We start from the raw sequence: 134,910 nt of genomic DNA on the forward strand, positions 1-134,910 counted from the left end.
CTATACTCCTGGGTTTGGGCTCAAACAAAGTGGACCAAAATGGTTTGTTTAAATCCAGCCTAAAAGGAACACTCCAGTCAAAACTTATAAGATATATTATGCCTAGAGACCCTACAACTGACACATCACAGTATCAATTTTTCTCAGTTTTCATTTAAAGGTAATCCCTCACCATAAAAATGGTATTCAGTCTACCACCATTACTTTATAGAGCAGGAGGAGCAGACTGATATATGGTTAGTAAGGAAAGATTCAAGAGCATATGGCAGCAGGATCAACCCTATCAAACTAGGCATAGTGTATGGTAGAGTTGATCCTGATTATTCAAACTATGTCTTATTTATGGTTCTATGTTCCAGCGTTCCTGAAAAATTTACATTTTTATTAATATGCACATTAGGTAACTGGAGCACAGAGGAGCTGGCCTGAGCCCTTGGAGAACCATATCATCACCATCCCGCAGCTCTGGCGACTCCCTCCTTCCCCTTCATTGACATGGCCAGACATCTTGGATGGTCTTGTAATCAGGGCCGGCACTACCATAAGGCAAACCAAGCGGCTGCCTTAGGGCGCACCCTGGGCAGAGAAGGGGAGAGCGGAAAAATTAACCTTTTATATTTTTAAATCACTTACTTGTGAGTTGAGCCACAGCGCCGCCGGCCACCCGCCCGAGCCTGCATGTGCCGTGCGGCCCCGTCCCTCACTCACAGATCGGCACGGGCCCGGCAGCACAGCAACATGGTCATGGGGTCAGGCAAGTGGGGGGTGACCGGCGAGTGGCGCTGCACTGCAGCAGAGACTGGAGCTGACTGTCTGTGAGTCTGACTCACACACAGCCAGATAGCCGTAGCAGCAGGACAGGTGGGTAGGTGATCACTGATGAGTGCACTAGAGCCAGAGTGCACGGCATAAATGTGTTTAAAAAAAATTATTACACAATCATAAATGGAATGGGGGGGGGGGGGTGACAGTGACATGATGTCTGCGACATGGGGATGGGGCCGGGGCAAGGGCCGGCCGGGGGAATGATGATGTGCCAAGAGGGGGGCTGGGAAAATGTGACACAATAGGGGGTAATGATGTGATCACGATGTGACACAAAGGGGGTGATGTAAACTAAAAAGGAGGGGCTGATGTGACATTGAGGGGGAGAAATGTGACATTGAGGGGGAGAAATGTGACATGGAGGGCTGATGTGACATAGGTGATTTGACATGTAGGGGGAAAATGCGACATTGAGGCCTTGAGGAGGTGAAATGTGACATTGAGGGGGAGAAAGGGTGACATGAAGGGGGAGAAAGGGTGACATGGAGGGGGAGAAAGGGTGACATGGAGGGGGAGAAAGGGTGACATGGAGGGGGAGAAAGGGTGACATGGAGGGGGAGAAAGGGTGACATGGAGGGGGAGAAAGGGTGACATGGAGGGGGAGAAATCTGACATGGAGGGGGAGAAATCTGACATGGAGGGGGAGAAATCTGACATGGAGGGGGAGAAATCTGACATGGAGGGGGAGAAATCTGACATGGAGGGGGAGAAAGGGTGACATGGAGGGGGAGAAATGGTGACAGAGGGGGAGAAATCTGAGGGGGTGATGTGACAGAGGGGATTATGTAAAAAGGAGGGGGAGAAATGTGACATGGGGGGGGGGAGAAATCTGACATGGGGCGGAGAAATCTGACATGGGGGGAGAAATCTGAGGGGGTGATGTGACAGAGGGGATTATGTAAAAAAGGAGGGGGAGAAATGTGACATGGAGGGGGAGAAATGTGACATGGAGGGGAGAAATGTGACCTGGAGAGGGAGAAATGTGACCTGGAGAGGGAGAAATGTGACCTGGAGAGGGAGAAATGTGACATGGGGGTGATGTGACAGAGGGGATTATGTAAAAAGGAGGGGGAGAAATGTGACATGGAGGGGGAGAAATGTGACATGGAGGGGGAGAAATGTGACATGGAGGGGGAGAAATGTGACATGGAGGGGGAGAAATGTGACATGGAGGGGGAGAAATGTGACATGGAGGGGGAGAAATGTGACATGGAGGGGGAGAAATGTGACATGGGGGGCCAATGGCTCACATGGGGGCATGATGGCTGACATGGGGGGCTGATGGATGGGGGCCTTAAACCAGCGATTGTCTGAAGCAAAGAGAAGATACCAGGACCACACAGAGGAAAAGCCAGCTGCTGCAGACGGGACAAGGGCCAGGTAAGCTGCGAAGGGGGGGGGGGGGTCACCAAAATGTAGCTTTGCTTGTGTTGGCAAAAATCCTTGCACCGGCCCCGCTTGTAATCTTGCGTCTACTCCTTTGTTCAGAGTTTCTTTGCATGCACAGAGGATCTGCTGCTGTTCTCTAAGCAGTGCAGATATCTAATGTACCTGGCCGATGACTTTAATGTACACCCAGTAGTGGAGACAGAGACAGTTCAGACAGAGGAGTTGAGCAGAAATTCTGGGAGGATCTGCTCGACTACTGGGAGGATCTGCTCGACTGCGTGCTTATCTATCACTAAATACAACCACCCACTGGACTCCTAAGCTTAGAAAGAGCAAGGATTTTAAACATTAACTTACAAGTTATTAATTAATATTTTCCTTCAAAACTATATAGCAATGTGCTCAGCTCCTCCTGATCTACAACATGATGCTGGCAAATCGGAGTACATGTTCAGAGAAACAGGTTCCCTTTAAATACTTGCTGTCTACAAACACTGGAGAAAACACTGTGCTAAACCAATATATATGTGAATGTAAGAGGTTCTGAGAAGACTGTACACGAGTACAAAAACTTCAACCGAAAAAAAAAAATATATTTGTCGAGAAATACTGCAGTTTAATTGACTGCTAAGGAAGTGCTTTGTGCAAAGTTCCCAAGGCGGTGACATGCCCTCATCCTGACACACAGTACATTCATTCTTCCATTATTTGGTCTTTTTTCTTTACATACTAAAAGAGTTATTCTGTATAAAAATAAATATTTTTTATTAGAAAAAAAAATCAGCTGTGAGCAGCATTTCTGGGATTCTCTCTGCACTTTTTTTTATTCTACTTTTCCCAGTTGGATTTGTTATCCTCTGTATCCTAGGCTGCTGAATTGAATGTTGGATTTTCAATATAAAGGTCATTAGGTGACAAATTCAAAATGTCCTCCATTGGTGGACCTTCATCTTCAGGAGGTATTTCTGCTTCAAACATGCGTTGTAATAAGGCATCCACTGTTCTATAGCCTGAAAGACAACAGGATTTAATTAAGTACCATTAAAAAGAATATGCCATGATGTTATATATTTTATCACCTTAATGGGGTTGTCCAAGTTATCCAAAAATCCTCTAAGTGCTGGAAAAAGAGCATCTATACTTACCTCTGTTTCCTGCGCATTTCTGGTCCTACTGCTGTTTTTGTAAAAGACAGCAGTGGTGATGTACTGGTATACAGTATGCGACTGCTGCAGGCAATCACTGTCCTCAGCAGTATACAGCACACGATCACGGAGGACAGTGATTGGCTGCATTGGTAACTTACCATATATCTGGACATCACCACTACTGCCTTTTATACAAACAGCGTGAGGAGAACTAGATCTACGGCTCAGGGAACAGCAAAGTAGAAAGAAAGGAGTATATAATTTTTAAGATTTTTCAGTCATTTAGTGGCATTGGGAGGATTTTAGGATAACTCCAACAACCCCTTTAAAGTGCCCTAGTACTTTGACTAAACTTTTGGCATGTCAGGTTTTAATTGGTGAGCATCTGAGTGCAGAGACCCTCACCAATTGCTAGAACCAGGAGAGAGAAGCACTCACATAGAGGGCGTCTCACCTTGCTACTGAAGACAAGCTCTATAGAAAGTCTAAAATGCTTTTGGTAAGTCTTAAGAGCCTTTCACTTTTTTCACATTTTGTTATGCTGCGGTCTTGCGACAACGTAAAAAAAATAATAATGCTTTCCTCCATCATTCTGCACTTAGTACTCCATAATGAGAAAGAGAAAACAGAATGTTAGAAATCTTTGCTAATTTATTGAAAAAGAAAAACTAAAATATTGCATTGAAGTATTCAGACCTTGTACTTAGTTGAAGCACCTCTGACAACGATTACAGCCTCCAGTATTCTTGGGGATGATGTACACCTGGATTTGTAATTTTCTGCCATTCTTCTCAGCAGATCATCTCGAGCTCTGTCAGTTGGATGGGAACTGATGGTGGACAGCTATTTTCAGGTCTCTCCAGAGATGTTCAATTTGATTCAAGTCAGTGCTCTGGCTGTGCCATTCAAGGACATTCACAGAGTTGTCCCCAAGCCATTCCTGTGTTGCCTTGGCTGTGTGCTTAGGGCCACTGCCTTGTTGAAAAGTGAACCTTTGACCCAGTCTGAGGTCCAGAGCACTCTACATCAGGCTTTAAGAAAATCTATGTACTTTGCTCCATTTAGCATCCCCTCAACCTTGATCAATCTCCTTGTCCTATCCATTGAAAAACACCAGTTCAGCATAAAGCTGCCACCACCATGCATCACTGTAGGGATGGTATTGGGCAGATGACGAGCAGTGCCCGCTTCCTCCAGATAAGACACTTAGAATTGAGTCCAATAAGTTTAATCTTGGGTCTTTAGGTGCTTTTTTTTACTGGGGAGGAATGCTTCTTTCTCACCACTGCCATAAAACCCAGAATGGTGGAGTGCTGCAGTGATGGTTGACCTTCTAAGAGTCTCTCCCATGTGCACACAGGATGTTTAGAGCTCACCCAGAGTGACCATTGAGTTCTTATTCACCTCACTTACTAAGGCCCTTCTGGTTGTTTCAGACCTCTTTCATTTAATTGTGGAAGCCCCTGTGCTTTTGGGAACTTTCAGTTCAGCAGAAATTTTGAGAGACCTTATATAGACAGGTTGATTAACGTGGATAGCTCACCACCTTTCTCAGGGTGGAAAAGGTGCTCTAGTCTTGACTGATCACCCAATCAGTAAAGAATACGCAATGGAAAGAGAATTATATAAGACTGGCACTCAATATGTGGGTCACACACAACACAATTTAATATTGCAGCAAAAATGTATTGGCTAATAACACTATAAAAATTAACTCTAAATAACCACAGTTCCGGATATATCTGTGGATAGAGTAGAGTAAGTCAGATCCAATCAATCACAATCAGTCTTATATAATTCTCTTATATAGACAGGGCTGTGTCTTTCCTAATCAGGTCCAATAAACTGAATTTACCACAGTTGTACACCAATCAAAGTGTAGAAACATCTCAAAGATGACCAAGATAAATGGGAGGTCCCCAGACCTAAATTTCTTGTGTCCTATCAAAGGATCTTAAGACATATGTCTATGCCAAATATTAGTTTTTCCTTTTTAATAAACTTACAATAATTTCTAGAACTCAATTTTTACGGTTTCATTATGGAGTATTCAGTGCAGACTGATGGGGAAAGATGCAATTTTTTTTATTTGACCACTAGGCTACAACAGAACAAAATGTTAATGAAGTGAAAGACCATCTTGAGGAGCACTGTTAGTGCTTCTTTTTTCTTGTTTTAGTCATTGGTGGGGGTCTCGGCTCTGGGACTACCATATATCAAAGTATTTTTAAATGTACATATGCTGTCTAGTACAGAATTTAAAGGGGTTTTTCAGGATTTTACCACTGATTACCTATCCTCAGATGTCGGTGCCTTCGTAAACAGCTGATTGGCAGGGGTCCTGGGTGTCAGACCCCCATCAATCAGATACTGATAACGTATCCTGAGGATAGGTCATCAGTAGTAAAAATCCTGGAAAACCCCTTTAAGGGACGCAGTGATTTTATTGCTTTTTCATCTCTGCATTTTTAAAGCCATAAAATTTTTCATTTTCTGTTGACGTGCTGAGAGGTAATTAACAGTAATCAGAGATTTCTCTTTCTGCTACAGTGGGAAAGCCTTCACGTTAAAGGGGTTCTGCAGTTTGTTTAAACTGATGATCGGTGGGGGTCCGACACCTGGGACTCCTGCCGATCAGCTGTTTGAGAAGGCAGCAGTGCTCCAGGAGCGCTGCTGTCTTCTCACTGTTTACCGCTGGCCCAGTGACTTCACGACTAGTATCAAATGGCCTGGGCGGGGCTAAGCTCCATTCAAGTGAACGGAGCATAGCCACCCCCAGGCAAGTTGATACTAGTCGTGAAGTCACTGGGCCAGTGGTAAACAGTGAGAAAGCCGCGGCACTGCTGGAGCGCCGCGGCCTTCTCAAACAGCTGATCGGCGGGGGTCCCGGGTGTTGGACCCCCGCCAATCAGATGCAGATGATCTATCCAGAGGATAGATCATCAGTTTAAACAAACTTCAGAACCCCTTTAAGTGATATTATATGTTCAAGTTCTAGAAATTAAAGTAAAAAAGCAATTGTAAGATAAACATTTCAGAAACATTCATATTGATCTGTTCGGGAGGTTTTTTTTTCCTTTGCATAGTGCACATATAAAACTCTGTATAGTATATAACAGTGAGCCTGACTTAGGGTCCATTCACACATCTGCAAAACACAGACACACCGGCAATGTGCTTTCTGCATTTTGCAGACTGCACATCGCCAGCACTATAATAGAAAATGCCTTATCTTATCCGCAATTGCGGACAAGAATAGGACATGTTCTAATTTTTTCGGTATCGGAATTGTGGACCCGGAAGTGCGGATCCGCATTTCCGGATCCGGACAGCACATCATGTGGCCCCATAGAAATGAATGAGTCTGCAAAATGCTGAACAGAATTGCGGACGTGTGAATGGAGCCTTACCATTATTTTTCGTCAGTTTTCTGATGTGAAAGTCGCATTGTGTTTGCGACTTTTTAAACAACCACATTTTCCCACTGCCTTTTCCTCTTTCCCGTAAAGCGGGTGTGGTGAGGCGGGTCAGTTTTCTGGCATAGAAGATTGAAATCTACTGCAGCCTAGTTTCAGTTCAGGCACATGGACTGCTAATTTATGAACAGGCGTACGTAAAACGCTGGCGTATGATAAATCAGGCCAATAATTTACACAGGTAATACTCATTCACAAGGCGATTTGTAGACAGATCTTTACAATCACATATATGTGCCAAATATAACATGTAACTATAGGAACTTTCAAGAAAAAAATAAAAATAAAATAAAATAAAAAAATAAGTAAAAACATACGTTTTGAGGCAATTTGAAACATCAATCCTTTCTTGTTCCCCTCACCAAACCCTTCGATATTTTCACAATTGTCCATATTGTCCACCAAGTTTCCAGTAGGAATATCTCCCCTGTGTTGAATGAGTAACAGATTGCATCAGATATGACTGCTTGCTGTAGGATAAAGCTGAGCTTAAATGCTAGATTCAGAAGGAACGAATTCAAGAATTAAATCAATGTTCAAAGAATTACACGCCATTTTCCTGCAGTGGATTTTTTAAAACTGTCTATATAGCTTAAGTACTCTTTCAGGTGGACAATGTTCACATCTAGGAGCTCTCCGAGTCAAGAACAAACAGCACCAGAGTAAACACGGATGTAATATAGTCGATTCACATGGACTATAGGCCGCTTTCAGACAAGTGAGTGTCATGCTCCGGACTCGCACCGCAGCACCTGTCCTGAACTTCCAGGACTGCCGGGGTCGCATAGCATTATATTGATTTATGATGCTATGTAACCCTTACAGTTCTGGAATGTATTGGATAACACTGAAATAATGCTGTCCGTGTTATCCAATACATTCCAGAACTGTAAGGGTTACATAGCATCATAAATCAATATAATGCTATGCGACCCCGGCAGTCCTGGAAGTTCAGGACAGGTGCTGCGGTGCGACTCCGGAGCGTGACAATCACTTGTCTGAAAGCGGCCTATAGTCCAGTGCTGGAAGTTTAGGAATTAAGTTTAAAATAAGTAATATTTAGTTATTCATTATAGCTAATTTCTTATCAAACGAATAAGACTATGGCTTAATGAATGTTTATGAGCTGTCAGGAGTTCAGAGATAAGGGCTATGCATCGAGCTGTCAGAGCAGCAACCTGACAGCTTCAGTGTGAAACTGGAAGCAGGAAACTCCCCAGATAGACCGAAACTTAACGCTGTAGATCAGAAACTGTTGAAAGTTTTTAATAAAAACCAATTGAAAAAATCATTTTTTAGTTCGAAATGAATAAACCCAATTATAAAAAAAAAAAAAAAATGGTCCCAAAAGGTGTTCTTAGCCTTTAATGGGTTAAAGATCCATCGGTCACAGAAAGCAGGGACAGGAAACACAAATGTAGATGCTTAGAGTACCCATGGTACGGAGTGAGGTTCTGTCCACCCACTCTGCTTGGGGAGGCAAAACCCAGTTTATTGATAGCTCATGGAGAGTCAGCACTACTCAGCATGCTCATGGCGATGTGCAAAAAAATATAGTACAAATTACTAACTATGCCATCTGTAACGGGGGTTAAACATTGTGCCATCATGTCGAGTACACACAGTAAAACATAATTAATACGATGCAGAAATCACTCACTCCTGTACTGCCATTCCTAGCTCCTGGATCTTCTTTTCAATGGCAGTTTCAACTTCACTTTTCTCCAGGGAGTATTCCACAAAAAATGCTTCCAAAATAAAAGCTACGAATATGCTGAAAACCAGAACATACAAAGTAGTTCAAAAATATAACATTTACTGTCCGAAGGGTTTGTCGTCATTGGTTAAGGCTCAGAATCACTGTAACTACAATATTATAGAATGGTAATATCAGAGATTCCCTAATGTTCGACTAGAATTGTGACTGATTCAGGTAACATACCAGGGCAGCTTGACTGCGCATACAGAAGACAACAGCGCATGTACGGGATTTTGGACATTTGTGTAATGATAAACCCTGCCCTCAGGGATTAGGGTTGCACCGGGTATCAAATTTTCGATACCCAATCAATACTTTTGTACCCGGATCGATACGATACCGGGATTTGCTATTTTCCGATACAAGGCACCCGCAGCCTACATTTGTATTTAAGGGTTAATCATATGCATTGGTGGCGCAGTGCACCCCCCACCCCAGTATTATAATCATTGGTGGCAGTGGCCCGGGGTCGCCTCCTCATTGGTGGTGCAGTGGTAGCTTCTGATCAGAGCCCCAGCAGTGTAAGCCTGACAGAAAAAATAAATAAACATGCAATTTGCCATTTTTTGTCACCTTGTCCCCCCAAAAAAGGATAGGACTGTTCTATTATGGGCTGGACGGTCCATAAAATGTGGAATGCACGCGGCTTTTTTTTTTGTTTTATTTTTTTTGTGTGGTATCGGGTAACGCAATACTTTTTTATGGTAGGTCACCATGAAAATGCAATGTAAGCTACAGACAGCATGTTATAGAGCAGGAGGAGCTGATGAGATATACATATTAGGCTACTTTCACACTAGCGTTCAGGTGTCCGCTTGTGAGCTCCGTTTGAAGGGGCTCACAAGCAGCCCCGAACGCTTCCGTCTAGCACTAATGCATTCTGAGTGGATGCGGATCCGCTCAGAATGCATCAGTCTGGCGGTGTTCAGCCTCCGCTCCGCTCAGCAGGCGGGCACCTGAACGCTGCTTGCAGTGTTCGGGTGTCCGCCTGGCCATGCGGAGGCGTGTGGATCCGTCCAGACTTACAATGTAAGTCAATAGGGACGGATCCGTTTGAAGATGACACACTATGGCTCAATCTTCAAACGGATCCGTCCCTCATTGACTTTCAATGTAAAGTCTGGACGGATCCGTTCAGGCTACTTTCACAATTTTTTTACAATATAATGCAGACGGATCCGCTCTGAACGCTAGTGTGAAAGTAGCCTTATACAATTTTATTGGAAATTTAGTAAAACATCTCATTTATATTTTTTAATTCCTGCTCATTCTGGGCTTTGAAATAAAGGAGGCGGTCCTATCAGTGATTGACAGCTATCTCTGTATACACAGTCATAGAGGGAAGGCTGTCAATCACTTATAGGACCGAATACTTGACTTCAAAGCCTAAAATGAGCAGGAATATAAAAGAATGAAATACAAGTTATAGATCTCCTCCTGCTCTATTACACACTGTCTGCAGCTCAGACACCATGTTCAGTATTGCAGGTTCCTTTTAACCAAGCCAGACTGAGTGAGAGTAATGTATGACCAGTGGAATGACACGTTTTACACACGTGTATTCAGTCTTGGAAACATGCTCCGTGTGAGAGCTGTATTTCCTGGGCTGGACTCACAGCATCATCATGATTTATAATGCTGTGAATTCCAGTCTCACTACAGGTCTACAGAACTGTAGACACAGCACACCACAATGAGATGGGAATTTACAGTATCGTAAATCATTAAGATGCTGTAAGTTCACTTCAGAGGAGCAGTGTTCAGTGTGTTTCCTGGACTGAATACGCATGTATTGCCAAAAGGAATTTTCGGAGTTCTTAAAAATTTGCACAAGGGTGGATGTTATAGAATAATAAATGTTTGAACTTTTTAGGAGCATTCTTCAGATCGCTGTCTTAGGCCTCTTTCACACTTGCGTTGTCCGGATCCGGAAAAACGCAAGTGTACTGAAAGCATTTGAAGACGGATCCGTCTTCAAAATGCTTTCAGTGTTACTATGGCAGCCAGGACGCTATTAAAGTCCTGGTTGCCATAGTAGGAGCGGGGGAGCGGTATACTTACAGTCCGTGCGGCTCCCGGGGAGCTCCAGAATGATGTCAGAGTGCCCCATGCTGCGCATGGATGACGTGCCATGTGAACACGTCATCCATGCGCGTGGGGCACCCTGACGTCACTCTGGAGCGCCTGGGAGCCGCACGGACGTTAAGTATGCTGCTCCCCCGCTCCCCACTACACTTTACCATGGCTGCCAGGACTTTAGCGTCCCGGCAGCCATGGTAACCATTCAGAAAAAGCTAAACGGCGGATCCGGCAATGCGCCGAAATGACGTTTAGCTTAAGGCCGGATCCGGATCAATGCCTTTCAATGGGCATTAATTCTGGATCCGGCCTTGCGGCAAGTCTTTAGGATTTTTGGCTGGAGCAAAAAGCGCAGCATGCTGCAGTATTTTCTCAGGCCAAAAAACGTTCCGTTCCGGAACTGAAGACATCCTGATGCATCCTGAACGGATTTCTCTCCATTCAGAATGCATTAGGATAAAACTGATCAGGATTCTTCCGGCATAGAGCCCCGACGACGGAACTCTATGCCGGATCCGGACAACGCAAGTGTGAAAGAGCCCTAACCGAATGAGAAAACTCACACTATTCAAGTTCTAACCACAAGGGATGACATCGTAACAGAGTAGTTATTTTCCAGTTCATTGTACCTTATGATAGGTACGCACCACGTTTTAAAAGATACTGTTTCTTTTTTCTTTTTTCTTATTGTTTAGTTACTTTTAGAACTGGATGCAACAGAATGTTTTTCTAGTGGCCACTGGCAAAGTAAACAGTACATGCAAAAACCTTACAGAAGATATCAAACTGTGGACAGAAAACTGCATCTCTCAATTACTTACTTGATAATCATGATGACAACCACCACGTGGAACGCAATGAAATACAATTTTGCTGCAGGATGGGTCACAAGAGCAAACCCAGTAGCAATAAGTAGGATGTTAAGAAAAGTGAAAATTAAGCATAATGTTTCACAATGTCCCTTTAGAGCTGCAGTAAAATGGCATATAAATATAGAAACTGACATATTCTGCATTAAAATAAGCAAAAATGTCATATATATTCCCCTGTGAACCGTGCACTCCCGCCATTCTACCTGGTGCTTTTAATCAAAAGTATCACATAGTTGGATTATACTTTGCTCAGAAACTTATAGCCAAACGCCCAGGAGAGGCATGTGTTAGAGTAGTTCCAATTGTGAGAAGCCACCTCGTCTCTGGTAGATGGGCCCGACATATATTTGATCAATAATATGTGCAAATAGCTTCTACTTTTCATATAGAAAGTATAATGGTTATGCAGTTTACTTTTTCACCTGTGTCTTTGTGCATTGAGCAGGGTGCTGCTACTTATAGTTCTATGCATTATGTTGCAGCCAAAGTAGCGTGCACCTATGCCACGGGCACAGCTTTGCAGGCAGCTTGCTTTGGCAGACCTGGGAACCCTCACTACCTTCATAGCAATGGACTGAAGCCCTATGATTTTTCCAGGGGGCTTCAGTGGGAGGATAGCTGAATCTCCCTTCCCTCTGTCTAACGGTTATTGACCATGGCATCTGAGGAGTTAAATTACCAAGATCGAGTTCTCTCTGCTTCCGATCATAAGCTGCCAGGTGTTTGCTGTATTATACAGCTGGAACTTACTGTGTATGGAGCAGGCTTAGCTCATGAGCCCGCTCCATACATTCTATGCGCACAAATACCATACACGTGTTTCATTGTGCATTAAGGGGTTAAATAACATTATTTTGTTGTATGAGGCACATGGTCATACACTGCTTTCAAAGGTTACTATGTTAAGGGGGTTGTCTCATGAAAAATATTCTGCATTTTTCAAACCAGCACCTGGATCTGAATACTTTTGTTATTGCATGTAATTAAAATTTTAGCATAGTCACTGAGTCAATCAATAAAATGCATCTGTATAGCGCCACCTGCTGTTTGTTATTTTTCTTATTTCTCTGTCCACCTTGCTGAGGTGGACATATATGCTCGGTGCCATTCTTTAACTGCCTCCTAAGCTGTGATAGGTAGACAGCTGCAGAAGAAAGGGCACCCCCCTGAGCGGTCAGCTTGATATAAATCTAGCATAGCAACTGGAAAAATGAATGAGGAGATCTCTGGATCTATGTGAGGTACAGGACTGGTTCTAGCTTTTTTAGGCTACTTTCACACTAGCGTTCGGGTGTCCGCTTGTGAGCTCCGTTTGAAGGGGCTTACAAGCGGCCCCGAACGCATCCGTCCAGCACTAAAGCATTCTGAGTGGACGCAGATCCACTCAGAATGCATCAGTCTGGCGGCGTTCAGCCTCCGCTCCGCTCAGCAGGCGGACACCTGAACGCTGCTTGCAGCGTTCGGGTGTCCGCCTGGCCGTGCGGATCCGTCCAGACTTACAATGTAAGTCAATGGGGACGGATCCGTTTGAAGATGACACACTATGGCTCAATCTTCAAACGGATCCGTCGCCCATTGACTTTCAATGTAAAAGTCTGGACGGATCCGTTCAGGCTACTTTCACACTTAGAATTTTTTTTACAATATAATGCAGACGGATCCGTTCTGAACGGAGCCACCGCCTGCATTATACGAGCGGATCCGTCTCAGCCCCAGATCAGGAAGTGGTGAGTACAGAGCCTGGGGAGCAATGCATTTACCGCTTCCCGGTCCTCTGGCACATAATGGAAGCGCTCATTAGTATTTGCTCCATAAGACGCAGTGACATTTCCCCCCCACTTTAGGGGAAAAAAGTGCGTCTTATGGGGCGAAAAATGCGGTACATTAATTATGGAATAGCCTGTTAAAAAAAAATCAGTAAGACAAAAGGATATCATGCCACTGGTTAACCACAGTCAGCTCCACTAGAACTACAAAGGCAGAACCCAAGTTGTTGAAGTTATTCTTGCAATATTTGCTTTTGGCAAAGGAAGAGTCCTTCAAGGCTTCTGCTCCGCACTGCTGCGCGTAAGGCTCACTCGAATTCTCAGGGAAGAAACGGATTTTGTTCTTGAAGACTTCCATCCCGATAATGGCAAAAACATAGTATATAGTCTAAGAAGAGCAAAAGATCATTACAGCCATAATGCAGTGTAAATCCTCTGCAATAACAAACTAGCACAATACTGCATGTGTTGCTTCTTGAATTGCAACATTTCCTCCTAGCCTAGTTTTAATACATGCATCAAAAATAAAAATGTGAAATATACAGTATGCTTACTATTTAAACAAAGACATAAAAAGTGAAAATGCACATACTAAGATAATGCCACAAAAAGTCAACATTGTCGGAAGGATGTTTATCAATGTGTTCATTATGACTCGAAACCTGCAAGAAAAGAAGGAGTATTCTTTAAAAAGAAGGCCCCTAAAATGAGAACTTATCATACGTACTGGGGTCCTGTGTTCCCTGGTTGAATATGGCGATGGTCAAGCATTAACACTACTGAAGATAACCTCTCACTGCACTTGGCTACATCTGGCAGTTCCCTAGAGTTCAAATGTGGAAGCAGTGAGCATGCTTAACTAAAGATACATTCAAATGTCAGACAAAGGACCTTCATTCTTATGATCAGTGGGGGTCCCTCACCAATGAAACACATATCTTCTAGCCTGTGGATAGGTGATAAGTAGTCATTCTGGGACAACCAATTTAAACATCTTCTCACAGGTCACTTAGTTGGTATCATAGGTTTGTGCCCTGTGACCCCTTCAATCACTAGAGTAAAGGAGCATCATATAATTTAATCTTCTTACTTGAAAGTCTTAAGATCTCAGTGATATGGGATTCTATGTATATTACAGTAGCCGACTGCAATGAATGAGATTTTCTGACTACAGGCTTAGATATCTTTATCTCTCCAAGTCAGAAGAGAAAGGGCACAGGGCTTCTCTGAATGCCATGGCCTAACAGACTGGTGAAGGCCACAGGGCAGAGCCACAAACCCTTGCCAATGACATCTTCTGAATGTATCATTTGAGAAGATTTTTTAAAGGGGGACCTTCCCTTTAATAACTCATCATGCCACCAGTGTCTGCTTGTTTACCTGTGAATTGGGCACATGGTGTGCGATGGCACATAGCTAAGAATTAGAATACCTCTGAATACTGTCAATGATCCTTATGAGCCGGAGGACACGAAGAATGAAGACAATGTCTAGAATCTCTTGACTGTTATACAGACTCGCTGTGAAGGAAAAATATTCAATAATTAGTTGTCAGGTGAACTACAGTATGTGACAGCCTGGCAAGAAAACGATCACCAAGAAAAGGTGGAATATCCTTTAGCAATATTTCCCAGCTCAATAAGTTGTAGTTAGTCTTTAGGTATTAGAAAAAAAATCCCTGGCAAGTCAGGGATTCCTCAGCATGGATTGAAGATACGTTTTTTAAGTTGATTGAGCATTTGATTAGAGCATTTTTATAAACCGATGGAACAGGGTGGTATAAATCTTCCATTTCAAAGGCTATTTTATGGCATCACAGCTTTGGTTGTATCGTGAATGGGAGACAAGTCCACTATGTAGAACTTTGGTGAAGAGGCTACATGATAACATTTTTACCCTACTGGATTCTGGTCAATTAATTAATCACCAACAGGACTAAATAAGTAGCTTCGCAGCAACCATAAAGTCCTGGAGTACTATCAGATATTGGTTTGGGATTAAGGGATCTTTTTTGTACGCCCCTTGGCATAATCATTTACAGGCCCTAGACAAACTGGTTGGGGATCAGTATTGGCAAAAGAACAACATTCGCCATCTCACACAGGTGGATGGAAATGGTTATATTTTTTCCTTTTTGGAGTTAGCACAAAGAGAAAATATTTCAAATTTATCTTGGTTTCGGCATTTTCAGCTATGTTCGGTACTTTCTAGTATAAAAGACAAATTGGTTTTTGATATTGATACTTCTATATTTTTGCATGATTTGATAGTAAAGCTGGCACAGAGGGTTAAGATTTCTCAATGTTATAAATATTTACTTTAAAGCACGATTTATTGAATTACAATCCCCTGGGCAAAAGGCCTGGAGAAGGGATTGCCCAATGATTATGATAATATATTGGGGAATGTGGCATTACTTTCTCATAATTTTAATCATACACTGGTTCAATTTAATATTATACACAGAATTTACATTACATTTTTTTGGCTTAATAAATGGGGTTTGAGAAACACTTACAATTGTCCATGGTGTGATACACCTGAGGCTGATCATCTACATATGTTCTGGACCTGTATAGATATAGATACACAACTATACCATTCAAAAATTGAAAGTGGAGATCCCATTTATGGATCTGGATTGTCCTGGATTTTGAGTGATCTATCTAAGGTTGGATGCCATAAATATAAAAGGATTCTTTTGCTAAAGATAATGTTTTTGGCAAGACTGTTGATTGCACATGCTTGGTTTTCATCTAATGCTCCAAGTATAGATACATGGCTAAATCTCGTTAACAAGATTAAAAGTTATGAAAAAAATCTTATATAAAGAAAGAAACGCTGGGGATAAATAGTTTAATATATATTGAGGTTTTATTTTGTATGGAAACATTATTCCTTAAAGGTTTTGTCCGAGTTATGAAAAAAAATATATGTGGCACTGTAAATCTGATGAGCAGCAATATACAGTCATGGCCGTAAATGTTGGCACCCCTGGAATTTTTCAAGAAAATGAAGTATTTCTCACTGAAAAGTATTGCAGTAACACGTGTTTTGCTATACATGTTTATTCCCTTTGTGTGTACTGGAACAAAACCCAAACAGGGAGGAAAAAAAGCAAATTGGACATAATGTCACACCAAACTTCAAAAATGGGCTGGACAAAATTATTGCCACCCTTTCAAAATTGTGGATAAATAAGATTGTTTCAAGCATGTGATGCTCCTTTAAACTCACCCGGGGCAAGTAACAGGTGTGGGCAATATACCGTAAAAATCAAACATTAAAGCAGATAAAAAGGATAGAAGTTCACTAAGTCTTTGCATTGGTGTCTGTGTGCGCCACACTAAGCATGGACAACAGAAAGAGGAGAAGAGAACTGTGAGGACTTGAGAACCAAAATTGTAGAAAAATATCAACAATCTCAAGGTTACAAGTCCATCTTCAGAGATCTAGATTTGTGTCACGGAAGGTGTACAGAAAACTAGAAGACACAAAATGAAGATCCGACTGACTGATCCAAAACTAAGGAACCAAAGGGATAGCCCTGCAACAGACCTGGCTCTCTCCCTAACTGCTCAGCCTATGCAAAAATCTCAATGGTAGATGATCGCATATCCTCATTCCTCGACTGTATAACACCTGAACACCCTATAATAGTGAGGGGACACGACCACCGGCTCCCTACACTTGATACGGAGGGAGTCAGGGTCACCTGGGATCCAGCAAACAGGAAAATACAAATGAATGAACAAAACTTATCTGTAGAAGACTCAGTAGTAACATTCAGCATGCACACACTCCAGGAAGTTGTATAAACCGCAACGTGATGCAGTATGGGAAGGGATTTAAAGGGATGCAATCAGTGCACCTACATGACAGCTGAGAGAGGCTAACGAGATGAGAAAACGAAAGAAAAACAAAAGGAACCTCAAGGAGGAGGTTCTGAAGAACGTCTGTCAGAGCTTCTCAGACGTCTGGTGGTGACAGTACCCCTCCTTCTACGAGTGGACTCCGGCACTCAGAGCCCACCTTCTCAGGATGGGACCTATGGAAAGCCCTGATGAGATGAGTGGCCTTAATGTCCGTCACTGGGACCCACATCCTCTCCTCAGGACCATAACCCTCCCAATGAACGAGGTACTGGAGAGAACCGCGGACAAAACGAGAATCCACAATCCTAGAGACCTGAAATTCAAGATTACCATCAACCACAATCGGAGGAGGAGGCAAAGACGAGGGTACAATGGGTTGGACATAAGGTTTTAATAAGGACTTATGAAAAACATTATGGATCTTCTAAGTCTGAGGAAGATCAAGACGGTAGGCAACAGGATTGATGACGGACAAGATTTTGTAAGGCCCAATAAACTTAGGACCCAACTTCCAGGAGGGAACCTTCAATTTGATATTCTTAGTAGACAACCACACCAGGTCACCAACATTCAGGTCCGGACCAGGCACACGTCTCTTATCCGCCACACGCTTATATCTCTCACTCATGCTCTTAAGATTATCCTGAATCTTTTGCCAAATAGATGACAAAGACGAGGAAAACCAGAAGACCCCTCTCCAGAGAATGTCCCAAACTGCGGATGAAACCCATATGCACCAAAAAATGGTGACTTATCAGAGGACTCCTGACGATGGTTATTTAAAGCAAACTCAGCAAGGGACAAAAAAGAACACCAATCCTCCTGATTCTCTGCCACAAAACAGCGCAGATATGTCTCCAGATTCTGATTGACGCGCTCTGTCTGGCCATTCGACTGCGGGTGGAAAGCAGAAGAGAATGACAACCGAACTTCCAAGCGAGAACAGAAAGCCTTCCAGAATCTGGAAACAAACTGTGTGTCCCTATCAGAGACTATATCTGAAGGAATACCGTGCAATTTGACAATGTGATCAATAAATGCCTGCGCCAGCGTCTTAGCATTGGGCAAGCCAGGAAAAGGAATGAAATGCACCATTTTGCTAAAACGGTCCACCACCACCAGAATCACAGTCTTCCCCGAGGAAAGAAGCAGGTCCGTAATGAAGTCCATGGACAGATGTGTCCAAGGACGGGAAGGAATGGGTAATGGAAGGAGAGGACCTGATGGCCGTAAATGAGGGACTTTGGCACGAGCGCAGGTCTCGCAGGCTGCCACAAAACCCTCAACCGACTTACGAAACGCCGGCCACCAGAATCTCAGAGCGCTGAGATCCACTGTGGCTCTTGCCCCCGGGTGCCCAGCAAGGACAGTATCATGGTACTCCTTAAAAATCTTGTGTCTTAAAGCGAGAGGCACAAACAACCTCCCAGGAGGACAAAGATCAGGAGCCTCTGACTGGGCTACCTGAACCTCTGCCTCCAATTCAGGATAAAGAACAGAGACCACCACACCTTCAGCCAAAATGGGACCCGAGTCTTCAAAATTCCCCCCTCCCGGAAAATAATGTGACAGGGCATCCGCCTTCACATTCTTAAACCCAGGGAGGAACGTGACAACAAAATTAAACCTTGAAAAGAACAAAGACCATCTGGCCTGTCTCGGGTTCAGACGCTTGGCTGACTCCAAGTAGGCCAGATTCTTATGGTCAGTAAACACGGTAATAGGGTGTCTGGCTCCCTCTAGCCAATGGCGCCATTCCTCAAAAGCTAACTTGATGGCCAACAACTCCCTATCTCCCACATCGTAATTTCTCTCTGCGGAGGAAAGTTTCTTCGAGAAAAAGGCACACGATCGCCATTTGGCAGGAGAGGGACCCTGAGACAAGACCGCACCCACACCCACCTCAGAAGCATCAACCTCAACTATGAAGGGTAGAGAAATATCAAGATGGGAGCGGAAGCAAAACTCTCCTTGATATTATAAAAGGCCTTACGCGCCTCTACCGACCAGGAGGAAAAATCTACCCCTTTTCTAGTCATATCAATGAGTGGTTTAACAACAGAGGAATAATTCTAAATAAACTTCCTGTAATAATTGGCAAAACCCCAAAAACGCATCAGCGCCTTCTGATTCTCAGGAAGCTCCCACTCAAGCACAACGCGGACCTTCTCGGGGTCCATGCGAAAACCAGAAGCGGAGAGAAGAAACCCCAGAAATTGCATTTCTGGAACCGCAAACACACATTTCTCCAGTTTAGCGTACAATTTATTCTCCCGCAGGATGAGCAAGACCTGACGTAAGTGTTCCTTATGAGTTTTGAAATCAGGAGAAAAAAAATCAAAATGTCATCTAGATACACTAATACAAATTTCCCCATTAAATTATAAAAAATGCTGTTCACAAAATGCTGAAAGACGGCTGGAGCATTCATCAAACCAAAAGGCATAACCAAATTCTCAAAATGGCCCTCAGGGGTATTGAAGGCCGTCTTCCATTCGTCTCCTTCTCTGACCCTGACCATAGAAACATAGAATGTGTCGGCAGATAAGAACCATTTGGCCCATCTAGTCTGCCCAATATACTGAATACTATGGATAGCCCCTGGCCCTATCTTATATGAAGGATGGCCTTATGCCTATCCCATGCATGCTTAAACTCCTTCACTTTATTTGCAGCTGCCACTTCTGCAGGAAGGCTATTCCATGCATCCACTACTCTCTCAGTAAAGTAATATTTCCTGATATTACTTTTAAACCTTTGCCCCTCTAATTTAAAACTATGTCCTCTTGTAGCAGTTTTTCTTCTTTTAAATATTCTTTCCTCTTTTACCTTGTTGATTCCCTTTATGTATTTAAAAGTTTCTATCATATCCCCTCTGTCTCGTCTTTCTTCCAAGCTATAGATGTTAAGTTCCTTTAATCTTTCCTGGTAAGTTTTATCCTGCAATCCAGGTTGTATGCCCCTCTTAGATCCAACTTGGAAAAAACTTTAGCCCCAACAATCTGGTTAAACAGGTCCGGGATCAGAGGAAGTGGATAAAGGTCACGAATTGTGATACTGTTCAGCTCCCTGAAATCCAGACATGGTCTTAAAGAACCATCTTTTTTCTTAACAAAGAAAAAACCAGCGGCAACAGGTGACTTCGAGGGTCGTATGTGTCCCTTTCTCAGACTCTCAGAGATATAAGCACGCATAGCGACCCTTTCAGGTTGGGAGAGATTGTATACGGGGCAAGTCCTGAACACCACTCTCAGAAAACACATCCGAAAATTCAGAGAGAAAAGATGGTACAGTCTTAGTAGAAACCTCAGAAACAGATGTCGTGAGGCAATTCTCTCTGCAAAAGTCACTCCAACCATTTATTTGCCTCGCTTGCCAATCAATGGTGGGGTTATGTTTAGTGAGCCAGGGTAGCCCCAACACTAGAGGAGTAGGCAACCCGCTTAGGATGAAACACGACACATCCTCAACATGAGTATCACTCACAATCAAACGGATATTGTGAACTATGCCCTTTAACGATTTCTGAGAAAGTGGAACGGAATCAATAGCAAAAACAGGTATATCCTTTCCCAAAGTGCATACCTGGAAACCATGAGTTATAGCAAATTGATTATCAATGAGATTGACAGCTGCTCCACTATCTACAAAAATCTCACAAAAAAATGTTCTTGCTCTCTAGCGCCACCCCTGCAGGTAGGACAAAACAGGAACTACAAGCAAACGGAAAACCTTCAATTTCCGCATCAACCTTGCCAATAGTAACAGATGGAACGTTTTTAGAGGATTTTTTTCTTTTTGTTTCTTTATTACTCTCAAAAAACTGCCTGAATCTCCTAGAGGGACAAACATTTGCCAAATGATTTATATCTCCACAACAGAAACAAACCTTCCTATGAGAGCTGAATCCTCTATTGTCAGAGGCAAGCAAACCCAGCTGAATGATCCCCTGCTCAGAAGGGATTGAGAGCGACTGAGACCCCTGTGCACTGAATGAGACCGCCGCACTGTCCTTGGACTGAGTATGACAGGAAGGAGTGATCTCTCCTCTCTCTCTAAGACGCCTGTCAATACGAACGGCCCAAGACATGGCAGAGTCCAAGGAGGTAGGTCTCTCATGAAAGGCAAATGCATCTTTCAATCCCTCTGAAAGACCATGGCAAAATTGACTTCGGAGTGCAGCATCATTCCAACCAGTATCAGCTGCCCATCTCCGAAATTCTGAACAGTATATCTCTGCGGATTGTTTACCCTGACATAAAAGACGTAGTCTAGACTCAGCCAGAGCAATACGATCCGGATCATCATATATATCTGACCCAGGGCTAAAAAGAAATTCATCCACTGAACGGAGGGGCCGTGCCCCCACCGGCAGCGAAAGGGCCCAAGACTGAGCGTTATCCCTGAGCAGCGAGATGATGATCCCCACCCTCCGCTCCTCATCACCATAGGGATGGGGAAGTAGGCGAAAATGGAGTTTGCAAGCCTCTCTAAAACGAACAAAATGCTCACTACCCCCGGAGAACGTACCCGGAAGCGAGATTTTAGGCTCAGAACAAATTCCATGAACGCAAGCAGAAACGGTCACCTCAAACTGAGAGACAGTTTTCCGGAGATCTTCTACCTCCAGTGAAAGACCCTGCATGCGGTCAATTAAGGTTGAAACCGGATTCATGCTTAAGACGGTTTTGGCGGTTTATAATGTCACGGAAGGTGTACAGAAAACTAGAAGACACAAAATGAAGATCCGACTGACTGGATCCAAAACTAAGGAACCAAAGGGATAGCCCTGCAACAGACCTGGCTCTCTCCCTAACTGCTCAGCCTATGCAAAAATCTCAATGGTAGATGATCGCATATCCTCATTCCTCGACTGTATAACACCTGAACACCCTATAATAGTGAGGGGACACGACCACCGGCTCCCTACACTTGATACGGAGGGAGTCAGGGTCACCTGGGATCCAGCAAACAGGAAAATACAAATGAATGAACAAAACTTATCTGTAGAAGACTCAGTAGTAGCATCCAGCATGCACACACTCCAGGAAGTTTTATAAACCGCAAAGTGATGCAGTATGGGAAGGGATTTGAAGGGATGCAATCAGTGCACCTACATGACAGCTGAGAGAGGCTAACGAGATGAGAAAACGAAAGCAAAACAAAAGGAACCTCAAGGAGGAGGTTCTGAAGAACGTCTGTCAGAGCTTCTCAGATGTCTGGTGGTGACAATTTGTCTTTGTCCACAGTGCGCAACATTATCAAGAAGTTTGCAACCCATGGCACTGTAGCTAATCTCCCTGGGCGTGGACGGAAGAGAAAACTTGATGAAAGGTATCAACGCAGTATAGTCCGGATGGTGGATAAGCAGCCCCAAACAAGTTACAAAGATATTGAAACTGTCATGCAGGCTCAGGGAGCATCAGTGTCAGCGTGAACTATCCGTCGACATTTAAATGAAATGAAACGCTATGGCAAGACACCCAGGAGGACCCCACTGCTGACACAGAGACATAAAAAACAAGACTACATTTTGCAAAAATGAACTTGAGCAAGCCAAAATCCTTCTGGGAAAACGTCTTGTAGACAGATGAGACCAAGATAGAGCTTTTTGGTAAAGCACATCATTTTACTGTTTACCGAAAATGGAATGAGGCCTACAAAGAAAAGAACACAGTACCTACAGTAAAATATGGCAGAGGTTCATTGATGTTTTGGGGTTGTTTTGCTGCCTCTGGCACTGGGTGACTTGAATATGTGCAAGGCATCATGAAATCTGAGGATTACCAACGAATTTTGGGTTGCACTGTAGAGCCCAGTGTCAGAAAGCTGGGTTTGCGTCTGAGATCTTGGGTCTTCCAGCAGGACAATGACACCAAACATACGTCAAAAAGCACCCAGAAATGGATGTAAACAAAGCGCTGGAGAGTTCTGAAGTGGCCAGCAATGAGTCCAAATCTAAATCCCATTAAACACCTGTGGAGAGATCTTAAAATTGCTGTTGGGAAAAGGTGCCCTTCCAATAAGAGAGACCTGGAGCAGTTTGCTAAGGAAGAGTGGTCTAAATTTCCAGGTGAGGAGTGTCAGAAGCTTATTGATGGTTATAGGAAGCGACTGATTTCAGTCGCTGACTGATTTGTGCAACCAAATATAAAGTTACGGGTGCCAATAATTTTGTCCAGCCCATTTTTGGAGTTTGTTGGAGTTTGGTGTGACATTATGTCCAATTAGCTTTTTTTCCTCCCTTTTTTGGTTTTGTTTCAATACACACAAAGGGAATAAACATGTGTATAGCAAAACATGTGTTACTGCAATACTTTTCTGTGATAAATATTTCATTTTCTTGAAAAATTTCAGGGATGCCAACATTTACGGCCATGACTGTATAACTGAGCTAAGCAAGTTTTAGGTAAAAAAATATATATATTTCCTAATTTCCCTGATTCTCTTCTGGCCCTTTATTTACCTGCAATAACAACAATCTCTGCAAAGGGAGTGAATACAGGTGCTGCCTTGAGTGACATGTCTGACTGCTGGGATACTCAGCAGTATGTTGTATGTGTAGGATCCTGCGCAGGCGCTCTGAGATGAGGAGGCGAGCCGAATTAACACAGGCGCACGATTTTTGAAATGCTGACAGGGCCGGCCGGAGGAGATCGCGGCTGGCCCTGTCAATCAACAGGACGAGGGGGGCGGTTTTTTGCGGCGGCTACCAGCAAGTAGACGCCCTGCTTGCTGGTAGAGACTTCATTTACATATTATAAAAGTACGTTTTTAGAAGAAACTGCTGAAGGAAAGTAAGTGAGAGCACTATATTTTCATATATTGCAGTATAAGGAATTTAACTAGCCAGCCCCCCCCCCCCCCAAAAAAAAAAAAAGACTTTAGTGGGGTGACAGTAGCCCTTTAAAGGGAACCTGTCACTGGGATTTTGTGTATAGAGCTGAGGACATGTGTTGCTAGATGGCCGCTAGCACATCCGCAATACCCAGTCCCCATAGCTCTGTGTGCTTTTATTGTGTTAAAAAAAACGATTTGATACATATGCAAATTAACCCGAGATGTGTCCTGTACGTGAGATGAGTCAGGGATAGGACTCATCTCGGGTTTATTTGCATATGTATCAAATCGTTTTTTTTTTACACAATAAAAGCACACAGAGCTATGGGGACCGGGTATTGCGAATGTGCTAGCAGCCATCTAGCAGCCCATGTCCTCAGCTCTATACACAAAATCCCAGTGACAGGTTCCCTTTAAACAATTATAATGCTGTTTTTGTCCTGACTTCTTCGATTGCAATTAGTGCAAACCTAACACTTCTAGTGTTAGTTAGACATCACAGACTCAAGGGTTGTCCTCCTCAGAAAAGGATCAGAATTTGGGAAATAACATGCACAAACTGTCAGGTATGTGAAGAGGAGGAAAAGGCCTGGAGACCAAAGAACGTTTCACACATCCTGACCATGTCTGTCCATGGTTGCAACTTCACAACAGCCTTCACAACAGACAGCCCTGGAGCACAAATGGACACTCCAACGAAGTTCTTGAGTAATGATTTTGGCAGTACAGTACTGCTTATGACTGGTCATTACTGGTAAAACTCAAATACTAAGACTTTTAGCAAAGAAGATGTCACGGACGTACTGAGACATACGGACGTCCCGGCGACAGTGAGTGGCGAGTGGCGAGAGATCTGTGATACTGGCAACACGTGGTTTGATCTGACAGGTTTTCCTTGTGGATCTGTGTTGTTTCTGGTCATGGCCACACGCCTTGCCTCCAGGTGTTGCTTATGTGGTCGATTTAACCTTCCTTATTTATAGTTGCTTCTCCCACTATGCTGTGCGGTTTATAGCTTCTGTGCCTGTGGATTGTTTGTGGTTGGATCATGGCTGAGTTCCTGGTGCTTCCATAGCCTCTTTGAAGTTAAGTCTTTCCCTTCCCTTTTGTATTTTGTTTGGGTTCTGTGTGTTGCATTTTCCTATGGGCCTGTATTAGGCCTGTAGTAGACTCCTGTTCATCCTTCCTTTTGGAGGAACAGGTAGTCTCGTCCCTGCCATTAGTCCCAGGGTCCTATAGGGCTAGATAGGACTCTAGGTATTCCTCCGTATGAACTCTTTCTTTTAATGTCTGTTTATACTGGTAGTCAGTCAGGATTTTGGATAGGGATTACACTAGGTGTCCATCTTCATTCCCTAGTTCTCAGGCCCGATTCCCTGTTTTCCCCTTCCCTCCTATGCTCGGTGTGATGTTTCCCTCCCACACCAAAGCGTGACAGAAAAGAACAGTGATGGGCAACTTGAGGTCCCCCTTTAGTACTGTAGACATATGAAGCTGCAGTCGTTGGGGGTCATTTATTTTAGCTCTATGCCAGAACTGGGTTAGAAAAGTTGAAAATTTCACCACAAGTGCCAGTTTGCAACTTTTTAGCTTTATCTGACTCCACGATGCCAAACATTAGCGGGGCATGGGCAGGACCTCTGCAGCCTGACTCATTTAACATGTGCACCAGGACACTGGTGCACCTTATGCCAACGATCTACTCCAGCTTTGGTTGGGTAATTTTCATTTTTGGCAGATGGACAACAGAAGATGCAAAAAAATTTATTAAGAGGCTTGCAATTCTTAATAAGTTGGTCGGATTGTCTTTGAGCAGGGTTTTTACTAAGACTGTCAGCCCAGAAGAGGTGAATATTATACACTGGGGGGAAGGGACTGACACTGTACATTAGGGGGGGTTACTTTGCTGACACTGTGAAGGGGTGCCTTGTGTATACCACTGTATTAGGAAGTCCTATATATCATATGAGAGGCACTGTGGATTTCATTTTATGTATATCCTATACCTGGAACTGTTGGTTGACTCAAAAATTTGCCATGATACACTGAGCACTGTTTAGAAGGTATTGCTGCATACCATTAATACATTTTAAAATAATTAAAGACGCACTCCCACAATTTTTTTTTATTTTCTAGCCTGTTAGAAAGGTTAATGATGTAAACTGTAGTGAAGATAATTTTCTTACCAGTGACTGTATTTGTGAATTATACCCTCCCTTCTGAACCTCAGCTGTGTCAGGTCACAAACAATCTGATCTGACACAGTACAGAAAGTCAGTTATTTCTCAGTTCATTCCTATGAGAATGACATTGAGGCTCCTATAGGAATACATAGAGAAACTGGCTTCCTGTCCACACATAAGTTAAAGTTCTGATCACATGACACAGCTGAGGATCATAAGGGAGGTTATAACTCACAAATACAGTCGCTGGTAAGAAAATGACCTTCACTACAGTTTACATGATGGACATTTCTATCAGGTCAGAAAATAAACATTTTCGTGGGAGTGCTTCTTCAAGACAACCATCCAAAGAAAGAAAGAAAAAGAATATGGATTTAAGATGTGACAAAAGTGAAAAAATAAATAAAAAGGGATAAATATTCACAGACCTGATTTCAGTGCCGTGTTCACAGATGTAGCGACAAGAGCAGCAATGATGATAAAGGTGTCAAACCTTACAAATGACAAGAAGTACACAGTGAGAACAATGACAATACTGAAACCTCATCTATGAGGGTCTAGTACAGAAGAAACTAAACTGGTGGCTCTGGAATCGCATGTCAGTCCCATACAATGGGAATGTAGGAGTCTGTTACTTCCCCCATGCTCTATTAAGTGCAGTACTACATGCATTGTAACTGCTGCCCCTGACTACGGACACTTCATTAATTTGACACTCAAGCCCCCCATTTCCATGCTGAGTCACCACAAACCACCGCTAGAAAAGTCTTAGAAGAGCTTTCAGCTCACACCCATAGTGGAGAAGACCTTCTGACATCACAAACTCCATGTATTCTAATGGCAGTTTGAGATGGCACAGAGGGGGAATGGGGTTGAATATCAACATATTAAATTAGAAATCCAGGGTCAGGGGCAGTACTACTATATGCATGTATTACTGCACTTAAAAGTGCATGGGGGGAGGTAACAGTCTCTCTTTCAGCAGTCAAAAACATTCTCCCATCTCAACATTTATGGCATATTGCTAGGATATACCATAAACATCAGATAGGTGTGGAGAGGGCAGCCACACATGCGCCGCAACATCTCAATTCACTGCTGTCGGAGTTCTGAAACTAGCCGAGCGCTGGTTTGGTCATTTTCCGCAGTAATCTACACCAACATGGAAGAGGATTCTTTATGGTTAGAGCAGTGAGACTACCGAGGTGAGGATGATGAACTCAATGTTGAACCATAATAGGTTAAACTGGGTGGGCAGATGCCTTTTTCACCCTTACAAACCAGGTAATACTAATTCAGATGTCATATCAAGATTTTATAATGTCTATTGCTGAACCAAACAAGATCAAAGTGTAGAAAGTTAAAGTAAAGCAAACCTACCAATTCCAAAACTGGGTCTTAGCAAAGAAGGTTCTGGGGTCATATGTGTAGAGTTTGAGAAGTATCTCTATGACATAGAGGGAGAGGAACACCCACTCGGCATTGGCTATCAATGGGTTTTTGTCATCCAGGGCAATGAAAATGGCATTTACAACAATGACGATGTCAAAAGCATATATAAAGCCTCTGAAAAGGAAAAAAACTAAAATCAGCGTATTCATGTCCAGAGAAAGCTGTAGAGTGCAAATTGCAGAAGCCATTAATTCGACTCACTTATGAAGGACGACCCTGCGGATAAAGCGACTTGCTGCACATCTGTACAGGTGAGGCATCCAGCATTCTATGGGATGCATACGAGTCTTCATAGTGATCACCTGAATGTTCAACAAATCCGCCAAGCGAATGAAAGCTTCCTTTCCTGAGGAAGAATGGATAGAAAGGTTCTCAAGGTATTAGGGGTTAATTTTTTTTAAAAAAAGGGCTAATTTGACTGGGTTGAGGAACCGAAGATATGGAGAGTAGTCTGGTGCTGTGGATTTATTGGGCATTGTTAATTTTCTTCTCATCCTCGTTTCTTTTTCATTAGTTGATATACCACCCTTTTTCGGTATTGTTATGTCATACAATGATTAAAAGGGCCATCCCTTTTTTATAATAGTCTCAGAATGATGACCTGTCAGGATTTCCAGACAGGGCTACCACAGGGTAAATTAAAGGGCATTCCTAGGAGTTCGATATTGATGGCCTGTCCGACCCCCGGCACCCCGGCTGATTAGCTTCTGAACAAGAGAGCTCTGTGGCTGAGTTTACCTCCCAAAAAATTAGATAAAAAGCTACCAGAAAGCCGAATGTACCCCAAAATGGTGCCAATAAAACTACAGCTTGTCTCGCAAAAAATAAACCCTCACGCAGCTCGGTTAACAAAAAAATTGTATTTTTTATTTTCAGTCAAGGGTTATAAATTCTATGAAACGCCCGTTGGCTCAAAGTGCTCGCTAGTGCTGTAGTTTACTAAATGTGGGGGTTTTCACTGTGGGGTTACCTCAGGGTCTCTTCAAATGCAACATGGCGCCCTAAGACCATTTCAGCTAAATCTGCCCTCCAAAAATCATATGGCACTCCTTGCCTTCTGCGCCTAGCCGTATGCCCAAACAGCGGTATACAACCACAAATGGAGTGTTTCTGTAAACTGCAGGATCAGGGTAATAAATATTGAGGATTGTTTTGTTGTTAACACTTTGTGTTACAGGAATAAAAAGATTAAAATGGAAAATCTGCAACAACAAAAAATGTCCCCTCTATTTTGCTTTATAATATTCAAAGTCCCTTATTAGAGACCCTCGGGATATTACTTGAAAATCTGTTGTGGTCTTATTAGACCAAAAAATCCCTGTAGGGGGTCACTAACTGATATTTAAACAAAAAAAATATATAAACGTATCTTCATTAATGCCACTACAAGACTTACATACACAAAAACTATTTAAAATTGTCAGGGTTCAGTGAGATGATAATAGGCTGCTATTTCTATACGCTAATGACTCTTAGCGATATTGGGATATTCCCTTATGCCTATAGGGTGCATTGTTGGGGCACATACAGGTGCATACTATAGAGGACCTCTAATATGCTAGATTCTATGGGGTACTTGTGACCGGTCCATATCAACAGCCTTTGTATTTTAAGTTGTTGATCTGATACATATGGGATTAAGGAGTGACAAATTCACCGTGTATTACAGCATGTCCATGCATGCGAGCTCCAACTAGAACTGTCTCCTATGTTCCCTATTGTGGGATAACATTCATGGCCGTCCGAGTTCTCTACTCAATTTTCTGCTGGGTGCTCCCCTATACTACGATGTTGCTACTGGATGCTCCACTGCAGCACGGAATGCTGCTAACTTTTGTCACTGTGCACTCACTAAAATTACCCAGTATTTATTTGGATAGACACGGTCAAACTCCCTTGTACTCTCTAGATGGATATCACTGTGCCTCCGTTATTGCTCCCTTGACTTCTCACTGTCCCTGTTTAAATTGGGTAAAGTGGGTATAGACGGTCTATACCCACTTCCCCTGACGAAGCCACATAGTGGCGAAACATGTTGGGAGGGGTGTAACAGTGTTACACCCCTCCCGACATGTTTCGCCACTATGTGGCTTCGTCAGGGGAAGTGGGTATAGACCGTCTATACCCACTTTACCCAATTTACCATTAACAATGTGTAAGGAGAAAACAATCTCTGAATGGCTTGGGTAAGTAAAAGCATTCAAAAGTTATTACCACATAAAGTGACATGTCAGATTTACAAACTTAGGCCTGGTCAGGAAGGGGGTAAATGGTCCGTTCTGAAAGTGGTTAAGCAATACCAAGACCTTATTTAGGCCAATGATCTGTTGGTGTGAAGCATGGATGTGGTGGGCCCTCCAGAAAGAGAGATGGTATTTGTAGACACTATCTTTGACCAACTGATGGGAGGCCCCCACTTTTAACTCTGAATTCCCTAACAATATTTGAAAATGGGGTTTCTAACCTAGACAACCTCTTTAGTTTGGGATCTCACATAGCGGCCAAGTACAGCCACATCGTGACTGAAAATTGCTTACAAACATTTTTTCCACAAATCTGTGGGATTTTCAATTTTATTGTTAAAGGGTCACTGAGAGACATACCTGAGACTCCCATCAACAACTAGGGGACAGAAGGGCTCACACAGACTCTCCTTGCTGCAGAGGGTGCAATCAAGACGGGCCTATAGATATGTCTCTAAGACATATAAAAAGTTTTTGGAAAACTCAGTGAACCTTTAATGGTGGCCTGGTTTTGCCCATAAAACTGTGTGACTATTAAAGTTTTTTTTGGGATTATAGATGCTAATGATCGATCAGTCAGGATAGGTCAGTAGTATTATATTGGTGGGGGTCCAACACCTGCCACCCCCACTGATAAGCTGGCACTGGAAATAACACAAGAACGAAGCCAGAAGCACAGCGCCGTACACAGTGCAGTTTCCAGGTAAAATTTCTCTCAGGGAGAGTGTCAACCCCCTAGATTTCATAATAAGGATTAAGGGGCAGAGGGACAGCAGAGCAGGGAGAGGCTGGTGCTGCTACTAGGGGGTCATACCATGGGGGAGTAATAAAGCCCACCATAATGCCCCCCCAGTAGTAATAATTCTCCTTATAATGTGCAAAACATACCCCCTTGTAATGCCCCCAGTTGAGCTAATGTTCCCATAATGTGCCAATATAAAATACCCCTTCTCAGTGCCCCCGTAGTTGACCACATAGTGCTCCTCTCCCCCTTCCCCACCATAATGTGTCCCAGTTTAAAATGCCCCTATACAGAGCCCCAATATAAAATACCCCTTCTTTTTAGCCTCTGTAGATGTCCCTATGGTGCCACCAATAAGTGCCCCAATAGATGCCCCCCAATCATGTGCCAGTAGCCTGAGTGCCCCCCTTATGTCTGTGCCAGAAGCGCCCCCCTTATGTGCCAGCAGCCCCCCTTATGTGCCAGTAGCCAGTATCCCCCCTTATGTGCCAGAAGCCCCCCCTTATTTGCCAGCAGTCCCCCTTATGTCTGTGCCAGCCCAGCAGCCCCCCTTATGTGCCAGGATTGTCATTTTTACATATATATAAAAAAAAAAACTATAAAACGTATACTTGCCTCCTCCAGGATGCGATGCAGGCCTCTTCCGGCCTGTGTCCCTCACCGCCTGCACCGGCCTCTGATAGACTGCCAGCATTAGGCCGGCAGCCTATCAGAGGAACAGGGAGGGGACACACCTCTCCCTGCTCTGCCGCATTACAGACAGAAATTTTGATACCCAATCGATACTTTTATACCAGTATCGATTTGGTACCGGGATTTTTATTTTTTCAATACTAGGCTGTGCTGCTGCGCAGCCCAGTATCTCCTCTTATGAGATAACATGGCGCTCGGGGTGTGCGCTATTGTGTTGTGGCCAGAGTCAGTGGAGAAGGAGAAAGGGAGGGAGTCCAATTAAATGAGTGGGCTCTGAAGCTGCCCGCACCACTGCCACCAATGAATGTGTGGCTAATTAAAGCAGGAGGAGGGACGGGGGAGGTAATAAATCGCTGCGCCGTCTGAGCTCAGCGAACAGCAGCCCCCTCCTCCACCTGAGTCTTGTGTTCTCCCCTGCATCAGCGTGCATTAGTGCACTGAACAGCCAGCGCAGGTACCTGGCCCACAATAAAGGCAGGCAAAAAACATGTATCAGGCAGCCAGCAAGATTTGGGGTTAATGTGACTCATTAACCCCAATCTTGCCACTACCATGTTTTAAACATGATGGGGGGTCACTTATTTGTCACTTATGTCAGGCTGGGCACAGGCTTTTAGACTGGACACCATGTGCCTCACATTAGTAGTAAGTGACCCCCAAAGTACCATCTCACATAATAGGCAACATGGGGTTAATGCGAGTTACAGAATACAGGCCACTTAGGCTACTTTCACACTTGCGGTAGGTAGCCTTCTGGATCCGTGCTAACGCTAGCCCACCGTGTCGGAGGAAGTCCACTCCAGACCCATTTACTATAATGGGCGCGGGCTTTATTATTCCTGCTAGAAGTTTATGAATGAAGGTACAATACAAATACATTACAACTGGGTGCTACCAGCCCCATCCTACTTGTACAGTCTGACACTGGCAGCAGCATAGGGTTATAGACTGTGCCAGTCAGAGTGGGAGTCTTTGGAGGGACACGTGCTCAACTCGTAACACCAAGCTCCAATACAAACTTCTAGCTGGAATAATAGAGGAATAGCACGAAGTCGAGTTTGTAAGATATAGAATAAATGCTCCAGAATTATTTGCCTAAAGAGTCCTCGGGGCAGGAGAGGTGAAGGCTCCTCATTAGCATTGTTACATTGTCAAATTCAATATCAATCTGATATCTGGTGCAGGTTTTTCTGTTTAATTCAATAAACGTTTTACGCTTAAATAATCAAAATGCTTTTTTGTGTTTTATTTTATTTTTGCGTGGTATCAAATGGTATCGAGTATCGCAATACTTTTTTATGGTATAGAAATCAAAATTTTGGTATCGAGACAGCCCTACTTCAAAATGCAAGGAAAAACCTGTGACGCTGCATTCCTCACCCACGTATCTTTGGTTGTCTTCTTTAGACACTCTTAAGAGTAACTCCCTGTGGGAGTTACTGATGTCTGGTGCCACCAGCTTTACTAATTTTAGCCATGTCGTTTCTGAAATCACAAATTCTGACCCTTCTTGTACTTTCAAAGCATTGAATGCATCTGCCATCTTGCGTCGCTTCATATAAGCCAATTTACGGATCTCATTCTGAAAAACACATCATGGTTAGCATCTCATAAAATCAATTCAAATCATTTGTCAGTAACTGCTAGCGCTAAGTCTAGACTTAAGTACTTTTTTACTGCTCTGTCTTAAGAAATGAAGGCACATAACTATTCACCGACATCTGTTCCAGTGCCGTGGGTCTCATCCCCTCTCGTGGAGCATTGCAGCCATTTCACCGACTTCCACAGCCATGTGCCACTTGGGGATGTGAAGATGAACTGGATGTCACACTTCCACCCCACAGGTGACAGGAAGCTGCAGGGCGAGACCCAAAGCACTGGAACCGACTGCCGATGACTAGGTTTCTTTAGGCAGAGCAGATTCCGGCACATAGCTCCAATTGCGTTGGAGGTCAGACAACCCTTTTGAAGGGAGTCTATCAGCAGTTTTGATGATGCTAAACTGCTGACAGCTCTAGGTAAGGGCTGAGTAGAACAGCACAAACATTACTTTTATTATGAGGAGCAGTGTGAATATGCACTTTTACTCGGCCAGTTTCTTCTCCTGCAAATGCCCAGGAGGCAGTGCTTCACTGTGAAGTGCATTGTAGTATTCTTCTAGATGGATGCTACAGCTGTCACTCAGAGCAGTGGGGAATTGCTGTAAAGCAGGTCAATGCAGAGAACACTTAACCGTCACTACACTTGCTGGAGCAGAACCTAGCAGAGTAAAAGTTCATATTCACACCACTCCTGTAGATTTAAATCTCCCCAAAAGGTATGTCTCTCACTAGCACCTATCTAGCGCTGTCAGAAGTTTAGCATGGTCAAAGCTGCTGACAAACTCCCTTTAAAGTATTTCATTAATTTATAAAAAATTAGGGCAACAGTTCAACACATTCCTCTGCATGAATTCTCTTTATGCATCCTGTATTCTCCCTATTTAGCCAATCTAATCATCAGCAGTATCAACCTTTAAGGGCTGATCACACAGTGGAATTTTGGCGCTGCCTCCCACAGAAGTTCGTGGGCTGGTGGTTTAAAGCCGTGGCCGTGCCAAGAAGGGGTATTTCACTTCTTGACACCGTGTGCGGACAGCCACCGCTTAAAGCCATGTTGACCGTCCGCTTGTGGCTTAGCTCCTTTCAATGGAGCCAAGACGCAACTGGGTGCAATGCCTGTAAAATGAATGATCGTGGCAGAAACTGCGGCCGATTTGACAGCATCGAAATCCTCTGTGTGAACAGTCCTTTACAATGGTGAATTCAGTCTGTTGCATGTTCTTGTGAACTGATCCAAGAGATATACAAAGGTTAGTTTATGACCTAAATTATCAACCATATATATACATAAACACGTGCCATGCTTTGTTTTGTACTCAAACTTAAAGGAACACTCCGCCAACATTGATATGCTTAGCGCAGGGTGTAAGGGGGCAGAGCATGGAATTCATACAGCATCAAAGAGACCATACTTTGTGTCTCCTCAGGCCTTGCAAAGTATAAGTTAAGCCCATAGTGTTCCTTTAATAACGTTCTTCTGCATCTCAGCTCTCTAACTTACAGGAGTCAAACATGTGGTCTACAGATATTTACATCCTGAGCTTTAGCTTATCATATAGTAATCCAGTAACAGCATTAAGAAGAAAAAAACATTTTATTAACTTACTTTTAAATGTTTTCTGTAATTGTTGTAGACAACAGCTAAGAAGACGGACATGAAAATATAAGTATTCAGAATAATGTAGGCTATGAAGAAGATGGAATACCACCAGCTGTAGTCATACGCTGGCATCCTAGGAAGGAAAAGGTACAAATATAATGTTTATACAAAATGAAAATATAACATGAATGTGGAAATAAAGAGATATTGATAACTGAACCTCAGGATCTGATCAGTGGGATCTGACATCCCTGACGCTGAGCGGATTGCAGAGGCTGCAATGTTCCTCCTAGATAGGACTGTGACATTAAGGTCATTGGTCACGTGGCCTAATTTGCAGCTCAGTCCCCTTCATGTGAATGGGTCTAAACTTCAATACTAAGCAATGTAAAGCACAGTGCTTGGTAAGCTGCAGCACTCACTGGAGTACTGTGGCCCCTTCAAACAGCTGATCAGCAGCAGTGCCGGGTGTAGGAACCCTACCAATCAGATACTGATGACCTATCCAGAGGACTGGCAATCAATGTCAGACTTCCGGAAAGCCCCTTTAAGGTTAGATTGAACAACTTACTATGGTATACATAAATGAGTAGCGTCAGGTATATTTAAAGGGGTTGTCCAGTCCTTTTATATTAATGGCCTATTCTCAGGACAGGCCATTGATATCTGATTGCCAGGGATCGGACACTTCTGCCGATCAGCTGTCCAGCAGTGGATCTAAACAGCTATGCTGATTCTGTATTGGAAAGCTGGTTTCTCCGTCACTCCTGTCATTGAAGTGAATGGGAGCAGTGCTGTAGTAACCAGCTCAGTCTACTACCCAATGGACAGTGTGTGGCTTTGGGGTGGGAGCTACTCCTAAACAGCTAATCAGAGGAGATGTCGGGTACTGGACCCCCGTCAACCAGATATTGACGCCTATCCCGAGGACAGGCCATCAATAGAAAATCCTTTAAGATGCTTAACTTGAACATCATTGAAATTTGTTTAGCTTTTTACAATGCTATAGGTACTTACATGACATCAGGGCTGTTAGCAGTAGTCACCAACACGTAAAGATGAAACACACCTTCAAGGTAGTTTTCAAAGTAAGGTTCTCCTTCAGATGTAATAAGTTTTCTGCAAATAAGACAATGATGACACAACATGACAAGTCACTGCTATACAGCAGGACAAAAAAAACACAATGCCAGGGATGAGGTTGACCTTTTGAGATCATCTATACACATCCACAACACTAAACTCACTATTGTCTTGTCCTGATAGTTTGCTACAATGTATCAGTTTACTTAACATATCAGAATGGAATCCAGCCTATTCTCACGGAGTCGTAGTTGTAGCAAACGCTCACTTCTATACAAACTTTGAGCTTTTGGATGTTAACATGAATGCTACCAATTAGTGAAAGCAATCAGAGACTTTGAAAATAGTGAGTATATGAAACACAAAGGAGTCAATTTATCATATGCACATATGATAGTTGGCCCGAACGCTACATTTATGAAGCCCCTCTGCTGCATTGTCCAACCCATACAGGCGTTTGCCCTGCTGATGAATATGGTGCATCAGGAAAGTACTGGAGTGCTGCTTGCATGGTAATTGATGAGCTATCCTTAAGTGAAGGTAATACACACCCTGAGGATAGGTCAGCAATATTTGACACAAAATCAGAAAAGCTTTTACAAAACAATCAATATCAGGTATGCAAATTAGGTCTTTTGTCACCAGATGTAACGTAGGTATCCTATAAGTCAATGTTGGACCTTTTAAACTTGAGACATAATTTAGGATTGTAGCTAAGCCCTTACCTCATCTGCAGTGATTGGCGCTCTTCAGTGCAGAGCAGAGAGAACTTGCTTACCGGAGTGAGAGGCAGTAGTCTACTGTCAATGGAGGCAGACTATGTGGTTACTATGGGGCCCAGCCAGGCTGAACGGTCCTTTCCAAGGCTATAAGAATCCCTGCTTTTTCAGTCTCAGAAAAGGGGCTTATAGCTTGTGCTATTTTCTACTATAGTGCTTGAGGATACCCTTGCATATTTAACTTTTATTAATAGTTTTTCCACATTACTTTTTCCATTGTTTTTAATGGGTCTTGAACCCAGGACCTGCTGAATGGGAGACAGAAACCCTACCAGTTAAAGGGATTCTGTCACCAGATTTAACCCTATTACGCTAGCTGACATTAGCGATGTGCTAATGTCAGCTAAACCTAACTACCCTATTCCTACTTTTATCTTTGCCCCCGTTACGCCAGAAATCTAACTTTTATAATATGCTAATTAGCCTCTAGGAGCGGGGGGGGGGTCGTTGTTCCTGCTCCTAGAGACTCCGTTCTCCCACCTCTCCTCCCTCCAAGTTCTGATTGACAGTGCCAGGCAGCGCTCGCATCTGTCTGCCAGCCCTGTGCTCTGGTGAAATCTTGCGCCATTCAGCATTCGGCGCGGTGAGTGAAAGACTCTCGCAGGCTGCCAGCTTCTTCACCGCACCTGCACCGAATGCTGGACGGCGTGAGATTTCACCAGAGCACAGGGCTGGCAGACAGATGGCGAGCGCTGCCTGGCCCTGTCAATCAGGACTTGGAGGGAAGCGACAAAAAGGTGGGAGAACTGAGCCCCTAGGAGCAGGAACAACGCCCCCCCAGAAGCCAATTAGCATATTATAATATAATAATGATATAGATTTCTGGCATAACCGGGGCATAGATAAAAGTAGGAATAAGCCAGTTAGGTTTAGCTGACATTAGCACATCGCTAATGTCAGCTAGCTTTATAGGGTTAAATCTGGTGACAAACCCTTTAAACCAGAGGCTTAACTTAGTCAATGAGCTTTTTTTTTTTATGCAGCAACACACTTTTCTTCACATGGTCCTGTTGCGCGGTACCCTGAGCAGCAGCACGGCACTACTCAGCTGTGTTCTAGTGTTGCGCCTCGCATGCACAACAATATTAGGTAGGCTGCATACACCTTTGCTAATTATACCTACCTTGAGGGTATTATACCATGGAGCACCCCCCGCATATCTTTCTTTTTATTTTTACAAGCGATGGGCAGAGGATGATGGTATAAAGGATTCCATTATCATAACAACATTTTTGGTCAGCAGGTGATGCCACATAGCATTCCATTATGATGTCACAATGTATGGGCAGTGTATGATGGTAACCAGGATGTCATGATGATGTCACAAAGTATGGATAGCGGATGATGGCATCCAGGATTCGATTATGATGTCACAAAGTATGGTCATCAGGTCATGGTTTCTCACAATGTATGGGTAGCAGATGGTGGTATCCAGGATTCCATTATGATGTCACAATTTATTGTCAGCATGTGATGGAACCCAGGATCGAATTATGATGTCATAATGTATAAGCGTCGTATATGGTATCCAGAACTCCATTATGATGTCACAATATGTGGGTAGCATGTGACAATATCCAGGATTCCATTATGATGTCACAATATGTGGGCAGCATGTGACGGTATCCAGGATTCTATTATGATGTTATAATATATGGGCAGCAGATGATGGTATCCAGGATTCCATTATGATGTCACAGTGTAAGGCCAGCAGGTGATGGTACCTAAGATTTCATTATGATGTCACAATGTATGGTCAGCAGGTGATGGTTACCAGAATTCCATTATGATGTCACAATGTATAAGCAGCGTATAATGGTATCCAGAACTCCATTATGATGTCACACTATGTGGGTAGCATGTGATGTCTGATCGCCAGGGTTCCTTTATGTTGTCACAATGTATGGTCAGCAGGTGATGGTTCCTAGAATTATATTATTATCTCACAATATATACGTAGCAGATGGTGGTATCCAGGATTCCATTATGATGTCACAATTTATTGTCAGCATGTGACGGAACCCAGGATTGAATTATGATGTCACAATGTATAAGCATCGTATATGGTATCCAGAACTACATTATGATGTCACAATATGTGGGTAGCATGTGACAATATCCAGGATTCCATTATGATGTCACAATGTATAAACAGCATATAATGGTATCTAGAACTTCATTATGATGTCACAATATGTGGGTAGCATGTGACGATATCCACGATTGTCTTATGATGTCACAATGCATAGGCAGCAGATGGTATCCATGATTCCATTATGATGTCACAATATGTGGGCAGCATGTGACGGTATCCAGGATTCCATTATGATGTCACAGTCTAAGGCCAGCAGGTGATGGTACCTAAGATTTCATTATGATGTCACAATGTATGGTCAGCAGGTGATGGTTCCCATAATTCCATTATGATGTCACAATGTATGGTCAGCAGGTGATGGTTCCCAGAATTCTATTATGATGTCACAATGTATAAGCAGCGTAACATGGTATCCAGAACTCCATTATGATGTCACACTATGTGGGTAGCATGTGATGTCTGATCTCCAGGGTTCCTTTATGTTGTCACAATGTATGGTCAGCAGGTGATGGTTCCCAGAATTCCATTATGATGTCACACTATGAGGGTAGCATGTGATGTCTGATCTCCAGGATTCCTTTATGTTGTCACAATGTATGGGCATCAGGTGATGGTACCTAGGATTTCACTACGATGTCACAATGTATGGACAGTAGATGATGGTATCTAGGATCTGACTTTGATAGGGTGTGATTCTGAGGCCGATTGGGTCCAATTTCGAGGGCGATGGGGTCAGTTTCTGAGGCATTATGTTGTCACAATGTATGGATAGCATGTGATGGTTCCTAGAATTCCATTATGATCTCACAATGTATAGGCAGCAGATGGTGATATCCAGCATTCTATTACGATGTCACAATTCTTGGTCAGCAAGTGATGCCACCTAGGATTCCATTATGATATCACAATTTATTGTCAGCAGGTGATGGAACCCAGGATACCATTATGATGTCACAATGTATAAACAGCATATAATGGTATCTAGAACTTCATTATGATGTCACAATATGTGGGTAGCATGTGACAATATCCACGATTCTCTTATGATGTCACAATGCATAGGCAGCAGATGGTATCCAGGATTCCATTATGATGTCACAGTGTAATTCCAGCAGGTGATGGTACCTACTACCTAGGATTTCATTATGATGTCACAATGTATGGTTAGTAGCAGGTAATGCCACCTAGGATTCCATTATGATGTCACAACATATGGGCAGCAGATGATGGCACCCAGGATTCCATTTTAGTATCACAATGTATGGTTGGCAGGTGATGGCACCTAGGATTCCTTTATGATATTAAATCAAGACGAAAAAAAGCAGACGGGTTTGAGAGCTGCACTTGTACAAGCAGACAAACCACGCGGGTTTGTGAGTGTTCGAGTATTTGATTTCAGGGTGTTGCACTGGTGAGTAACTAGGGTCTGGCTATCTAATTAGGAGAAGTTAAATAGCCAGTCTTGAGGGCAGCTCAGTCCTTTGAATCGTGAGGGGAAAAAAAGCAGTCTGGTTTGAGAGCTACACTTAAACAAGCAACGCGAGTTTGTGAGCGTTCGAGTGTTTGATTTCAAGTGTTTCAGGGACTTTAGGAGGGGACTATAGTAAGTTATATTCTTATCACTGCACTATATTGTATTTTTTCTCTTTTCTTGCATAATTCCCATTTAGTATGTGTTCCATTATTGACAGCTCAGTCCAATGCACATCTTGCCTAATGTATACAGTCCTGGAACAGCCGTTTGAGGGTGCATATCTTTGTTCAAAATGTGAGCAATTTAGAGGGAAGAGTGCCAGGGAGGCTAGCCCTGATCTGACACACCCCAACAAGTTTGCAAGGTTGGCAGATGAGGGGAATGTCAATTCAGGGAGAGCACTGCTGCAGCAGGACCCTTCCTTTGCCAGTCAGGGGAATGTCAGCTCCAGTAAGCAGGGGACCAGGGCAGGCCAGACAGGTGCTGGTAGTGGGAGACTCAATTATTAGGGGTACATATAGGGCGATCTATCACAAAGACCGGGATCGTTGAACGGTGTGTTGTCTTCCTGGCGCTCGAGTTCGACACATTGTGGATCAGGTTGACAGATTACTGGGAGGGGCTGGAGAAGATCCAGCGGTCATGGTCCATATCGGAACCAATGGCAAAGTTAGACGTAGGCGGAGAGTCCTTAAAAATTATTTGAGGGATTTAGGTCACAAGCTTAGGGCAAGGACCTCAAAAGTAGTGTTTTCCGAAATACTACCTGTACCACGAGCCTTAAGAACTGGTGTAGAAAAGAGGGGTTTGGGTTCCTAGAGAACTGGGCCGACTTCTCTGTCGGCTACAGGCTTTATCGTAGGGATGGGCTGCACCTTAATGGGGAAGGGGCAGCTGTGTTGGGGGAGAAGATGGCTAGAAGGTTGGAGTGTTTAAACTAGGGACTGGAGGGGGGTAATTACGTTATAGGATAGGAAGATAGTGCAGATAGAGACCGGGGGCAAGGTAGTGAGACTGGGGGAGGAATGGAAGGAGGGACTAGAACAGTTCAGAAGGAAAGGTGTAGGGTAAAAAATATACATAAACCTCTTAATTGTATGTATACTAATGCCAGAAGCCTGACTAAAAACTGGTGAACTGGAATTAGCGATGTGTGAGGAGAACTATGACATAGTGGGAATAACTGAGACATGGCTGGATGATAACTATGACTGGGAAGTTAATGTACAGGGTTACAGTCTGTTTAGAAAGGATCGTCAAAACCGGAGAGGGGGAGGGGGTCTGCCTTTATGTAAAGTCCGGTCTAAAGCCCACACTCCGCGAAGATATAAAGTGAGGGACATGAACATGTGGAGTCACTGTGGGTAGAAATACATGGAGGCAAAAACAATAATAAAATACTAATAGGAGTTTATTATAAACCACCTAATATACCAGAGTCCACAGAAAATATATTATTAAAAGAGATAGACGAGGCGGCAGATCATAATGAGGTGGTTATTATGGGGGACTTCAACTACCCAGATATAGACTGGGAAACTGAAACCTGTATATCTCATAAAGGAAACAGGTTCTTGGCAATAACCAAAGACAATTACCTTTCCCAACTGGTTCAGGACCCGACTAGAGGGACGGTCATACTGGACTTAGTATTAACCAATAGACCTGACAGAACAACAGATGTGCAGGTTGGGGGACACCTGGGAAATAGTGACCATAAAGTAATAACCTTATAATTGTCATTCAAAAGAGTGTTTCTTCAGGGAGGAAAAAAAATACCAAACTTCAAAAAAAAGCTAAATTTAGCCAACTAAGAAAGGCCTAACTAACTGGCTAACTGGGCCAAAGTCCTCAAAAATAAAAATACAGCCACAAAATGGGATATTTTTTAAAGTATCCTAAAATCTAATTGTGAGAGGTACATACCGTATGGGAATAAAAGGGTAAGGAACAAGAAAAAAAAAAAAAAAAACAATGTGAATAAATAGAACTGTAAAAAAAACAATAAATGACAAAAAGAAAACAAATGAAAGCAGCCAAACTAGAGACCGAGAGATTACTTGCCAAAGGGGGCAAAACTAACCCTAAAATGTTCTTCAATTATATAAATGGTAAAAAGTATAAATGTGAAGGTGTCAGCCCTCTACAAAGTAATGAGGGGGGAGTTGTAGACAGCGATGAGAAAAAAGCAAAGCCATTAAATATTTTTTTCTGATGAAAAGCAGAATGTAAAAGTAAATTCACCATTAAAAGTGCCCTGTCTGACCCAGGAAGAAGTACAGTGGCGTCTTAAAAAGATCAAAATAGACAAATCGCCAGGACCAGATGGCATATACCCCCGTATCCTAAGAGAATTAAGTAATCTCATAACCAGACCCTAATTTCTGATATACACTAACCTAAAGAATTATTAGGAACACCATACCAATACGGTGTTGGACCCCTTTTTGCCTTCAGAAATGCCTGAATTCTACGTGGCATTGATTCAACAAGGTGCTGATAGCATTCTTTAGAAATGTTGGCCCATATTGATAGGATAGCATCTTGCAGTTGATGGAAATTTGAGGGATGCACATCCAGGGCATGAAGCTTCCGTTCCACCACATCCCAAAGATGCTCTATTGGGTTGAGATCTGGTGACTGTGGGGCCATTTTAGTACAGTGAACTCATTGTCATGTTCAAGAAACCAATTTGAAATGATTCGAGCTTTGTGACATGGTGCATTATCCTGCTGGAAGTAGCCGTCAGAGGATGGGTACATGGTGGTCATGAAGGGATGGACATGGTCAGAAACAATGCTCAGGTAGCCCGTGGCATTTAAACGATGGCCAATTGGCACTAAGGGGCCTAAAGTGTGCCCAGAAAACAAAACTAGATAATCGCATTATTGATAAATAGAACAGGCGTTCCTAATAATTCTTTAGGTGAGTGTATAAGAACTCTATATTGACAGGGAGTGTTCCACGGGATTGGCGCATAGCAAATGTGGTGCCAATATTCAAAAAGGGTCCAAAAACAGAGCCCAGAAACTATAGGCGATTAAGTTTAACATTTGTCGTGGGTAAACTGAAGGTTTTCTAAGAGTTGGTATGTTGGAGTACCTCAAGGAAAATAAGCAAATAACGCCATACCAGCATGGCTTTATGAGGGATCAGTCATGCCAAACTAATTTAATCAGTTTCTATGAGGAAGTAAGTTCTAGACTTGACAGTGGTGAGTCAATGGATGTCATATCTGGACTTCTCCAAAGCATTTGACACTGTACCACATAAAAGGTTAGTATATAAAATGATAATGCTTGGACTGGGAGAAAATGTCTGTAAGTGGGTAAGTAACTGGCTCAGTGATAGAAAACAGAGGGTGGTTATTAAAAGGTACACACTCAGATTGGGTTACTGTCACTAGTGGAGTACCTCAGGGGTCAGTATTGGGCTCTATTCTTTTCAATATATTTATTAATGATCTTGTAGAAGTCTTGCACAGTAAAATATCAATTTTTGCAGATGACACTAAACAGTGTAAAGTAATTAACGCAGAAGAGGACAGTATACTACTACAGAGCGATCTGAAAGGATTGGAGGCTTGGGCAGATAAGGTTTAACACTGACAAATGTAAGGTTATGCACATGCAAAGGAAAAATGCAAGTCATCCGTACATACTAAATGGTAAAACACTCGGTAACACTGACATGGAAAAGGACCTAAGAATTTTAGTGAACAGCAAACTAAGCTGTAAAAATAGTGTCAGACAGCTGCTGCCAAGGCCAATAAGATAATGGGTTGCATCAAATGGGGCATAGGTGCTCGTGATGACATCATAGTCCTGCTACTTTACAAATCACTAGTCAGACCACACATGGAGTACTGTGTACAGTTCTGACCTCCTGTGAACAAGGCAGACATAGCAGAGCTGGAGAGGGTTCAGAGGAGGGCAACTAAAGTAATAACTGGAATGGGGGGGGGGGGGGGGGGACTACAATACCCTGAAAGATTATCAAAATTAGGGTTATTCACTTTAGAAAAAAACGACGACTGAGGGAAGATCTAATTACTATGTATAAATATATCAGGGGTCAGTACAGAGATCTCTCCCATCATCTATTTATCCCCAGGACTGTGACGAGAGGACATCCTCTGCGTCTGGAGGAAAGAAGGTTTGTACACAAACATAGAAGAGGATTCTTTACGGTAAGAGCAGTGAAACTATGGAGTCCGAACCTTTTCTCAACATTAAGATCCTATGTCTTCACCACAACATGAGGGTATATTGAATACAGAATGAGGCGTATTCAAATGTAACCAAAGAATAAATACTTAATTCAACTTTACCTGCTTCCCAAAAGTTTTTGAGCCATAAGTGAAAACATGAGGACGCTGAAAATGAAAAGAAGGAAGACATAGAGGATCTCGGGTAATGTGTTTCTGATGCTACGGAACGCTCGTCGGATCTGCAGATGATACGTGAAAAAAACATTATGCAGAAAATCTTTATGCCTACGGTAGGCTGGCAACTATAGACTCATATAAATGGTGGTCTACAGTTTTCTAAAGGACTCTAAAAACAATTCCAGAATAGCCTTCACGTCACTGGCTTCAGGGATATAGGTAATTACAGATAATGCAATTTACTACTACAATGGTCAATTTCCTTCCAAATTAGAAGTCAGCTTTAAAATGAATGTCCACCTTTTAACACCATGTTGTATTCGACATTCTGTGTTGATTAAGTTCTCAATATACAGTATTCTTATGACAGTTATGACTTCATTGAATTCCGCTATAGAGCTTCAAATCCACTACATAGTTAACTGATACAATTCTGTCTGCAGCCACCACTAGGGGGAGCTTAGGAGCAGACAGCAATACTTTTTTTTTTATCATTGTATCATTGAGTTCAATGCCACTCCCCCTTGTGGTGGATACAAGCAGGCAGAATGTAATAATTTACTAGGAGGGCTGCAAGCTCTAAACATTATTCTAAACAGTGAATCAACACAGAACTGTGGATGTATTTGGACAAAAAAATAAACGAAATAATGTTCAAGGGTGATCATTAACAATAGTAAAGTTGTTATCCAACTTTTAATAAGTGGGACTATCCTAGGGTTGTCTGGGCATTAGCCCACCTGGAAATTTCCTTGTAGGGATATATGTATATGTATATAATGCTGTGCTATATATATTTAGAGTAAACCGGAAATTCTAAAACAATATTACAATATCTTACCTGTCGACTTTCAGCAAAATTAACCAGGTAAATTGGACGTAACACTCTAGACCATCGAACAATAGGTATATGCGCAATCAGCAAAGATCCATGGATAATCAAATCTATTAAGTTGAGCTGTAGAAAATAAAAATAATCAAATTAATTTACTGTTCCACACATTAGGTCTCATGCACATAACCGTATAGTCACGTCCTATCCACATCTTTTCTGGATCAAACGTAGACCCATTCAGTTCTATGGGTCCACTAAAAATGTGGACAGCACACAAATGTTGTTCTGAATATTGTAGAATGCGCCATATTCTTGTCCGTTTTGAGGACCAGAAAAGGCAGTTCTGTTAGGAAAATGCGGCATGCACATGTCCGGGGTCCACAGTGCAGACCAGTAAATACATACAGCCATGTGCATGAGGCCTTAAACTTGATAAACACATATTTGAGACATTTAAGTTAATATTTCCCTATTTGTATTTTGGGAAGTTCAAGGGGTTTTCCAAGATAACAATGTTGATGGCCTATTCCCGCCACCAAAAAAAGCACAGAATTACTAGAATACTTACAAATATTGTGACCATTACACAAATGTTCTTTGTGTCCTTCCAGAAAACACTTCGAGGAGTGACCTTACTAAAATGTACGAGCCGGCCAAAGAAAGCAAGTAAGCAGAAGACCTCAACTATAGAGGTAGCCTGGAATAAAAATAAAATAAAATAGTACAAAATAGCCATGCAACACTTTTATTTACTGTAGGTTGAGTAACTTGATATCTCTGATATTTTACAGTGGCAGTCAGAAGTTCTAGAGGAGAAGCATTGTTTTCCCGTTTATCGGTGGACACATAAGGCTACTTTCACACCACCGTTTTTACTGGATCCGGCAGGGTTCAGCAAAAACGCTTCCGTTACTGATAATACAACTGTCTGCATCCGTTATGAACGGATCCGGTTGTATTATCTTTAGCATAGCCAAGACAGATCAGTCATGAACTCCATTGAAAGTCAATGGGGGACGGATCCGTTTTCTATTGTGGCAGAGAAAACGGATCTGTCCCCATTGACTTGCACTGGGGGTCATGCCGGATCCGTCTTGCTCCACATTCCAGGCCGGAAAGCAAACTACAACATGTTGTGGTTTGCTCTCCGGCAGGGTGGATTTGATTTAAATCAAACTGATTTAAATCACTAGTCAGTAAGGCTGGATTTAAATCATAGTTTTCTACCTAAAGACTAATTCTTGCTGGTATAACTTATAGTATGCAAGTAGATGAAGATTGTTAGAATAACAACTTTTCATATTAGTTTGATTTAGGTTAATTCTGTATTCATAGGTTTGTGGAAGTTAGGATTAAGGTCTTTTCCTCAACTCTGTTCATGTTATAACATTTTTGCTGTGAAGAGGCATGTGATCTCTGCTGAGTCAAATTCAGTTTTGAGAACTGCAAAAGTAAACCAAGCATCTGTGATAATATCTTGTAGGCAGAGAAACTGCCCAATAATCTTACAAAAACCTCTGGAGGAGCATGACATTGTGAATGGATTAATGGAATTTATTTACCAAAAAAATATAACATATACAGCCTTATTCTACATAATTAAAAAAATAATCTTTATTTCATGATGGAATAACCTTTGGATGGTAATATATTTTCCTCAAAAAGCATTTTATATAAAAAAAAATCCGATTTAAATAGGCACACATGTAGCATGTTGAGGCTACACCACGGCCTCTGGACACATCGCTGCGCTTCATGAGAGAGATCTGATCATCACCAGGCTGCCCTCTCAACATTGTCTGCATATCGTTAGGCAAGTACTGCGCCCTGATACATGAGTGGAGCCTGGACTAAAGGCTACCAACTTAAGGTATCAACTGTGTCATCCATTGTTTATCATATCTGTGTGTGTTGACCACCAACTAAAGATACCAACACCATATGTTATTACATTATATTGCCCCTCTGAAGTGTGCCTAACTTCCCCTGATGAGTTCTTATATGAAACATGCAGGTAGGCATTAGCTACACTAGGGCACAATAGGGCCAAGTAGCAAAAGGGCAAGGTTCCGGATGGGGTCGTTCTTATTAGAACGGGTGCTCCGTGAATAGGATGCTAGGGCCGAGATAGCACCCATATATTAGTGCTGTCTAGGTACCTTAAACCCACTAATACCCCTACCCAGCCTTAGTTGCTCTTTTTCACAGCAAACCTATATCTACTGGACATCTAGGGAAACCAGAGGATCCTGGCCGAAACGGTAGGACCACTGGTTATTTAAGGTGCCGCCATGCACTAATTTATTTTCTATCCCTTGTGTTATCATGCACTTCTTTTTTGTATCTAATTTGAACATTTAGGGACCTTATTCTATCTAAATAATTAAAAGTTAAGTTTTAACTAAAAATCACCATCCCCATTCTGTTTACATAAATTTAAAAATACTGGTGATTAAAGTAATCAACCAACATATAGCGCCTCCTAGCTGTCCTAACTAAGGGCAACATAAACTAGTGACAGGTTCCCTTAGCATAATGCTGGGTCACTTTGTTTAATTGCCCCAGCCATTTTGCTAAAATCTAGTAAAGAACACCTCTAGCACATGCCGAACGAGTCCCGAATATCCATGAGCTTTCCCCCCCCCACCCGCTGCTTATTCACATGGAAAAAATCTGGCAGAGGACAGTGGTCGGGGAGAGCCGTGAGCTCAAAAATATGGGGACTCATTGCCATAAAACTGATGACCGATTCCCTGACTGCTTTGTGGTCCGCAAACTGTGGATCTGCAAAACACGGATATTGGCAGTGTACATTCTGCATTTTCCAGAATGGAACGGCTGGCTCCTAATAGAACAGTCCTATCCTTGTCAATAATGCAGACAATAGGACATGTTCTATAATTTTGCGGACAGCATGGAATGGACGTGCGGATAACGTCAGCACACAGAGTGTTGTCCGCATCTTTTGCTGACCCATTGAAGTGAATGGGTTCACATCCAACCTGCAAAACATGCAGATCGGATGTGGACCCAAACCACGGTCGTGTACATGAGCCCTTAAACGGAGCATGCTCGACCAGCTCAGCGAGAGAGAGAAACAAAAAATAAGAAAAAGAACAAACAGCAGGTGGCGCTATACACCTACAGTTTATGAATAACTCAGTGGCTATACTAAATTTTGAAATACATGCAATTACAAAAGAGTGTCCAGATCCAGGTTTGAAAACTGTAGAATATGTTTCAGAACACAATCCCTTTAAGGCCTCATGCACACGACCGTTGTGTGCATCCGTGGCCGTTGTGCCGTTTTCAGTTGGTTTTTTTTCACTGACCCATTGACTTTCAATGGGTCCGTGGAAAAAAGAAAAAACGGAAAATGCACCGTTTGGCACCACATCCGTGATCCGTGTTTCCAGTCCGTGAAAAAATAGGACCCGTCCTATTTTTTTCACGGCCAACGGTTCACGGACCCATTCAAGTCAATGGGTCCGTGAAAAATCACGGATGCACACAAGATTGTCATCCGCTTCCGTGATCCGTGTCCGTTTTTTCCTATCATTTCAATGGCAAACTTGACTTAGTTTTTTTTTTTCATTTTTCATGTGGATCCTCCAAAAATCAAGGAAGACCCACGGATGAAAAAACGGTCACGGATCACGGACCGACGGACCCCGTTTTTGCGGACCTTAAAAAAAAAAAAAAAAAAAAAAAAACGGTTGTGTGCATGATGCCTAAGTTAACACTGCGTTAAACACGTATAGGTAAAACTTGGCATGGACTTTTTACACATGCAAAGAGGTATCTCCCAGGAAGAGAGAACTATTTTGCTAAGGCGGCGCTTGCGAGATGGTTTCTCTTTACCTCTGCATATTTTTTCCCCATAAAATAAAATAAATTGCCAATAAATCTCCAACCGCTAAAAAGTCTCCGTACACAGTTGGTCTCTTTAAGGACAGTCAGCATTCTGCCTGACTTTTTACGCCAAATCTAAAATATTTTACAGATATAAATAAGTCAGAGGAAAAAAAGAAACAATTAATGAAATAAGAATTTGATACTTACCAGAAATGGAAGAGGGTAGACTGCAGGTTCTTCAAAAATGGCCAGTGCCAAGTCAACTGTGATGCAGATATAGGTGGCTACTTGCATAGCCCAGTGGTTGTAAAAATAGTAAAGTCTAACAAAAACAAACAAAAAACAAAAAAACATTTGGTTATAACCATTAACCAAAATCTCTAGGGTACATTCACACGACCGTTTAAAATAACATTGCAGTCTATGAGGCAATTCACATGGACGTTTTTTTGTGTCCAGTTTTTTGTTTTTGTTTTAGCAACTGTCAAAAATAAAATAAAAAAGATATGTTCTAGTTTTGATTGGCAAGCCAGACCCTACTGAAATCAATGGTTCCGTTTTTAACGGCCGTTTAGACAGAAGCACACCCATGTAACGGCTGTTAAAAAAGGGGGGTACACTATTTAAAAAAAAAAAAAAAAAACACTCACCTCACCACAGGCATGTGCGGGAACACCCTTGCTCTACACTGCAGGAAGCAGGATCCGACACTCCCAGCATCGTGATGTCACATGATCATTTAGGTCCTACTGCCTCCAGTGCAGAGCAACAGCAAGTGTTCCTGTCTTTTAGTATATGATACGAGTAATACGAGCATCTAATATAAGTTTATTGCGAATTATGATATACTTGTCACTTGCTATACTATGGCTATCTGACAGCTCTCATTACATGTGCTACACTGGTTATGCTTAATTTTTTACACATGCATGACACTATCTATTGTTCCCTATGGTCAGAAGTAAATGACATGAGTAATACCTACACATCCAATTGACGAGTGTTCATATTCATTATATACACACACTCTCTCTAGGTCCCCCAATTTACCACCCTATACACAATCTGCTATGTTCATTAAATCTGCGACCTTACATGTGATGGTCGTTTTTACATTTTTGTGCATGTCTTTCCATTATTTTACATTCTCTTTGCAACATATAACTCAGGATTCTCCTATCCCTGTCAAAGAAATATACTGATATACCGGCTACTGTTTTGTGTGCGGAAATAGTCACATTGCAGTATAATATGCTGTCAGTTGAGCAATCATGCTCAAGATTGTGATGGAACATCGCCTTGGGTAAAACGGTGTTCAAATTTCTGACTACTACTTCTGAAGTTGTAACCAGTGTATTTCAGGATGTCGATGATGCTTGGAAACGCTTGTCCTGGGGGGGGGCACAGAGTCTGGATATTTTGCCCAGTGACCCACGGCTGAAGACTGTGGCGGTGTACGGGAGCCCACGGCACCAGTTCCCACCGTTCACTTTCATAGGCCACTGGGGCAATAACTACTCTGGTATACTTTGACTAAAAGAACTACTGGGACAATAAGAACTACTGAAGGCATACTAGGGGGCACTACTGGAACCATAAAAAATACTGCTAGGGGCACTACTGGAGCATACTGGGAATTCTATAACTACTGGGGGCTCTATGAGGGGGCAGTATAACTACTTGGGGTGCTATAGGAGGTATTATACCCGGTGAGTATACTATAGGACAGGCATGCTTAACCTGCGGCCCTCCAGCTGTTGTAAAACTACAACTCCCACAATTCCCTGCTGTAGGCTGTTCGGGCATGCTGGGAGTTGTAGTTTTGCAACAGCTGGAGGGCCGCAAGTTGAGCATGCCTGCTATAGGGGGTATTATTACTACTGTGTTCACCATAGAGGGTCTTTATTACTACTGAGGAGCACCGTTGGGGGGCTTCAGGGGAACTATGGGAGCATTATTATTAGTGTCAGGTCACATGAGACACTACAGCCAATGACTGGCCTCTGCACTGATGTGTGCCCAAGGGGCATATGACCCAGAAGTGACATTCCACTTGGAGACGTGTTACCACTCTGACCAGTACTTGGCTGCAGTACTGCTCCTGACAGTCCATAAGTAAACAGCTGGGGACCGCCAGACTGGTGACTGGAGTACTGGACCAGTTCAGAGAAGCCAAGTATGAATAATAGCTTCAGTAGGTACCACATGTTAGGGGCCTAATTAAATACCCACTAGTGTTAATATTTTCCAGTATTGAGATCCGTCATAGGGCAGGGTTCAGCATGACACGAATCCGACACAATCAAAAACGGATCCGTCCCTAATTGACTTTCAATGGAGTTCATGACGGATCCGTCTTGGCTATGTTAAAGATAATACAACAAGATCCGTTCATAACGGATGCAGACGGTTGTATTATCAGTAACGGAAGCGTTTTTGCAGAACCCTGCCGAATCAAGTAAAAACGCTAGTGTGAAAGTAGCCTGAGCGAGCAATTAAAAATGCCTCCTGGGCCTTCACTAATTTTCACTTTGAGGCACAGAACATGGACATCATCTACAGCACGGTCTGCTTGGAAACACTGATGGTAGACGTGATAAAACAGATACATTTATTTTGAGGACATTATGGGTGATTTGTGAACTTAAGCTACTTTCACACTAGCGGCAGGACAGATCCGACAGGCTGTTCACCCTGTCAAAGCCATCCTGCCGCTATTTCGCCGTGCCGCCACTCCGTCCCCATTGACTATAATGGGGATGGGGGCGGAGCTCCGGTGCAGCACGGCAGTTCGCTGTGAGAGGCCGCCGGGTTAAAAAGTCGGACATGCAGTACTTTTAGTCCGGCAGCCTTTCGCCGCGCACTGCCGTACTGCGCCGGAGCTCCACCCCCATCCCCATTATAGTCAGTGGGGATGGAGCGGCGGTCCGGCGAAATAACGGCAGGACGGATCCGACAGGGTGAACAGCCTGTCGGATCCGTCCTGCCGCTAGTGTGAAAATAGCCTAGGGCTGCACGATATGGGAATTTTGTGCGATTGCGATTAGGGCCCTAAAAATTGCGATAATGGTATGCGATGCAATATTTTAAGGGAATTGTGCTAGAGGTCTATTTGCTTGGATTTTCAAGGCAAAAGCACACACAAATTACTGATAATGCAGAAATGTAGTTATGCTTTACTCAAGAACTGAAATGAACAGTTTTTCAAAATAAAACATCTTTTACTAAAGTAAATAACATATTTGCATTACTGCAATAGTACAAAATACAAAACTTGCCATTTTCTTAATAGCACTGCGCAGAACAGATAAATAAAAGAACATTTGTTCATTAAAATAACGACTTGCCTCCAGCCCCTCCTCCCTCCCCGCACTGTAACTGATGTATCGCCGGCCGCGCTGTGCAGCATAGCGGCCGGCGATACGTCCGTGTCAACCACGTAAAAAGTCAACCATCGCTTTATAAGGCGCACTGCCATTTCCCCCCCACTTTTTTGGGGGGGAAAGTTTGTCTTATAAAGCAAAAAATATGGTAATATAATTGAAGCATTTTTGGGTCGGCCAATTGGCGATTGCGATATGGCGATTAATTGCGATTCCTTTGGCGATATATTGTGCAGGCCTAAATAGCCTGTTATAAGCGATGACTGTGGACACAAAGACTGCATTAGAAATTCAGGTTCTGTTTCAGGATAATAATCGTGACGCCAATTCATAATAAAGTGTTAAACCTTATGCTGACTACATGATTTCCAAAAACAGCTTGCCCTTTCAGATCCAGTGTGCGCCAGAAAGGATTTTGTGGAGCCCCTGGAGTTATGTAGAAACTGGTTGTGGTGGAAGTCAGAGGAGAAGGGCAGCAGTACTACAGCCCAAAACACAAACATTAGAATATTTCCATGGATCTAGAAATAAGCATCATAATTATACTTTTTTTATTGTTTATCATGTATTGTTATATTGCCAGTATGGTTTCTCTTCCCTATGTAAAGTCCAATCCAGTTTACATAGGTCAGGGTTTCTCAGCTCCGGGCCCCGGGACCCACCTACCGGTCATGTTTTCAGGGTCTCCTTAGTATTGAGAAGGTGATACCACAGGTATTCATTCTGTGGGATATTCTCAAATCCTAACCGTGGGTCCCGAGGACCCGAGTTGAGAAACCCTGATATAGGTAGTCCAAGTCCAAATAAAAATAGGAGGAACAGGGGTGACCGCAACTAGATTGTGTATATGCTTTCTTGGCTACTGATGAAGGGGACAGGAACCCAAAACGCGTAGTTACTATTTAATCCTGCACTATCCACTAGTCCATCATATTGTCTGCATTTCTCTATATAAGGCTACTTTCACACTGACGTTTCTGGGTCCGCTTATGAGATCTGTTTCAGGGCTCTCACAAGCGGCCCAAAACGGATCACTTCAGCCCAAATGCATTCTGAATGGATAAGGATTTGTTCAGAATGCATCACTTTGGCTGCGTTTGGTCTCCATTACGTTTTTTGACGGTCACTAAAACGCAGCCTGCAGCGTTTTGGTGACCGTCTGACTATGCGGAGCCTAAGGCCTCTTTCACACGGGCGTGAGTTTTTTTGCCCGGATAAGAGCCGGGTGCGTTGCGGGAAAATGCGCGATTTTTTCTGCGCAAGTGCAAAACATTGTCATGCGTTGCACTCGCGTGAGAAAAATCGCGCATGTTTGGTACCCAAACCCGAACTTCTTCATAGAAGTTCGGGCTTGGGATTGATATTCTGAAGATTGTATTATTTTCCCTTATAACATGGTTATAAGCGAAAATAATAGCATTCTGAATACAGAATGCATAGTAAACCAGCGCTAGAGGGGTTAAAAAAAAATAAAAAATAATTTAACTCACCTTAGTCCACTTGCTCGCGAAGCCCGGCATCTCCTTCTGTCTCCGCTGCTGATGAACAGGACCTGGGGTGAGCTGCTCCATTAAATACAGGTTAAGGACCTTCGATGACGCCACTCCGGTCATCACATGGTACGCCACATGATCTTTTACCATGGTGATTCACCATGGTAAAAGATCATGTGATGACCGGAGTGACGTCATCGAAGGTCCTTAAGCTCTATTTAATGGAGTAGCTCACCCCAGGTCCTGTTCATCAGCAGCGGAGACACAAGGAGATGCCGGGCTTCGCGAGCAAGTGGACTAAGGTGAGTTAAATTATTTTTTATTTTTTTTAACCCCTCTAGCGCTGGTTTACTATGCATTCTGTATTCAGAATGCTATTATTTCCCCTTATAACCATGTTATAAGGGAAAATAATAATGATCGGGTCTCCATCCCGATGGTCTCCTAGCAACCATGCGTGCAAATCGCACGGCATCCGTACTTGCTTGCGGATGCCATCCGATTTTCACACACCCCATTCACTTCTATTGGGCCTGCGCCACGTCAAAATCAGAAAATATAGAGCATGCTGCGATTTCAACTGAACGCACAAGTGATGCGTTAAAAATCATGTGCACAGCCCCATAGAAATGAATGGGTCAGGATTTAGTGCGGGTGCCATACGTTCGCCGCACGGATCGCACCCGCACGGAAAACTCGCCCGTGTGAAAGGGGCCTTACAGATCCGTCCAGACTTACAATGTAAGGCTTCTTTCACACTAACGTATAGCTATTTCAGTGTTTTGCGGTCCATTTTTCCGTTGTTCCGTTTTTTTGTTTCCTTTTCCGTTCCGTTTTTCCTTTCCGTTTTTACGTATGCCATATACAGTATACAGTAATTACATAGAAAAAATTGGGCTGGGCATAACATTTTCAATAGATGGTTCAGAAAAAAAACGGAACGGATACGGAAGACATAAGGATGCATTTCCGTATGTGTTCCGTTTTTTTTGCGGACCCATTGCCTTGAATGGAGCCACGGAACGTGATTTGCAGGCAATAATAGGACATGTTCTATCTTTCAACGGAAAGGAAAAACGGAAATACGGAAACAGAATGCATACTGAATACTTTCCATTTTTTTTGCGGAACCATTGAAATGAATGGTTCCGTATACGGACCGTATACGGACCGCAAAATACGGCCCACAAAACGAAAAAAAAAACGGTAGTGTGAAAGAGGCCTAAGTCAATGGGAACGGATCTGTTTTTCACTGACACATATGGTGCAATTAAAAACGGATCCGTCCCCCATTGACTTTCAATGTAAGTCAAGACAGATTATTAACGGATACAAGCGTTTGCATTATTCATGCGGATCTGTCTGTGCAGATACAAGACAGATCCACACAAAACGCGAGTGTGAAGGTAGCCTAAGGTGTACGGGGCTGCCATTTCAAGATTTACCAAGCGTTCTCTATCATCTCGGCAGCAGTAACTACCAAGCACCCAGAACCCAGACCAGAAGTGTATACAGAGTGCTCTACACACAAGCCTGTGGAACTAAGTGGCACAGCCAGCCCAGCAACCTCACTGCGCATGCGTTGAACTCTCTGCACAGTACAGCTCTTAGTATACTGAGAGCATTGGCGGCATACACATTGTGCCTACTAACTGCCAGCACTAGGGGTGGCGAGTTTTCTTGCTATCCAAAAAATGGGTGGGTGCTAATGTAATTTCTGTGGACCACTATTTTCCCCATACCACGGCTACTTTGCTATTTGTTGGACATCTCTTTTGCACTCATTATCTACTATTTATACCTGTATCATGGAACATATTCATTGTATACACTCTGGTTGTTTATATTTCATTTTACTAATTTTGGTAAATTGGCGCATAAGCGCATCTAAATGGTCGAACATTACCATATGAGTGAGCCAGTGGGACATTCCGCAGGGCCAACAGCAAGTACTGTGTATTACCTCTGGATTGGACGCGATAGGAATACCTTTATGTTAGCCATTGTATGCGTCTATATTATTTGTGATAGCTACCTTTACTTTATATTATAGATCTATGTAAGCATTTTGATTTGATCTGAGGGTACCAGCATTTATGTCCCATTTTCTGATGGGGTGATCCACTTATTATTCGATTAGATAGATAAATAGATAAAGATATTCAATCTCCTAGAAATGATATCATGTCGATACTCACCTGACGGCTTCGGGTGATGTCTCAAAGGGAATGTTTCTGTTATACTGAGCATCGTAAACATATGCAGCCGCCAGAAGTAATTTCTGAAAAAATAAGGACATAGCGTAAGATAGTCTGTAAAAACTGCAGAAAGAGGGCATATGGTGTAGATTATAATAGGGTAAACGACAAACAGCAGCATGCTGTGCGGCATGGTAAAGAGGCTGGCAGCAATCACAAATGTGACTTGGTTCCAAAACCTGAGGAGGGGGGGGGGGGGGGGGGGGGGACACAGGCCTACACTTAGGCCTCTTTCACACGACCTTTTTTTTTTTTTTCTGTTTACAGGCCGTTTTTTTCGTTCCATATACTGAACCATTCATTTCAATACCTCCCGTTTCTGTATTTCCGGTTTTCCGTTCCGTTGAAAGATAGAACATGTCCTAAAATATTGCCCACAAATCACGTTCCGTGGCTCCATTCAAGTCAATGGGTCCGCAAAAAAAAAAAAAAAAAGGAACACATATAGAACTGCATCCGTATGTCTTCTGTATCAGTTCCGTTTTACGAAACCATCTATTGAAAACTTTATGCCCAGCCCAATTTTTTCCACGTAATTACTGTACACTGTATATGCCATACGGAAAAATAGAACGGAAAACCGGAAACACAACCGAAACAAAAAAAAACTAAAAGCGGAACAATGTATCCGTGAAAAACGGACCGCAAAACACAGAAAAAGCCATACAGTCGTGTGAAAGCACTTTAAATTTAGGGCCAAATTCTTCCCCACTCCCCAGAGGAATGACTAGTGGCTGGAACCCCAGGGGATCAGCGTTGAATGGGTGACCAGGTTCTTTCTAACTGTGTCCTGTTGGACTGACCCAATATTGCATGTGCAGTGCAAAGAAGCAGGAGGTATCTGCAAATGGTTTGTTCTTTAACCCCTTAATGACCAGGCCATTTTGACTCTTTTTTTTTGCAAATCTGACTTTATGTGGTAATAACTTTGGAACGCTTTTACTTATCCAAGCCATTCTGAGAATGTTTTCTTGTGACACGTTGTACTTCATGTTAGTGGTATATTTGAGTCAATATGTTTCACCTTTATTTATAAAATAAAAATAAAAATTGAGACAGAAAAGTTGGAAAAATTTGTGATTTTCAAAATTTTGTATTTCTCTGCTTTTAAAGGCAGATAGTGATACCCCATAAAATACTTATTACTTTACATTTCCCATATATGTCTACTTTATGTTGGCATCATTTTGAATATGTCATTTTTTTTTTTTAGGACATTAGAAGGCTTAGAATTTTAGAAGCAATTCTTATTTTTTTAATTTTTTTTTTCAAAAACACACTTTTTTAAAGGACCAGTTCAGTTATGAAGTCACTTTGTGGGGCTTACATAGTAGAAACCACCCCAAAATTACCCCATTTTAGAAACTATACCCCTCAAGTTTTTCAAAACTGATGTTAAAAACTTTGTTAACCCTTTAGGTGCTCTGCAAGAATTAAAGTAAAATGGAGATTTTAATCAATGTTTCCTGTAACACAGCAAACTAAACTCAATATCTATTACCCCGATTCTGCAGTTTACAGAAACACCCCCATATGTGGTTGTCGACTGCTGTATGGGCGCATGGCAGAGCTTAGAACAGATGGAGCATGATATGGCTTTTGGAGGGCAGATTTCACTGGAATAATTTTAGGCGCTGTGTCACATGTAACGGTACCCTGAGGTACCCCACAGTGGAAACCCCCAAAAAGTGACCCCATTTTGGAAACTACACCATTTTTCAAGGGGTGTAGTGAGCACTTTGGCCCAATATGCTTTTCATAGAATTTAGAAACCCTTGGCTGTGAAAAAGAAAAATTACATATTTTACTGGAAAATGTCACTTTAGGCCCAAATTTTACTTTGTCACAAGGGGTAACAGGAGGCAGTCTCCCCAAAATCTGTTACCCATTTTCTCCTTATTGTGGCAACACCCCATATGTGGTTGTCGACTGCTGTATGGGCGCACGGTAGAGCTTAGAACAGATGGAGCACGACCGGCGATTTAAAGCTGCAACAGCGGAAGTATGTTTCCTTTCTTGGTACAGTGTCTGGCCGAATGCCGCTGAAAGTTTGGGCGGGTGTCCTTTTGTGGTTTAGGGCTCTTTCACATCTGCGTTATTGTCTTCCGGCATAGAGTTCCGTCGTCGGGGCTCTATGCCGGAAGAATACTGATCAGGATTATCCTAATGCATTCTGAATGGACAGTCCGTCCTTCAGGATGCATCAGGATGTCTTCCGTTCCGCAACGGAACGTTTTTTGGCCGCAGCAAATAGCGCAGCATGCTGCGCTTTTTGCTCCGGCCAAAAATCCGGAACACTTGCCGCAAGGCCGGATCCGGAATGAATGCCCATTGAAAGGCATTGATCCGGATCCGGCCTTAAGCTAAACGTCGTTTCGCATTGCCCGATGCGACGTTTAGCTTTTTCTCAATGGTTACCATGGCTGCCGGGACGCTAAAGTCCTGGCAGCCATGGTAAAGTGTAGTGGGGAGCGGGGAGCAGCATACTTACCATCCGTGCGGCTCCCGGGGCGCTCCAGAGTGACGTCAGGGCGCCCCAGGCGCATGGATGACGTGATCGCATGGATCACATGATCCATGCGCATGGGGCGCTCTGACGTCACTCTGGAGCGCCCCGGGAGCCGCGTGGACTGTAAGTATGCTGCTCCCCACTACTACTATGGCAACCAGGACTTTAATAGCGTCCTGGCTGCCATAGTAACACTGAAAGCATTTTGAAGACGGATCCGTCTTCAAATGCTTTCAGTACACTTGCGTTTTTCCGGATCCGGCGTGTAATTCCGGCAAGTGGAGTACACGCCGGATCCGGACAACGCAAGTGTGAAAGAGGCCTTAGTGCCATTCAATGGGGCTAAACCGCAAGCAGGTCAACGGCATTCAAATAAAATAAGATAAACAACGGCAGAAACCATGACAGTTTTTGCTGTGTGAATAGGCCTTAACACTGTCGAGTCTAGGTTTATAGGATTACTACATCTGCCTCATCCATAAGTATCATAAAAGTAACACTCGCATGCAACCGTATTTCTATAAATTAGAGCTACAGTATCACAAACAAAAAGACTGGGGGTCATTTATTGTAGCATTACAAGCACAGAAAAGTCACAAATTTTTCCACAGTGACAAAATGTGCAACTTTTTATCTTTTTTCCAACACACTCACCACTTTTCCAAAAAGTAGGTTGGAGTAAGAGAGTAGAGGATGGAACCTCTGCGTCCCAACTCATTCAGAAAACTGGAGCACATTATAGCAGAAATCTACTTCAGCTCTGGGCGGGAGGAGATTTTTCTAAAGCACAGGCAAGAGAAGGTGTGACAAACGTATTATGAGGATTGCACCTCTTAATAAACTGGTCGGCTCTACTCTTGAGACGATTAGTACACTTTCCTTTTTGGCGGTGAAACAGACAATAGCAGCGGCTTGGAAGAAACCGTCCCTAGACTTTTCTCCAACGTGATCACCATGGAGCGGCATGACCAGTTCCTGGAGATTTGGACACCCTGGTTTGAATATTCTCTCCAGGATCGTCGAGTCTATCTTTTAGACTCCTACCTTTACGGTATGTAATTTGTGGAAAGGGGGAGATGGCTTTAGACAGATCATTTTCCATAGTCAAAATGGGCCAATAGGTTTTCAAAAGGGCTAGAACTTCTCTGTTAGCTACATCAAAAGGTAGAGCTCAGACAGATCAGATTTGCATCTTTTTTCTCCTTCGTTCTAGGTTACCAACAAGTCGCCTCTATTACTATTTTTTGCTATATGAAAGGCTTCCCTCAAAATGGATCGGGCATAACCTCTCTGGAGTAGCCCATTTTGTAACTTTTTGGATTCATTGTGAAAATTCTCGTTGTTAGAGCAATTCCTGCGCAGGTATTCTCCCTTTGGAATACCGTACCTCTTTTTATTGCAAAAGGATGGTGACTACTCCAATGAAGGATTTTATTGGTGGCAGTGGGTTTGCGAAATACAGTGTTAGGCTACTTCCACACTAGCGTTCGTCGGTCCGCTCATGAGCTCCGTTTGAAGGGGCTCACGAGCGGACCCGAACGCTTCCGTCCAGCCCTGATGCAGTCTGAATGGATGCGGATCCGCTCAGACTGCATCAGTCTGGCGGCGTTCAGCCTCCGCTCCGCTCGCCTCCGCACGGACAGGCGGACAGCTGAACGCTGCTTGCAGCGTTCGGGTGTCCGCCTGGCCGTGCGGAGGCGTGCGGATCCGTCCAGACTTACAATGTAAGTCAATGGGGACGGATCCGTTTGAAGATGCCACAATATGGCTCAATCTTCAAGCGGATCCGTCCCCCATTGACTTTACATTGAAAGTCTGGACGGATCTGTACAAGGCTATTTTCACACTTAGCTTTTATATGCTAAAATAATGCAGACGGATCCGTTCTGAACGGAGCCTCCGTCTGCATTATTATGATCGGATCCGTTCAGAACGGATCCGATCGAACGCTAGTGTGAAAGTAGCCTTAGTGAGGTTGCCAACTGTCAGTCTCGCCTCCACGGTCTGTATCTCGCTCGTGAAACTCAAACCTACATCATTATCATTAAGAGCAGAAATAAAATTACCAAACTTTTCCCTACTATCATTCCAGATCAAAAAAATATCGTCTATATAGCGGGTCCAAAAAACGATCTTATTGTTCCACCAGACGTTATGGTCCGGGAATACCAATCTTGAGCAGGAAGTCCATTGCATCTCTTGTAAAACACGGCAAACAAGATACAAACTCTCTAAGGACACTCTCTAAGATAAACACCACAGTGATGGGTCTCCTCCGCATGCCCTATCCTTAGGACAGGAAACAGGAACTGAGGCTATAGGGGCAGAACCCCTCCTTATGAGCTCTCCACAAGCGTTCCTGTTTCCTGTCCTGATGAAGGAGGCGGTCTCTCAATGGTGCTGTCATGGGCGTAGGGGAAAATCGCAGCATGTTCTAAATTCTGCGATTTTCACGCAGTGCTGGCCCATAGAAGTGAATGGGGCTGCGTGAAAATCCGCAAGCAGATGTGATGCGATTTTCACAGATGGTTGCTAAGAGATGTTGTTTGTAAACATTCAGTTTTTAACACGCGGGCAAAACACAGTAAATCGCTTTGCACCCGTGCGATAAAAACAGAACAACTGAACGCGATCGCAAACAAAACTGAATGGCTTTGTTTGCGAAATAGTGCAGTTTTTACTGAACGCATTCGCAACACATCCGGACATAATACGGATATGTTCGTCTGCAAGGGGCCTAAGGCTGGAAACATGCAGGCAGTTTTTGTAGCAGTTTCTGGTCTAGTTATCGAGCCAGAGACAGATGTGGATTCAAAGTGATTGGAAGTATAAAGGAAAGGACTTCCACTTATCCTTACTGCTGGACACACTAATGGCTTTAACTCAAACCTGCACCTCATACTGCGTAACCCCCCCCCCCCCAAACAAACGCATGTGTATTTGCATGCTTAGGCCTTCATTATCAATCAAAATAGGAGCCATTACTACATGGTATGGAGGGTACTCCAGCATGACACTGTAGTGTAGCATTGCAGTACCTGGCATCCTTACTGCATCCTATTATAGGTCATACATTTCTTCAAATATATATATTATATATATATATATATATATATATATATATATATATATATATGCACATACACACACAGTCCGGTCCATAAATATTGGGACATCGACACCATTCTAAGATTTTTGGCTCTATACACCACCACAATGGATTTGAAATGAAACAAACAAGATGTGCTTAAACTGCAGACTGTCAGCTTTAATTTGAGGGTATTTACATCCAAATTAGGTGAAGGGTGTAGGAATTACAACAGTTTGCATAAGTGCCTCCCACTTGTTAAGGAACCAAAAGTAATGGGACAGAATAATAATCATAAATCAAGGGTTCACTTTTTAATACTTGGTTGCAAATCCTTTGCAGGCAATTACAGCCTGAAGTCTGGAACGCATAGACATCACCAGACGCTGGGTTTCATCCCTGGTGATGCTCTGCTAGGCCTCTACTGCAACTGTCTTCAGTTCCTGCTTGTTCTTGGGGCATTTTCCCTTCAGTTTTATCTTCGGCAAGTGAAATGCATGCTCAATCGGATTCAGGTCAGGTGATTGACTTGGCCATTGCATAACATTCCACTTCTTTCCCTTAAAAAACTCTTTGGTTGCTTTTGCAGTATACTTTGGGTCATTGTCCATCTGCACTGTGAAGCGCCGTACAATGAGTTCTGAAGCATTTGGCTGAATATGAGCAGATAATATTGCCCAAAACACTTCAGAATTCATCCTGCTGCTTTTGTCAGCAGTCACATCATCAATAAATACAAGAGAACCAGTTCCATTGGCAGTCATTCATGCCCACGCCATGACACTACCACCACCATGATTCACTGATGAGGCGGTATGCTTAGGATCATGAGCAGTTCCTTTCCTTCTCCATACTCTTCTCTTCCCATCACTCTGGTACAAGTTGATCTTGGTCTCACCTGTCCATAGGATGTTGTTCCAGAACTGTGAAGGCTTTTTTAGATGTCGTTTGGCAAACTCTAATCTGGCCTTCCTGTTTTTAAGGCTCACCAATGGTTTACATCTTGTGGTGAACCCTCTGTAGTCACTCTGGTGAAGTCTTCTCTTGATCGTTGACTTTGACACACATACATCTACCTCCTGGAGTGTTCTTGATCCGGCCAACTGTTGTGAAGGGTGTTTTCTTCACCAAGGAAAGAATTATTCGGTCATCCACCACAGTTGTTTTCTGTGGTCTTCCGGGTCTTTTGGTGTTGCTGAGCTCACCGATGCATTCCTTCTTTTTAAGAATGTTCCAAACAGTTTTTTTTGGCCAAGCCTAATGTTTTTACTATCTCTCTGATGGGTTTGTTTTGTTTTTTCAGCCTAATGATGGCTTGCTTTACTGATAGTGACAGCTCTTTGGATCTCATCTTGAGCGTTGACAGCAACAGATTCCAAATGCAAATGGCACACTTGAAATGAACTCTGGACCTTTTATCTGCTCATTGTAATTGGGATAATGAGGGAATAACACACACCTGGCCATGGAACAGCTGAGAAGCCAATTGTCCCATTACTTTTGGTTCCTTAACAAGTGGGAGGCACATATGTTGTAATTCCTACACCGTTCACCTGGTTTGGATGTAAATACCCTCAAATTAAAAATGACAGTCTGCAGTTAAAGCACATCTTGTTTGTTTCATTTCAAATCCATTGTGGTGGTGTATAGAGCCAAAAATGTAAGACTTGTAGCCAATACAAGCCTCCATGTCTTTCTCTTCAAATCCTAACTGCCATACATACACATGGTCACATGTTCCTTATCAGCCAATAGAATCTCGCAGGCCCTTAGTTTCCACATAGACACAGTTTTACTCCAGGTTTCCATAACAACCCAGCCATTTTTCTTTACTGCTGTAGGTCAGCTTTAGGCTAGGGCTACACGATGACATGTGTAGCACGACAATAAGTCGCACTATCGATATTAGGGCACAACTACATTGCTACATGTGTCGCGCGACAATTTTTATAATGATAGTCTATGATATTGCACTGCGACTGTCGTGTCGCAGTTTCAGCATGTCACATATCGCAGTGCCACACCAAAGACTATTATAAAAATTGTTGAGACAAAATGTCGCGCGACACGTCATCGTGTAGTCCTAGCATTAAAGGGGCAGGGCGCAGTGGAGGTCACTGTTAAAGGGAACCTGTTATCTGGATTTTCTGTATAGAACTGAGGACATGGGCTGCTAGATCGCCGCAGGCACATCCGCAATATCCAGCCCCCATAGCTTTGTGTGCTTTTATTGTATCAAAAAAACGATTTATATAGATATGTAAATGAACCTTAGACGAGTTCTGTCTCCTCCATGCTTCAGAGATAAGTCCAGCGTTCTCTGACTCTGAGCCCAGCCACGCCCACTGTGAAGGAGCCCAGCACTTCCCGCATCCTCCGAATCTCCTCTTTGCTCCCAGACGTCACAAAGCTAGAGCGCCGTAATCTCGCAATGCGCGAGCTAGCGCATGAGCAGTTCGTTCCCTGAGGCTGTAGCCAGCACAGGGAAGGAACACTATGCAGACACTGCGCATGTGCTAGCATCACGATATTATGGCGCTCTAGCTTTGTGACGTTGGGAAGCAAGGAGGAGATTTGAAGTATGCGAGGTGGTGCTGGGCTCCTTCACAGTGGGCGTGGCTGGGCTCCAGAAACGTTAGTAACAGCTCCTTGGGCTTCTTACTTGCCTCATTCACATGTACCGTATATAAAATAGTTTTTTTGACACAATAAAAGCACAGAGAGCTATGGGGAATGGATATTGTGGATGTGCTAGAGGCGATCTTGCAGCCCATGTCCTCAGCTCTATACCCAAAATCCAGGTGACAGGTTCCCTTTAAGGGGGCAGGGGCCACTATTAAAGGGGCAACTTCTGTGGAGGTCACTGTTAAGGCAGCGGGGGTACTGTGGAGGTCACTGTTAAGGCAGCGGGGGTACTGTGGAGGTCACTGTTAAGCAGGGCCGTGGAGTCGGTAGATAAATGGTCATTACCACAGAACTACTGGCTAGGAAGCTGCTGCCTTCTCCTTTGTGTGCTGATCTTCTGCTGAAGATAGGGCAGTGGGAGGATCCAGGAAGGGGAAGGGGCATTTATTGTAAAACATGATTTCCCTAGTAGAATCCCATAGTCATGTTTAAAGTTTAAGCTAACAATCTGAGTTTACAAGTTTTCATAGCCTTAGCTGAATGACAGCAGTTTTTTTTAAATGGTTTACAGCCTCAGTCTTGAGCTATTGACTATCCATTCCCTTCGCTTATACAAGTGTCTAGTCCTGCAAAAAACATATTTACTTAATCGGTTATCAGTGAGAGGCGAGGTTAACCATGGGCGTTGCGTTCCCTGTAACAGCGGAATACAACACAATGGAAAGTATAAGTATTGCCGCTCCTTATCTGTGCTTTGCGTGCCATATAGTGAAGCATATGAAAAGCATGCTTCTTCATGGTCACTTAACGTTAGGACTGCAACGATTAATCGATGTAATCGATTATATTCGATAACTGGATTCGTTGTCGACGAATCCAGTTATCGAATAATCGCCGATTCGTTGCTATTCGGGCAGGCGGGCGGTCGCTGCATCTTTATTTTACCTTTTTACAATGACGCTCCTGTAACAGCCAGGCAGAGCGGACGGCGGCGTAACGTCACTCACTCACGTGACACGCCTGCTCCGCCTCCTTCATTCATGAAGTGGGCGGAGCAGGTGCGTCACGTGATTGAGTGACGTTACGCCGCCGTCCGCTCTGCCTGGCTGTTACAGGAGCGGGAGCGTCATTGTAAAAAGGTAAAATAAAGATGCAAGCATCGGGGCCGGGGCTGTTATGGGGAGGGGGGGGGGGGGAGGATCTGTCACTACTATGGGAAGGGGGGGTCTGTATATAGCACTGCTATGGGGAGGGGGGAGGATCTGTCTATAGCACTGCTATGGGGAGGGGGGAGGATCTGTCTATAGCACTGCTATGGGGAGGGGGGAGGATCTGTCTATGGCACTGCTATGGGGAGGGGGGGTCTGTGTATAGCACTGCTATGGGGAGGAGGGGGGGGTCTGTGTATGGCACTGCTATGGGAAGGGGGATCTGTGCACTGTTATGAGGAAAGGGATCTGTGCACTGTTATGCCCATAACAGTGCACAGATCCCCCTCTCCATAACTGCGCCACCCACAGATCCCCCTCTCCATAACTGCGCCACCCACAGATCCCCCTCTCCATAACTGCGCCACCCACAGATCCCCCCTCTCCATAACTACGCCGTCCACAGATCCCCCTCTCCATAACTGCGCCGTCCACAGATCCCCCTCTCCATAACTGCGCCGTCCACAGATCCCCCTCTCCATAACTGCGCCGTCCACAGATCCCCCTCTCCATAACTGCGCCGTCCACAGATCCCCCTCTCCATAACTGCGCCGTCCACAGATCCCCCTCTCCATAACTGCGCCGTCCACAGATCCCCCTCTCCATAACTGCGCCGTCCACAGATCCCCCTCTCCATAACTGCGCCGTCCACAGATCCCCCTCTCCATAACTGCGCCGTCCACAGATCCCCCTCTCCATAACTGCGCCGTCCACAGATCCCCCTCTCCATAACTGCGCCGTCCACAGATCCCCCTCTCCATAACTGCGCCGTCCACAGATCCCCCTCTCCATAACTGCGCCGTCCACAGATCCCCCTCTCCATAACTGCGCCGTCCACAGATCCCCCTCTCCATAACTGCGCCGTCCACAGATCCCCCTCTCCATAACTGCGCCGTCCACAGATCCCCCTCTCCATAACTGCGCCGTCCACAGATCCCCCTCTCCATAACTGCGCCGTCCACAGATCCCCCTCTCCATAACTGCGCCGTCCACAGATCCCCCTCTCCATAACTGCGCCGTCCACAGATCCCCCTCTCCATAACTGCGCCGTCCACAGATCCCCCTCTCCATAACTGCGCCGTCCACAGATCCCCCTCTCCATAACTGCGCCGTCCACAGATCCCCCTCTCCATAACTGCGCCGTCCACAGATCCCCCTCTCCATAACTGCGCCGTCCACAGATCCCCCTCTCCATAACTGCGCCGTCCACAGATCCCCCTCTCCATAACTGCGCCGTCCACAGATCCCCCTCTCCATAACTGCGCCGTCCACAGATCCCCCTCTCCATAACTGCGCCGTCCACAGATCCCCCTCTCCATAACTGCGCCGTCCACAGATCCCCCTCTCCATAACTGCGCCGTCCACAGATCCCCCTCTCCATAACTGCGCCGTCCACAGATCCCCCTCTCCATAACTGCGCCGTCCACAGATCCCCCTCTCCATAACTGCGCCGTCCACAGATCCCCCTCTCCATAACTGCGCCGTCCACAGATCCCCCTCTCCATAACTGCGCCGTCCACAGATCCCCCTCTCCATAACTGCGCCGTCCACAGATCCCCCTCTCCATAACTGCGCCGTCCACAGATCCCCCTCTCCATAACTGCGCCGTCCACAGATCCCCCTCTCCATAACTGCGCCGTCCACAGATCCCCCTCTCCATAACTGCGCCGTCCACAGATCCCCCTCTCCATAACTGCGCCGTCCACAGATCCCCCTCTCCATAACTGCGCCGTCCACAGATCCCCCTCTCCATAACTGCGCCGTCCACAGATCCCCCTCTCCATAACTGCGCCGTCCACAGATCCCCCTCTCCATAACTGCGCCGTCCACAGATCCCCCTCTCCATAACTGCGCCGTCCACAGATCCCCCTCTCCATAACTGCGCCGTCCACAGATCCCCCTCTCCATAACTGCGCCGTCCACAGATCCCCCTCTCCATAACTGCGCCGTCCACAGATCCCCCTCTCCATAACTGCGCCGTCCACAGATCCCCCTCTCCATAACTGCGCCGTCCACAGATCCCCCTCTCCATAACTGCGCCGTCCACAGATCCCCCTCTCCATAACTGCGCCGTCCACAGATCCCCCTCTCCATAACTGCGCCGTCCACAGATCCCCCTCTCCATAACTGCGCCGTCCACAGATCCCCCTCTCCATAACTGCGCCGTCCACAGATCCCCCTCTCCATAACTACGCCGTCCACAGATCCCCCTCTCCATAACTACGCCAGTCCACAGATCCCCCTCTCCATAACTGCGCCGTCCACAGATCCCCCTCTCCATAACTGCGCCGTCCACAGATCCCCCATAATAGTGTCGTCCACAGATCCCCCATAATAGTGTCGTCCACAGATCCCCCATAATAGTGTCGTCCACAGATCCCCCATAATAGTGTCGTCCACAGATCCCCCATAATAGTGTCGTCCACAGATCCCCCATAATAGTGTCGTCCACAGATCCCCCATAATAGTGTCGTCCACAGATCCCCCATAATAGTGTCGTCCACAGATCCCCCATAATAGTGTCGTCCACAGATCCCCCATAATAGTGTCGTCCACAGATCCCCCATAATAGTGTCGTCCACAGATCCCCCATAATAGTGTCGTCCACAATTTGTTTTAATATGGCCTTTGAACATAATTTTTCAAGTAAGATCATATAAACCTCTCTGTTTTGTAATTTTGTCGTTTTTCCCGATTAATCGTAGAAATTAATCGGCAACTAATCGATTATTCAAATAATCGTTAGCTGCAGCCCTACTTAACGTGTTCGTTTTGCGGTAACGTGACGCACTGCATGCATTGGCCTTTATTCTTACAGTAGAGAAGTACCGTATTTTTCGCAAAAGTGGGGGGAAAATAGCAGTGCGTCTTATGGGGGCGAATGCTACGACCGTCCGGTGATTAGGCTGAGAGGGAGGAGGGTCTGGGGGGCCGGCATCTGTTTCTGTAACGGCAGCGGGGCCCGGTGCAGTCACTGTATTCTACTACACCGGGCCCCGCTCACTGTAGTGTACAGTAATCATATCTAACTTGTGGGTATTGTTAAAGTATTCCAATCATCTTAAAAACTTCTTGGCAGTCAGGAGGCCGGGCGGGCGCTCGTAGCGTAGCTCACTACATCACTTTATGAATGAAGCAGGCACCGGGCCCCGCTGCCATTACAGAAACAGATGCCGGCCGCCATTCACTACACAGGGACACTGTTATGGGGGGGGGGGGGGGATCTGTGGATGACACATAAGATAAGATGCTATATATGTGTCATCCACAGATGCCCCCACAATGATCCCCCATAACAGTGCCACCCACAGATGCCCACATAACAGTGCCACCCACAGATGCCCCCATAACAGTGCCACCCACAGACCACCATAAGGGCTCTTTCACACTTGCGTTGTCCGGACCCGTTGTGTACTCCATTTGCCGGAAGTACCCGCCGGATCCGTAACACCGCAAGTGAACTGAAAGCATTTGAAGACGGATCCGTCTTCAAAATGCGTTCAGTGTTACTATGGCAGCCAGGACACTATTAAAGTCCTGGTTGCCATAGTAGTAGTGGGGAGCGGGGGAGCAGTATACTTACCGTCCATGCGGCTCCCGCACGGACGGTAAGTATACTGCTCCCCACTACACTTTACCATGGCAAACAGGACTTTAGCATCCTGGCAGCCATGGTAACCATTCAGAAAAAGCTAAACGTCGGATCCGGTAATGCGCCGAAACGACGTTTAGCTTAAGGCCGGATCAATTCCTTTCAATGGGCAGTAATTCCGGATCCGGCCTTGCGGCAAGTGTTCAGGATTGTTGGCTGGAGCAAAAAGCGCAGCATGCTGCGGTATTTTCTCCGGCCAAAAAACGTTCCGGTCCTGAACTGAAGACATCCTGATGCATCCTGAACGGATTTCTCTCCATTCAGAATGCATTAGGATAAAACTGATCAGGATTCTTCCGGCATAGAACCTAGGTGCGTCTTATAGGGCAAAAAATACGGCAATTAATTATAACTTTTTGTGAATTGGGACATTTAAACTTGCTTTTTTTTATTTTTATTCCAATTTAAATCTAGTAGGAGTCAGAGTCGGTTCATTTTTTGCCGACTCCGACTCCAGGTACCCAAAATTCCCTCCGGCTCCTCGACTCCGACTCCACAGCCCTGCTGTTAAGGCAGCGGGGGTACTGTGGAGGTCACTGTCAAGGGAGTGGGGTGCTGTGAAACTCACTGTTAAAGGGGAGGGGTGCTGTAGAGGTCACTGTTATGGGGGATACTGTCGATATCTTTTAACGACACACACAAACATTAAATGAAATAGATGAAATATACCCGTGCAAAGCTGGGTCCTTCTGCTAGTTTCAAATATCTGATGCCTTTCTAAGAAACGGACGTTAAAAACTGACCCGTTCAATTGTATGAGGGCAGTCGGTCAGTGAAAAACGGACAAGATAGAACATGTTCTATTTTTTTACGTCTGTTATTCACTGGCCGTCAAAAAAACTCCAGTGTGAATAACCTCATAGACTACCATTGGTCTTAAAACTGACATGTGATGTCCGTTTTTCACTCGTGTGCATGTATCCTAATCATCATCATACTGAAAATATTCATAAAAATTATAACATGAGCTCAGCCATAAACTCGAGCACAATCCCAAATCTTCCAATATAAAGGCAATTACCCCAGGTTAAAAGAGCTTTCCGTTTTTTTTTTACTGATCACCTATCCTCTGAATAGCCAGAAATCTACAGCAGCTCTAAGCTGTCTAAGCATTGCGCTGGTCTTGATATCCCTTGCACTGTCGGAGCAGGAGCATCCTCCGGCAGTCAGTGCACCTAAAAAGAAATCCACAACAGCTCAGAGCTGCCATATATTTCTGGCTTCATTTGCACCAGAAACCTGGCGTTAAATTTGCCTCCTCTGGTGGCTACACCCTCTTCCCGCCTTTGCCCCTATTGGAAAAGTTTTGAGGTAGTGTAAAAAGAGGCACTTGCGACTATTTTTTTGCAACACAGCTTGCAACTTTTATTAAACCCACTTTGTGGCGTAAAGGAAATGATACTGCAGGAGGATGCACCCAATTTATGACTAGGCATGCGCAGGAGGTATCAAGACCGCCGCAGAAAGACTTTTCTTAAAGGTTCTGTTTCAGAACTGGCTTTTTTTCCTGACAGTCCACGACCATGTTCTTGGAGGAGCCATATTCCGGTCAGCCTGAGGAATTGTAAGGTTACAACGAAGAGCTCACAAAGCTTCCATTCTAGGATGTTCTTACAAAATTCCAGTGCAAAGAGCCAAGTTACATGCAGTTACTGATCTCGTATTAATGATTATTTCACTTTCAGATGAACTTGGGTCAAGAACGTTCAAAGTTTTCACAGGTTTTAAAAGGAAACAGAGAAAACATGGTAGATTTATCAAAACTGGTGTAAAGTGGAACTGGCTTAGTTGCCCATAGAAACCAATCAGATTCCACCTTTCATTCTTCAGAGCTTCTTTGGAAAATGAAAGGTGGAATCTGATTGGTTGCTATGGGCAACTAAGCCAGTTCTACTTTACACCAGTACTGATAAGTCAACACACGGTGGGGGTCACATAGTAAAGATCAGTTTTTCACATGTCTTTCTTAGGCTACTTTCACACTAGCATTTACATTTTCTGGTATTGAGTTCCGTCATAGGGGCTCAATATGTGAAAAAAATGCTTCCGTTTTGTCCCCATTCATTGTCAATGGGGACAAAACTGAACAGAACGAAATGCTCCAAAATGCATTCCGTTACGTTTAGCTGTGTTCCCAGACCGGAGCGCAAACCGCAACATGTTGTTGCTTTCCATCCTGGGATGCGGAGCAATGCAAGTCAATGGGGACAGATCCGTTTTCTCTGCCACAATAGAAAACGGATTTGTCCCCCATTGACTTTTAATGGATCCGTCTTGGCAATGTTAAAGATAATACAACCGGATCCGTTCATAACAGATGCAGACGGTTGCATTATCAATAATGGAAGTGTTTTTGCTGAACCGTGCCGGAAAGTGTGAAAGTAGCCTATGTAATAAAATAAAAAATCCGACCAGTTAATTTTTTTACAAACAATTTTTGAGATTTTTGAATGTATATTAGGCAATGTTATATGCATAATTGAGGTCTATACAAGGCGTCGTTATTGCCTTATTCCTGTATGTATAACCTTCCTGCATGGATAAGGCCTCCAGGGCCAACTGAATAAAGGTAGGATAGAAGGATCTGGAGAACGAACTGACAATACAGAGGGAGACAGACCAATGATGTACTAGGAAAAAAGGGGAAGGGAACCTGTCGCCTCCCGAAACCATCCCAAGCCGCCAGCAGTACCTGCGTGTAGCCCGCAGTGGGTTTCTGATGATGCCTTTCTTCCTGAAGGCAGATGCAGCAAAAGTACTGAAATCGTTTTTTAATCCCCTGCCGGCGCGCTTCTCTAGTCAGGCTTGAAGTCATGGGGGCAGCGGCCTACATGCTTCAAGTCACAGTAACCGCGCCCCCTTCCCTGCCTCTTCGCTGTGACTGACAGCGCTTATGCAGAGAGTTACGAAAAGTCTGCCGAACAGCTGGCTGTCAGTCACAGCGAAGGGGGCGCGGTTACCGTGACTTGAAGCAAGTAGGCCGCTGCCCCCGTGACTTCAAGCCTGACTAGAGAAGCGCGCCGGCAGGGGATTAAAAAACGATTTCAGTACTTTTGCTGCATCTGCCTTCAGGAAGAAAGGCATCATCAGAAACCCACTGCTGGCTACATGGGATGGTTTTGGGAGGCGACAGGTTCCCTTTAAATAGGTTGTCCAGCCCTGGAGACGTTATCTGCCAAATGATATGTGCAATTATCTTAGAGCTGTGATTTGGCTATAAAAATACAGCCAAATTGCAGAAAAATCACAGGTAAGTCACAGTTGCGGTCTATGATGGCAAAGTCTTGTGCGATCTGCTTCCTATGACCAAAAATCTGTCTGTCCGTGTGACGGCTGAATTCCTGGGCCAACTTCATCTTCAGTAAGGTGGACTCACTGCACAGTGGTCTCTGATGGTGTGAGTGCAGCCCAGTCAGGACTATAGACCCGCAGTTGGCGTGGAACTCACAGCGTCATAGATCACTATGCAGTGAGTTCACCTCACGTGAGCCGTGGTCGGCCCAGGAAAAGCAACTGTCGCACGGACCACATACAGCAATGTGAATGCACCCTTAAAGGGGTTCTCTGACCAAATGCCAGTGATGGCTGGAGGATTCCAGTCCTGCCACCACCAAGGGCTCTCCCCATAGAAGTGAATGGCAGCACACCGCGCGTGACCGGCCACCGCTCCAATTCACTTCTTTGGGCTCGACGAAAATAGCTAAGCCAGAGTTTGGCTATTTTCAGCAGCCCCATAAAAAAATAAATGGAAGTTGGCTGCACATTGTGCCCTCCACCACTTTCGGGGGTCATATCCTAGCTATATGACCCCATTGTTTGAGATGAGAATACCCCTTTAAGGCCCCCATACACAATAGTGCATTGGCGGAGGACAGTCTAATGTGTAAAACCTCCCGAGTCTACCCCCAAGGGCGATGTCAAGGGAGAAGGATGTGGCGCAGTTAATATTTTCACTCAATCCTTTTGTTCTCCCAGGAGATGGCAGCGGCTTTCACCCCTTTCCCCACCGACAAAACGTACACTCTTGACTGAACCGAACGCGAATGTGGGAGATCGGAGAGATCGTCACAGCCAAGCAATAGTTTAGCTGACAGCTATGTGTACAGCCAACTTACCATGTTTAACACAAAAGCAAAAAATAAAATAAAAATTAGTTCAGCAAGCCCCATCCCGATGTATGGAAAAGTCACAGAAATGTCTGCATCAAATGGACACTGCCTGGGAAAGTATCCCAAGTATCTAACAAAAAAAAACTCCCAAATCCTTCTCAGTATATCATATTTTAAACAAACATAAAAACGGATCCGTTATTTTGAGCATCAATTATGATGAGCTTGCGTCACTTACATTAGAGATCAGTTATTTCGAAAAAAAACTGATCGTAAGTGATGCTCAAAAAAACTGATCCGTTTATTTTCTTTATTTTTCTGTTCTTCTGACGGATCAGAAGAAAGGCAAGCGAAACGGGGAAGCGAAATCAGCCTTTATACTGAAAACTTGTAAAGCCGCTTTCACACAGTCAAGCCTCATTCACACGTCAGTGTTTCACGGACCTGTGGTACATGTTCTCCACGGACAGCACGCGTCCCCGTTTATTTTAATGTGTGTATTCAGACATCAGTGTTTTAGCACGGTCGATGGGTCAGTGTTTTTTAGCATGGATGCATGCTGTATATTGTCCTTGTTCACTGATCCGTCACGTCCATTATAGTCTATGGGTCCGTGAAAACCACGGATGCAACACGGACAGCAAAAAACTGATCTTTCGCGGATGCATCACTGACCACCTGCTCGCGGATTTGAGCATGGACGCGTGAATGAGGCATCAGTGTTTGGTAAGTGATTTCCATTGGCGATTGTGAGCCAAAACCAGACGCGGAGCCTATACAGAAATAAGGTATATTGGAAAGATCTGCCCCCGTTCTGTGTTCTTGTTCCGCACCCGTTTTAGGCTCACAATCACTGATCAAACACTGACTGTGTGAAAGGCTGGGGCTACACGGCGATCTTGGTCCTGACATCTATCGCACGAGCAAGGATCGTTGCGTAGCACTGTAGCTCTTGAATAAAATGGACTCTCAAAATTGCCGTCACCCCAGAATCACCAAAAATCCAGCAGTGTTTCATTTTTTTTTGCAATTCTGGGATCTCGTTAACTGACGAATCGTGCGGTGACCCCATTATGGTTGAATACACAGCGATCTATGGTCATGTGATGGGTGCCAGGGCCAAGATCACCAGGTAGCCTTATAGGAAGGAAAGGGCACCAGCATAGTGACGTAAGCCGGGTCCCCCTTTATTTCCTGGAGCAGTGAGCACCTCTGGGTCCTTCCCATCTACAGCCAGGACTTACAGGCTCAGGGGCCACAGCGCATACATCATGGGCTATAATGTCCTTATGGACTTCAGCTGCCAGGATCCTATAAGGGGGTCTTACTTTCCTGCAGACAATAATACATTACACATATGTGCACTTTTCAGGATCCTGGAGCACAATCCCATCATCCACTTCTGCAGCAGATAATCAAAGCCAAATGGGGGATCCAGGGAACAGATCGCTGACACAGCAGCATTCCCCATTACACCGCCCGGGGATCTTTCCTACCTCGTCAGGATCTTGCACTCGGACGCCGCATCCTCCCTCTGTCCCGTTATTTCCACTGCTGCTGCCATCACGGTTACTTTTCACGGGGCTCTCTGACATGATTTAAAGGAATGCACCTAAAGTGGAAATCAATAGCAGCTCCCAGCAGCGTCTGCCCTTGTGTAGTCTGTGGGGTCCAGCCCTGAGCAGAGCTGTCCGACTCCTCCATACAAGTTACTGGATAACTGAGGCTCCCCGTCCCGCAGCCTGAGCAGGAGCCCGGTCACGTGACCGAGCGGAAACCACTCAGCAGGATGGAGGCGACGGCTCGGATTTCACCTTCCGCGGGAGATGAGCAGCGGCTGAGATAACAAACTGCTTGGGCTTCATTCACTGCTTGCTGGCAGTGGTATTGGGCTGCCTCTGTTTACTGCTGGCTGGCAGTGGTATTGGGTAGCCAGATGTCTGAAGAATGGAAAGTGTGCAGTGTGCATATAGCTTTGCGTTTATCCCTTAGGTTGCGGTTGAGTATTGGATTCTGTGTTCAGTCATATCAAAACGAGAGTAAAGTAGAACTGGCTTAGTTGCCCATAGCAACCAATGAGATACCACGTATCATTTTGCAGAGCTCATTTGGAAAACGTCAGGTGGAATCTGATTGGTTGCTACGGGCAACTAAACCAGCTCTACTTTACTCTAGTTTTGATAAATTTCCCCCAATTGTGCTATGGAAAAAAACAAAGCTGTAGGGCCCATTCACGCGACCGTATGGTTGCTGTGCTTGACGATCACTGTCCGTTTGCACTCCGTATTGCGGTGCGGACCCTTTGATGGGTCCAAGATCCGCAAGATACAGTAAAAGATAGGACTTGTCAGGTACAGCAGGTGGTGTGAATGTGCCCTTATTATGGACTAGGCACAAAAGGTGGTCTAGGTTATACTGAGGTTAAAGGGTCAGACAAACGTGCTAACATCGGCTCTCCCAATTTATCGCTCTGCGTTGTGCTCTGCCACTGAGAGACGTAAAATATGTAAAAAATTGATAGGCCGGCACTCTATATCTGGTTACCACACAAATTATATTTATTAATAAAGGTTAATATAAATTTAAAATAGGTAATTTATTCGAATGCGGTTTAAAATATATAGATATCACGTCTAAAAAAGGAATTAGGTTTTGATTATGTGTCTATCGAAAGTCCATCTAGTGTTATGCTTGTTGTGTCCAGGTTCTTCTAATGGCATTTGTAATCAAATTACATATATTTGTACTTTATGACAGTGGTAAAAAAAAAAAAAAAACATTGTTATTCATAAAAAAAATCTAATTTACCCAAAATTTTGAAAAATTAGCAAATTTTCAATTTCTCAACTTTTATAATAGATAGTAATACCTTCAAAAATAGTAATTACTTTACATTCCTCATATGTCTACTTCATGTTTGGATCACTTTGAAAATGCCATTTTATTTTTTGGGGATGTTAAAAGGCTTAGAAGTTTGGAAGCAAATCTTGACATTTTTCGGAAAATTTCCAAAACCCACTTTTTAAGGACCAGTTCAGGTCTGAAGTCACTTTGTGAGGCTTACATAATTGAAACCACCCAAAAATGACCCCATTTTGGAAACTACACCCCTCAAGGTATACAAAACTGATTTTACAAACAATGTTAACCCTATAGGTGTTCCACAAGAATTGATGGAAAATGGAGATGAAATTTCAGAAATTCACTTTTTTGGCAGATTTTACATTTTAATCCATTTTTTCCAGTAGCAAAGCAAGGGTTAACAGCCAAATAAAATTCAATATTTATTACCCTGATTCTGCGGTTTACAGAAACACCCCACATGTGATCGTAAACTGCTGCACGGGCACACAGCAGGGCGCAGAAGGAAAGGAACTCCATATGGTTTTTGGAAGGCGAATTTAGCTGAACTGGTTTTTAGATGCCATGTCCCATTTGAAGCCCCCCTGATGCACCCCTACAGTAGAAACTCAAAAAAGTGACCACATTTTGGAAACTACAGGATAAGGTGTCAGTTTTATTGGTACTATTTTGGGGTACAGATGTTGTTTTTTTTATTGCTCTATATTACGTTTTTTGTGAGGCAAGGTAACAAAAAAATTGATGTTTTGGCACCGTTTTTATTTTTACAGCGTTTACCTGAGGGATTAGGTCATGTGACTTTTTTATAGAGCAGATCATTACGCACGTGGCATTACCTAATATGTCTACTTTTTCTTATTTATTTAGGTTTTACACAATAATAGCATTTTTGAAACCAAAATAATGATATTTCAGTGTCTCGTAGTCTGAGAGCCATAGCTTTTTTATTTTTTGAACGATTCTCTTAGGTAGGGTCTCATTTTTTGCGGGGTGAGGTGACGGTCTGATTGGTACTATTTTGGGGGGCATACGCCTTTTTGATCACTTGCTGTTGCAATTTTTGTGATGTAATGTGCCAAAAATCGTTCATTTCTAACGATAATTTGTTTTCCTTAGTCCTAACAGCAGCACAGACGAGGGGCGGACTGATCAACGTCCAGGCTGTCAGGTTGAATCTGTGCAGATCTGGGCAGAGATGTGTGTCCCACGACACCTGGGTCTGCTCCGCGGGGAGTCTCCAGTATTGTCCCCTACTCATCTGAATGAGCTGGGTAAACCAGGATCTCTTGGGCCAGAATGGAATGATGGCTATTACCGAGGCCCAATCCTGACGGATTTTCCTCAATACCCTCGGTATCATGGAAAAGGGAGGGAAGATGTAAGCAAGCCCAAACCTCCACGGTATCGACAGAGCCTCTATCGCCAGGGGGTTGTCCTCCCTGTATAGAGAGCAGAACCTCTGTACCTTGGCATTGAACCTGGTTGCCATGAGATCCACCTCCGGTAATCCCCATCTGAGGACTATCTGATGTCCAGATCTCCGGATGCAAAGACCACTCCATAGTCGGTAATCCGCAACTTTGTCAATCTGCAATCATGTTGAGGGACCCTCGAATGTGGGTGGCAGATAGATGGGATAGGTTCAACTCTGCCCACCGTAGAATTACCCCGATCTCTGAAAGAAGGGGTAGGGATCTCGTACCCCCCTGTTTGTTTACGTAAAGAACCGCAGTCATATTGTCTGACTGGACTTTCACCGCTTTGCCCTGGATCTGAGGGGCGAAGTGAAGGAGGGCTAGCCGGATAGCTTGCATCTCGTGGAGATTGGAGGAGAGACGCCGCTCCATGGGAGACCAAGTTCCCCGAACTGTGGAACCGTCTAGATGAGCGCCCCAGCCTACTAGGGACGCATCTGTTGTCAATATGAGCCAAGATGGTTGGGTCATAGACTTCCCTGCAGGGAGATGGAACCACCATCTCAGGAAATTCCGAGTTTGGGAGGATAGAGACTATAGGGAATCTAGCCCCGTAGGGCTGCCGTCCCACTTGTTCAAAACTTCTGTTTGAAGAGGGCGAAGGTGCCATAATGCCCAAGGGACTGTGTCCACAGCCGCTGACATGAGCCCCAGCATCTTCATGAGAGTCCGAATGGATACTCGTCGTGGTACCTATAAGAACCTTGCCAGGTCTTGTACCCGGGTTTTCCTCTCTGGTGTTAACTAAAGGGACATCTCCACAGAGTCGATTATGAAACCTAGATACTGTATTGAAGTCGAAGGGCTCACATTCAACTTCGGCCAGTTGATGATCCACCCTAGGCGGAGCAGAAAGGAAATTGCCAGATGAAGATGGTGGGTCAGAACTGGTACGGTGGCCGCCAAAAGGAGCCAGTCGTCCAGGTAAGGGACAATGGTCAGTCCTTGAAGTCTCAGAGCTTCCACCACTGTTACCACCACCTTGGTGAAGATAAGGGGGCGGATGAGATTCCAAAGGGAAGGGCAGCAAACTGAAAATGCCTGAGAACCCCAGAAATCTGGACCGCGATCCTGAGGTATTTCCGAGAAAAGGGATGGATCGGAATGTGGAGGTAAGCATCCCTGAGATCCAGAGTGGCCATCACATCTCCAAGCCTGAGGATGTGGCTGACTGACCTTATGGTTTCCATACGAAACCTTGGCCTTCCTAGTGAATCGATTGAGGAATCTCAAATCGATTATCATCCGGAGATCGCCTGTTTTCTTGGGAACCAGAAAAACTGGAGAATAGATCCCTAGGCCCTGCTCCCCTGCCAGAACTTCCTCCAGAGCACCCTTATGTATAGTCCTGGATGTAGGATTCTAAAATCCTCTGTTTGGCAGGCTGAAAGCCTCGATTGATAATGAATCTTTCTTGGGGGAGAGAGACAAGATCTATAAGGTACCCGGAGGAAACGATGCTTAGAACCCAGGGATCCGCAATCTCCTGGGTCCAAACCTCCTTGAAATGGGAAAGACGCCCCCCCATGGGGATCTGGCGAGAGGGTATGGGAAAAGCCAGAGGCGTAATGGCAGGAACAGCAGGGGGAAACCAAGAGCCTAAGTAGGAGGCCCGTAGTCAGGAGGGATTGGCCTACTTAGTGGGTCTGCGAGGGCGCCTCGAAGATCTTCGCTGCCCCCCCCCCCCCCCAGTTTCTACGGGAAGTAGACTGCTGGCCCTGTCTGCCCCCCCCCCCCCCCCCGATGCTGTCTGGAGCGTCCTCAAACGGGCTGTTGAGGAAGACTCTTGCCCTTCTTATCGGAGAGGCCCTCCATGATTTTGTCCAGTTCGGAACCGAAAAGCCGGTCGGGCTCAAACGAAAGTCCACACAAATTATATTTTGAGGCATTATCTGCCTTCCAAGGTTTCAGCCATAACGGTCTACGAGCTGCAGAGACTAAGCCCATGGTCTTGGCTGCAAGCTTTAGCTGTACTTGCGTAGTATCACATAGAAAGTCCATAGCCAGATTCACAGTTTTAAAGGCAGCCAGGATGTCATCACAGGATATACTCTGATCCACGTCGGTCTGGATCTGATTCAGCTTATTTCTCAAGAAGGACGACACTTCGGATGCTGCTATGGCAGTGGATGTTGAAGCTGCTGCGGCTGAATAACCTCTTCTTAGTGTGCACTCCGCCCTTCTATCAAGAGGGTCTTGCAGACTCGACCCATCATCTGCAGGCACCAGAGTGCGTGTAGACAATTTGGCTATGGCCATGTCAACCCCGGGAATGGAACCTCACGATTCCACCAAGGGTTTCGCCATCGGGAACATCATCTTGAATTTGCCAGTCCAGACTGGTCCTTTCTCCGTTTTTTTCCACTCAGTAAGCATGACTGAACGGAGGGTCTCATCCGCCTTAAAGACACGCTGTGCCCGACTGGCGGGATCGGAGGACTCACTAACGTCAACATCCTGGTCCCCCGACCTGATGGACTTCAAAAGATTTTGAGTTTTTTCTGGAGGGAAAAAACATGAGGTTAATTCCTCTTCGTCAGAGGATGATGAGCCCACAGAAAAGACAGCGGGTCTCTCGCTTGGTGCGGTGACCTCCATAGGGGTTTGGGAGGGTCCCGGCAACCTCTCATTCAACAGCTTGACTACCCCCTTGATTGAGTCATCCACATAACACCTAGCCCACTGATACATTTCCTGTATCGTGGGCTCTGTAGTGGTACGGGAACGGCAGCTGTCACATCTTGAATACGGGCAGTTGTCGTCCAAGGGGGTATTACACTCGAAACAGGCCAAGTGCTTGCGTTTGGTGGTGGATTTCCGCTGGTCAGAGTCTCACAGAGAAGACATGACTGCGAAAAAAAGAGGAGGATTAAAATCTTATTTCAGCAATAAGAAACAATACACCACATAAAGAATAAGCCCACCAAACTGGAACGAAGCTCCGAAGTTTCAGAATCACAAGAGGAACTAGAAAATTCTCTCTCGGCGCAATAGGGCTCTGGAAGCTTGCTTGAATAGCTGCGCAACCAGAGACTGAGTAAAGGCAACCAAGGGCTTATAAGGAGGCGTAAAGGTCCGCCCTAGGGCGGAACTATTACTGGCCAATGAAACTACTGTTAATGCAGCTGCCTACTTTCCCTTCCTTTTTTTTTTTTCAATGGGGATGTCATTCCCCACTAAAACAGGGGATTTAATAATATCCCTGCCTAAACACAAAATATATATTCTAAAGAGAAAAGGTCTATCTAATTGCCCCCCCTTACTAGCAGTAAGCGCTGGCAGCACTTCGCTGCTGGCGAGGAGGAGACACACGGAAGTGACGTCGCTAGTGACGTCATCCAGGGAAGGCGGCGGCGAGCAACGCGGCGCCACCGGAATCCCTCAGCCGGCGTCCGCAACAAGAAGAGCGACGAGGGGACCGTAAACAGCTGGAGATCCCCTGGACAGGAAAAAGTAAAGCAGGTTAGAAAAAAGAAAACCTGCTAGAGAAGGCACCCCTCTCAGCCAGACAGGAGGGGAGGAGGGGAGGAGGGGGGGGGGGAATAGAAAAAAAGGGCAATCGCAAAAAGAAGCCCTAAAGATAAATAAATACGAGGGGAAAGATATATGAGAAAACCATATACCCCCCATTTCTTTGCTCCCCCAAACAAAAAGAAAAAAGGGGGGAGCTACACCCCAGTCCACCTGTCCAAAAGGACAGATAAAAACACGGTGGCTGGGGGGTAGTTCCCTCCTTTTGAGGGAGTGGGAACTTTGTTATTGGTTCTTGGGCTCATTAAAAATTCCGCCGGTCCTACCAGTCCACAGGGGGCAGTTAACCCCATCTGTGCTGCTTTTTTTTTTTTTTTTTTTTTTTTTTTTACGGTGTTCACCTGAGCGGTTAGGTCATGTAATATTTTTATAGAGCTGGTTGTTACTGACGTGGCGATACCTAATATGTATATATTTTTTTATGTATTTCACTTTAGCACAATAATAGCAGTTTTGAAACAAAAAAATTATGTTTTAGTGTGTCCATGTTCTGAGAGCTATAGTTTTTTTTTTTTTTTTTTGGGCCATTGTCTTAAGTAGGGGCTAATTTTTTGCGGGATGAGGTGACTGTTTTATTGATACCATTTTGGGGGGCATTTTGATCGCTTGGTGTTGCACTTTTTGTGATGTTAGGTGACAAAAATGTTTTTTTTTTTACACTGTTTTTTTTTTTTTTTATTCTGTTTATTTGAAGCAGATTCATCAAAAAGAAACAAGGCACGGGTCATGTACCCACATAACAATCATTACACACACTTTCCCCGCATGGGTTCCGGAGAAAACCAGGGGGCACAAACAGTTACATGAGGAACATGAGTATAGTATACATGAATCTGACTGCATTTACCAATTTTTCTTAAAGAAGTAAAGGCAAATAAAAACCAGAAAGAAATAAAGAAAAGAAGGGAAAGAGGGGGGAGGGACAGAAATAGGGGGGAGGGGGGGGGGAGGCAGGACTATACTGCCAGGGGTCCCAGGGTATTACCCAGAGAAGCTTTAAGATACCACGAGGTATACTGAAAGGGCTTCACCAATTCCCTAGTCTCTGACGGACTAAAGTGCGCGGCAATAAAAGTACGCCATTTATTAAAAAATTTGGAAGCTGAACCTTCTTTGTGCCTAGACGCTTCAATCCTTTCAAATCCCAAAAGAACTTTCAATTCAGAGACCACATCAGGAATGTCTGGCATGGCATCTGTAAGCCATCTTTGGAGCAAGACTCTTTTGGCTACTAATAAGACTGAGTGCAACAAAATCGGGATCCGAGTCTGGTTCACCGGGCGGATATAATGAAAGACCAGGGCCTGGGGTTCCATAGACAATTCCACCGACCAGTTCTTCTTAATATAATCTATCACAGCGGCCCAGAATTTGACTACCTCAGGACACGTCCAAATGCCATGCCAGAAATCCGTAGCCGCCAACTTACAATTGGGACAATGTGTGATACGATCCGGAAACTGGGGAGAGGCCGGAAAGTTAAAACCATAGATTGCCCGGTGCATCATCCTGAAAAAGGTTTCACGCCAAGTCTCACCTACCACGCACTGGCGTACCTTACTCCAACCTTCCAGGATCTTAACCCCAATCTCATCATCCATGGTGATGTGTTCCCATTTCTTAAAAAGTGTGGAAGCCTTGATCTTCGTGAAATTTCCTGAGAAGGCCCTATACAGCCTAGAGAGTGAAACCGTTTGGGGGGAGAAACTGAGGACCTCATCGAAGGAATTTTTGGTCGCTTCCCTCGACAAATCACGCAATCTATGTGAACAGAAACCCACAATCTGCATTATTTTCAGGAAATGGGAATCCGGCAGAGCGTATTTTTCCTTCAATTCTTTTGGAGTCAGCCAGCGTTTGTCCCCCAAATGCATAAGATGTTCCGCCCTAGTCAAACCCCTAGATATCCACAGCTCAGGAGGTCTCAAACTAGTTCCGGAAGGGAACTCCGGATGACCCCATAACGGCATCCATTTGGAGATTGCATGAGGCAAGTTAAATGTCTTCCTAACCGCCTTCCAGGTTGCTATCGTATCTCTCAATAAAAGCGAAGATTTAATATCCCCAGGCAATGCAGACAGGTTAGAGTGAAGGCACGACACCAAGTTCCATGGGGCAACCAGGTTTTGTTCCACCTCCCTATTAGAGAAAAGATCCGTGTCGTGTACCCAGTTGGACACGTGACGCATGAGACATGCTAGATTATATCCCCGTATATTCGGGAATTTTACTCCTCCCTCTGGTTTCCATAGCATAAGCTTCGAAAGAGAGATACGAGGGCGCCTGCCAGACCACAAGAACTTGGTAAAAGCCTTATTTAGTGCATTGACATCTGTATGTTTCAGCAGGATCGGAAGCGTCTGGAGAGGGTAGAGCAGCTTAGAAAAACTCATCATCTTGATGAGCTGGCTCCTCCCCAGCAGAGATAAGGGGAGTGAATGCCATCTCTCTAGTTCAGAAATTATTTTCGTTATGAGGGGAGGATAATTTAGCAAATACAGTGACCCCGGGAGCTTACCGATTTTGACCCCCAAGTACGTAACCTGTTTCTTAACAACAGATAAAGAGAGACCAGCATCCCGCCAAAGCTGCAGTGGGTTAGCGGCGTGTAGCTCAAGAATCTCACTTTTAGACGAGTTAATTTTATACCCCGAAAAGGACCCAAAAGAACTCAGGAACTCCATTAAGGGGCCCAAGTGACGCTGGGGGGTATCCATGAAAATCAAAAGATCATCAGCATGCAAGGTTAGTTTGACCTCCTTCTTGCCTATGGTAATGCCCTTGTATAAGTCAGAATCCTCTAGAAATCTGGCTAAAGGCTCGATGGCTAGGTCAAAAAGAAGGGGGGAAAGCGGACAGCCCTGTCTAGTCCCTCTCTGAAGGGGGAAAACCCGAGACAAAAAACCTCCCGTGTGAATGCGCGCAGCCGGACTAGAATAAAGACCTCCCAAAAAAGTACGGACATCCCCAACAATCTGGAATTTGTCTAGCACCGCCCCCAACCAGTCCCAACGCACTGAGTCAAAAGCCTTTTCGGCATCTAAAGCCAACAAAATAGGGGCCCAGGCTGGCTGAGGGCGGCGCCCGACCCAGTCCAATGTTGCCAGTACCTTCCTAATATTCGCCACCCCCGACCTCCCTTTAATGAAACCTACTTGGGAAGGACCCACCAGGGTAGGCATTAAGAGACTCAATCTATCAGCCAATATTTTAGTCAATATCTTGAGATCCTGGTTAATGAGTGATATCGGGCGATACGAGCCTGGATCTTGCGGGTCCTTATTAGGTTTAAGTATCAGTTTAATGTGGGCGACATTAACATGAGCTGGAAAACTACCCGTGTGCAAAAGATGGTTGAAATACTCCGTCATCGTGGGGGTAAGGTTGTCCTGTAAGACTTTATAAAATTCTCCTGAGAATCCGTCAGGGCCTGGCGCCTTACCATTATGCAAGGAGCGTATTGTATGTAGCACCTCCTCAGCCGTTATTTCCGCATTCAAAGATCCCTGTTGTTCCTCCGTCAGGGAAGGCAATTTAACGCCTGACAGAAACCGCCTACCCTTTTCCGGGTCCACTGGAGTGTCACTGTAGAGACGCTCATAATATTTTCCCAGCAGATCATTTATCAACTTAGGATTTGTTTGGGTCACTCCCCCCTCCTCTTTCAGAGCCGTAATGACTGTAGGAGCCCTTCTGCCCCGCGCTAAGTTAGCCAACATTTTGCCTGACTTATTCCCAAATCTGAACAGATCTGTCTGGAACTCCGACCTGTACATCGCCTCCCTTTTATCCACCCAAACTTCAAAGTTGTTTCTAGCTGCAATCCAGGCCTCCTTATTCCGAGTGGTGGCCACCCGAAGGAACTGAGTATACGCCTGTCTAAGAGCCGAGCTAGCCTCCTGGTATTGTTTAGCTACTACCTTGCGCAAATTGCTAACATAACTGAGAATTCGACCCCTCAGGACCGCTTTAGCAGTCTCCCAGTTGGTCGAAACATCTGATGCATCCCGGGGATTGTCACCCTGAAACTCCCACCACCAACCTTGCAGTGTATCTTTAAAGTTGTCGTCTCTGGCCAGAAAAGAAGGAAAGCGCCATAGAAAATCAGTTCCTCTAGGGTAGGTATCCTGCAGGGAAATGGAAATAGGTGAGTGATCGGAAATCAGTAAGTCATGAATTTCGGCGGAGACCACTCTAGATGCCATGTGCAAGGGAAGGAAAAGATAATCAATACGGGACCATACATTATGTGCATGTGAGAAATGCGTATACTCCCTGTCATCAGGGTGTAAAGAGCGCCAGGTATCATACAATCCTGTAGAGGTTAATAAGGGAGGTAGAACCTTGTCAGAAAGCCTTTGCGAACTGACCACCCCTACATCCCTCTTCCGGTCTTCCAGAACAGAGGCAACTGAGTTAAAATCGCCACCCACAATTCTGTTGTGAGTTCCATCCAAATGCAGTCTGTTCTCTAGAAGAGCGTAAAAGGGGGCATTATTATCATTCGGGGCATACACATTATGGATGCTATAAGAAATACCTCCAATCTCTACTAATAACCTATGCCACCTGCCCTCACTGTCATGAGATTCCGATAATATTTTCCCTGAAAAATTCCTATGTAGCAATGTGAGTACTCCAGCTTTGCGCTCCCTGGCCGCGGATCCGCACACAGAACCTACCCAGAATTTTTTCATTCGGAAGAAATCTTTCTCCTCCAAATGAGTCTCCTGCAGGAGAACTATATCAGGTTGGAGACGCTTCAGATGGCGCAAAATCTTTGACCGCTTCTGCGGGGAGCGTAAACCCTTGACATTCCAGGAGATAATTTTCATTTTAGCCCTGGTACGTACGGATCCCTGAGCAGAGAAAGCCAAGGGAGAGGGGAGGAAGGAGGGAGAAAGGAGGGAGGGAAGGAGAACAAATAACACAAGACAGAAACCAAAACACGTGCAACCAAATAGCCCTGCCTAGATGAGTGGCAGCAGAAGCCAACCCGCCAGGCCGGATATAGCTATATGATGGCAGCTGTGATTAGATCTAGTTATAGACTTTCCTTTTTTCCGCCATGGCAGAGCTCTCACATACCTGGCCTAAAACAATAACACTTTGTACGACTGAACAGTAAAGGCCTTAGCGTGGGGCACAGAGCTAAATAACAAAACAACCTTAATCTCGAACAAAGTCAGCAACACTGACAAATACTGCCCCTCAGGATTGAGTCCCAACCACATTTTGAATAGAGGAATTTCAACGTCCTCTTCTTGAGGGCCTTTCTAGGCCACTGCGCAAACGGTCATTCCCTCGTCGAGCAGCTGGATCCAATGAGTCCTTCAAAGTAGACCGCTGGGGAGAGAGGGGCACATCATGCGGTTCCGCATCCACAATCCCATCCAAGGCCTCCTTTGCCTCAGTGGGGGATCTAAAGGTAATAGTCCCCCCATTTGCTCTGTGAATCTTCAAAACCGCCGGAAAAAGGAGCTGAAATCTGATGTCTCTGTGGTATAACTCAGTGCAGACTGGGCTGAAAGCCTTGCGTTTCTTCGCCACCTCAGCCGAGAAATCCTCAAACAATAAGATTTTGTGGCCTCTGATTGTTATCTGATGCCGTCTTTTACGGAAACTGCGGAGTAATGCCACGTTATCATTGAAGTCCAGCAATTTGAAAAAAACCTGACGAGGCCTCGCATCCCCACCACGTGGAGACTCAGAGTTTGAGTCCCTAGAAGCTCCTCTATCTGGGCCAATCCTGTGGGCCCTCTCCACTCGACAGAAAAACTTCAGGCCCAGGGCCTCAGGCAGTTCTCTCTCACATATATCCAAAAGGTCCAGTTGTTTAATGGATTCAGGCAAACCAACCACCCTCAGGTTATTGCGGCGTGACCTGTTTTCAAGATCATCAACTTTAAACCGTAGGTATTCCAGGTCATGCTGCTGTGATTTCAAAACAGCCTTAGTGTCACCTGCTTGCTGCTGCAAGGAGCGTAACTCTTTTTCAAGGGCCCCCACTTGCATGCTGGTCTGGTTTACCTCCTCCCTTAGGGAGTAAAATGAGGCCAGTATTGTTGTTTCCAGCGTTTTCTGGATGTCCGGCATTATGCGTAACGCCACCTCGATGGCTAGCTGCTTATAATCCAGCGTGGCCGAGCCACCTAAAGGGGACCCCTCTCCCTGGGTGCTCTGAGAGTCCTCCTCCCGAAATAGCAGTGGCTGAGTGTCCGCCATTTTTGCCGCACTCTGTGAGGCTGCTAGCTGCGCACCTTTGATCTTCTGCCCGCTCCGGAGAAGATATCTTTCCATCAGCTCCTCAAGGCAGGTAAGTGGTGTCAGTCGGACGTCCCTCAGGATCGGTAAGCAGATCCCTGCGCTGCAAAATGACACGGGTATTCGGCGATATGCAGGAGCTCCGAGCGCTGCGTCCTCACATGGCGGCGCCGGAACCGGAAGTCCTTTTACACTGTTTTTATTTTTTATGATGTTTATTGGACAGGGTGGATCATGTGATATATTTATAGAGCCGGTCATTACGGACGCGGCGATACCAAATATGTTTGGTTTTTCTTTCTGTTTTTTATTATAAAATAAGGGGAAAGGGATTTTTTTTTTCTTTTTTACTTTATAAATTTTATTACTTTATTAATTTTATTAAAAACTTTTTTTTAACTTTTTTTTTACTTTACTTTATGACATTCACTTTTGGGAGTCTGATCCCCTCTGGAATGCATTACAATACATCTGTATTGTAATGCATTGCCTCTTAGTGTATGACACTGAGTCATACACAAACAGGTTGCCTAGGAGACCCAACCTGAGGCTGGATCGCCTCGGCTCCCGTAGAAGGCAGTTCCGGATGCCGTGCAAGGCATTGGGCAGCCTCTGGTCGCATCGGGTCCCTGTCACAGCAGCACGGGAACTCGATGCGATCGGTCACCTGACGCAAACCTCTTCTATGTCACGGTCAGCGCGGACCGCGGCATAAAAGGGGTTAATCCGCCGGCATCGGCTTTTACAGCGATGTCGGCGGATACAGCAGGGGCCGCTACCGCGGACTGCCGGGCCCCTGCAGTGATCGCGCGCACCGCTCCGGTGCCCACGCGATCACTATGACGTACTATTATGTCAAATTGCGGGAACTCATGGTTCCCATGACGTAACAGTACGTCAAAGGTCGGGAAGGGGTTAATAGTAGAGATACCATAAAAGGGTAGTGGAGATAAAATGTCCTGTTGTAGAGAATAAATGAAAAAGAAAGAAAAGGAAAAACTCCTTGCTGATAAATTTAAACTGCAATTCTTATATTGAGAAACGTAAGAAATGAGCAATAGTTAGTAATAAATGCATTAAAAAAATCCAAGATTGTTATACGCTCAAATGCGAGATTCAAAATCATTGCAAAAAAGTTAAAAGAAAAACTGTTAAAAATATAAAAATTTTAAAAATATGAAAGTTTAAATCGCCCCCTTTCCGTATACGTAATACAAAAATAAATACCTAAATAACCAAAAATATTAACATCATGGGTATGACTGTGACTGAAAAATGCCTGTACTATTAAAATATAAAAATACTTTTCCAATGCAGCGAATGGCGTAGCTGAAAAAAGGGTCAAAATGGTCAATTTGCCATCTTTTCATTGCTTCTTTTACCCCAAAAAAGTAATAAAATGTGATCAAAGAGGGGCGTGGCCAGCCATGGAAGAGTGAAGACGTGCTCTCTGAGAGCTCCGCCACACTCCTGCAGAAATCCACAGCCATCCTGATGGGGAAATCGGTAAAAAAGGGTAGAGCCCGTCCATCGGCTCCCCTGGCTTCATCCCAAGGAGACCTGCCTCTTCTTTTCGCCAGACAATCGGCCGCCCTGTCTCCAGCCTGCCAAGACCGCCGCACAGGCCTACAAGATGGCGGCGCAACGCCGCTGCTGCACTCACCGCCTGCGCGCCCGGACACCCTGGAGAGCCCGACACGGTCCTCATGCCGTCAACGATCCTCCTCGGTGCCTCCACTCCCTCTCTCCTCGCTGGCAACAGGTAACGGCGGGTCCCGGAGCTTGTCTCCCCGCCCGCTCATGATGCCCCAGGCGTCCTCCCCACCTGCCGCCCGAGACCTTGGATCGGGAACCCCCGCCGGAAGCTCAGGCCCGGCTGCAGGGCCGCAAACACAGCCGTCGGCCCACCTATCATTGCCTCCTAATGCGGGTGTCATGGAACCATGAACCAGACGTACAACAAGAGATGAGTGGAAATAAGAAGGCTTTATTGAAAATAAAGCTGTAAGGCAAAAGTCCAAACGGATGGCTAAACCGAAGCAGGGTCTTGCGAAACCAGGGATCAGGAACCAGAAGGGTAGTCAGACGAAGCCAGGATCAGGAATCAGCAGGGTAGTCAGACGAAGCCAGGATCAGGAATCAGCAGGGTAGTCAGACGAAGCCAGGATCAGGAACCAGAAGCAGCAGCAGTCTTAGAAGCATGTGAGCACAGGAGGACCAAGCAAGGAACTGAAGCCACAGACCTCCTATATATATGAGCTAGGCATCCAGCTCCTCCCAGTGGGAAGGAGGAGCCGCAGGGTGGGAGGCTACAAGAAACCCAGAAACCAAGATGGCCGCCAGCACATGTCAAACGAAGGAGGACAGCAAGGAGGTAAGACCATGACAGTACCTCCCCCTCAAGGGCCCCTCCTCCGCGGAGTAAGGAACGGTTTCTGAGGGAAGCGTGCGTGGAAGGCTCGGAGCAAGGCAGGAGCATGGACATCTGCGGAGGGAACCCAGGAACGCTCCTCTGGACCATAACCACGCCAATGGACCAAAAACTGCACTCGGCCGCGGACCAGGCGTGAGTCCAGGATATTGCTCACCTCATACTCCTCACGATTGCCCACTTGGACCGGACGAGGCCGAGGAATCGAGGAAGTGAAACGATTACACACCAGTGGCTTCAACAGGGAGACATGAAACACGTTGGAGATCCGCATGCCAGGAGGAAGCGCAAGGGCATAGGCTACCGGGTTTACCCTGCGAAGCACTCGGAAGGGACCAACAAAGCGAGGCGCCAGCTTGGGAGTGGGCACTCGAAGGTTGAGGTTGCGGGTGGACAACCATACGCGGTCTCCAACCTGGTAGGAAGGAGCGGGCGCTCGTCTGCGATCAGCCTGGAGTCTCTGGCGCTGCGCAGAGACCTCAAGGGACCTCTGGATCTGTACCCAAGAAGCACGTAGGACGGAAAGGTGATCCTCCACAGCCGGAATATCCTGGGGAGAGAATACCTCCGGTAACACGGCAGGTTGGAACCCATAATTGGCCATGAAGGGAGACGTCCCAGAGGAAGAGTTCACCGCCGTGTTCCTGGCAAACTCAGCCCAAGGCAGGAGGTCAACCCAATTGTCTTGGTGATCGGAGACATAGCAACAAAGGAATTGCTCCAAGGCCTGATTGGATCGTTCTGCGGCCCCATTGGACTGAGGGTGGTAGGCCGATGAGAAAGAGAGATGAATCCCCAACTGGGAGCAAAAGGCGCGCCAGAACCTGGACACAAACTGACTCCCCCGATCCGACACAATCTCCTTGGGCAAACCGTGCAACCGGAAGACCTCCCTGGCAAAAATCGAGGCCAACTCTTGTGCAGAGGGTAACTTCTTAAGAGGAACACAGTGGCACATTTTGGAAAACCGATCCACTATCATGAGAATGACCGTATGGCCTCGGGATGCAGGGAGGTCCACAATGAAATCCATCCCCAGGTGTGACCATGGACGCTCCCCGGTGGCTATGGGTTGCAAAAGGCCCAACGGAAGGTGCCGAGGGGACTTACTCTGGGCACAAACGGAGCATGCCGCTACATATGCGGCGATGTCGGAACGTAGAGAAGGCCACCAGAACAGACGTGAAACAGCCCAGGACAGCTGATTCTTTCCAGGATGCCCCGCGGCCTTGGAGTTTTTTGGAAAACCGATCCACTATCATGAGAATGACCGTATGGCCTCGGGATGCAGGGAGGTCCACAATGAAATCCATCCCCAGGTGTGACCATGGACGCTCCCCGGTGGCTATGGGTTGCAAAAGGCCCAACGGAAGGTGCCGAGGGGACTTACTCTGGGCACAAACGGAGCATGCCGCTACATATGCGGCGATGTCGGAACGTAGAGAAGGCCACCAGAACAGACGTGAAACAGCCCAGGACAGCTGATTCTTTCCAGGATGCCCCGCGGCCTTGGAGTTATGGTAGGTTCGCAACAACCGAGTGCGCAACTCCTCAGGCACAAAACACCTGCCGTTGGGTCTCCCAGAGGGAGCACCAGATTGAGCCGCCAAAATCTGCTCACCCAGGGGAGAGGTCAGGCTGGTGCGAATGGCGGCCAGGATCTGATTCGGAGGTATGACCGAAGTCGGAATCGACTCCTCCCCGGACAGCTCGGAGTACTGCCGTGATAAGGCATCCGCTCTGATGTTCTTGGAACCGGGTAGGTAGGAGACCACGTAATTAAAACGTGACAAGAACAGAGCCCATCTGGCCTGACGTGGTGTCAATCTCTTGGCCTCAGAGAGGTAGGTCAGATTCTTGTGGTCTGTCAGGATGAGAACCGGAACCACCGAGCCCTCGAGCAAGTGCCTCCATTCTTTAAGGGCCTGCACGATGGCCAATAACTCCCTGTCACCAATCTGGTAGTTGCACTCCGCGGAAGACAGTTTCCGGGAGTAAAACCCACAAGGAAGCAGAGGACCCTCTCGTGTTCTACGCTGAGACAGGAGGGCGCCTACTCCCGTCTCAGACGCGTCCACCTCGAGGACAAACGGCAACCCAGGGTTGGGATGCGACAGAATCGGAGCCGACACAAAGGCGGACTTTAGAGCCTCAAAAGCTCGGATGGCCTCGGGCGGCCAGATCTGGGGATTACTGCCCTTCTTGGTCAGATCCGTGAGAGGCTTGGCTAGCATGGAAAAGTCCCTGATGAACTTCCGATAATAATTGGCGAAGCCCAAAAAGCGCTGCAGGGCACGAAGACCACTGGGCTGGGGCCACTGTAAGACAGCCGAAACCTTCTCAGGATCCATGGAGAACCCCTCAGCGGAAATGATGTAACCTAAGAAGGTTACCTGGGATCGGTGAAATTCGCATTTCTCAAGCTTACCGAACAGCTTGTTCTCTCGTAACCATTGCAACACTCGTCTGACATCCAGAATGTGGGCCTCCATGGATTCAGAATATACCAAGATGTCATCCAAATAGACCACCACACACTGCTGCAACAGGTCACGGAAAACATCGTTGATGAATTCCTGGAAGACTGCGGGCGCATTGCACAACCCAAAGGGCATAACCAAGGATTCATAATGACCGGTCCTGGTGTTAAACGCGGTCTTCCACTCATCGCCCGCCTTGATCCTTACCAGGTTATATGCCGCCCTCAGGTCGAGTTTGGTAAAGACCGTGGCCCCTTTGAGGCGATCGAACAGCTCGGAAATCAAGGGTATCGGGTAAGCGTTCTTGATCGTGATGCGATTGAGACCCCTGTAATCGATGCAAGGCCTCAACTCACCGCCCTTCTTTTTCACAAAGAAAAATCCAGCCCCTGCCGGGGACGAGGATTTGCGAATGTGTCCGCGTGAAAGCGCCTCCCTCACGTACTCCTCCATGGCCTCATTCTCCGCTACCGACAGTGGATAGACTTTGCCACGAGGCGGAATGGCACCAGATTGTAACTCTATGGCACAATCGTATGGGCGGTGCGGAGGTAGGGCAACCGCACGCACCTTATCGAATACATCCCGGTACTCCTCGTATTCAGGAGGCAACAGAGAGTCCGAGGAAGTACACAGCAACTTGACAGGCCCATGGATGCAACTAGCCCCACACTGCGGTGACCACGAGAGGATCTCGGCCGATTTCCAATCGAAAGTCGGATTATGCTTCTGGAGCCAGGGGTACCCCAAGACCACCGAGTAGTGTGGAGACGAAATAACCTGGAGACAGACCGACTCTCTGTGAACGGCACCAATGGCCATCCCCACTGGAAGGGTCTCATGAGTCACGTGTGGCGGCAGAAGGGGTCTGCCGTCTATCGCCTCAAGAGCCAGTGGGGAACCTCGAGGCTGCAGAGGAATGGAATTGGCGGCAGCGAACACACTATCAATGAACAAACCACCAGCACCAGAGTCCACCAACGCCTGGGTCGTCACCGAGCCCCCGACCCAGGAGAGGACAACAGTAATCAGTGGTTTGTCAACACGGGAAACCGGGGACGAGGAGACTCCACCCAAGATCTGCCCCCGACAGGATCTCAGGTGCGAGCGTTTCCCGGACGGTTCGGGCATGCCAACCGAAAATGCCCACGAGACCACAGTACATGCATCGGCCCTCGCGTCTCCGGAGTACCCTCTCCCCCTCGGACAGGCGAGCAAACCCCAGCTGCATGGGTTCACCCCCAGACAAGTCATCCCCAGGAGGCGTGGGAGGAGAGGGAGGCACGGGTGGGACAGCAAACGTAGGCGCCAATCTGTTAGAAGGCCTCCGCAGGCTCTCCTTAAAGGAAGGTCTCTCCCTGAGTCTGGTGTCAATCAAAATCAGGAAAGAAATAAGAGACTCGAGCTCCACTGGTAGGTCCTTAGCTGCAACCTCATCCTTCAAGGCATCCGAGAGACCATGAGAGAAAGCAGCGACCAGAGCCTCATTATTCCAGCCCACCTCTGCTGCCAGGGTACGAAACTCAATGGCGTATTCAGCTACGGATCGTGAACCCTGTCTGATGGACATAAGGAGCTTCGCAGCAGAGGCAGCACGAGCCGGCAGATCGAATACCTTCCGAAGAGAAGCAACAAAACCAGAAAACTCGGCAACCACCGGATTGTTGTTCTCCCATAAAGGGCTGGCCCAGGCCAAGGCCTTGTCCGAGAGCAGCGAGATCAAGAAGCCCACCTTTGATCTCTCAGTAGGAAAGGCATGTGGCAGCAACTCGAAGTAAATGACCACCTGGTTAATGAAACCTCGGCACTGAGTTGGCTCTCCCCCAAAGCGCTGTGGAAGGGGGGCAGAACCGGTCATAACCCGAAACACCGCAGGCGCAGCAACAGGTGTCGGGGTAGACTCTGGCGCAACAACCGGAGCGGCAGTAGGAGCGGGCCCAGGAGCGACAACCGACCCATCGGCAACGGAAGCTAAATGAGCCGTGCGTTCAAGCAGGGTTTGCAACGCCACAGCGAACCGACCCAACAGGTGATCCTGCTGATCAAGTCTGGCAACCAGCGTAGGTAGCGAGGATGGCCCTGTACCGTCAGAATTCATGGCTTGGTCCTAATGTCATGGAACCATGAACCAGACGTACAACAAGAGATGAGTGGAAATAAGAAGGCTTTATTGAAAATAAAGCTGTAAGGCAAAAGTCCAAACGGATGGCTAAACCGAAGCAGGGTCTTGCGAAACCAGGGATCAGGAACCAGAAGGGTAGTCAGACGAAGCCAGGATCAGGAATCAGCAGGGTAGTCAGACGAAGCCAGGATCAGGAATCAGCAGGGTAGTCAGACGAAGCCAGGATCAGGAACCAGAAGCAGCAGCAGTCTTAGAAGCATGTGAGAACAGGAGGACCAAGCAAGGAACTGAAGCCACAGACCTCCTATATATATGAGCTAGGCATCCAGCTCCTCCCAGTGGGAAGGAGGAGCCGCAGGGTGGGAGGCTACAAGAAACCCAGAAACCAAGATGGCCGCCAGCACATGTCAAACGAAGGAGGACAGCAAGGAGGTAAGACCATGACAGCGGGCTTGGACCCACACACTGATGCCCCCACATGCGGACTAGGCCTGAGGCCTACAGCCCCTTCTTTCTGGCCACATGAGCCTCTGATAGGCCCTATTGAGCCCACTCACAGTGGAACGGGCCCCGCGCCATCAAGCGTGCCGGCAGCCACATCCCCTCCTGTGTTGGGGCTATTCAATGGGCTGACACATCAATTGCCCTCCACTCCTCTCACCCCGGAGGTCACTCATCAGGGGGTTCTGGATCCATTCCACATCCCTTCCCGCTCTCCAGTGAACTCCTGCCTCACCACACTGGTCTTCTGGATCATCATGGGACAGTCCGCATCTGGGAGTGCAGGTGACCGCAATCAGTCCCTCGGCCAGTGCTCGGCCCGCTTCACACGCTGCATCCCCTGCCCCTCTAGGCGTTCAACCGTCAGCATCAGTGATCATGCATAGTGAGGAAACCAGGCCTCCATCGCTGGCGGACTTGCGTACTCTTATCAGCACATTACCCTCTAAAGAGGACTTATCAGCTTTTGCTACTAACATACTGCAGGAATGCCGTCAAGAATTCTCTCAGGTCCGCTCTGACATGAAAGTACTGGACTCTAGAATCGACTTCACGGTCCGTGACCATGAGGTCCTATCAGCTACAGTGTCTACTCTCCAAGATGCGGTTCATTCCCATAGCAAACAACTCAACGCGCTTCATTACCACCTAGATGATATTGAGAACCGCAACCGACGCAATAATGTGCGGATAAGGTGACCTCTCTGAATCTGTCACGACACCTGATCTCATGCCCACTGTGGTCGGACTGTTCAATAAAATCCTGGGACGACCGCCGGGCACCCACATTGAAATTGATCGAGTATACAGAGCTCTCAGACCTCCCAATCCAGATAGCTCTAAACCAAGAGATGTTATCTGCAGAGTTCACTTCTATGCTCTTAAAGAACGGATCTTGAACTACGCACGTCAGTTGTTGCCTTTGTCCTACGAGGGTTCCTCCCTGCAACTACTACAGGACCTCTCTCGCCACACTCTTGCACAGGGCTGCGCTCCGACCCTTACTGGATCTCCTGAGGGAACGCGAAATCCCCTACAGATGGGGCTATCCATTTGCCCTTTTTGCTGGACCCAGGAAACAAGCAGTAGTTCTGCATAGCCCAGAGGACTTGCCGGACTTTTTGTTGGCTCTGGACTTGCCGCCTGTCAATATTGGCCCTTGGCCCACCATACTGAATCCTAAACCCGCCCAACTGGGTCGTCCCCGTTCACCTGAACCCAACAGATCTGGTCTACTTATGACGTCCACACTGCCCCCACCTGGGTAAAGAAGACGGCGTCCTATGAACAGTCGCCGAAGATCCTCAGCTGACTGGGACACTTGAACGTGCTCGCTTTACATTGGCAGTAATAATGCTTAACCTTGTTTCCTCCTTCTGTTTTAGGAATTGTAGTTAAATTGTTTTGCAGGTGGGCAGTCATTGAAGACATCACACTGGCCGGGCCATCTCACTGACTGCCCCTAGGCGGCTTTTGTTCCACGTTTAGTCTTGGACACTTTTGTTCCACGTTTAGCCATGTTCGCTTCTCTCTTCTGGACCCCGTCTGGATGGCGGGACTTATTATTGGTTCATTGTTTTTTATGTCAGGAAATGTGGATGGTTTGCTCTTCCTAAGCTGTCACCTTTCCCACGTAGTTTGAGGCACCCCCTGGGGAATCTCAGCTCCCTAGCGACTGCCTCCTTTGGTCTCTTGGACCCTGATAGTTAACTCCTTTTTTCTTTTCTCCTACTGTTTGTCGATTTTTCTTCCCCTCCTTGTCCCTATTTTTCTTTCCTTGTGTGTTCCCCTCCCTCCTGTCACAGGTATGACGTCACTCAAGCTGGCATCGTTCAATGTGAAGGGCTTCAACTCCCCAGAAAAGAGATCCCAGGTGCTTTACCATTTCCACCGACAAAGGGCCCAGATTGTATGTTTCCAGGAGACTCACTTCAAACACGGTAAGGCTCCTGCCATTCGTAATAAATATTACACCTCCTGGCACTTTGCAGATAATCCAGACACTAAGTCAAAAGGTGTTGCCATAGCGATACATAAATCTCTCCCTCACCAGGTACTGGGCTGTGTAATTGACCCCGGAGCTTGTTATATTATTCTCACGCTTCTGATGGGAGGCCGGGAATTCACCATTATTAACGCCTATGCCCCAAACCAAAATCCGGTTGCATTCCTAATTGACTTAGTTGACAAGGCCCTGCCCCTAATTTGTGGAATGGTCATTTTTAGCGGGGATTTTAATCTCACTTTTGACCCCACGCTTGATAACTCCTCGGGACGGGCAACCCTTTTTTATACAGCTATTAAAAAAGTGAAAAGAGCATTGTTGCAGCTACAACTACTTGACCCCATGGCGTTTGCAACATCCCCCGGACAAAGACTACACATTTTTTTCGGCCCCGCACTCTTCTTATAGTAGAATAGACCACATTTTAATCCAGCAACCCGCCCTGTCATGGTTGGACTCCACTTCCATTGGCAACATTTTGTGGTCTGACTATGCCCCGGTGTATTGCTCCCTCACCCTCTCTTTCTTAACTAAAAGTGAATGGACATGGCGACTGAATGAGTCTCTCCTCCTCGACACTGTATGCGCACAGGATCTCACTGACACTGTTGCTCATTTTATGTCTGATCATGCCTCGGACCCCACGCCCCTCCCTATGCAATGGGAAGCCCTTAAATGTGTTTTCAGGGGGATCTTCATTAAACATGGCTCTCGCCTTAAAAAAGAAAAAGCTGCCTCTCTTAGAGCTGCCTTGCAGAAAGTGGCTTCCTTGGAACTAGCCCACAAGCGTGCCCTCTCTCTACCGGTGCTCAAAAACCTCCATAATGCACGAATGGACGCGCGTCTGTTACTGGACTCTTCCTACAAACGGATAGTTCAAAAATGTTGCAGTAAGTTCTACGAATACGGTAATAAGTGGTAATAAGTGTGGCCGCTTGCTGGCTAGAGATATAAATAGATAAAATATCCCAGGGCGCAAGAATCCAGTCCAGATAGTAATAGTAAATAGACACGTATTTATTGCAGAAGTACAACGCGTTTCGGGGAGTAGTTCCCCTTCATCAGGTACATAACACTGCATATGAAAACACAGAAACACACAGCATTTAAATACTAAAAAAAAACGCCAAAATGGAAAAGGGGGCGGGGCTTATGGGGAGGAGTCCCCAGCCGATGTGCATAGATAAAAAAGTTCAATAGTTGCTGATATAAAATATATATAATGATAACAATGCAGAGGCACCAACAATGCTGGTGAAGCCAGAAACGTGGGGGTGTAGTGCTCCGATCAGTTTATCTGCCTCTGATCCAGGAGTGCTCGTATTGAAGGGGGAGGTCACATGATTGGAACCCGGTCACGTGATTGTGGCTTGCTGGCAGCAGATAGTATCCTGGTTGCTGGGTAACCAGGACGCTTAGTGGCCACACTGATGTATTGCAGACACGAGCGCAGCGAGGATGACAGGGGAGGGAGGTGGAGTCGGTGTTGCAGGGAGGGCGGACCTGTGGTGTGAAATCTGTTGATAGCAAGGGGAGGCTCTGTCATATTATCCGGATCAGGGGCTGAAGGGAGTAGGAATATGAGACGCTCAAAACAGATAAATTGATGATACTTGGTGCTAAAAGGATTAATCACTTCTAATAATGATATAATGGCATTAAAATAAATAAATAAATATATATATATATATATATATAATAATAATAATAATACAAATAATAATAATAATGATAATTTGTCCATTATAGGGTAACTAATTAGTGATGCATAATTAGTAGTAGAAGAACCAACTGATAGAATAATTATCAACCAATAATTAATTGGGGGCTAATGATTGGAGAGAGATGGGATGGTGAGGAGGGAGGTGATAAATGAATAGGAAGGTATTACTCCATAATGATGCATGTACATGTTGTTGATTACAGCAATTGATGATAATGGGTATATTAATGGATCGAAAATATATATATAGATGATGAATAAATGATGAATAATAAATGATAAAGGGAAAGGGGATTTGTTATATATTAATCAATAATAAATAAGGAATATACATATATATATATATATATATATGTACATGTATGTAAAAAAAAAAAAAAAAAAAAAAATTGGAATGAACAAATCCAGATATAGAATAAATGAAATAAAATAAATTAAATGAATATAAATATGAAAAATATATATGTAAATAATAAAAATGTTGGCTCGATATATGGAGCGTCATGCTTGCATATGTGCAGAAAAAACTGTGGCGGTGGGATATGCATGTAAAGTACTACATTATACAATCTTGGGGGACCTCGGCTGTTTGAAATAGGGAATGTCACGATTGAAACATAACTGAACCCGGGGTATTTCAGAGGTTTATCTCGAAGGCCTCATTAAGACCGAATGGATTAAGGCAGTGGAGTTTGTATATCCAAAACATCTCACGCCTTCTGATCGACTGCATGATATTGTGGCAATCAGAGCTGATTTGTTCAATGGGTGTGATGGAAAAGCCAGTGGCGAGGCCCTCATGGCGAATGGTTGCGTGTCGAGACACGCTGTGCTTTAGAAAACCCTTTTTGATATTCGACCGATGTTTGTTGAGCCTGTTGCGCAAGGTTTGGATTGTCCGCCCCACGTACTGTAGGCCGCAGGGGCATTCCAGTAGATAGATAACGTTCTTTGATCCACAGTCTAAATGTTGTCTGATGGAGAAGGTTCCCCCATTAGATCTACTTTGGAAGGAAGTTGACATCCGTATAGCGGTACAGCAGAGACATTTGGGTTGGTTACATCTGAAGCTGCCAGGTTGTTCGGAGTGTTGGGTTCTCGTAGCGGAAGGTTTGTGGTCCGATCTGTCGGCACGCAGTTTGCTTGGAGCTAATAGATTTTTTAAAGTTTTAGCTCTCCTGAACGTCAAGGGGGGGTGGCTGGGTAATGATTTGGATAGGAATGGATCGCTTCTTAGGATATGCCAGTGTTTGGATAGTATGCTTCTAATATCCTTATGGTTATTGCTGTATGTCGTGATAAAGTTAGTACTCCATTTATTTTCAGATTTCTTGTTTTTTTTGATATTTTCAGTGATGTCATCTCTATTATCGTTTTTATTAGTGGGTAGGCAGTTTTCTTGTGTGAGGGTTTTTGCTTTGTTGAAGGCCGCTTCTATGATTGGAAGAGGATAACCTTTTTGTATGAACCTCTTACGGATGATCTCACTCTGGGACATGAAGTCTTTGTCTAGGGAGCAGTTCCGTCTAATTCGTTTAAACTGGCCGAAGGGAATATTGGTTTTCCATTTTTTGTAGTGAGAACTGGTGAAGTCCAGATAGCTGTTGCAGTCCACCTTTTTGAAATGCGTGCGTGTTTCTAATTTATTATTAATGACGTTCAGTTCCAGGTCCAGGTACTCAATTTGCGTCTGATTGTGGGTTCCGGACAAGGTGATGCCCCAATCAGTGGAGTTGAGGTGTGCAACGAAATTATTAATAGAGCAAATATCGCCATTCCAAATGATTAACAGGTCGTCAATGTACCGTCGATAAAAGATTATGTTTTGATCCCAAAAACTAGAGTTATAAATGAATCTGGTTTCGAAAGCCCCCATAAACAAATTCGCGAAACTCGGCGCGAAACGCGTGCCCATGGCGGTCCCCTTGGTTTGCAGGTAAAGTTGATCCTGGAAGCGAAACACATTGTGCGTCAGGATAAACCTAATAGAATCAAGAATAAAGGATTTTTGGTCGGTGGGCAAGAGATGGTCGTTGTCCAGATATTGTTTGGTACAGTTGATACCCAATTCGTGTTCAATGTTCGAGTACAGTGCCGTGACGTCTAATGTCATCAATCTGTAGGTGCCTTCCCACTTGATCTCCTTGAGTGATTGTAACAGGGAGGAGGAGTCTCGGAGGTATGATGGTAAGGTGGTGACATACTTCTGTAGGAGAACGTCAACATAATGTGAGAGGTTGCAGGTAAGGGATGAGATGCCTGAGATGATCGGGCGGCCTGGGGGTTTCAATGGGTCCTTATGGATTTTTGGTAAATGGTAAAATATTGCAATTGCTGAGTCTAGGCCTAGAATGTAATTTTGTTCCTTCTTGTCTAATATGTTTTTTGCGGATTCAATGAGGGTTTTGAATGCCTTCTTGTGCTCAAAGGAGGGGTCCTCATTAAGAGGGAGGTAATAGTCTCTATTGGATAGAATGTGGAGTGCCTCTTTCACATAATCCTCTTTGTCTTGGATTACGACACCCCCACCTTTGTCTGCCCCTCGGATGACGATCCCAGTGTTCTCTTGAAGGTGTTTCACTGCTAGTTTCTCACTGGAGTTTAAATTACTGTTGAATAATGGTTTTTGGTGGACAGTCCGGAAATCCTCCAAAACTAAGTTATGAAAGGTGTCAATGAAGTTGCCCTTATGTTGAGTGGGGTAAAAATTGGATGGGGGCTTCAAGCCGGTGGAAATGTATGTTGAGACTCCTGGGGTCGTTTGGGTATCCATGCGCTTCCCATCCGATGTTTTGCTTGAATTCTCGGTTCTTTTCTTGGTTCGGCAGGGTCAGCATTTTGAAAATTAACCTACTGCCCAAGCTGCTTTACCTCTTGCAAACCATACCCATCCGATTACCGCTCAATTTCTGGTCACAACTCAGACGCTGTTTCACGCGTTTTGTGTGGGCCCCGTGTAGGCCACGGATAAAGTGGGAGGTTCTGACCCGGTCTAAAGAACTTGAGGGTGTTGGTTTGCCAGATTGTAAGCTATATCACTTTTCCGCGGTATACGCCAGACTTTTGGACATGTTGCGTTCAGATTCCAGTAAAATGTGGGTCCATATTGCACGCACCTCTTCCTCACGCGCGCTCACAGTCCTTCCCTGGTTAGCCGGCAAGCCGGGTTTTAAAATCCCCCCGCTGTCCTTCACAGCCAATCACACTTTCGCGTCAATTGCGTCCATTAACCGGCGTACACTTCTCATTGATACGTCTGGCCCTCTAACGCCGATTACTGATAACCCAGCATTTCGCCCAGGACAATCTTCGAAACCCTTCCTTACTGGTACTAAATTGCGCCCCCTTCGGTTCTGTGATGTCCTCACTACCACGGGATTGAAGCACTTTAACCAATTGAAGGTGCCCTCTCTAATACGCCCCAGGCATAACTTTGAATATGTACAACTCCAACATTTTAACTCCTCTATACGTGCCACCCACACCTTAGACAGGAGCCTTACGGTGTTTGAACAAATGTGTCTTGCCCCCTCTGCTGTCCTCAGGGACATTTCCACCATTTGCTTGCTCTCCAGACCTCTGACCAGCTCCCCTCCTTCTGCCACGCCTGGAATCGTGACCTAGGGAATGACCTCACCCCATCTCAATGGAAACTGGCTTTTCTTCTTTCTCATAAAGCAGTAATTTCCACTAAGGCGCAGGAGACGAATTATAAAGTCCTCTCCAGGTGGTACATAGTGCCGTCTGTGCTCCACAGATGGTTTCCATCTGTTTCGGATCGCTGTTGGAGGTGCTGTACCGACAAAGGCACCTTGTTACACATTTGGTGGCATTGCACCATCCTGCGGCCTTTCTGGAACTTTGTACATCGCATTGTGCGGGCAGTGACGGGAATACCCATTCCCAACGCCCCTGAAGCACTTTTGTTGTTTATCTTTGATTTGACTATCCCTGCTTTTAAGGTTTCGCTCCTTAAGTATTTGTTACAGGCTGCACAAACGGTCGTCCCTCACCATTGGAAATCACCTACGCCTCCCTCCCCGGAGGAATGGTTTGAAGAAATTGCCCTACATCAGCGGATGGAGGATCTCATCTGCGTCTCTCCTCAGGACACCTCTCGATTCGTTCAAACCTGGGGCCCATGGGAAACTTTCCGAGGATCAGATGAGTTTCGTAATGCCTGTCTATAATCCCGCACTCCCCGACCCTCTCCTTCCCCTGTACCTTTCCTCTTTGTCTGTGGTCTACTGTTATGTGCCCTCCTTTGTTTGTTTTTTGTTATGTACATGTCTTACTAGGCTTAGATTCATATAGCCTTCTCTGCTTCATGTAAACAATGTGATTCTCTTGCTCATGTGTTGCCACATGTTCTTACTGCCTTTACGTATGGGAAATTGTACCTTGTTACCTCCTTTGTCTGGAGATTACTCTATAATGTATACGGCATTGCATGACATTGCAATATGTTACCTTTTGTAAATTCTTGAATGAGAAAATGTGATCAAAAAGTCACACACACTCCAAAATGGTATCAATAAAAACTACAGATTGTCCCACAAAAAAAAAAAAAAAAAAAAAATGTTATGGGGGTTAGAATATGGTGATGTAAGAAAAAAAAAGTTTACATTTACACTATTTAGACATAAAAACCTATACATATGGGGTATTGTTGTAATTGTACTGACCCAGAGAATGAAGGGTCAGTTTTGCTGCAAACGGAACACCGAGGGAACAAAACCCGTAAAACGGTGGAGTAATTGCGTATTTTTTTTCCAATTCCACCCTATTTGGAATTTTTTTTTACCAATTCCCACTACACTGTATGCCATAATTAATGGTGGCATTAGAAAGTACAACTTGTCCCGCAAAAAATAAGCTCTCATACAGCTATGTCAACGAAAAAAGAAAGATAGGGAAGAATAAGGAAAATGAAAAAAACTCCCGTATCCTAAGGGGTAAAGAGACAACATCTGCTGTATATGTCGTCAAGGGGATAAAGGGGTTTTGGGGAGTTCAGTATTGATGGCCTATCTTCTGGATATGTCCTCAATATCTTACTGCCCTCTGTTCCCCTGCTGTCACCGCCTAAGGCCTCTTGCACACGAACGTTGTGTGTCCGTTGCCGTATTGCGGCCCGCATATGGCGAGTCCGCAATACATGAACACCAGCCCGTGTGCACTTCACATCATGGATGTGGACCCATTCACTTGAACAGGCCTGCAATCATGGAGATGCGGAACGGAAGCACGGATCGAAACCCCACGGAAGCACTGCTTCTGTGGTGTTTCTGTCCGTGCTTCCGCACCGCAAAAAAATAGAACTTGTTCTATTTTTTTTGCAGTGGGGACGGATCACGGACCCATTCAAGTTGAATGGGTCTCGATCCGTCCCGGCCGCCACATGTCCCCAAAGCACGGAACAGATACACTATGTTCGTGTGCAAGAGGCCTAAAGCTGTGCTGTAATACTTTGATAAGACTACCGCGCATGCACACAGGAGTCCTCTTCATTATGTTGGTATGCCACAGCAGTCTGGACTGTGTATTTTAGTGCAGCTTTGGGTGCTGTAAGCAGGGGTGCAGGGGCAATAGGAAGATAAAGATATCAATGTTAACTCCTTATGTGCAGCGCTACTCATGTACTAGTGCAGATAATAGTCCAGAATCGTGGTGACAGTTTCCCTTTAACACATTTGAACTGGATTGTTAATTTGGTGTTCATTGTTAATGTCCGCACAGTAACCCACAAAACTGCGCACCCATTAAAACAATGTGGTACTAATTAGTGAATATGATGCTGTTGTGGCTCGTACGGCCATCCGCATCCCAACACTGCTACCAGTGTTTCCTGGTTTGGACCCTTGACTACTCGGGACGCTGCGCCTGGTATTCCCTGGTTCTGACCCCTGCATGCTCTTGGCTACTTTTCCCAGTGTCTCCTGGTTCTATTCAAGGCCTATTTCTGGTCACTGCTCCTGGTGTCCACCGCCTGAGGTCTGCAGCTGTCTGCTGCTCCTGGTATCTTCTGCTGTGATCCACGTTCAGTGTACGTTACCTATGCTATTCTAAACGTTTGACTCTATTACCTGACTGCAATAAAGTAATGTTTCACTTTAACATGAACCACTATACCCTATGCACCTCATGTCCTGTGACAATGTGAACAAGGCTCAGGACATCAGGCCTCATCATAAATTTAGCCACATCCTCCGTGCGCCTAGATTGAAATCTTCTCCAACCCCTGACTGCCATAAATGATAGTGAATGTCCTTTCTGCTACAGTTCTCTCCCTTTAACAGCTCAGTGGGTCTGTGTTCCGTTTGCAGCAAAACTGACCCTTCATTCTCTGGGTCAGTACAATTACAACAATACCCCATATGTATAGGTTTTTATGTCTAAATAGTGTAAATGTAAACTTTTTTTTTCTTACATCACCATATTCTAACCCCCATAACATTTTTTTTTTTTTTTTTTTTTGTGGGACAATCTGTAGTTTTTATTGATACCATTTTGGAGTGTGTGTGACTTTTTGATCACATTTAGGTTTTCCTTTTCTATTTTTTTATATGAATCTTCAATCAGCCCTTTAGGATAGCCTTTCTCTAAAAATCTTGTTTTTAGAATACCTAGTCGTTTGAACAATTCCTCCTAATCCTTCTCATTTGGCCGTATGGAATATTCTGCATCCACTTGTGGTAATGACAACTTTTGTAATCCAGATAACTATTTGCATCTAAGGCCTTGAAATGTGTACTTGTATCAATTCGATCCCCATGGATGGATAGTTCCAGATCTAGAAAGGTGGCATGGTTGGGGTCTATGTGGGCAGTGAAATTAAGATTCCAACTATTGGAGTTTAAGTTCAGAACATATTGTTCCAGGGCAGTACGTTCACCTTTCCAAATGAAAATTATATCATCGATATAACGTTTATAAAATAAAATGTTAGGATGGTGTAGGAGACCTATTGTCTCCTCAAAATCTCCCATGAAGAGATTTGCGTAAGATTGAGCAAATTTCGTACCCATCGCAGTACCCCTTTTTTGGATATAAAATGTATTTTCATATTTAAAATAGTTATGCATGTGACCAGTAGTCCATTCATCCCTTTTTAATCTTATTTTTTATTCATATTTTTATATAAATATATATGTTTTAGATTAATAGATATGCCACACCAGCACACCTTTTTAAATATATCCACATAACCATGGCTCCCTCTATTCAGTACCCTGTCTAGGTCAACCTGCGTTCCGTTCTGCGGAGCGCTTCACCAGCAACCCTTCACTTGATGTTGTGCTCCACAGTGGAACGCAACACAATTGTGTCCCCATTTGTATCCCAGTAGTGCCCTACACATGCGCTCCACTCCGGGGCGCAGCGAAGATGCATCTACACACTTGTGCTTCCGGCCGTGTCCCGGAAGTTCGCGTGTGTGTTCCACTTATGGAATGCATGATGGAGTAACCGGAAGTCGGCCCGTGCGTTCCACTCTGGAGCGCACAATGGGCATTTGGTGCCGTCAGGCACGGCACTGCCAAGAGAAAGTCTCACCAAGGGCCCTCATTTTCTAAAGAGGCCCCCTTCTACCTCACTACCATTACATGCATATTATTATCATTACTAATATAACTTAGGAATTATGGGACACATGATGCAGCTGATTGGACCGGAAGTGAAGCCCCTCCCATTTCCGGTCTGCGCTGAATTTTGCCGCCATTTTACATATAACTGGCTGATTACCATCCCTATATATGTATGGTACCATGTACACTTCTATATTGTATTTTATTTGCTCTTGAGAAAGGGGGATATACCCTAAATGTGTTGAGCTATCTTAACCAATAAAGAACTCTCCACTTGGAACCCTGGTGTCATTCTTCTGGGACGTGGAGGCGAGTTCATACCATTCTACCAAGCGATCTCAGCGGGGGAGGGGAAGGTATAGTTGTTTTATGCTTATCCTAAACCTCCCTCCCTGGTGAAGTAAGTCCCCCCTTTTCCGCCTTATATATATGTATATTTTTATTATACATCTTTTAGTATTGCAATACTATACCACTTCAGTACTATCAACTCTTGATTTTAAATATCCATAATTATAGACCTATTTCTATAGACCTATTTTATAGATCTACTTTTTGCTAAAATAAAAAACCTCACCAAAGATTTTTATATTTCATACCTACTCATATACACCACTCCCCTGGCGCCCCTGTGCTAATTCCCACTCAACCACCATCTGAGCATCATAGGGGAACACAGCACATTTTCTTCTTTTTTCTCAACTTACAACAGAAGTAGACAGGGACAACAATACTGTAGAGCAGCGCAGCACACAATACCGCCCCAACAGAACCAAATACCACAGTGCAGCACAAAATACCGCCCCAGCAGAACCAAATACCAGAGTGCAGCACAAAATACCGCCCCAGCAGAACCAAATACCACAGTGCAGCACAAAATACCGCCCCAGCAGAACCAAATACCACAGTGCAGCACAAAATACAGCCCCGGCAGAACCAAATACCACAGTGCAGCACAAAATACCGCCCCAGCAGAACCAAATACCACAGTGCAGCACAAAATACCGCCCCAGCAGAACCAAATACCACAGTGCAGCACAAAATACCGCCCCAGCAGAACCAAATACCACAGTGCAGAACAAAATACCGCCCAAGCAGAACCAAATACCAGAGTGCAGCACAAAATACCGCCGCAGCAGAACCAAATACCACAGTGCAGCACAAAATACAGCCCCGGCAGAACCAAATACCACAGTGCAGAACAAAATACTGCCCCAGCAGGACCAAATACCACAGTGCAGAACAAAATACTGCCCCAGCAGGACCAAATACCACAGTGCAGCACAAAATACTGCCCCGGCAGAACCAAATACCACAGTGCAGAACAAAATACTGCCCCAGCAGAACCAAATACCACAGTGCAGCACAAAATACCGCCCCAGCAGAACCAAATACCACAGTGCAGCACAATATACTACCCTAGCAGAACCAAATACCACAGTGCAGCACAATACACTGCTCCAGCAGAACCAAATACCACAGTGCAGCACAATATACTGCCCCAGCAGAACCAAATACCACAGTGCAGCACAACATACCGCCCCAGTAGAACCAAATACCACAGTAGCAATACAGCTGAATTCAGAAGGGGACCTGCAGCCGTTAGTCAGGGGTGAGATAATCAGATCATTATGTACCTGGCCAGCGGCCATGACTGGGGCTTGGGCGACCCTCTGGGTGTTAGCCCACTGGGAAATTTCCCTTTAAGGCCAGTCTACCCCTGGGTATTAGGAGCTATTGTGTAGTGTAGGGGCATTACTTTGTGGTAAGTCACTTAATGGGTCATCACACTCTGTGCGGGCACTTATGGGAACATTCTACTGTGAGTGGGCACTTAGGTAGCATTCTATTAGGTAAGGGGTCTAAAACATTATCAGTAGGCACTTTCATAACATTAAATTCGTTCACGCTTTGTTTGGTGGTAAAAGCAGAATTGCGTTATGGATTCCGTTACCACGGAACCTAACGCAATTCTATGACGGAATGCCTTTAAAGGCATTCTGTTATTCATTCCGTCATAATAGAAGTCTATGGGCTGAAAAACGGATCCGTCCTATTTCCGTTATGCAGGAGAGGACCCCCCCTTCCAAAACGGAAACGGGACGGATCTGTTTTGCAGCCCATAGACTTCTATTATGACGGAATGAATAATGGAATCCATAATGTAATTCTACTTTTAGCACTAAACGAAGCGTGAACGAATTTCAAAATATGAAATTCGCTCCTATCTAGTTGGTAGGTGTGAACTATTTTGCCATTCAAAAATAGTGGCAGTACAAACTGCCTTCTATAAACTGTACCATCAGAGTGCCCCCATAAATAATAACACTGCAGAAAATTGCTGCTCAATCCTGACTCCATGGTTTTCTTAGGGCCACTTTTGATCTGGGGATGGGAGCACTGATAGCATGTATCCTTGCCATCCACGTATGTTGTAAAAAAAAAAATTAATTCAGGATACTTTGGTCTAGTGTATGAAAAAGTGCTGCCCAAAACACCCCACAATTATTTTATTTTGGTTTCAAAGCAGTCCTCACATCCTGGGCTACAACAATATGGCCGCTTTGTAACAGCGCGACCTCTAGCGGACGGCGCTGACATCAGAGAGCTGCGACCTCGACCTTGGCTGAGTAGTGAGCACGGGAGCGCCTGCCACCTCCAGCCCAGGACTGACAGTGTGGGCACAGCATGGCAGACGTGTCAGAGCGCGGGCTGTACGCTGCAGTGCTGATCAGCTTCGCCGCCGGAGTGCTGGTCGGCTGGCAGGCGAGCAGACAGCGCAGGAGATACCTGGACTGGAAGAAGAAGAGGCTGCAGGACAAACTGGTGGAGACGCAGAAGAAGCTAGACCTGTCCTAATGCTGGAAGCTGGTGCCCTGGCCTGTCTCACCGGTGTATGCCAAGTGACTGCAGCGCTGACCTACAGGTACTGCTGAACATACAGGACTCCCCAGACATGGGGCACAGGTCCTCACAGCAGGAGACCATTACAGTGACCTGGAGCTCAAGCCATGAAATCATGTGGTTCATAGTTAGCAATGCACTTAGTGTATTAGCATCATTTCATTGACAGAATTCACTTGCATGCCATTTTATTACTGCTCAGGACTCGCACACGACCGTGTCCGCATTGTGGTCCACAAAATACGGATACTGTCCGTGTGTAGTCCGCACTTTTCTCACTCCCATCACTGAAAATGACTATTCCTGGTCCACAATATGGACAAGAACAGGACAGGTGCTTTAATGTGTGGAACAGACATACAGACGCGGACAGCATCATCCACACCCCTGTGTCCGCAGACCCGTAGAAATGTGCGGACGACACAGACTACTACACGTGGCTTTCAAGTTGCGCTATATGCGACTGGTTTACAAAAATTGGCTGCAATTTTTTCTTGCAGAAATGAAGTCCGCTAGGTCAGTGATGGCTAACCTCCAGCTGTGGTGAAACTACGACTCCCAGTATGCTCCATTCATTTCTATGGAAGTCTGAGAACAGCCAAGAAAGTGAACATGTTGGGAGTCGTAGTTTTACCACAGCTGGAGTGCTGGAGGTTAGCCATCACATGGCTAGGTCATAGTAAGGGCAGGGCCCCACATAACGGCGGCCGCATATGGAAAAATACAATCCAGGTCTCTAGTTCAATTTGAGGCATGATTTTTATGGTGAAATGACCCAAAAATCAAGCAGCTCTTAAAGGGGTTATTCCATGATTAATGTAAAAAATGAAAATCATACATCATATAGTACATGACAATCTCTCTCTAAGGCTACTTTCACACTAGCGTTCATGGGTCCGTTCATGAGCTCCGTTTGAAGGAGCTCATGAGCGGACCCAGACGCCTCCGTCCAGCCCTGATGCAGTCTGAATGGAGCGGATCCGCTCAGACTGCATCAGTCTGGCGGCGTTCAGCCTCCGCGCGGACAGCTGAACGCTGCTTGCAGCATTCAGCTGTCCGCCTGGCCGTGCGGAGGCGAGCGGATCCGTTCAGACTTACAATGTAAGTCAATGGGAACGGATCCGCTTGAAGATGAGCCCATATGGCTCAATCTTCAGGCGGATCCATCCCCCATTGACTTTACATTGAAAGTCTGAACGGATCCGCTCAGGCTACTTGCGCACTTGCGAAATTTTTCTAAGTTATTAATGCAGACGGATCCGTACTGAACGGAGCCTCCGTCTGCATTAATATGAGCGGATCCGTTCAGAACGGATCCGATCAAGCGCAAGTGTGAAAGTAGCCTAACAATCTAGAACCAGCCCTGCACCTCAGATGGACCCAGAGATCTCCACATTCATTGCTCTGCTAGATTTATATCAGTCTGACATGGCATGCCTCCTATCTGTAAGGGCTCATGCACACAACCGCGTGCTGCGGACCGCAAATTGCACGGGCACTGGCCGTGGGGCAGCCGCATGCGGATCGCGGACCCCATTCAAGTGATCCACATCTGACGCACTACTTTTTTTAAGTGCGGAGGCACGGCCAGAAACACCACAGAAGCACTCCGTATTGCTTCCGTGGGGTTCCAATCCATGCTTCCGCACCACATCTCCGGCTTTGCAGACCCATTCAAGTGATGCTGGGGGCACACGGCCAGTGCCTCGTGTGTTGCGGGCCGCAATACGGCCAGGGCGGGGCAACGGCCGCATGCATGAGCTCTAAGGGCGCCTTCACATGGGCCATGTTTTGTTGCAGAAAATTCCTGCGACTGAAAATCACTTTCATTGTCACTGTCATTTGAATGGAGCTTACAGAAATCCATGTACTTCCAGCCAAAAAACATTCGGATGAATGGAACAGATTTTTATTTGCAGAAAATTTCTGAAACAAAATCTGCCACGTGTGAAGGCAGCCTAAGGCCTCGTTCACATTTCCGTGTCAGTGACATGTCCGTGAAAAAAAGCGTACGTGTTTCATCCGTGGTTGGTCCGTGTGTCAGTTTTTACCATCCGTGTGTCATCCGTAATCCACTGACATTCCTCAGCTGAAAATTAATTTCCAAAGAATCTCCTATTAGTCTTCAGTGAAAAACGGACGTAACGCGGATGTGTGTCAGTGATTTTCACGGACCCATAGACTTCAATGGGAGTGCATGGACCGCATCGCAGATCAAAGTAGTGCATGTCCCCGTGATATTTTTTTATTGACCCAAGGTCAATACTGAAATGTGAGCAGACACCTTTAGATCAATGGGTACGTGTGCTATCCGCAGAAAATGCAGACAGCACACGTCAGTGGAAAACGGAAATGTGAACGAGGCCTAAAAATTTTTGGTGCAAATTGCCAAATTAGCACTGTTAATTGACCAGTCAGGCCAAACATGCATAGTTTCTCCCGACAACTGCCTGGAAAAATCCAACATTTTCAGCAAATAGCAGTTCGCAGTTGGAAACAAAATTTTAAAGTAATGGCTGAAATGGTCTAAAACATTTTGCACATTTTTTATTTTATGTGTCCAGCTTAATAGAGCTGTCCAGGCTTCATATATTGATGACCTCTTCTCAAGATAGGTCATCAATATCAGATTGGTGGGCGTCCAACACCTGGCAGCCTCAAGGATCAGCCGTTTTGCACCGCTGTGGTTCCGGAAACTGTACAGTGTACCGAGCTGGAAGCAGAGAGCGCCATACATTGTGTAGTGGCCGTGTCGGGGTACTGCAGCTCAGCTCCTGTTCAAGTGAATGGGAGCTGAGCTGCTGAATGCCTGCACTGGCAGCGTCCGCTCTGCACACTGAATAGTTTCTGGCTCTGAAACAGCGGATCGGTGGGAGTGCCGGGTGCAGGACCCCCACCAACCTGTGGATAGGAACCTCTCTATGAAATCCATATACCCTAATTGGGCATATCGGAAAAGGTTGCTTTCATGGGACTAGGAATATTAAGGGCAGTTTGCACGGGGATATTGTGAGGAATGAAATTACATTGCTACAATGTTTTTTATGTTTTTTAGAACTTCAAGAAAGGACAAAAGAAGAACTTTCCTGGAGATGCAGTTTTATTGTCACAAATAAACCCTTTTTATCTTTTGACTTTTGTAAAGAAGACGAATGTAATACTTATAAGTAAATGCCATATTGTTAATGACCGTGTTGCTGTGTGAATATTTAAATTAAATTTTTATAGCAGGTTGCAAACATGCTGTTTATGGATCAGAAAAACATTCAGTTAATATACGGAAATAATCCACATAAAAAGTTGTCGTTTTAGAAATATATTGTGGTATTTATTCTGTTCTGATCCAAAGTTACATTGTGTATTATAATCCAGAGCTCGACATAAGGGCCCGTTCACAACGTGGATTTTTGCAGCTGCAGCCGTTCCTGCCGTTGTTGTTCACATTAGATGTTTTGGAGCTTAGCTGCGCCAATGTCTATTCTTGGCATGGTCCGTTCCAAAATTCTACCTGCATATCCTGCCATGTAAGCCAGCCCTGACAATTTGATTAAAGGCTATATACACCTTCGGAGGCAATTATTATAATTTTTTTTTTTTTTTATTATTGCATTTTACTCATTTTGGGCTAAAAATCTTTTTTTCAATCGGTCGTTATTAAAAATATTGAGCCGTTCCATCACAAGGGGTTAACTGTTTGTCTAGCAGACGACCGTTGTTTTGGTCCAAAAACTGCAGCTCGGATGCGGACCCATTCACTTCAATGGGGCTGCAAAAGATGCGGACAGCACTCCGTGTGCTGTCCGCATCCGTTGCTCTGTTCCGTGGTCCGCAAAAAAAATATAACCTGTCCTATTCTTGTCCGTTTTGCGGACGAGAATAGGCAGTTATATCAATGGCTCTTGTGCATGAGGCCTTACTAAGAGGTCATAAACACTTATTTAACCGGTCCAGGACCGCCTAACGCACGGATGCGTTCTGGAGGCGGTCGATTCACTCCTCCTAGACGCATCCGTGCGTCATCTCGCGAGAGGTGAGATTTCGCGCGTTCACAGGATCGGAAGGTAAGAGACTGGATCTTTAGCCTGCCAGCGCGATCATTCGCTGGCAGGCTGTAGATGCGATTTTTTTTTTTTTTTTTTTTTTTTTTGTACCATAGTTTGTAAACGCTATAACTTTTACCCAAACCATTTCTTTTTTTTTTTTTTTTACCCAAACATTTTTTTTTTTTATCAAAGACGTAGAACAATAAATTTAGAGAAAAAATTATACTGAAAGTGAAAAATGTCATTTTTTTGCAAACATTTCGTTAAATTTCGATTAATAACAAAAAAGTAAAAATGTCAGCAGCAATTAAATACCACCAAATGAAAGCTCTATTAGTGAGAAGAAAAGGAGGTAAAATTCATTTGGGTGGTAAGTTGCATGATCAAGCAATAAACTGTGAAAGTAGTGTAGTGCCGAAGTGTAAAAAGTGCTCTGGTCATGAAGGGGGTTTAAGCTAGGGGGGCTGAAGTGGTTAAAGGGCTTCTGTCACCCCACTAAACCGTTTTTTTTTTTTTTGGGGGGGTTTACTTATAATCCCTATAGTGCGATTTCTGCATACATAAGCTAAAGGCGCACTGAGAGGCGGCCTCAATGCGCCTATGCCGATGACGTCACATGTACACCCGACGCTGGCGCATTGAGGATGGAGCGGCCGCCTCTGTGCGCCTGCACCGATTGAAGACAGGTATGGCGCAGGCACGATATTTTGAATTCAAGCAGGGCCAGCAGAGAACGATCCCGTTCCCTGGCCCTGTCAATCAACATGCGGAGGGGGCATCTTTTGTATCGGAGGATGCGGCTGCTACCAGCAAGTAGCCGCCCTACTTGCTGGTAGCAAGGTAATTTGCATATTTTAAAATTACGTTTTTAACAAATTTTACTGGACCAAAATGATTAATTAGCTTATGTATGCAGAAATCGCAGTATAAGGATTATAAGTAAACAAAAAAAATAAAAATACTGTTTAGTGGGGTGACAGAAGCCCTTTAAGCCACATTCTTATAAGTAAGATAAGAACTGAGCTATAATGAGTGTTTATAATGTCAGAGAGCAGAGATAAGGAGCCCGTCAGGTGAGCTGGCTGACGGAGCAGAGAGAAAATACAGATCCTTCTAGTAGAGCATCTCAGCTTTGTACAGAAAAAAAGGCTCCATATTTGTAATAATGACCAAGTTAAAAAATGATTTTTAGCTAAATGAGTACAATGCTTCCACTGGAGCTGCTTAGTAGTGATTGGGTCAGCACAAGTTAAAGGGGTATTCCCATCTTGCTACTTCATCCTCAATTGCTGCCAGCTAGCTGTTCACTTCCTGGTTTCCTGCAGCTAAGGCTGGGTGGGCTTAGGCAGTTTGAGTGAAGGCCGGACACTCCTCCTTATGACATCACACTGAGAACTCAGTCCTTGCGTGCTAGTTCATGTGAAGAGTATGACTCATCAGTCTGGCAGCCTGCTGTGTCTGTGAGGCCCCTCCCCCTGCTGGGGAATCAGAGAGCCATGTGAAGTGAGCTCAGTGTACAGTAACAAGTGCCTGATCTTTTACAAACCCATTCTGTGCATCGAAAACTATAATTCCATATTATACATTAGCGCAAAAGCTTGACCAAAGCCCACCCACCAGCACTGATGCAGATTTGTTTCCATTACAGCTGTACTCCAGCTGTCTAAAAACCTTACAGTATGTATCTTTATAGATGCATATACAGCTCAGCTACATGTGTTTTCTCCAGTCCCCTAACATCAATTTGGCTGAATGGCTTCCTATACAGCTGTTATAGAAGTTAAAATTATGGGCGAGCACACTGCATTTGGACTTGTAAAATTGATAGAATTTAATTAAATCACAATATTTATAGATGAACACGTGTGCAATATGATAAAACAATATACAATAAAATACACTTCATAAAATGTGAAAAGTCCACAGGGATTGAGTATGTTAACCCCTTAAGGACCGAGGACGTACCGGTACGCCCTATTTCCCGAGTCCTTAAGGACCGAGGACGTACCGGTACGTCCTGACTTAAAATCTGAATTCCGGCGCCGCGGGGGTTAATCGAAACGGGATTTCGGCTGAAATCATTCAGCCGGCATCCCGTAACAACGCAGGGGGGGGTCATTGGACCCCCCCGTATCGGCGATCGCAGAAAACCGCAGGTCAATTCAGACCTGCGGTTTTCTGCGTTTTCGGTCCATTCGGGTGTCCTGTGACCCGATGAACCGGAAAAAGACTGCGATCGGTGGCGTAATTTTACACCACCAATCGCAGTCCGAGGATTTGCAGAGGCGGAGCTGGCCCTGGTGCTGAACGCCGCTGTCCAGGGTGCTGATTGGTGCAGGGGAGAGAGGCGCGAGATTCAAACTTCCTGCGCTCCTCTCTCCCCTCCTCTTCCTGTCCAGCACCCTGACCGTGCAGCATCGTCCAGCACCAGCTCCTGTGTCCCCCTAAATCGGCATCCATCACCCTCCTGCACCCATCGCCACCCAGGTAGGTTAGGGTCAGTGAGGGAGAGGCACCTTTAGGCAGGGATAGAAGGGAAAAGTTAGAAAAAAAAAAAAAAAAAAAAAAAGCACATTTATTCCAAACTTTTTTTTTTCAACTTTCAGACCCCAGACCCCCCCTGCCACTTGCCCCCCCCGCATCCCCCCCACCACCAGCCCCCCCCCCCCCCCCACCAACCCCCTCCCCCCACCACCAGACCCTTCCCCCACCACCACTTTTTTTTTTTTTCTGCGTGCGCTGACTGGCCGGCACTTTTTAGCGTCCGTCCACTGTTAGCGCATCGCCCGCCCCACCACCCCACCGACCGCTGATCAGCGTTGAACCGCAGATCAGCAAGTTTGAACTTTTTTTTTTTTTTTTTTTTTTTTTTCCTAACACTTTTTTTTGCCTGGACTTTTTAGTACGTGAACACCCGTGCCCCCACACACACGCACATAGAATAAAGGTTTACACGCACGCACATACACACGCACACACACACACCCATGGCCCGCCGGGTGTTCTCGGCCGAGGAGGCATATGCCCAGATTGCCTCCGACTCTGAGAGCCCCAGTGAGGATGAGGATGACCCCACGTTCCTTTTGTCATCCGCATCCTCCTCATCATCATCGGATGACGATGAGCCACCAAGGCAGCGGAGACGCCGCCAGGCGGAGCCAGGGGCCACACATGCTAGGGATCCTGTGGCCCACCCTAGTACGAGCCGCCCTGGGGTTCGTACTGGTTTCCCGGCCCACCAAATAAGTTCACCGGAGCCCCCTGCCGATGAACTTAGCTGGTGTCCCCCAGTGGACTTTGAGCCTGAGATTCCGGATTTCGCTGGCAATCCTGGAATCCAGATTCCCACAGTGGGGTTTACTGAAATAGACTTTTTTAGTTTTTTTTTCAGTAACCCACTGGTGAATTTGATGGTGGAGCAGACGAATCTGTACGCCCAACAGTTCGTCGCTCAAAACCCAGGCTCAGTTTTGGCTAGACCCGGTGGCTGGACGCCGGTCAGTGCAGCCGAAATGAGGACATTTTGGGGCCTCGTGCTGCATATGGGTCTAGTCCAAAAACCCAGTGTCAGGCAATACTGGAGTGGGGACGTCCTGTACCAGACCCCACTGTACAGTATGGTCATGATACGTCACCGGTTTGAGGCCATCCGGAAATGTCTGCATTATTCCGATAATGCAGCATGTCCACCCCGAGGTGATCCTGCCTATGACCGGCTGTACAAGATACGGCCGGTCATCGATCACTTTGGGGCCACATTTCAGCAGGCCTACGTACCTGGAAGGGAGGTCGCGGTTGATGAGTCTCTCGTTGCGTTCAAGGGGAGACTCAGTTTCCGCCAATACATTCCCACAAAGCGGGCGAGGTATGGCGTGAAGCTATACAAAATTTGTGAGAGTACCTCAGGGTACACTTACAAATTTCGTGTGTACGAGGGGCGAGATTCCCGGATTCAACCACCAGAATGTCCCCCCACTCTGGGTGTTACCGGGAAACTCGTGTGGGACCTTATGTACCCACTGCTGGATAAGGGTTACCACTTGTACGTGGACAACTTTTATACCAGCATTCCCTTGTTCAGGTCCCTTGCCGCCAGATCCACGTTCGCTTGTGGGACCGTGCGGAAAAATCAACGCGGCCTCCCTGCCTACCCCCTCCAGGTACCTATCCCCAGGGGTGAGACCCGTGCACTTACCAGTGGAAACCTGTTGCTGGTCAGGTATAAGGACAAGAGGGATGTCCTTATGCTGTCCACAATCCACGGTAACAGCACCACCCCAGTCCCTGTGCGAGGTACCGCGGCAACGGTCCTCAAGCCCGATTGTATCGTCGACTACAATCGGTATATGGGAGGAGTTGATCTCTCTGATCAAGTCCTCACGCCATATAACGCCATGCGCAAAACCCGGGCATGGTACAAAAAAGTTGCGGTCTACATGGTGCAGGTTGCCATGTACAACTCTTTTGTACTATCCCGAAGCGCTGGCAGCACAGGGACATTCCTCCAATTCTATGAGGCAGTCCTCAAAGACCTGATCTTTTCGGACCGGGAAAGAGCAGGCCGGAGTACCTCGGGAACTGGAGGCGCCCGGATCGTCCCTGGCCAACACTTTCCAGGTGTGGTCCCCCATACTGGAAAGAAGGGACGAACCCAAAAAAAGTGCAGAGTGTGTCACAAGAGGGGGATACGGAAGGACACCACAACTCAATGTGACACGTGCCCCGATCATCCGGGCCTCTGCATTATCGATTGCTTCAGGGAGTATCACACTTCCATGGAGTACTAAATTTTTATAATCCCCAACAGTTCACTAGAGAACATAAAACACTATGGCTCTCAGACTTTGGAGACACGAAAACAATTTTTCTTTCCCCAAAAAATATTAGTTTTAGTGCAGGCATCCTCAAACTGCGGCCCTCCAGATGTTGTAAAACTATAACTCCCAGCATGCCCAGACAACCTACAGCCATCATCAGGGCATGGTGGGAATTGTAGTTTTACAACATCTGGAGGGCCGCAGTTTTAGGATGCCTGCTTAGTGTCTCCAAAGTCTGAGAGCCATACATATTGGGCATCGTCGCGTGCGTAAAAGTCGTCGCTATAAAAATAACTTTTTACCAAACGCCTCGGATGAACGTTGTTAAAAATATAAAATATAAACGGTGCCAAAACACCTATTTTTGGGCAAAATTTAAATTTAAATCCATTTTGCCGGTAATAAAGCAAGGGTTAACAGCCAAACAAAACTAAACATTTATTGCCCCAATTATGTAGTTTGCAGAAACACCCCATATGTGGTCGTAAATGGCTATATAGCCGCACGGCAGGGCATAGAACGAAGGGAACTCCATACGGTTTCTGGAAGGCAGATTTTGATGGACAGTTTTTTTTTTTTACACCATGTCCCATTAGAAGCCCCCCCTGATGTAGCCTAGACTAGAAACTCCAAAAAAGTGACCCCATCTAAGAAACTACACCCCTCAAGGTATTCAAAAATTACTTTACAAACTATGTTAACCCTTTAGGTGTTCCACAAAACTAAATAGCGAATGTAGAAACAATTTTAGAATTACATTTTTTTGTTACATTGCCTCAAAAAAGAGTAATATAGAGCAACCAAAAATCTAATTTACCCCAAAAATTGTCCCAAAACAACAACCACCTTATCCCGTAGTTTCCTAGATGGGGTCACTTTTATGGAGTTTCTACTCTAGGGGTGCATCAGGGGGCTTGAAAGGGTACATGGTGTAAATAAACCAGTCCAGCAAAATCTGCCTTCCAAAAACCGTATGGCGTTCCCCTTCTTCTATGTCCTGCCGTTTAGCCAAACAGTAGTTTACGACCACATTTGGGGTGTTTTTGCAAACTACAGAATCAGGGCAACCCATTTTGAGTTTTGTTTGGCAGTTAACCCTTGTTTTACTCCTGGAAAAAACTGATTATATTGGAAAATTTTCCAAAAAATAGAAATTTCTAAATTGTTTCTCCATCTGCCATTAACTCTTGTGGAACACCTAAAGGGTTAACAAAGTTTGTAAACCCAGTTTTGAATACCTTGAGGGGTGTACTTTCTTAGATGGAGTCACTTTTTTGAAATTTCTATTCTAGGGGTGCAACAGGGGGCTTCAAATGGGACATGGTATAAACAAAACCAGTCCTGCAAAATCTGCCTTCCAAAACCCATATGGTGTTCCCCTCCTTCTATGTGCTACCGTTCGGCCAAACAGTAGTTTACGACCACATATGGGGTGTTTTTGCAAACTACAGAATCAGGGCAACCCATTTTGAGTGTTGTTTGGCAGTTAACCCTTGTTTTACTCCTGGAAAAAATTGATTACATTGGAAAATTTTCCAAAAAATAGAAATTTCAAAATTGTTTCTCCATCTGCCATTAACTCTTGTGGAACACCTAAAGGGTTAACAAAGTTTGTAAACCCAGTTTTGAATACCTTGAGGGGTGTACTTTCTTAGATGGAGTCACTTTTTTGAAATTTCTATTCTAGGGGTGCAACAGGGGGCTTCAAATGGGACATGGTATAAACAAAACCAGTCCTGCAAAATCTGCCTTCCAAAACCCATATGGTGTTCCCCTCCTTCTATGTGCTACCGTTCGGCCAAACAGTAGTTTACGACCACATATGGGGTGTTTTTGCAAACTACAGAATCAGGGCAACCCATTTTGAGTGTTGTTTGGCAGTTAACCCTTGTTTTACTCCTGGAAAAAATTGATTATATTGGAAAATTTTCCAAAAAATAGAAATTTCAAAATTGTTTCTCCATCTGCCATTAACTCTTGTGGAACACCTAAAGGGTTAACAAAGTTTGTAAACCCAGTTTTGAATACCTTGAGGGGTGTACTTTCTTAGATGGAGTCACTTTTTTGAAATTTCTATTCTAGGGGTGCAACAGGGGGCTTCAAATGGGACATGGTATAAACAAAACCAGTCCAGCAAAATCTGCCTTCCAAAACCCATATGGTGTTCCCCTCCTTCTATGTGCTCCCGTTCGGCCAAATAGTAGTTTACGACCACATATGGGGTGTTTCTGTAAACTACAGAATCAGGGCAACCCATTTTGAGTGTTGTTTGGCAGTTAACCCTTGTTTTACTCCTGGAAAAAATTGATTATATTGGAAAATTTTCCAAAAAATAGAAATTTCAAAATTGTTTCTCCATCTGCCATTAACTCTTGTGGAACACCTAAAGGGTTAACAAAGTTTGTAAACCCAGTTTTGAATACCTTGAGGGGTGTACTTTCTTAGATGGAGTCACTTTTTTGAAATTTCTATTCTAGGGGTGCAACAGGGGGCTTCAAATGGGACATGGTATAAACAAAACCAGTCCTGCAAAATCTGCCTTCCAAAACCCATATGGTGTTCCCCTCCTTCTATGTGCTACCGTTCGGCCAAACAGTAGTTTACAACCACATATGGGGTGTTTCTGCAAACTACAGAATCAGGGCAACCCATTTTGAGTGTTGTTTGGCAGTTAACCCTTGTTTTACTCCTGGAAAAAATTGATTATATTGGAAAATTTTCCAAAAAATAGAAATTTCAAAATTGTTTCTCCATCTGCCATCAACTCTTGTGGAAGACCTAAAGGGTTAATGAAGTTTGAAAAAACAGTTTTGAATACCTTGAGGGGTGTAGTTTCTAGAATGGGGTCATTTTTGGGAGGTTTCTATTATCTAAGCCTCACAATATGACTGCAAACCTGAACTGGTCCATAAAAAGTGGGATTTTGAAGATTTCTCAAAAATTTCAAAATTTGCTTCTAAACTTCTAAGCCTTGTAACATCCCCAAAAAAATAAAATATCATTCCCAAAATGCTACAAACATGAAGTAGACATATGGGGAATGTAAAGTCATCACAATTTTTGGGGGTATTACTATGTATTACAGAAGTAGAGAAACTGAAACTTTGAAATTTGCTAATTTTTCAAAATTTTTGGTAAAAAATGTATTTTTTTATGCAAAAAAATTAACTTTTTTGACCCAATTTTAGCAGTGTCATGAAGTACAATATGTGACGAAAAAACAATCTCAGAACGGCCTGGGTAAGTCGAAGCGTTTTAAAGTTATGAGCACTTAAAGTGACACTGGTCAGATTTGCAAAAAATGGCCTGGTCCTTAAGGTGAAAATGAGCCTGGTCCTTAAGGGGTTAATGGAAGTAGTTCCTTGTTTACGTAATACACGTTACGCTATTTAGCTTGCTGCCCTATGATCAAGTGCTCTGCCGCTGTTCCGTTCCAGTTGAAATAGGAACAAGCAAATGGGTCGGTATATCATATAATGCGAATCCTGCTGCATAAAGAATCTCCAGTAATACTGTCACTTCTCAACTGTTAAGCGCTGGTACAGTCTGATGGCTATTGCGCAAATTTTAGTCAATGCCAAATATTGGGTACTATGTTCATAATTTGAGTCCTTCTTACCTTCCTTACTGTTGGCGTCTTACTTCAGTGAGGATCGAGCGGCGCAGGACGCTGCCGGCGTCTCGCTGTGTCCTCCTCCAGCTTTGCTTGATACAAGATATCACCGTTCGATACAATAGGAAGGCAGAGATGTTTTTGATTTGTTAATCTTAGTTCGGATCGTTTCAACAGTCCTTCATTCCAACTTTATAGCATGGCCATGCTTGTATATGCGGAGGTGCTTCTTTACAGGTGTGCGATCCAGCTCAGACGCGTTTCGGGAACTCTCTTTCCCTTCATCAGTGGTACCGCATCACCTGTTTGCCTCCGCCTTTTATATCATAGACAGCACCAAAATGTGGATCACTGGATTTCCTTCTTAGACAAGGCTTATCTTGCGTTTTTTGTATATGCGTTTTCTGTGCGTCTTTTTTGCACATATGCGTTTTTTGCACTATATGTTCCTTTCATCCTTCTCAACATCTTGTTTGGACAGAATTTCTATTCCAAATTGCATAACTGAATTATTCCATTTTAAAGTTGGACATATACCCATACATATATAATGCCTGTAATTTCATATGGCAGTACTTATTGTGGATTATTTCAATACATTTTTTACAATTATTATAACATAAAATGATAAAATTTTAAAATTTTGAGTTATAAATGAGTACAATAAGATATGAGCATAAAATACAGCCCTATGGCGAAGATTTATAGATGATATTATTTTTATTTGGAAACGCAGTAAGGAAGAATTAGAACTATTCTTGCGAGATATCAATCAGAATCAATTGAATCTAAGGTTTACTTTGAATATTACAGAGGAAACTGAATTCCTAGATTTAAAGATTTAGGTAATAGATATATATGTAATACATTCTTTAAGTCCATATCGAAAAACAGCTTCATACAATTCTCTAGCTGTCATCTGCCAAATTGGCTGATTAATGTCCCATTCGGCCAGTTTCGCAGAATCAGAAGAAATTGTACACAAGACCAAGATTTTGAGACAGAAGCCATAAAAATGAAAAATCAGTTTTTAGATAAAAAAAATATCCTGAAAAAGTTGTGGATGCAGCATTGGAGAGAACCAGGAAATTAGATAGACAAACATGGTTCACCAATAAGCAACCAGTGACTGAAGAAAAGCAAGATACAGAGGCAATAAACACCAGAATCATTCTCCCATTTAATAATAGTCATAAGAGGGTGCAAAAAATTATAAAAAACCCATTGGCACCAGATCTTGAGTGATAAGATGATAGGCCATCTCTTACCAGTTGTACCATGTTTAACATTTACAAAAGCGCCTAATCTAGGTTTAAAAATAGCCCCATCCATTAAAACACCAAAACCAATAATGGATGAGAATACAATTTTGGGCACCTGGATGAAGCTCAAAGGCTTCTTTAAGTGTGGCAAATGTATGGCATGTAAGATTAATCCTATACCTAGGAAAATAACAACAATATCATCTACCTAAAACACTCACACATGGGAGATTAAGGAATGCCTAACTTGTGATACCAGTGGAGTTATCTACCTGATCCAGTGTCCATGTAAGAGACAATACATAGTTAGAACCAAACGACCTATGAAAACTAGGCTGGCAGAACATATAGCCAATATAATAAAGGGGTATGACAAACATTGTCTATCCAAACATTTTAGAGATGTACATAACAAAGATCCATTAAATATGATCTTCATGGCACTGGAAAAGGTAGATAGACACTGGTGGGGAGGCAACTACATCAAGCAGATGTCTAGAATAGAGTCAAGACGCATTTATGAATTTGGATTAATGCTGCCAGTGGGTCTAAATGCAGAACTGGAGCTTTTCGGGTTCTTGTAGGCTGGGTGCCCCTGAATCAACTTACACGCCGTAGTCTGGACGTTTATCGGCACTGCGTCGTGGACTCGAGCGGGGGCCCCCAGCCCTATACAACTTGATCAAGATGTACCAAAATCTCCATATACAGTGGGATGCAAAAGTTTGGGCAACCTTGTTAATCGTCATGATTTTCCTGCATAAATCGTTGGTTGTTATGATAAAAAATGTCAGTTAAATATATCATATAGGAGACACACACAGTGATATTTGAGAAGCGAAATGAAGTTTATTGGATTTACAGAAAGAGTGCTATAATTGTTTAAACAAAATTAGGCAGGTGCATAAATGTGGGCACCACAAAAAAGAAATGAAATCAGTATTTAGTAGATCCTCCTTTGCAGAAATTACAGCCTCTAAACGCTTCCTGTAAGTTCCAATGAGAGTCTGGATTCTGGTTGAAGGTATTTTGGACCATTCCTCTTTACAAAACATCTTTAGTTCATTCAGGTTTGATGGCATTACAATAACCCTGTTTTTAGTGGCATTCCCAATGACAAATTGTTTCAACCCACATTTTAAAACGATATATGTGATTGAAAGGGTACATTATATGACCCAAAGTGGGAACATTATAACTACATTTGAGAAAATGATCCACTATTATTTATGCTCATATCTTATTGTACTCATTTATAACTCAAAATTTTAACATTTCATCATTTTATGTTATAATAATTGTAAAAAATGTATTGAAATAATCCACAATAAGTACTGCCATATGAAATTACAGGCATTATATATGTATGGGTATATGTCCAACTTTAAAATGGAATAATTCAGTTATGCAATTTGGAATAGAAATTCTGTCCAAACAAGATGTTGAGAAGGATGAAAGGAACATATAGTGCAAAAAACGCATATTTGCAAAAAAGACGCACAGAAAACGCATATACAAAAAACGCAAGATAAGCCTTGTCTAAGAAGGAAATCCAGTGATCCACATTTTGGTGCTGTCTATGATATAAAAGGCGGAGGCAAACAGGTGATGCGGTACCACTGATGAAGGGAAAGAGAGTTCCCGAAACGCGTCTGAGCTGGATCGCACACCTGTAAAGAAGCACCTCCGCATATACAAGCATGGCCATGCTATAAAGTTGGAATGAAGGACTGTTGAAACGATCCGAACTAAGATTAACAAATCAAAAACATCTCTGCCTTCCTATTGTATCGAACGGTGATATCTTGTATCAAGCAAAGCTGGAGGAGGACACAGCGAGACGCCGGCAGCGTCCTGCGCCGCTCGATCCTCACTGAAGTAAGACGCCAACAGTAAGGAAGGTAAGAAGGACTCAAATTATGAACATAGTACCCAATATTTGGCATTGACTAAAATTTGCGCAATAGCCATCAGACTGTACCAGCGCTTAACAGTTGAGAAGTGACAGTATTACTGGAGATTCTTTATGCAGCAGGATTCGCATTATATGATATACCGACCCATTTGCTTGTTCCTATTTCAACTGGAACGGAACAGCGGCAGAGCACTTGATCATAGGGCAGCAAGCTAAATAGCGTAACGTGTATTACGTAAACAAGGAACTACTTCCATTAACATACTCAATCCCTGTGGACTTTTCACATTTTATGAAGTGTATTTTATTGTATATTGTTTTATCATATTGCACACGTGTTCATCTATAAATATTGTGATTTAATTAAATTCTATCAATTTTACAAGTCCAAATGCAGTGTGCTCACCCATAATTTTAACTTCTATACCAATATTTATTACTAGAGGGTGGGTGTCCCTCTTTTTGGGTTAGCAGCACCTACTCCACAATCTCGCCCAGAGTGAGCCACCGCTGTGAAATTTGGCTTCCTATACAGCCCTGCTACATCTTTATTCTACTCCCCCACTAGTACTGTGTCTAAAAAGCTTCATATTCAGCTCTCCTACATCTGTTTCTCTCTTCTACCAGCATTGATACTGACCCGCCACATATACAGCTCTGCTACATCTGTCTATTCCCTTCCCGATTAGAACTGTGTCTGAACAGCAGCGTATTAAGCTCTGCTACATCAGTTACTCTCTCAAATAGCCCCCCAAGTGCCTCCATCAGCCCACCAAGTGCCTCCATGAGCCCCCAATCGTTAGTGGAATTGGTGGTGCATGTAAAAATAATACTCACCCACCGCTTATGAAGTTGTCTTCCGGTCCTCCTCTCCGACGCTGTCCGGACTCGTCTTGGGCCGGCACGCATGCGCAGAACTATATTCTTTTGTGCTGTGTTCAAAAGATGCGTGCATGCGCGGCCGGCGACGTGCGCGCTCACAGTGTGAGTGAGAGGCCGGCTGCAGCATCTAAAGGAAAACTACTGCGCAAGCACGGCCCAAGATTGAGTTTTGAAAATTCTATTTTAAAGAAAATTGTTTTTTTTTAATAATATATATTTAGAAAAAACTTAAAAGGGAACCTGTCATGTGGATATTTGATTATAATCTAACTAATTATATACAATCATTAACTACTAAAAAGTGCCTTAGATGTATTCACAGATGGTTACCTCATAATATACACACAAAGATGCCACATGCCGCATGCTAATGAGCCGTTTTGAGTCCAGCGTGATGTCAGTGAGTCCAGCGTATATTTAATTCAGAGATATAGCCACTCCCCTGCCCACCTGCTGCTGATTCATATGGAAATAAACTGTCATTCAGCAGCAGGTGGGCGGGGAGAGTCAGGAGCTCATGAATATTCATGACTCATCATTATCAGCTGGAGCTTTTCAATACAAGATGTTGGCAGATTGACTGGGTCAATTAGGCCTCATGCACACGACAGTTTTTTTTCACGTTCCGCAAAAACGGGGTCCGTGATCCGTGACCGTTTTTTCGTCCGTGGGTCTTCCTTGATTTTTGGAGGATCCACAGACATGAAAAAAAAGTAGTTTTGGCGTCCGCCTGGCCGTGCGGAGCCAAACTGATCCGTCCTGAATTACAATGCAAGTCAATGGGGACGGATCCGTTTGACGTTGACACAATATGGTGCAATTGCAAACGGATCCGTCCCCATTGACTTTCAATGTAAAGTCAGGAGTCCCTTTACTTTCACACTTGTGTTCATAATGCAGACGGTGGCTCCGTTCAGAGCTGATCCGTCTGCATTATATTGTTAAAACATTTCTAAGTGTGAAAATAGCCTCAGACGGCTCCGTCCAGACTTTACATTGAAAGTCAATGGGGGACGGATCCGTTTGAAAATTGAGCCACAGTGTGTCATCTTCAAACGGATCCGTCCCCATTGACTTACATTATAAGTCTGGACGGATCCGCTTGCCTCCGCACGGCCAGGCGGACACCCGAACATAACTTGAAGCGTCCCCATCACCATGGGAACGCCTCTACGTTAGAATATACTGTCGGATATGAGCTACATCGTGAAACTCATTTCCGACAGTATATTCTAACACAGAGGCGTTCCCATGGTGATGGGGGCGCTTCAGGTTAGAATATACTGAAAAACTGTGTACATGACTGCCCCCTGCTGCCTGGCAGCACCCGATCTCTTACAGGGGGCCGTGATCAGCACAATTAACTCCTCAGGTGCCGCACCTGAAGGGGTTAATTGTACTATCATATCCCCCTGTAAGAGATCAGGGCTGCCAGGCAGCAGGGGGCAGACCCCCCCCCTCCCCAGTTTGAATATCGTTGGTGGCACAGTGTGCGCCCACCATCGGGCCCCCCCTTCCTCCCTCTATTGTTATAAATCGTTGGTGGCACAGTGTGCGCCCCACATCGCCCCCCCCCTCCCTCCCTCTATTGTAATAAATCGTTGGTGGCACAGTGTGCGCCCACCATCGCCCCCCCCCTCTATAGCAGTAACAACATTGGTGGCAGTGTGCGGCCTCCCATCTCCCCCCCCCATCATTGGTGGCAGCGGAGTTCCGATCGGAGTCCCAGTTTAATCGCTGGGGCTCAGATCAGTAACCATGGCAACCAGGAAGCTACTGCATCCCTGGTTGCCATGGTTACTTAGCAATAGTACAATTGTAGAAGATTCATACTTACCTGCTTGCTGCTGCGATGTCTGTGACCGGCCGGGAGCTCCACCTACTGGTAACTGAAAGGTCTGTGCGGCGCATTGCTAAAGAACTGTCACTTACCAGTAGGAGGAGCTCCCGGCCGGTCACAGACATCGCAGCAGCAAGCAGGTAAGTATGAATCTTCTACTGTTGTACTATTGCTAAGTAACCAGGGCTGCAGTAGCTTCCTGGTTGCCATGGTTACCGATCGGAGCCCCAGCGATTAAACTGGGACTCCGATCGGAACTCCGCTGCCACCAATGATGGGGGGGGGGGGGGGGAATGGGAGGCCGCACACTGCCACCAATGGTTGTTACTACTATAGAGAGAGGGGGGGCCGATGGTGGGCGCACACTGTGCCACCAACGATCTGGCAGCCCTGATCTCTTACAGGGGAATATGATAGTACAATTAACCCCTTTAGGTGCCGCACCTGAAGGGGTTAATTGTGCTATCATATCCCCCTGTAAGAGATCGGGTGGTGCCAGGCAGCAGGGGGCAGTCTTGTACAAAGTTTGCAGTGTATTCTAACTAGAAGCGTCCCCATCACCATGGGAACGCTTCTGTGTTAGAATATACTGTCGGAAATGAGTTTTCACGAAGTGAAAACTTAGATCAGAAAAAGCTTTTATGCAGATGGATCTTCGGATCCGTCTGTATGAAAGCAACCTACGGCCACGGATCACGGACACGGATGCCAATCTTGTGTGCATCCGTGTTCTTTCACGGACCCATTGACTTGAATGGGTCCGTGAACCGTTGTCCGTCAAAAAAATAGGACAGGTCCTATTTTTTTGACGGACAGGATACACGGATCACGGCCTCGGCTGCCCCTTTAAGGGCTCATTCACATTCATGTGGGTCATTTATTAAGCTGAAATTTGCCTATATATCCGTCTGCAAAAAGGCAAACTTTGTATCAGTTTTCTATACAATGGATAAGTGAAAACGGACCACATATGGATGGCAACTGTGTATAGCCCGTTGTTTTCCTGGTCCCACGAAGCAGAATAGGTGCATGCTGTCTGCAAAGAGGACTAAAGTAGTGCACGCTCACACGGACATCTGAATAGACATAGAAATCAATAAAAGGAGCCTCAAGGACAGCACATGGATGTAAAACAGTAATGTTTGAATGAGCCCTTTGTCGAGCTTTGCTCAGGATTTGCTCTTTGAGTGTGTAGAAATGGATTCTGCAAATGACATCTCTAGGTCTAGAGCCATCTGAATTAGGAGGTCTGAGGGCACGGTGGACCCTGTCAATCTCTATGGAAGTACCTGGTGGGCGGTTAAAGATGTTTAATATTCCCAGAATCGTGGGCAGTAAATCAGTAAATTGCTACAGATTCTGGGAGACCTCTGATAAATATATTGTTGTGGTTTTCTATATCATCCAGATGATGTAAGACATAGAGCTGGGCATCATGAGCTTGACTTTTATTTTGTAGGGCTTTGACAGCCGCGGATATGGTTATATGGTCTTGTACAGAGTTGACTCTTGTATCAATGGCTGCCAGAGCGGAACTGGGAGAATTCCTGTTTACATTCTTGCAAGATATTGGTAGCAAAACTGGACAGTTCTGCCTTAGAGGGTAGAGAGCATATGAGGGTACGTAAGTCTGCCATAGTTGGCGGCCTAGAGTCCTCATCAAATAAATCTGCAGAAGATGAAAGTCTCAAAGAGGAGTGCAAAGGAGATTCCTGGGGGGGTATGGCTGCAAGATCGGTCGTGTTCTTAGGACCAGGGAGTGCCGTTTCAGACGCCTGTGGATGGAATCCGTCCCATGAAGATCCAGTGCGGGCATGCTGCCAGGGAGGGTCCGGGAGAGTGAGAGAATGAGGGAAAGGGGTCTTGTGCAGTAGGAGAAGAGGGGATATGGTGCGCAGACAAGTTGGGGGACCGTTGCTGGTGGTTCAGAGGCTGTCCCTGATGAAGGGAACCAGTGCATAGCGGTGGCTGGTCAAATGGGGGCCCATGGTGGATGTCTAGGGCATTTAGCAACATAAGTGAGGGTTTTCTGGGCCAGAAAGGGTGAGCTGAGGGCATCAGAACAAAGTCCACATGGCTGGCAGGACTAGTAGCCGCTACTGTTGAAGACAGTAAGGGGGGGGGGAGCCCCCTGGACTGACCTGTGGTACTGGGGTTTGCGGCTATGGTACTGATCCAGCAAAAGGCTCCGGCAGGTGCAAGAAGGTGAGACCAGAGTGCGCACGTGGTGATTGGGATGGCGTCGGGGAGACCCGGTTGGGGCCCTGGAGCCGCTTGTGGTGTTCGGCAGGAGAGTGAAAGGAGGGCAGGGGTATGAGCGCCATCTTGGGAGCGCATGGCGCGGTCAGACAGAGCTGGGTCCCGGAGAATGGATTGCCGGGCAAAGAAGTGAGGGAGATCACCTTGAGAGGATGTCATGGAAGCCGATGGTTGGGCTCTACCCTTTTTGATCATTTTGCCCATCAGGAGTGGTGAGTATGAGGGAAAAATCAGCAGGGGTGTAGCGGAGCTCCTACAGAGCGTGTCCTCACTCTCTCATAGCTGGCCACACCCCCTTTCATCATCATTATTGATGTCTATATAATTCATTATGTATTTAATCTGCATATGGGTCTGATTATAGATAATGGGTTGTTGGTGTGTGGGCCAGAATCTGGTATCATCGTTTTTGGGCATTATTAAAACATGTTCACACATATATCTGTCCCCCAGTTTTATTAGGCTGAGGTGATTTATGTTTAATGTGGTCCCCTGATGAACTGATTCTATTTAACGGATCAGGGAAACGTGTTGGGACAAAGTGCTCCAATTCCCTATTGGTAGTCACAATTTCTTAATGCTATTGGGGGTTTAGGTGTATACAATTGATTTTTTTTTTGGTATATATTTTGACCAATGACAATTAATACTGGACAGTAATTACAGGAGATCTCTCTTTGGGTGGTGGTATCTATCCCTTGTCAGGGACATACAGGGCGATTAGGAGGCACACAAGATTTTTCCTTTCATTTCCGATTATTCCTTTCATTTCCATGGCAAACCTGTCTTAGACTTTTTTTTTATCTTCCTGTATGTCTGGTGGTCCTCCAAAAATAAAGGAATCCACACGGAAACAAAAACAGTAACGGATCACAGAACAGCAGAACTTCATTTTGCGGAAAGGAACACAACAACGGTCGTGTGCATGAGGCCTATAGGTTACGTTTTACACTGGTGAAGGTGCTCAGACTATGCATTGTTTGTAGACCAACAGTGTGTGAAATGGTGAGCAAAGGTGGACATAGACTTGTAAGTGTGACTTGGTTTATAGAAAACTTTAGAGATATCATAGAGATCTGAGCAGTTTGAATTGATAGGTGTCTTGTCTTAAAGGGGTTGTACCATCTGGGACATTTATGACACATGGATCAGATATACTGTATATGGCATGTCCTATCAATAACACATAAATGTCCAGAAAATTACTTATTGTTTAAACCATGTTTATATGTTAAACTTTTTTTTTATTTTAGAATTTTTGGTGCGTTTTCTCTTATCTATATTTTAAAAAAATGTATATTATCCTGGAATTTTCATACTGGCCACTAGTGATGAGCGGCAGGGGTAATATTTGAATTTGCGATATTTTGCGAATATTCGTCATATATTTGCGAATTTGAGATTATATTCTTGATTACGAAAATTGGCAATGTATTATTTGCTTAATGTGAGCAAAATAAAGGCGTGGGTCACTTATGCTACATTTTTCAAACTGGTATAAGTTTCCTGAGACTGGAGAAAATGTTTGGCACGGCAGAACATTAGAATAGCTTTATATGCAGATAGAGTGCTCCAATATATTTGCTGCGCAAATGATGCACATAATTTTTTGCAATATGTGCAACTTGTATAGTAAGGGGCAGGCAACTTAGGGGATGGGGATGTTGCTAAGCTGTGACAAAGTCTTCTCATTGGCCCACAAGCTAGAAGAAGGGGGATGATCACCTAATATGTACTGTGTTAAAAAAATAAAAATAAAATGAATATTCGTCATTACGAATATATAGCACTATATTCTAAATATTCACGAATTCTCGAAGTGCCGATATTCGCGATAAAAATTCGCTTTTTGAATAGTCGTGCTTAACACTACTGCCACTAGGTCTAATAGTAGGTCATGGTTTCCTGGTCTGTACAGGTAACTTTTTAGTAGCCATTATCATTATCACCACTGGAAGGTGTTACAATGACAAGTAACACCTCTGTATAGAGAACACAGGATCCGTTCACAATAGGTGATGTCACAGCTTATCTGTTCGTCCCTCCTGACCCATGCACAGGTCACAGAGCATGCCTAGAAAACTCTACTATAGAGAGTCAGTGAGGTCCTCTCCAGACCTTTGTGTCTATGGCCCATGTAGCTGCTCTTAAAAGACAGGAAGTCTTAACATATTTTAGGCCGAGTGTGAAAATATGGATAGGGACATGGAAAAAAACCACCATAATTTGAACAAGAAATCATTAAGGAATTCTTTAGGGTTTAACAAATTGATGAATTATTCCTAGGAAGGGTCATCCATATCAGATCAGTGGGATTGCAGCACCCTGCACCCCACTGATCTACTGTTTGGGAGTAGCTGAGGCATTGGAACTACACAGCTCTGTCCACTACAACGCTGTTCCCGTTCCGCAGTGCTGCAGTAACCATCCACTACGTGCTGTGTATTGCCCCAGCTACTCCGAAAAGCTCCTTGGTGGGGTTGCAGGGTGTTGAGAACCCCACTGATCTACTGTTTGGGAGTAGCTGAGGCATTGGAACTACACAGCTCTGTCCACTACAACGCTGCTGTAACCATCCACCAGGTGCTGTGTAGTGCCCCAGCTACTCCGAAAAGCTCCTTGGTGGGGTTGCAGGGTGTTGAGAACCCCACTGATCTACTGTTTGAGAGTAGCTGAGGCATTGGAACTACACAGCTCTGTCCACTACAACGCTGCTGTAACCATCCACCACGTGCTGTGTAGTGCCCCAGCTACTCCGAAAAGCGCCTTGGTGGGGTTGCAGGGTGTTGAGAACCCCACTGCTCTGATATGGATGACCTGTTCTAGGGATAGGTCATTGTTAAATCTTGGAGAACTCATTTTAAAGGTTTTTTGGGAGGGATTACTATGGTTTGGAACAGAGATGCTCATCTCAGGTACATCTTCCCTATTCCCTGACCTGTTTTCACCATATAAAGAGAACGAAGCGTGCTTCAGATCATAGATCCAAAGTCACTTTGTTTAAAACTTTGTTTAAATGCTGTACGGAGACCCGTCCCTGTACAGTATTCAAATGTATAGGCTTCGCAGAAATGAAATTTGTTATGTCGGAAGTCTCGCAAGACTTTGTTAAAGAACATCGATATTCGATTATACAACTTTAAAACCATTTTTAAACTGCAATCCGAAGTCGGCTTCGGTACCAACTGGTACCTCAGTGGTACCTCAGTGGTACAGACGCCGGCTTTGGATTGCAGTTTTACAATGGTTTTCAAGTTGTATAATCGAATGCTGAAGTTCTTCATCGAAGCCTCATTGGACTTAATGAATTTCACCTCCACAAAGACCATAGATTTGAATGCTGTACGGAGACTGGTCTCTGTACAACATTCAAACTAAGTTTTGAACAAAGCGACTTTGGATCTATGATCTGAAGCGTGCTTCGCTCAATCCTAATTACATCCTGTATGTAGCACTTCCTGTTGCTGTATCCAACCAAACCCATGATGCACATCTCCACAAATCCAGTACTGCCACTTTCCCTGCCTACTTTCACAATCATCCTAAGGTTACTTTCACACCAGCTTTTTTTGCGAATCCGTCATAGATCTGCAAAAACGCTTCCGTTACAATAATACAACCGCATGCATCCGTCATGAACGGATCTGGTTCTATTATGTCTTCTATTGCCATGACGGATCCGTCTTGAACACTATTGAAAGTCAAAGGGGGACGGATCTGTTTTCTATTGTGCCAGATTGTGTCGGAGAAAACAGATCCGTCCCCATTGACTTACATTGTGTGCCAGGACGGATCTGTTTGGCTCCGCTTCGTCAGGCGGGCAGCAAAACGCTGCAGGCAGTGTTTTGGTGTCCGCCGCCAGAGCAGAATTGTGTGACTGAATGGAGGCAAACTGATAGGATCCCGAAATTATATAGAGGGATACTCATGGGATTATAATCATCCCATTAGCCTTCACATAGTGTTTTGGGCGGGAAAATTCCTGCCTAAAATGTGTGTAGGATAGTTAAAAATAGAGGGTTGCTGGGGGTCTGGGGCAGAGGTCACTCATTGGGTCAGTAAGTGACCTATGGTGTAGTGTTGCTGGGCAAAGAAGCCAGAGATGCCCAGCAACAGTTAGGGCATTGGTGGGATAGTTTCAAGGTCCCCCCGGCTTAGGGCTATATAGTGGCAGTAGCGGGCAGTGTTGGGCTGTCATCCCGACAGCATCTGGAGGAGGTGCTGCCCCTGCACGCCCTTCCCTGTTGAAAGTTTGTGTTACTGTCACGGCTGCTTTATTAGAAGGAAGGTGTAAAGTCGCTTACTGAAAAGATGAGCGGACGAGTTAAGTCTGGAGTTTAGGCCGAGCTTATGGCTGGTCTAATTATTGTTATTAAGTTATTTGTATATTGATACAGATTAATTTGGTTTAAGTTAATCTTTAATAAAGCTGGCCGTGGCCTAATTTATTCCACCGAAATACTTGTGTCCACGTGTTTTAATATTTATTTATAGATGTGAATTTATATATAGTTTATGGTACATTCATATGATTTATAATCCCATGATGAATTCTGAGCGGATCCTTTTCCGTTCAGAATGCATTAGGGCAAAACTGATTCGTTTTGGACCGCTTGTGAGAGCCATGAACGGATCTCACAAACGGAAAGCCAAAACGCTAGTGTGAAAGTAGCCTAAGCGGTGACTCACAGCCGGGCGACAGTCCCTATGCTAAATTACTGCAAGAAACTCTGAGACACCTGCTGACAAAAATGCGAGGAAGACAAACAGAAGGAGGGAATGTGTAGAGACAAACGGGTAATTAGACAGGCCAGGTCAAAACCAGATGTTAACGACAATATAGGATCGCCGGAGACCAAGCACTGTGAGAAAACACGCCAAAGTCGTTACCAGATTGTCAAAACCAAGCAGTAATCAGAATCACATCAAACTACGCAGGGTCAAAACCACAATGTCAAAATATACGAACCTAAACAGGCTGAATGAAGAGCCCAGAGTCTCAGCATGCCAGATGCCCCC

General features: G+C 44.9%; 2 protein-coding genes across 2 annotated transcripts; one reads left to right on the forward strand and one right to left on the reverse strand.

Moving 5' to 3' along the window:
- Positions 1–2,170: 2,170 nt before the first annotated feature.
- LOC122934910 (two pore calcium channel protein 1-like) lies at positions 2,171–75,107 on the reverse strand. The gene is made up of 19 exons (XM_044290569.1): positions 74,873–75,107; positions 56,126–56,208; positions 49,259–49,373; positions 45,765–45,893; positions 45,203–45,319; positions 44,305–44,423; positions 35,561–35,662; positions 34,550–34,676; positions 32,723–32,924; positions 27,866–28,010; positions 27,593–27,778; positions 26,641–26,705; positions 14,747–14,834; positions 13,907–13,976; positions 13,483–13,702; positions 11,498–11,588; positions 8,499–8,612; positions 7,156–7,265; positions 2,171–3,224 (listed from the first exon to the last, which is right to left on the reverse strand). Exons 1-19 carry the CDS (start codon positions 74,969–74,971, stop codon positions 3,079–3,081), a joined length of 2,328 nt encoding a protein of 775 aa, XP_044146504.1. The 5' UTR covers positions 74,972–75,107; the 3' UTR covers positions 2,171–3,078.
- Positions 75,108–108,963: 33,856 nt separating this feature from the next.
- On the forward strand, positions 108,964–112,446 carry MTLN (mitoregulin). Its single transcript, XM_044291759.1, has 2 exons — positions 108,964–109,282; positions 112,316–112,446. The coding sequence occupies exon 1, from the start codon at positions 109,045–109,047 to the stop codon at positions 109,213–109,215; it is 171 nt and encodes a 56-aa protein (XP_044147694.1). The 5' UTR covers positions 108,964–109,044; the 3' UTR covers positions 109,216–109,282; positions 112,316–112,446.
- Positions 112,447–134,910: the final 22,464 nt, after the last annotated feature.

Source organism: Bufo gargarizans, chromosome 4, assembly GCF_014858855.1.
Source record: "Bufo gargarizans isolate SCDJY-AF-19 chromosome 4, ASM1485885v1, whole genome shotgun sequence".
Classification (NCBI taxonomy): Eukaryota; Metazoa; Chordata; class Amphibia; order Anura; family Bufonidae; genus Bufo; species Bufo gargarizans.

What these genes read in the sequence shown, in the direction of transcription:
- LOC122934910 (XM_044290569.1), bottom strand. Translation starts at nt 74,971, where the DNA reads ATGTCAGAGAGCCCCGTGAAAAGTAACCGTGATGGCAGCAGCAGTGGA. An exon ending in AGACAACCAAAGATACGTGG is followed by an intron (nt 28,011 to 32,722) that starts GTGAGGAATGCA and finishes ATTCTTCCTCAG; the next exon opens with GAAAGGAAGCTTTCATTCGC. An exon ending in GAACACGGCACTGAAATCAG is followed by an intron (nt 14,835 to 26,640) that starts GTCTGTGAATAT and finishes TTTCCTTCACAG; the next exon opens with CGAGTCTGTATAACAGTCAA.
- MTLN (XM_044291759.1), top strand. Translation starts at nt 109,045, where the DNA reads ATGGCAGACGTGTCAGAGCGCGGGCTGTACGCTGCAGTGCTGATCAGC.